Source organism: Mus musculus, chromosome 9, assembly GCF_000001635.26.
Source record: "Mus musculus strain C57BL/6J chromosome 9, GRCm38.p6 C57BL/6J".
NCBI lineage: Eukaryota > Metazoa > Chordata > Mammalia > Rodentia > Muridae > Mus > Mus musculus.
Window position 1 is genome coordinate 106125177 of NC_000075.6, and position 119377 is coordinate 106244553.

General features: G+C 48.6%; 6 protein-coding genes, 2 long non-coding RNA genes and 2 other non-coding genes across 37 annotated transcripts in view; 6 read left to right on the top strand and 4 right to left on the bottom strand.

The window, feature by feature from the left end:
• Window positions 1-7135: 7135 nt before the first annotated feature.
• Gm51688 lies at window positions 7136-10175 on the bottom strand. The gene is made up of 3 exons (XR_003948222.1): window positions 9880-10175; window positions 8285-8488; window positions 7136-7178 (listed from the first exon to the last, which is right to left on the bottom strand). It is a non-coding gene; the product is annotated as a predicted gene, 51688 (long non-coding RNA).
• A 12619-nt stretch (window positions 10176-22794) lies between these two features.
• D030055H07Rik lies at window positions 22795-35523 on the top strand. Of its 21 annotated transcripts, none has more exons than XR_003948227.1 (8): window positions 22795-22812; window positions 23502-23569; window positions 26109-26174; window positions 26980-27577; window positions 27718-27853; window positions 29740-31341; window positions 31817-32058; window positions 32706-33729. It is a non-coding gene; the product is annotated as an RIKEN cDNA D030055H07 gene (long non-coding RNA). The 21 variants fall into 21 exon arrangements; XR_003948224.1 differs by lacking the exon at window positions 22795-22812 and adding an exon at window positions 34605-35523 and having other exon boundaries at window positions 22819-23569; window positions 32706-33384; XR_003948231.1 differs by lacking the exon at window positions 22795-22812 and adding an exon at window positions 34605-35523 and having other exon boundaries at window positions 22819-23569; window positions 32706-32971.
• Window positions 27683-34982, bottom strand: Glyctk (glycerate kinase). 5 transcript variants are annotated; one of them, XM_006511715.4, is made up of 5 exons: window positions 34921-34982; window positions 32313-32728; window positions 31969-32120; window positions 31233-31408; window positions 27683-30931 (listed from the first exon to the last, which is right to left on the bottom strand). In XM_006511715.4, exons 2-5 carry the CDS (start codon window positions 32687-32689, stop codon window positions 30065-30067), a joined length of 1572 nt encoding a protein of 523 aa, XP_006511778.1. In that variant the 5' UTR covers window positions 32690-32728; window positions 34921-34982; the 3' UTR covers window positions 27683-30064. The 5 variants fall into 5 exon arrangements, with proteins under 5 accessions (XP_006511778.1, XP_011241182.1, XP_011241181.1 ...); XM_011242880.2 differs by lacking the exon at window positions 34921-34982 and adding an exon at window positions 32875-32953; XM_011242879.2 differs by lacking the exon at window positions 34921-34982 and adding an exon at window positions 32824-32916.
• Window positions 28948-29037, top strand: Mir135a-1 (microRNA 135a-1). Its single transcript, NR_029549.1, has one exon. It is a non-coding gene; the product is annotated as a microRNA 135a-1 (primary transcript).
• Window positions 35524-45748: 10225 nt separating the features above from the next.
• Window positions 45749-66530, top strand: Wdr82 (WD repeat domain containing 82). 2 transcript variants are annotated; one of them, NM_029896.1, is made up of 9 exons: window positions 45753-46203; window positions 51437-51534; window positions 55390-55456; window positions 58440-58539; window positions 59004-59120; window positions 59507-59662; window positions 60073-60142; window positions 61194-61336; window positions 63420-66530. In NM_029896.1, the coding sequence occupies exons 1-9, from the start codon at window positions 46043-46045 to the stop codon at window positions 63447-63449; spliced, it is 942 nt and encodes a 313-aa protein (NP_084172.1). In that variant the 5' UTR covers window positions 45753-46042; the 3' UTR covers window positions 63450-66530. The 2 variants fall into 2 exon arrangements, with proteins under 2 accessions (XP_030100575.1, NP_084172.1); XM_030244715.1 differs by lacking the exon at window positions 58440-58539 and having other exon boundaries at window positions 45749-46203; window positions 63420-65946.
• Mirlet7g (microRNA let7g) lies at window positions 53664-53751 on the top strand. Its single transcript, NR_029526.1, has one exon. It is a non-coding gene; the product is annotated as a microRNA let7g (primary transcript).
• A 3246-nt stretch (window positions 66531-69776) lies between the features above and the next one.
• Window positions 69777-74057, bottom strand: Ppm1m (protein phosphatase 1M). 2 transcript variants are annotated; one of them, NM_026447.4, is made up of 10 exons: window positions 73794-74057; window positions 72925-73048; window positions 72566-72820; window positions 72051-72163; window positions 71628-71712; window positions 71417-71535; window positions 71192-71255; window positions 70874-70981; window positions 70611-70762; window positions 69777-70294 (listed from the first exon to the last, which is right to left on the bottom strand). In NM_026447.4, exons 1-10 carry the CDS (start codon window positions 74015-74017, stop codon window positions 70150-70152), a joined length of 1389 nt encoding a protein of 462 aa, NP_080723.3. In that variant the 5' UTR covers window positions 74018-74057; the 3' UTR covers window positions 69777-70149. The 2 variants fall into 2 exon arrangements, with proteins under 2 accessions (NP_080723.3, NP_945149.2); NM_198931.3 differs by lacking the exon at window positions 73794-74057 and adding an exon at window positions 73496-73763.
• Window positions 74058-77931: 3874 nt separating this feature from the next.
• On the top strand, window positions 77932-90211 carry Twf2 (twinfilin actin binding protein 2). Its single transcript, NM_011876.3, has 9 exons — window positions 77932-78108; window positions 81713-81790; window positions 86543-86721; window positions 87080-87175; window positions 87556-87660; window positions 87762-87887; window positions 88925-89075; window positions 89180-89301; window positions 89652-90211. The coding sequence occupies exons 1-9, from the start codon at window positions 78084-78086 to the stop codon at window positions 89817-89819; spliced, it is 1050 nt and encodes a 349-aa protein (NP_036006.1). The 5' UTR covers window positions 77932-78083; the 3' UTR covers window positions 89820-90211.
• Window positions 90212-97421: 7210 nt separating this feature from the next.
• Window positions 97422-101700, top strand: Tlr9 (toll-like receptor 9). Its single transcript, NM_031178.2, has 2 exons — window positions 97422-97530; window positions 98339-101700. Exons 1-2 carry the CDS (start codon window positions 97528-97530, stop codon window positions 101432-101434), a joined length of 3099 nt encoding a protein of 1032 aa, NP_112455.2. The 5' UTR covers window positions 97422-97527; the 3' UTR covers window positions 101435-101700.
• Window positions 101701-108278: 6578 nt separating this feature from the next.
• Window positions 108279-119377, bottom strand: part of Alas1 (aminolevulinic acid synthase 1) — a 14500-nt gene continuing 3401 nt past the window's right edge. For both annotated transcript variants that reach the window (NM_020559.2, NM_001291835.1), the window contains exons 3-11: window positions 117986-118219; window positions 116460-116609; window positions 115940-116162; window positions 114356-114540; window positions 113467-113646; window positions 112899-113063; window positions 111264-111532; window positions 110212-110374; window positions 108279-109021 (exon numbers count right to left, since the gene is read on the bottom strand). In NM_020559.2, the coding sequence (NP_065584.2) occupies window positions 108861-109021; window positions 110212-110374; window positions 111264-111532; window positions 112899-113063; window positions 113467-113646; window positions 114356-114540; window positions 115940-116162; window positions 116460-116609; window positions 117986-118219 (1730 nt within the window). In that variant the 3' untranslated portion in view covers window positions 108279-108860. The remainder of the gene's footprint in view (window positions 109022-110211; window positions 110375-111263; window positions 111533-112898; window positions 113064-113466; window positions 113647-114355; window positions 114541-115939; window positions 116163-116459; window positions 116610-117985; window positions 118220-119377) is intronic.

The following is a 119377-nucleotide window of genomic DNA, read 5'->3' on the forward strand; positions in this document are numbered from 1 at the left end:
ACAAAATTTACAGGGCACAGGAAGTTCCTAAAACTTACAGGATTTACAAAGCCCCAGCCCCACCCCCAAAGTTTTGCATGCTGAGTTGATCAGAAGGCTCCAGGGATGCAGCCTTTGTGAGTCTCCACCCACAGCTACCTTGAGTAGGCCTTTCAGCCATGCAGATTGTTTGAGGCACTTATGCTCCTTGTAAATAACAACAGTAAACTTTCTGGTTCACTAAGCTGGACTTAGATGGAACTGTGGCTATGATCTGTCATCACTGCCCTATCCAGGTGCTTGCTCATGTTTCTCCAGTGAGTCACCCACAATCACCACCACCATTTCCTCCATCATCACCATCTCTGCATCCATCAGTTACTTCCTCCATCCCCATCAGCACCTACACAGCACTATACCTCATTCCATTAGGCCACTGAGTTCCAAACTGTCTAGAGAATTCTTCTTACCAAGAAAATAAAGCATTAGATACGTTTCACTCTGTCATGTCTGTCTGTCACAACCAAACATAAATATCAGCTAATGTCACACTTTCCACTTAATCCTAACATCAGTCAAAGCGTTTGGCTAATGACAACTTACAAGTGAGTTGTCATTTCTCTGTGACACATCACTGTGGTTTCAGTTCCTCGGGACCCTTTTTCAGAAACATCACCTCCAGCCCCAGAAGTGATTCTTTTTTTCTGCTTTGTTCTGTTTTAACTATGGGGATTGTTTTAGTTCTTTTGATTTCTTTCTTCAGGATATAAAATATGAACCATTAGCATCTTCATGCACGTGAAGGTTGCGTCACCCTCCCTTGTCCCGCTCTTTGTCCTCATGGTCCACTTCTTTCCTGTAAGTAGTTTTGATTCCATGTGAGATACCTTTTTGACATGCACTTTTAAAATCTAAGCCTTATACATAAAAACACGTGATGTCTTTTAAACTCCCCCTGTCATCCTCTCTTGTTCCCTCCCCCTTAGATACCTTCCTCCCCACATAAGTCCCCTTTCTACTCTTTATAGATAGATATAGATATAGATATAGATATAGATATAGATATAGATATAGATATAGATATAGATATAGATATAGATCCTACGTGGGAGAGATCGTGGCTTCTGTCTTTCTGCATCTGGCTTCTTTGATGTAACACAAGGCTTTGCAGCCCCATTTCTTTTCCTGCACACAGCACTGATTCTTGCGGTAGGATAAGCCTCCATGTTGTATAATCACAGTTTCCTTATTCATCTACCTGTTGCCTGGCACCCAGGCTGGGTCCACACCTTACTTAAATAGCCCACAAAGGATTCTTCAGTAATCAGAGAAATGCCCTGGCCTCCTTGTAGTCTAACAGACATAGCCCTGGGAATACAGCCGAAGGCACATCACCTCCCTCCTCTCCCCAACCTGGTTGTCCTCTGTAACTCAGATCTTGAAACACGATGGCCTAAGATCTTCCAAGCAGTAAAGTTTTTGTAGAAAGTTGAGGTCAGGGCTTGCGGTTCCTACTTCACAGGTGGGGAGACTGAGGCCCTGAGATGGAGTCCATTGTAAGCATACACACTACTAGTCAAACAGAGCTGGACTGGCCTCTGGACCCTCTGTCCTTGGGCCCTCCATGCTACCTCTCCTGGTTCTATTACCCCTTCCTGGCTGGCTGTCAGAGCAGGCAGCTGGGCCTAGTGATGAACAGGGTGTGCTATGGGGAGGGGGCTAAGAATAGGGAGCAGGTGGGGAAGCAGCAGGTGCGGGATAATAGGGCCACCAGGGGAGACCCAGGGAGCAGGTGCTGCCCATGGGGGGCGAGGGGGGTGAAGTTATCATTGTATAGCCAGCTCTGGTGGGCTCAGAGCAGAAGGGGAATTCCTGTGAGCCCCTGGGCCACCCTGGCTCATGCTCAGAGATCCTTGGGATGCATGGGCTCAGGCACACAGCCAGGCCCCTCCCCTGGGTCCCAGCAACCCTACCAGGTTGCCATGACAACCAACACTTTCATCCCTGTCCCTTTGTCTGGTCATGGTTCAGCTTTTGTGAACAACCATAATTGGGAAGTGGGGGGAAGGGACCAGCCTCAGCTGGGATGGAGTTGTGAACCCCAGGCAATGAGGGACTGGAGGGTAGACTAAAGAAAATTAGAGATGTGAAAAGGCTGGGTTCTGCTGCCCAGTGGCCCCCTGGAGCCTCTTCTCAAGCTGCTTGGCCACATTCTCAGAGCCAGAGCTTCCGGCCCGGGATTGACCCCCAGGCCCAGGCTCTCCTGACCCACCTCTCGGCCTCCTTTTCCCATCTGTGAATGGAGCTACGGATCACCCCATTCCCATGGTGCACTGTGGCTCTGAGAGACAAATGAGCATGGGCCGAACAAGCATTTTACCTCCCGGTACAACTGGAGAAACTGAGGCATAAAGCAACGCTGGGCCCTAGTCTGAATCCTACCCACAGAGAGCAAATGGCAAAGCCAGGATTGCTGGGAGCCCAGGTCCTCAAGGGCTCAGGCCCCCAAACTTCACCCACAATATTGACAGTCGATTCTCCCTGACACTCCGGTGGGGAGGAAACAAGAACTTGATGAGCCTGTGAAGAGGGAGGCCTACGGTGCTCTGCCTCCCGTCATAACCCAGCCCCCATCAATGTGTGATAAGAAGATCTCTCCTCTGAAGAGAGAAAACGTGAGGCCTCGCTTTACCTTCCCATTCTTCCACATTCACCCCTCACGATTCCACAGCCCCCAGAATGGCTGCTTTCTCCCTGCTCTAGGCCTGAGTCACTGAGAGTGGTAAAGAAAGATCAGCACCTTCTCTGAGCCCTTAAAAGCCCCCCTGAGATGGCCCTGGCTTGTGCTAGAGAACCCCCTGAGCTGAAACAGGAGGGAAACCACAGCCCAGAAGATGAGGGCTCCTGGGACGGGACAGGGCAGGACGCCGGAGGCAGGGCGACAGGCTAGCTACTGAGATGGGGTAGGAGGACCCTTTGTTCGTTTGTTTGTTTTATGAGACAGGGTTTCTCTGTGTAACAGACCTGGCTGTCCTGGAACTGGCTCATAAACCAGGCTGGCCTCAAACTCACAGGGATCTGCCTCTGCCTCTGCCTCTGCCTCTGCCTCTGCCTCTGCCTCTGCCTCTGCCTCTGCCTCTGCCTCTGCCTCTGCCTCTGCCTCTGCCTCTGCCTCTGCCTCTGCCTCTGCCTCTGCGATTAAAGACCTGTGCCACCACACCCTGCTCACCCTTTGTTCTCTCCTGGACTGCATCTTCTGGGCTTAGAGGGGATCCAGGAGGTCCTGCAAGCCTCCTGTCCTGAGCTCAGCACCCATCCAGTGCTGTGGAAGGAAGGACTCTGGGCATCGTGAGGACAGCAACCAGCATCTTCATCAGATCAGCTATTCCCTCCCCCATGCAAATGACCATCTGAGGCAGGCCTACTGGTTGCTGACATTCATTCCCTCAGAGAAGGAGGGGTTGGGAAGGGTCACCAGACCCTCACCTGAGATCCCAGCTGATCCTCTGAACCATATGTGTGTATATTATTCTGCCCCAAATGTGCATGCCTTTCAGGAGGTGCTAGAGCAGCTATAGAAACTGGGAAAGGTTAGCTGAGGAAACTCCTTCTATGCAAATACGGCGAAGCCATCAACCATGCTGGGTGAACTTTCCAGTGTGTCTGCTCTAGAGGTCACCCATATTCCTGTCAGTAGCTCCCCGTAGGTGCTCTGTAAGTGAGCATAATAAACTCACTGCCTTTGTAGAATCATCCTTTGGTCTGTCACTAAGACCTTATGTGGTGAGGGTAGACATCCCTGTCTTCCCAGGCAAGGAATTCTCACATCAGTTCAGGAAGGGCCCATAACACCAGAGATGCTGTACACACATGCCAGGGTCTACTGTCTTGTCCCAGAGAGCCCTGTGAACAGACACTTCAGTCAGTGTGAGCCTATCAGTACCCTTCTCAGCTACCACTGGGACCTCAGAGTGAGAGGCCTGAGAACAGAGCAAGTGGCTGGGCCTGGGCCTGACCCTGCTGCTGTAACCAGAGAGTGGATGCTGCACAGAGAATCCACCGGAAACCAGATTCTGGAAACCAGCAGAGTGGCCCCTGCATCTCGTCACTACTGTGCTGTCCCAAGAATGTCACTTCCTCTTCCCATGAACCTCTTCCACATGACTGGCCACACAGCTAAGCTGGGGATAAAGAGGCAAGAGTCAAGTCAACAGGAGTGCTTAGACCTAGGCTAAGGCTCTATCACTGGATGACCCAGACCAGAAGAGGACAGGGTCTACCTCTGTCACTGTCTGATACTATAAGCCAGGGACTGGTTATTGAGATTTTTAACAGTATGCCAAAGGGTTTATACCCATAATGTCATTTCATCCTCACACTAGAAGGGTGTGGTGGTTTGAATAGGTATGGCCCACATAGACTCATGTGTTTGAATGTTTGGCCCAGGGGGAGTAGCAATATTAGGTGTGGCCTTGTTGGAGGAAGTGTGTCCCTGGGGAGGCAGGCTTTGAGGTCACATATGTGTTCAAGCTCCACCCAGTGTAGAACACAGGGCAGTCTCCTTCTGCTACATTCTAATCAAGATGTAGAACTCTCGACTCCTCCAGCACCATGTCCACCTGCATGCTACCATGCTTCCCACCATGATGATAATGGACTAAACCTCTGAGCCTGTAAGCCAGCCCCAGTTAAATATTCTCCCTGCTAAGAGTTGCCTTGGTCATGGTGTCTGTTCACAGCAATAGAACCCTAACTAAGACATGGGACAATGGCTATTATTGTTCCCACTGAGTCAGATGATGGCTCGGTCAGGGAAGCACTTGCCTTGCAGTCATAAGGACCTAGGTTCAAGCCCCAGAACCAACACTAAGAAGCCGGGCATGGTGGCATGTGCCTGCACCACACAGTGACATGATGGTGAGATGGGAGATGGAGGCAGGTGCATCCCACTGGCTAGACGGCTAGCCTAGCTGGCCAAGTCCCAGGTCAATGAGACACCCTGCCTCAAACAAGAGGAAGAGGGGGCCTGGGGAATGACACCTAAGGTGGTCCTCTGACTCTCTAACCTCTCCAAATCCAGTAGCTGAGCTTCCAGAATAATGGGAGTTCCCTTTCATGAGTGGCATCCCAGAGACTGCATGGGTGTTTGTCAGTCTGGTAAGAACCAGAAATGAAGCCAGCACTGAGAGCAAATCCCGTGCCCTTCTCCCTACTTAACCTCACCTGACCCTTGACTTTCAAAATAACGTGTGGCATGTTTTCTTCACTGTTGTTATCATTGTCATATCATCTGGGACAGCTTGTCCCCTCCAGCACAGCTATTGTGTAATGTCAAAAATACCCAGGAAAGTGATGGGTGACCTTTGTTCTTAAATTTTGCAAAACAGCTGAGGCAGGAGGATTGTGAATCTGAGGCGATCCTGAACCGCATAGTAATCCCCGTCTCAAAAGAGCTTTGTGTAACTGGGAAGTACGTCTGACGAAGTGACTAGAATCAGATGTGCATCGTTCGACCACAAACTTACACCTGTGAGAAGCATCCAGCACTGAGATGGTCTCTCCTGTGCACACTGCCCCTATGTCAGCCTCCCCATAAGATAGACTTTTTAAAAACAAAATTTTTACAATAGACTTTAGATAAAGGTCTTCCATCTTGTTAGATAGCTTTTCAAATAAAGTCATCTTGTGATTGGAAAGAAGGCACAAAAGTAAAGAACGCTCACTGCTCTTGCCAAGGACCTAGGTTCAGTACTCAGCACCCACATCGGGTGGTTTACAACGGACTGTAACTCTGGATCCAGAGAATCTGAAGCCCTCCTCCGGCCTCCATGAGCAACTACACACATGTGGTACACACAAATTCATGTAGGCAGACATACATAAATTAGAATTATAAATATTAGCCAGGCAGTGGAGGTGCATGCCTTTAATCCCAGCACTTGAGAGGCAGAGGCAGGAGGATTTCCAAGTTTGAGGCCAGCCCAGTCTACAAAGTGAGTTCCAGGACAGCCTCAAAAAAAAATTTTATATATATATATGTATATGTGTGTGTGTGTGTGTATATGTATATGTATATGTATATGTATATGTATATGTATATGTATATGTATGTGTGTGTGTGTGTGTGTATATATATATATATATTTAAAATAATAAAGTCAGACTTGTGTTAACACTTTGTCTCTTAATTAGACTTTTTGTTCCATTTTGTTCCAGGAACTCTCTCTTGCCCTCCTTATCACAGCACAGGGTACCCAGTTGTTACCACCCCTACACACACACACCCTGATGCGACAAACTGAGAGTTGTATGAACAGAAAGGTCCCTGCCCTGAGTAAAAACACTGTGACTTGCATGTCAGAAACTTCTTTCTCTGCCATCTGAAAGTGGTAATGTTAAGCAGAGAAATAGTTGTTGGTTGTGCCCAGTGTGGTATCTGTGGTGGGGTAGCTTTGAGCTTATGTTTGTGGCCTTGTGTGCATAAATCAAAGATGGAAGACTCAACATCTGTCTGACCAATTGCCCCCTCAGACCCATTGGAAAGATATCCCAAATTAGTGACTCACCTCTCTCTCAGAAAGCCATGAGTGCCGTCGGGCTTGGCAGACAGCACCTTTACCTGGGAGTCTTCTCAGTGGCCAAGCAGCTTGGGTTTTCTTAATAAAGAATTATTTTTATGTTTACAGGTGTTTTCCTGCACGTATGTCTGTGTACTGCCTGTGAGCCTGGTGCCTTGGAGGCCAGAAGAGGGCATTTAAAGTGGACTGGAGAGACGGCTCAGCAGGTAAGAGCACTGACTGCTCTTCCAGAGGTTCTGAGTTCAAATCCCAGCAACCACCTGGTGGCTCACAACCATCTGTAATGGGTTCTGATGCCCTCTTCTGGTGTGTCTGAAGACAGCTACAATGTACTCATATACATAAATAAATCTTTAAAAAAACATTTAAAGCCTTTTGAGTTTTTATTTTTAACTAAATGAATTTAGACCAAGAAAATAGGAGAGGTGAGTAAAGGGGTTCCTTAAAAACGAGCTGCTCAGGGCCAGAGGGCTGGATCAGGAGCTGAGAGGGTTCAACTCCCAGCACCCAGAGGGAAGCCCACAACCATCTATAACCAGTCTCAGGGGATCTGATGCCCTCTTCTGGCCTCCAAGGCTCCAGACTCGCAGGCAGTACACAGACATACATGCAGGAAAACACCTGTAAACATAAAAATAATTCTTTATTTAAAAAAAAAAAACCCAAGCTGCTTGGCCATTGAGAAGAGTCCCAGGTAAAGGTGCTGTCTGCCAAGCCCAGTGGCCTAAGTTCAATCTCCAGGACCCACGGGGTAGAAGAGAAAACTAACCACTATGAATGATCCTCTGACCTCTGACCTCTGTCCCAGATACAACTGCTTTATCACTATAACACGAACCTGAACACACATAAACCCAAAAATCTACTCAGGCTGCTATGTTAGTTACCTTACCTGAAAAGTGTTGGTCACCAACCCTACACAGAATTTGGACTCAACTGTCATTTTACAAACACAAAAATTCAAACTGTTTAATTGATTTGGATGTCTTTTGGTCACAAATAAGTTAATTTATATTTGCTAGTAAAATAGAGATGATGATGTCTTCAGAGATGTTAGTATACACTTTCACCTGGATTATAGCTTGTGTGTGTGTGTGTGTGTGTGTGTGTGTGTGTGTGTGTGTGTGTGTTGTACACATGCAAGCACACCTTTTCTCAATAGCTTCCCTACCTCTTTTTTGAAGACATGGTCTCTCACCGAACCCAGAGCTCACCATTTTGGTTAGACTGGCCAGTCAGTGACTCTCAGGACCTGCCCGCCTTCTCCCCACATCTGCCAGGCTGTGGTTAGAGGTGCACTTAGGTGCTAGAGCTCTTAGCTCAGGTCCTCATGTTTGCACAGCAAAGACTTTACCCACTGAACCGTTTTCCTGGCCCGTTTGCTTTTTAAACAGTGTCAGTAGCTCACGCCACCATAGAGTATCTTGAACTCCCTTACAGATGTACATATGTAGGATTATGATGCCTGCCTTGCCCCCATCGAGATTATATCATCTCTACGAGATGTTAAAGACTTGAGAACAGGTGTGTAAATGAAAGTACAAGGTGATGTTCTTGTGACTTGTCCTGGGAGACACAACACATACCTCTATTCACCTCAAATAGAGAGCCCATGATAGATCAAGCTATGGATACCACCAGAGTTCAACTTGGCAAACCAAAATGAGGTTTTGGGGAGTTACTTACAGGAACAGAAATGATTCAAAGAGAGCATCACCAGAACCCACCAGAAAAGCAGGAAGTCGTAGCACACTGCACAGCTTGCAAGCAGATTGGCGAGTGTCCTTCCCAGGTGGCTCCAAATGGTCTAAACCTCTTCTAGGCAGCTCAGCTGGTCTCTGCCTCTTCCAGGCAGCCAGGCTTATCTCAGAGTCTTTATAGCCTGACTCCTCGGAGAGTGATTCTTGGCGATCTTTTCTGTTTGTATATTACTGGGGAAGGAGGGACCTACTAAGTCTGGTCAGTTTCAGGGACTTCCTGAAGCTATTTTGAGTTGTTCACTTCTCATATTAATATGCTGCCCCACAGGAAAGAATGTTTCAGGCTGGGATATACAACAAGACCCTGTCTCAAATAGATAGATGGAGGATGGATGAATGGATGGATGGATGGATGGATGGACAGAGAGGCAGAGAGACAGGTAGATAGATAGATTTATCTGAGCAACAGGAGAGATGGCCAGGAGAGTTAAGAGCACATGGTACTTTTGCACAGAACACTGGTTCAATTCCCAGCATTCGCACAGTGGTTCTAGTTCCTGAGATCTAATATACTCTACTAGGCTCTGCAGATACCAGGCACATACAGGGTTCACATACATACAGGCAGGCAAAACACTCATACACATAAAAAATAAAGATAAGTAAATCTCTTTTCTTTAAAAAAAAAATCCAAGGTATTTTCAAGTAATTAGAAAACTGCTAGATCAATTGTTAAATTAATTTCAAATATGCTTAGGAAAATAATATATATTTTAATCTATTCATAAAAGTGTTATCATAAGCTGTTGGTATATAAAAAGCCAATTTGCAAGTGCAATTCTATATGCCCAGAATACAAAAAGATATTAAGCTACAGTTTGAGGAGAAAATTAGAAGAAAAGCATAAATGTATTTATTGAGGAAAAAGTAATTTAACCTTAATTCAGAAATCGTGTAAGTATTGTTACAAAATGTAAATTTAAGGAAGAAAATAAGACAGAAAGGAACTCCAATAAGGAGGGAGAGGAAAATAAAGGAAATTATGAAGCTATGACTTGGTGAAGAGAATTAAAAAAGAGAAGAAGGTTAAAACAGTAGATTGGGTATCAAACTCCTGCACCAGATGGAAGACTCTAGTATGGTCAAGGAGGCACCTATGGGTCAGGACATTCACAAGGACTGAAGCAGGCTCCCAGAAGCTCCTTGGGACTCAAAGCACCCAATCTACATTTCTCCCTCAGAGCCTTGCAGGTATTCACAGTTGGAACTGGCACCACCTATGACCTGACTCTAGTCAACAAGGTCTCTGAAGAAAACCAGAACAATTGATTTCTGTAGCCACTGGAGTGTCCACTGACCAGAAGACACAGTTTCAACCCTTTTTCTCCTGAGTCACGGTCTAACCTACAATCTAGACTCCCAAGTTCCTTTTCCCCCACGGTAAGTAGAGATGAGCTCCTCCAGGGATGGGTGACTCAGGTGATAATGCCTTCATTGCACAAGCATGAAGACCTGAGTTCAATCCCCAGAGCTCACCTGAAAACACTGAGCATGGCGGCATGAGCTTGTAATCTCAGCTCTGGGGAACTAAAGACAGACAGATCATGAGGGTAGAGGCCTACCTGGTGAACTCCAGAGACCAGATCTCAAAGGAGATGGACGGCATTTCTGAGTATGATCCCCCGACAACTTCTTCAAAAACTGTCCGTAGGTTGACAGACCTTGTGTTTCTCAGGGTTTCAGCACTGTGGCAATACCTGAGAGAAGTGGTTGAGGCTCGGGTTTTACAGACTCCAGTCTAGCAAGTGATCAAGAGATGTAAGAGACCAAGCACACAGCACCTGCAGTTCTAGCACTCAGAAGGCCCCAGCAAGAGGATCAAAATCTCAAGGCCAGCCTGGGCTACACAGTGAGATCTCGACTCAAAAAAGAAGAAGCCGGGCGTGGTGGCGCACACCTTTTAATCCCAGCACTTGGTAGGCAGAGGCAGGCGGATTTCTGAGTTCGAGGCCAGCCTGGTCTACAGAGTGAGTTCCAGGACAGCCAGGACTATACAGAGAAACCCTGTCTCGAAAAACCAAAAAAAAAAAAAAAAAAAAAAAAAAACAGAAGAAGAAGAAAAGAAAGGAAAGAAAGCTCAGCAAAGGGAGAGGTGGTTGGGGCCTTCTTCAAAGAGATGATTCCTAGAAAACTTAGCTAATTCAATCCAGAATGAAATAAAGACTTCATTCATCTTGGTGACCCCAGTTCACTGGAAAGACAGAAGACAGGAGTCAGGCTTTCAACAAACAAAAGGAGCTGGAGAAGTGCCTCAGGAGTTAAGACAACTTGCTGCTCTTGCAGAGGACCTGGGTTCGATTTCCAGCACCCATGTGGTAGCTTGCAACTGCTTCCAACTCCAAGGGCAGGGGACCTGTCTGACGCCTTCATCTGGCCTTAGCACATCCATGGTGCTTAGGCATACCTGCAGGCAAAACATTCATACACATAAGATATAAATAAACAAATCTTCAAAAAACAAAACCTTTAACATAATCCAGTGTCCCCTTGGATCTGCCTCTTACCCTGCTCCATGTTAGAGTGGCTCCCCAAGGCCCGTTTACAATCCTTTTGGACATCTGCAGTAAGTTCCTTATCTCCTCGCTTTGAATACTTTTTTATATGTGTTGGCACATACCTTTAGTCCCAGCCCTCGGAAGGCAGAGGCAAACAAATCTCTGAGAGCTCAGGTCCAGCCTGGTCTACAAATCAAGTTCCGGGACAGCCAGGGATACACAGAGAAACCCTTTCTCAAAAAAAAAAAAAATCATGTTAAATATATCCAGAGCTAAATTAAAGTCAATTAATTAATAACATGCAGCAGCTTGCTTCTCCTAGGTCCAGACTTCCATCAGGCAAACCCCTGCACCTTTCTCCACCATGGACCAAGGGCTGCTCAAGACCTGGAGAGAAACAAAAACCTTTCCACCAGGGATATGAGTTAATCCTCAAGATAACTATTTCTCAAAAACAATGGGTGACTTCACTGCCATAAAAGTATGTTTTTATTTGCTTTATGTGGTCATTCTGCTGTGCAGAAGGACAATGTGACTCCTGTTCAAGTCCCTCTGGGGCAGGTCAAGCTGTTCTACTCTGCTTTTACCTTGTAATGTCCCCATTCAGCAAGAGGTATCCAATTTTAAGGTATCAACCCAAATCCTTGGATGGATGGAGGAACAGACTTTTGATGGTGAGAAACTAAAGCCAAGCATTGAGACCAGATCACCTGACACTGGTCTTGCTCAGAAACTGGTATATGTTTTCCTTTAACGCCATGAGTCTGGTGACCAGAGAGGGCCTCAGGGAAGCTACCCCCTCTAGATTGTGCATGTGTCCAAGATAATCAGGGATAGGAATAGTCCCAAGAAATAATATGGTCTTTGTTCTTGAGATCTGCAGGCCTGAGAAGCCTGAGAAGCAGTTTGTGAGTTAGCAGTTAGGATGTGATATCTGCCATTTGATCACAAATCTACACTTGAGAGAAGGCACCATCAGACAAGTCATGAAACAGTTTGCTCCAAGTTAAAACATTCCATTAAGAAGGGAAGCTTGTAGCCGGGCGTGGTGACACATGCCTTTAATCCCATCACTCGGGAGGCAGAGGCAGGTGGATTTCTGAGTTCGAGGCCAGCCTGGTCTACAAAGTGAGTTCCAGGACAGCCAGGGCTACATATAGAAACCCTGTCTCAAAAAAAACATAACAAAACAAAACAAAAAAAAAACAAAAAAGAAGAAGGGAAGCTCCTCAAGATGCAAGATGTGCTAAAGGGAGATGAAACAGTCCATCCTGCAAGAAATCTCCTTAACAACTCAAAAGTTTCAGGAAGTCCCTGAAACTGACCAGATACAATGAGCCCCTCCCTTCCAGGCATATAGAAGCTGTAAGGAATGCTGAGACATTCTCAGACCAAACCAGCTACCTAGAGGGGGGAAATCAGCCAAGTTGCCTGGAAGAGGCAGAGACCAACTACACTGCCCAAAAGTCACCGAACCACACAGCTGATTGGAAAAGGCTCTGACCACCTCAGCTGCCTGACATACTTTATACCTGACATACTGCCTGACATACAGTAAGCTGCCAGAAAATTTTGCCATGAGCTCCAAGCATCCAGCTTTCAAGAGCCAGAACACACATTGGGGTGGGCTTTGGCGATGCAGAGTGCTATAATTTTTTTGTGGTTTCTTTTTTTAAGCTATGTCACTCAAAGGGCGTGATTTACAATCAGACTCGAGGACTAGGCAGAGTTTCAAAATTAAATTAAACATGCGCTTAACTTATTTCTCATACCTTACAGGGTGTATTTTGTAAATAAAACCATAAGCTGGTTCCTGAAGGTCACTGTTCAGGAGTGGTAACGCGGTAAGATCAAGGGTCACGGGGTTGAAAGGTCATGCTACTGGCATTAAGCGTGGCTCATTAGCTCTTTCAACAAGTCTGAGATCTGGCTCAGAAAAAGGGAGTATTGTCTCTCCGCAGCCTATCTTCAAGGCAGCTCTAACAATTACGTCAAAACCCTTCAGTTAGGCTGCGGATGTAGTTCAGTGGGAGAGAGCTTGCCTAGTGTGTGTGACATCTTGGATTCAATCCACACACCACAAAAGCCACTTGAAAAACAGAAATCTTGGGCAAAGCCAGCCCCTGGGGATCAGGGACTCCTCTCCCTTTCCTGATGTCTTGAGGCAGGTCTCACTATGTAGCTCAAGGTGGGTGTAGCCCAGGCTAGCTTCAAACTTTACATTCTCCTGGCTTCTCAAGCACTGAGATTTATACTACACAAGCTCCAAATTTTGTTTTGTTTTGCTTTCAGACTGGGGTTCATGAACCCAAGATCAAACTCGATCAGCAGTGGGAGATGGCCTTGAACTCCTCCCAATATTGCCTCTCCTTCCCAAATGCTAGGATTACAGGTGTGTACCACCGCAGCGACTCTGTGCCATTTTGTATGTGTATGTGCTACGCATTGAGCTCGGGGGCCTTAGGCTGAGCTACCCACTAAGCTACATGCCCTTCACATGTGTGCACACTCTTTCATGCCTGTGTATGTGTGCATGTGGAGGCCCAAGGGCAACCCCACTTGTCAAACCTTGAGTATAGGGGGCTTTTCCTGTTGGTTTGGCTCTTAGTGGCCTGGAGCTCACTAAATAGACTAGGCTGGCTTGTCAGTGAGTCCGTGGGAATCTGCCTATCTCTCCTCCTGAATAAATCTCCTCTTCCTTCTCCTCTTCTTCTTCCTCTTCCTCTTCTTCCTCATTCTCCTCTTCCTCCACCTTCTCCTCCTCCTCTTCTTCCTCCTCACTGGAATAAGTGCCTGCCACCATGCTGGCATTTTTATATGAGTTCTGGGGATCAAACACAGGCCCTCATTCTTACATGCCAAGCACCTTACCAACTGAGATGCCTCCCCAGTTCCCCAATTCTCAGGTGGTTTGTTTGTTTGTTTGTTTTGGAGGTGTTTTTGTTTGTTTGTTTTTCAAGACAGGGTTTCTCTGTGTAGCCTGGCTATCCTGGAACTAGCTCTGTAGACCAGGCTGGCCTCAAACTGGGAGATCTGCCTGCCTCTGCCTCCCAAGTGCTGGGATTAAAGGCATTCGCACCATCAGCCAGCTCCATGTGTCTTTAATGATAAACTTCAGGAGCTATATGAGAGGGCACAGGTGGGAAGAAAAGCCAGGAGAGCACCCCAAATTCTGCTTCCCAAATATTTCACCTACCACACCATAGTCCTTTTATGGGTGGCTCAGAACCCCATCCTGAGACTCCGAGGAGATGGCAGTCTCCTCCTCCCCACTCCTTAACAGTGCATCAACAGCTCAGTGGACAAATTACACTGGTCAAGACTGGGAGGTTGTCCCACCCATCTGTCCTCGGGGCTGTCCTCTGACAGCCACTGGAGAAAGTGGGTTCAGGGAGAGGTTTGGAGTGAGAGACAGACTGGGCCAGTAGGTGCAGAGACTCGGCAAAGGCTCCAAATTTATCTGCCTTGCCTCCAAACTCCTGTCCTGAGCCACAAAGGGGGAAATCTCTAAGACTCACATACCTGCAAAAAAGAGACCAAAGTTGGAGAGCCGAGCCAAATAGTGGGGCGGGCGTGGGTGGGGGGGGTGACCGAGGGTGATGACTAGAGTCTCGATCAGTCCTAGTCACATATTCCATTTCAGAGCAGCCACTTTACAGACTTTCCTGACGTCCACAATGGGTGGGTAAGAGAAATCAAACGCTAGTCTCAAAGACCAGTGACCCACCGCCATCACCTCTCACCCAGCAAAGTGGGCAAGTGTAAGTGGCAGGGCTCTCTGGGTCTGTCCAACTTTCATCTGCTCTCTGTCTCTGGGTGGGCTCCAGCCCGCTGGAACTTCTTCTTCCTGGCCCTCCCAGCTCAGGGCCAGCCTCTTGAGCACCCTGGCAGCCTTCCAGGCCTCCAAGGAATCTACTGCCTCTGCCACAGCATCATCGCCACCGTTGCTCTGGCTTCGAAAACGCAATTACAGCAAACAACAGCCGCCTGCCTCGCTTGAGCCTCGCCATCCACACCTGGAACTAATTAACTAAATTAGGTCTTAATGAGCTACACTGGTCGGAAGGCCTATTTTTACTTAATTATCCACTAATGTGCTTGGCATGAAGGAGTGTGGACCTGGAAGATGGTTCAGCGGTGGCAGTGGCAGCCACCTCCTCCTTCACAAGGGACACCCAGGAAGGATGCCTGTCTGCCAGGAGTGAGCCTGAAGGACCTGAGGTCCCAGGAGTGGAGGCAAAGTAGAGGTCACAGATAACACCTGCAGGGACACCCTCTCTACATGCACACACAGGCACACACAGGCATACACACACACACACACACACACACACACACACACACACAATGCTGTCTTTTAGGCTACCCTGCCTGAGAAGAGACCAAAGCCACACTGTAACCAGCTGATGGTGTGAACAGGCAGAACTTTCCTATTCCAAGATCGCTGTCAAAAGAGGACAAAAAGACTCAGAGTAATTACTCTGTCTCCCGTAATGGGGAGGCCAAGGAACAGAGAGGTGAAAGGCTTTTGGGGGAGACACACAGCTAACTAGGGGGGGATGGAGGCGAGTGACCCTTTGAAGAAGCATTTTAGGCCACAAGGGGTAGCCAAGCCTAGTGATGCAGGCCTGGAACCCCAGCTAGTTAGGAAGCTGAGGTAGGAGATTCACAAGTTCAGGCCCTTTCTAGGGAATTGATTGAGACTCATCCTCAAAATTAAAACTGGAAAGAGGGCTGGGACGGAATTCAGTGAGAGAGCATTTGCCTGGCATGCGTGAGACCATTGGTTCAACCCCAGTATGGAGGGGGGTATTGATTGGATCTACCAGCACTCTGTGTGTGTGTGTGTGTGTGTGTGTGTGTGTGTGTGTGTGTGTGTGTGTGTGTATTGATTGGATCTACCAGCACTCTGTGTGTGTGTGTGTGTGTGTGTGTGTGTGTGTGTGTGTGTGTGTAGATATGAGCAGATATGTGCAGGTGCCCACAGAAGCCAGAGAACCCCTCCCCCCGGTGTGGAAGTTACAGCTGTATCGCTGCCTGGTTTACCTGCTGGGGGTCAAACTCAGGTCCTCTGGAGCAGCAGTATGTCCTCTTAACTGCTGAGCCATCTCTCCAATTCTAAATAAATCTTTACATATCTCATGTGTGTGCGTACTTACATATGTATTAGCGTACCACACGTGTACAGTGCCCATAGAGGCCAGAATATGGCATTGGATCACCTGAAACTGGGTGGTAAGATGCCATGTGGCTGCTCAGAATTGAACCCTGGTCCTTTGGAAGAACAACCAGTGCTTTTAACCACTGACACACTACTCCAACCCCTACAAATAAGTCTTTTTTTTTTAATTAAATAAGGTGGAAAGAAATAGAGGATACCCAATATTGATCTCTGGCCTCTGCATGCCCCAAAATAGGCAAGCACCCCCACTTATATACAAATGCAAACATATCCATGCACACAAAAGGGCAGGGACCTCCCTATTGGCACCCCTTTTGTTCTAGTCTTGGTCCTACTGGGGGCCCCAGGTCACTAGTTCACTTGGACCTCTGGATTCTGGGGCTAGATAGGGACCACAGTCCTGCTATAGGGCAGCATGTCTCTAGCTAACAATGAGCTACAAAACGCTCTCTGCTGGGCAGCCCACTCTCTGGAACTCCAGGCTTAAATGTGACTAGAGATGTCTTAGTACTTCAAGCTCCATGCACTGCCAGGCATCCCAACCCAAACGAGAACCAGTCAGAATCCTCCACTGCCCAGGCACTAGCCTGCTCTTCCCAGCATCCTCCTCGGCTGAAAATGGCTTACTTGCTCAAGCCAGGAACTGAAGTGCTGCCCTCTGGTGCACACACAGCCAGACCTCCTGAAGTACCCTGGGTCCTGTCTCTAAATAATAGTATTAGGGTCCCACCACTTCTCAGTATGCACTCAGTCCTCAAAATCCTCTGGCGGCTCTCCATCAAACTCAGAATAAAGCCCAGAGGCCTGCCCCAGGTCCCAGCCGGCTCCTCAAAGCCACGTGAGCTGTCGTGGGTACCTCAAAAGCCATGAGGCCTTTGCTCTTTGTACTGACAGCTGATTGCCCTAACAGGCAAGCAGAACCTCTCAGCAGCCCACATTCCTGCTCCCGCGCCATCTGTTCCACTGCCGGCCACACTGGTCTTCACTTCCTTGGCAGGAAAGCCCAAGGGAGCCATGGCAGGCTAAGCCGAATGCTCAGGACCGTCTGGGGCTCTGGCCATAGGTAGGCACGGGCGCTACAGCTTTCTGCTCTCGCAAAGTGAATTTCGTCAAACCATCTCACAGATGATGTCCTGATGTTAATAGAAATCTGACCCCATAATGGAGTTTTAATATTGTTGACTATTGCCAGCAACCAAGGCTGTCTGCCAGCTTCCTCCTGGTTACCCACCTGCCCGAGGGTCAATACCCCTTGGGAAGACAGTTCTAACCAGCTAAGTCCCTCTGCCTTCTGAACTGCAGAATTCCCATTTTCCTTCCATGTGGGGACCACCTCAGACACACATGCTTCGTAGGAATCATCTCCACAGCACCCCCATTTTAGTTTAGACCATGTTCTCACCTGAGCCTCTCTTCTGTCTAATGCTGTGTGGTCAGTGAGTGGGCCCAGTTGCAGGTGTTCTGTGTGGGAGACCCTGAGCTGCCGGGACTAAGGCACTTAGCACAGGTCTTTCCTAGGAGTTCTGGCGGTCTCAGTTTCCCCATCTAAGAAATGAAGACATTGGTGCCACTTAGCAGGAGGAGCTAGGAGCCACAACAGGAGCCAGGAGTACCCTGTGAACCTTCGGTAATGACACTGAAAGCTGAGGTGGAGGAATGATGGGGGCAGGGAGAGGCAGAAAGTGTTAGGAGCTAAATGATCAACTAGTGACAAAGGCATGCTTTCTTTCTCTTTCTCTCTCTCTCACTTTTTTTTTTTTTTTTTTTTGGTTTTTCGAGACAGAGTTTCTCTGTGTAGCCCTAGCTGTCCTGGAAACTCACTTTGTAGACCAGGCTGGCCTCAAACTCAGAAATCCACCTGCTTCTGCCTCCCAAGTGCTAGTCTTTCTCACTTTTTAAGACAGGGTTTCTCTGTGTACTCTTCGCTGTCCTAGAACTCTCTGGCCTAAAACTCAAAGACCCACCAGCCTCTGCCTCCCGAGTGCTGGGATTAAAGGTGTGCACCACCACTGCCTTACTGTCTTGTTACTGCTTTGTTCCTGTCTTGAACAGGATCCCACAGGGCAGAAGACTTTCCACCGCTAAAGGTATCATATACCCTGTGCTGTAGAATACTATCTTCCAAGCATAACCATCTTCATTAGAATACCTGCAAGTGACCCACAAGATGAGGTTACTATTTCCTCATAAAAACAAACAGGTAGGGAAAACCACAGACTGTCACCTGAGATTCCAGGCACTCTGTCCTATTACCCCCACCCCCCCCAGGTGATTGTAATTCTGCCAGACTAGCTGCATATGGTCTCAGGTTGGGGAGATAATAGCATGGCTTCTCAACCTGTGGGTTGCGACCCTTTCAGGTAGCATATTAAATATTTACATCAGGTTTCATAACAGTCGTAAAATTACAGTTATGAAGTAGCAATTCAATCATCTTGTGGCTGGAGTCACCATAACATAATGAACTGTATGAGAGGGTCACAGTGTTAGGAAAGTTAAGAAGCGCTGGTCAAGAGCATGGAAGGTTAACCGATGAGAGTACACCTCTATATGGCGTCATGAGGAAGACATTATCTAAGCTGGGGTGACACTGGTGACTTTAATGGCATCGTTGCTTTGTTGCTGATGCCTACTTGTGATCACTCCCTATCCAGGATTGGATATCCACTCCAAGCTACACCCACAAGTCAGCCCTACTATCACTAATTCTACCACCTTGAGCCTCAGCCTCTTCCCTCATCCAATTAGGATCCTTGACCCAATCGCAACAGTCAATCAGTGGTCCCTTGGAGCCACCCTGAAGGAACAACAGATCTGTGGGTGTGAGACCGTGGTGCCTTCAAAACAGCAACTCTCTAAAGAAAGACAAGACAGGCCAGCCTTTCAGGTGACAATTCAGGCAGAGAACTTGAAGGCAAAACATCCCATCTCAGCCACACAAGGCTGGCCACTGCTGCTATTCCCTGCTATTGAGTTGGAGCAGCAGTACCCATCATCTTTGGAGTAAGCAGGCTTTGTCAGGACTCCATCAGCCAGAGAAACTGCCTTTCTGCCCTGGTTGCTCTTCTGCCTTAGGCTGTGGAGTCTTGGCAGTTTCTCTCTCGCACACACTCTGAGCACATACACAGCAACCCGCCACCACCCACTGTAGAGCAGAGGCAGCTGCTAGGCCTCCATGCTGGAACCAAAATTGAATGAGCGTTTTCACAATGTCGCCTCCCGCTGACAGCTCCTAATTGCATGTTGAAGCCATGTGATGGAGCCCAAGTTACACTAATTATGTCATTACCCTAATTAAGTAAATACTGTATGTGCTAATTGGCTGAAATCTCTTCCGGGGGATGGGCACTGCGAGAGGAGCCCTGTATCTCTTGGGTTTTGATGAGGGTGCTCTGGAGGTAACACACAGAGGTAATAGACCTTCCCAGGGGTCACCTGGTGAAACTCAGGAAGGACCCTGGATGGGAACTCTGGACGGGTATGCCTGCACGGGCTCTGGGCAAAAGTACTGACCAAGTCACCAAAAACCCAAGTCAAAGGCTTGCCCTGGCCCCAGCAATCTAGTAGTCATGAGCTAGACTTTCCTTTCAATAGGGTTCCTTTGCTGTCCCCCACCTCAAGAAGCCCAGGACCTTTGGGCTTATGGACTTTTTGGGCATAGGGGGCATCAAGGAAACCAAGGGAACCTGTCAATGTCCAGACAGGACCAAGACAGCCATTAACTAGCATTCATCTTTGAAATCCAGTTGTGTGTTTAGCCTGGGAAGCAAGAATGAACTAAGCTGCTGACCAAGCAAAAGACCAGTTGCTAGAGATAAAAATCAATGTGTATTAGCAAAAGAATGACCAGGACCACCATTCCTGGGAAGATGTGTGGAGCAGCGTGTGCTGAAGAAGTCTAGAGGGCTTCTAGAAGGAGCCAGCCTTCACAAGGCAGGAAGAAAAGCAGAACACAAGAAGTTTAGAACGTCTTTGAGCGGTGATTCCTAAATATGAAACTCCTGTTGTTTTTGTTGGTGTGTGTGTGTGTGTGTGTGTGTGTGTGTGTGTGTGCACGTGCACACACACATTCCTGCAAGGATGTCAGAAGACAACTTGTGGGAGTTGGTTTTCTCCTTCTATCACATATGTCCCAGGGATTACAGGTTGTCAAGCTTGGTGGCAAATGCCTTTCCCACTGACCCATTCCAATGACTCCAATACAAAACTTCTTTGGCTAGGAATTGGAAGCAGCCATCTGAAGTAAGGGGACATTGGAGAGGTAACAAGAATGTCACCCCTGAAGCCAAGTATGGTGGTACAAGCCTATAATCCCAGTAATGCCTATAAACCTAGGACAGTTAGAGCTACATAAGACCTTGTCTCGAAAAAAATAAAGCCATGCCAAAAACCAAGACATAAGCACTAGGATCCCCATCCAGCCCCCTCCCACTATATGAGCCTGGACCAACTGCCAAGTGGCCCCTGTGCCTGCCTTGTCTTTCATGGAGTTGTGGACAGGGTCCCAGAGTTAGAGGCTCAGGCAGGCCTCCAGCAGCTTCCCTCCCACCTCAGGGCTAGACAGTATCTGTCTCTCAAGTGTGCCCAAATGTGCCTTGGCATGACCATTCGCTCTCACAGCTCCTCTGCCTGCTTGCCTGCCTGTCTGCCTGCCTGCCTGCCTGCCACATCTCCGCAAACATATGCTGCCACTCCACACCAGGCAAATACCACATGCTCACTTTTTGGTGGGCAAATCTCCTTCCTGCTCCCTCACTTCCCTCCCAGGCCTGCAGCTGAGCACTGCTCACCCTACCCCAGTCAGGTCTCAGGATCCCAGTAGGTGACACCCACTCATTCATTCACTGACTGTACAGACATTCATTCATTCGTTCAACATGATCTGGGCTTCATTGCTCTGGCTCCATCAATAAAAGACAAGTCATTGAGCCAGTCTTTCAAAAGCAGGCAAGTTATGTAAACAACTGGAGTGGGGTTAGGAGGATGAGTGAATGCATGAATGGCAAATATACAAAGGAAAGAAAATGGAGCAAAATACTAATAATTGTTGAATAGTAAGAATAGTTGAGAATTGGAGAGATGGCTCAATGGTTAAGAGCACTGGCTGGCTGGTCTTGCAAAGGACTCAGGTTTGATTCCCAGACTTCCTATGACAGCTCAGAACCAGCTGCAAGTCCATTTCTAGGGATCTATTACCCTCTTCTACCTCCATTAACATCAGTCTCACATGTGGTCCACAGACATACATGTCATAAAAAAAATCAAAATAATTTTTTTTAAAAATTGAATAAACTAAACACAATGTCTTGTGTCTGTAATGCCAGCACTAGAGAAGCTGAGGCAGAAGGATTACTGCAAGTTCAAGGCCAGCCTCAGCTATATGGCAAGTACCAACAAAGACTGGACTAGGGTGTGTGACCCTGTCTCAAAAAAAAAAATAAGATAAATATATATCCCCAAGGATATATGGGTGTCACATTCATACTATTCTTATTCTAGTAATTTTTTTAAAGTTCAAAATCATTTGTTAGTAAAATAAGTAGCAGGCATATTTGTGTGTGTGTCTGAAGGCTCTGGCAGGGGGATTGCAAGTCCACCCTGGGCTGCATAGGGGTTCCCAGACCAGCCTAGCTACTTAGCAAGTTCATATCTCCAATAATTATAACAATGGTGAGGAGGAGGAGGAGGAGGAGGAGGAGGAAGAAAAGGAGGAGAGACAAGCAGCTGGAGATGAGGCTCAGTAGATAAAACAATTGTTGGACAAGCATGAAGACCAGAATTCATATCCCCAGCATCCAAGTCAAGCCAGGTGTGGCTATGAGCCTATGACCCCTGAAACTGGGAAACTGGGAGGCAGAGACAGGCGAATCCCAGGGAGTTACTGGTCAAGTCAAAAACATGAGGTTCCGTGAGACCGGCCACTGAAGAACACCTGCCACAGTCAGCCCCTGACCATATGCATGCACATGATGAGAGCATCCCTGCACACATGCACACATGCATATACCACACACGAGGACCAGGGATGTAGTTCAGTGGTAGCATGCTTGTCTAGCATGTGCAAGATGATGAGTCCAGCCCTTAATGTTGTGGTTGTTGCTGTTGTTGCTTTTTGCTGTTTTTGAAGTAATAAGAAAGAGAAAAGAATCTTCTCTTTTGTTGGCGCTCCAGGTTCCAGGAGAAGACTTTTCTGGCAGCCAGATGATGTGACTCTGCAGTTTGGAGCTCAAGGGTTTACTCTCCCCACAGCCATCAACCATCACCACAACGTTACACAAGCCCGTATTGCATCCCCTCCCTCCAAGAAAATGACTATGAGGAACCTCAGGGTGGACAGGAAGTGAGCTTTCTTTGGTGGAAGGGCAGCTGGAGCGTCTGCACTTCAGAGCCTAAGAGGAGAGACCTGCCCACCCCTGGTTGCTACCCAGGGGCCCCCTCTTCACTCCCCCAGCACTAACACATGCTCTGGCAGCCAAGACAACTTTCCCAGGCGGTGAGTGCCCTTGCTCATCACAGCAGCTTGGCAGCAGAGAATACCAGTTCACCTCTCTGCAACAGGCAGCCCAGGAGGTCCATGGGGTGGCTGGGTGGGTGGGAGGCCTCTGCTTTGGGAGGGCCTGTGAGGAAATGCTCTGCCTCCACCTTACTGCGTCTTTCCTTGCTTGGGTCCCCACCACTCTGCTTCCTCCATATGCCCACTATCCTCTCCCTCTCCCTTGGGGCTCCGCAGACTCCCCCCTCCCGCTCCCGACTGTCTCCTCCCACTCCCCATCACAGGCAGTAGCACCGGGATCCTGATGTGTGGCCAGTCCTGGAGTGTGAGTTAGGGTGTTCAGGGCTCTCGAGGAAAGGGAACCCTGCCTGTTCCCCCAGCCCCTGGACCTTGAGGGGCCACTTTAGCCTTGACAGCCCCTGCGAACCTGCTGTGGATTCAGGACACTCCTCTGTGTGCTCCGGGCTGGTGCACCTGCGGTCAGCAGGGGTCCCACTCCTCCCCTCAGACACCTTTGTTCTCTTGTCTTTGTGGCTGGCCCTGGCTTCCCAAGCCAGCCCACCAGCCCTTATCCTTTGCCGGGCAAGTCCCTCTCCCAGCCACCACCCCCCCCCCCTTCTTGCACAGCTTTGTACCCATTCAAGTCTCAGATCAGAACCTGGCATGGGACAGGGTGGGACCCCACCGCTCACTGCAGCCCTTCCTCCCCCAATGCTCCCTCTTCTGCCCACATCCCCTTATTTGCCCCAATCCCCTCACCCTGCCCTTGCTCCCCGCCCCTCTCTCCTCTCGGCCTGGCCCCCTCCCGATTTCCTCTTCCCTCCTTTCTTGGCCCTCCAGTCCGGGGAGTCAGGCTTTCTCTCGGCAGGGACAGGGGCAGCTCGTCCTCCCCTCTTTCCTCACCCTCTCCCTTCTCTCTTCCCCCTCCAGCCTCCACTCCTCAGTCCTCGCCTGCTCACTCACCCTCTCCCTCTCCCGCTGCCCCCCTCTTTCTCCCCCACCTCTTTGTTTCAGCTGAGAACCGGCTCCTCGGGACAGTTCCCACACTGCAGTGCCTCTGGTGAGGAGACAGCGCCACTGAGGTAAGCCGGGGGTTCGGGAACACATGCACGGGGCAGCCGAAGCCCTGGGGGGGGCGGACAGGTGGGGACAGTGGGCAGCCCGGGCCACATCACTTCTCTGCCCAGGACAACGGAAGCAGCAGAGTGTTAGCCGCAGGTGCCCTACTACTGGTCAGCAAGAGCAGGGTGGAGGGAAACGGATAGCAGGGAACTGGCAGGCTGTCCCTGTCCCGGTACCCAGCTAATGCTGATGGCCCACGGCTGAGGGAGACCCGCGGGAGATCCGATAGAGTGAAAGAGGAGGCTGGGACACCGGACCAGCCCACCCTTGAAGGTTTGAGTCTACGCCCAGTCCTTCCTGCCTCTAGCTAGGCTGCGGCTAGGAGATTGCCAGGGGGCATCAACCACGCTACCACATTGTGACCCTCACAAGTGCCTGTCCGGGGGCGGCGGGGTGGGGGTGGTTGGTTGTATAGTTCGGCATGTACTGGGGCCGGGGCGTTCCTACTGCCCAGGTGGAGGAGGAGGCGGGGCAGAGCTCTCTCCCCTACCACCAGCTCCCGGCTTTCCTCCAGCTTAGCTACCGACCCCAGATTCACAAAGCCATAGGAGATGGGGCATCATTCCCTTCTCTGCGGGTCTTTGATCAGCTCCCGCCCAAACCCGGTGCCCAGGACAGTATTCCTGGCGTTTAAGGGCAAAGAAAAGGTATTCCTGCAATTAGCTCTCTGGAACTGGGAGGGACAGAAAGGTATCCGTGCTCTGTAGGAGTAGGGTGAGGAGATGGAACGCAGCTAGAGAGAGAACCCTGGCTCTTGAGCGCACTACAAGTGCACTTCCTGGGACATCCTGGAGCATCAGAAGATACTGGGCGGTGAGCGGAGTGAATGAAAGGGACAGGAGCGGAGCCACCTGGCCCCTCTCAGCTGAGCTGGACTGAAAAGCTCATAGTCCCAAGAGCTCTGCCGGTGGCAGGAGAGCCAGAAGAGCGTAGGAGAGAGTAGTGACCTACGGGGGACCTTCTCAATGGGGTGCACGCTCAGGTTGCCAGTTTGGGGTAGATCCTCCAGCTCTCCGAACCACCCAGTGCCAGAGCGGACCAGATCGTGGGAGTGGATGTGATTCCCTGAGTTGTAGTTACTAAGGGTGGTGGCCTAAGGACTGAGGACCTAGGGTACCCATTTACAGAGGCCAATTCTCCCTCACCTTTGGCCAGAACTTCATTTTAGTAGAACAACAGCTGCTGCCAAGAATCCTAGCCCCGTACCCTGGACCTCCGGATGGAGCTGATCTAGCTCACTACAGACCCGAATATTCACCTTTTGGCCCACACCCTCCAGCCACTACAAGCCAGCCTGAGCCAGGGGAAAGAGGGCAAGCAAAACCTCAGGACTGGTACTACTGGGGACTGGTACTACTGGGGACTGGTACTACTGGGGACTGGTACTACTGGTTACCTAGGAGGCTTGATCCTTAGGCATCCCTGCCTCTCAGAGGAAATGACCCCTCCCAGGTTGGGCCAGCTTGATACAGCGCTATATCACATGGAAGTCTACCTAAGTCACTGGGTGTCTGGACTTAACCCCTTCACCCACAGGCACAACCCATGGCTCCCCAAGCACACTCCAAATCCTTTAACCCAGCTTGGGCCCAGGCCAGTCGGCCCCTCCATAATCTGACCCTATGTTCCTCATATTTGAGCCAAACTCAGAGAGAGACAGGCTTCCTTGCCTTTTCCCCCCTGAAATACTAGGGGACCATCCTGCTGCTAAAGAGAGGCAGTTAACTCTAGCTCCAGCTAATTCCATACACACACCAGCTCCTGGACCTCCCATAACTCAAGTGCCACCCTTAACTGGAGGTATAGCTCAGTGACAGATACTCCCAGACACATATAGAGTAAGAAGGAGGGACTTGGGATGTAACTCAGTTGGTAGAGTACTCAGCTATCATTCACGAGGCCCTGGGTTTGATCCCCAACACCACACAGATGTGGGCAAAGGCACACATCTGTCTTCTCAGTACTCATGAGACAGAGAAAGGGGGGATGGAGAGATTCAAAGTCATCCTTGGCTACATCTCAAGTTGGAGGCCAACCTGGGCTATATGAGAGACTATGTTTAAAACAAGCAAACAAACACACAAAAACAGCTAAAGCCATTCTAATGTCTAAAGGATGTAGGCGGCAGGTAGCTTGCTTGACTTCTGGCCATGAACACCAGTGTCCTGCTGGCTCAAATCTTGCCTCTCTAAACTGAGATCTCTTTACAGTTATCTCTGGAAGATACTAATAACTGGGATCTTTGTAAAAGATTATCTATTTTTAAAGACTTCACTTTTTAAAATTTTGTGTGGATAAGTGGTTTGCCTGCACGCATATATGTATGTGCCTGGTGCTCATGAAGACCAGAAGAGAGTATTGGATCCCTGCAGCTGTAATTACAGACAGCTGTGAACCACTGTGCTGGGGCTGGGAACTGAGCTCAGGTCCTCGGGAAGAGCAGCCATCTCTCCAGCCCCGGCTATTAGCTCTAATTTTTTTTTTCCTTCTCTCCCTGAGCTTCCGATTTGCATGGAGCTTCCTCAAAGAGATTCATCTGGTGCTGATAACCCCAGCCCACCAGAGGTGAGCAGGACACAAGCATAGTCAACACCAGAAGGAGAAGGAAGGACAGGTAGCAAGGCAGAACAAGGACCTAGGACCCAACTCCTACTCTAATGTGCCTTCCAGGCCACTTTAGTGCCACTCTAGGGAGATTTTACACGACCACAGACTCCTCGTTCCCACTAACTGATACACTACCTCTCATATCCTCACGACACTGATGACATTCCTAGGGACAGAGGGGTTCATTCATTCCCAAGGATGTTTGAACCTGGGCTTTCATCTTGATTCCAAAGTGAGCATCTAAAGAGTTGCCAATGAACTGGGTGTGGCAGAGCCTTTAGTCCCAGCCCAGGGGAGACAGAAGCAAATGGACCTCTTTGAACTGAGAGCCAGCTAGGGCTACACAGTGACCCTGCCTCAGAAATTAAAAAAAAAAAAAAAAATAGAACAGAGTTGCCAATGCTTAAATGAAGACAAAGGCTACAGGGCTGAGGCCATAAGGAACTTGCAAAGGTAAGAATGAGAGGGAAGGGAGGAGGGAGATAGAGAGGGAGGAAGGGATAGAGGGAGGGAGGGGAGAGGGAAGGAGGGGAGAGGGAGGGAGGGGAGAGGGAAGGAGGGGAGAGGGAGGGAGGGGAGAGGGAGAGAGGGGAGAGGGAGGGAGGGGAGAGGGAGAGAGGGGAGAGGGAAGGAGGGGAGAGGGAGAGAGGGGAGAGGGAAGGAGAGGGAGGGAGGGAGGGGCCCTTTGCCATCCTGCCTCTGCCAGCCTTTAAGGTGTCCTTACCCACCATGCCCCACAATATTCCTGAAATTCTAAACACAGCAAACCATCTACACCTTGGAATGGAGCAGAGCAGTGTGGAGGTCCACACGGTGACTGGTTGGACACAAACCCCTACACATGCATACTCAGGTGTGTGCACACATTTATGTAGATGCCCACCATTCACACTCGTGGGGTCTCCTGTTAAACCACTCAACACCCTGCTCCTCCAGACCACAAAGAGACCAACAAATCTGCTTTACAGATCCCTGGAGAGGCTAAGTCTGGTCATGCCACCATCCTCAAACCACTGAGGGCAACATGGAAAACAATGGCACATCCCCTAACTCTGGCTTCGCCTTGGGCTGGCCCCCATGGTATCTGAGCCCCAGGGGGCAGCAGAGAATGTGTATCAAAAGCCCAAAGCAGGTTCACATCCCTGGTCTGTGACTGACTTGCTCTACAGTCCCTGATAAACCATCTCCTCTAATTCTCCAGCCATAGGATAAATGGGTTTACCTAAGCTGACCGTGAAAGGCTCTCCAGACCCACAGTCATGCCAAGTGCAGAGAATGAGAAGGCTTTAATGTGAAGGAGGCCTGAGCACCATTGTGGCAAAATCCTCAAGCCATGGAAAGTATCAGCACATGATGACAAAGTAAGGATTTGGCCAGCAAAAACCTGAGTCGGGAGAAACGGCAGCTGAGAGCCAAAGGAGGGCCGTGTCTCTAATAATCCATAATTAGTAAGACACATGTGCATATAGCCATTCATTCATTTATTTATTTTATTTTTCAGTGCTGGGAACTCAACCCAGGGCTTCACACATGCTAGAATAGTATCATTGACCACATTCCCAGACCTCTTGTTGTTGTTGTTGTTGTTGCTGCTGCTGCTGCTGCTGCTGCTGCTGCTGCTGCTGCTGCTGTTCTTGGTGAGACAGGGGTTCTCTCTGGGTAGCACTGGATGTCCTGGAACTCACTCTGTAGATTGGGCTGGCCTCAAACACTCAAGAGATCCGCCTGCCTCTGCCTCCCAAGTGCTGGTATTAAAAGCGTGCACCACCACTGCCCGACCCTTTTTAAAGGTCTTTAAAATGGGATCTCTCTTAGTTGCCTAGGCTGGCTTTCACTCTGTAGCTCAGGCTAGCCATGAGCTCTCAATACTCTGAGAGTCCTCTCGTGTACCTGGGATTATAGGCCTGTGCACCAGGCCTGGCTCCATACTTGATATTGATGGAGAGAAAAAAACAAAAAAAACAGTCCTATTGAGCTCTAACTGTGAGGAATTTGTTTATTTCTATCATCTAGAATGACCAGATAAATAGGTGAGCAAATATAGAAGGTTATGCCCACAAACTGTTTGCTATAATGGGGCCCAATTCAGACCCTGGCCCCCAGACTCTGAGAGCATAGGTACAGGAAAGTGACCAAGGCAGACACGGGGAGCCTCCAACAAAAAGACTCTACCTATATGTGAAGCCCTCAGCAGGCAATGGTGACAGTGGTCCCCACGAGCAAACCTACTCTGAAAAGCACCCATGGGTACACTGTGGATGCATTCTGACACCAGTGTCCACTGCTCACGTGTTTACCTCACAGAGACACCAAGGATGCGGCTGAAAAGCTCTTCTCCTGAAGCTCTGGCCTGCAACTCAGTGTCCAATGGGAATACGTTCCCAAGGTCAAGAACACGGGGACAGAGCCACTCCTAGAGGATACCAGAACCCCAGCGTAAAGACAAAATCCCCAGAGTCTCTGATCCTGTGCACAAGGACAGAAGGAAAGAAATGGTACAAACCACTCCACTTCCCTAAGCCTGTCTGGTCCTCAGAGCCAGCTCACCTTGCTTACCTCCTTCTCAGTCTTAGGAACACACACAGGAGCCAGGTCTGCAAGCCATGGCCCAACTTCTAGCTAGACTGTCCAGAGCCCAGTGGAGATGGGAGGCCCTTCCCAGGACACATCAGCTCTGACCTAGAGCCCCTCACACCCTCACGATGGAAGAAGGGCCCACAGGGGCCGCCCCAGGCCTCACTGTTCTCTATGGCTTTTTATTCCTATGTGATTCTATTGCTCGCTCATATAGGGATTGGAGCCGTGGCGTACGGTGAGGATAAGCCAACAGAGGGCTCTGATGTGGAACAAGAGGGCTCGAGGTAAACCAGGCCAGTGGCTGCAGGCCAAGCCAAGTGACTCACCTCTGCCAGCTATGACAGGATGGGGTGAGGGACTGCTGAGGTCCTTCACTGCTCTGACCTACCATTCTAGTGCTGAGACACACACTGAAATGCTGGCACCAGGGTCCCAACTGGGTACCCGGAGGAGCGACAATGGAACATGGAATGTTTAGCCTGGGAAAAGTGGGCACAGGAGAACAAGTGCAATGCCTGCGGCCTGAAGAAACCCCTTGATAGCCAGAGGGTGAGGGGGAAAGCTGAGAGTGGTCCAAATACAGAAGGAAGAGCCGTGGTGACAAGTGGATCGTCTCCACCCAGTCAGGCAACAGCAGGAGAGGAGAAACCATGATCAGGTTTCTACCACAGGGAGTCAGGGTTAAGTAGGCAACTATAAGCCTGTCCTGTTAACCCACATTGACACTGCTAGGAGACAGATTCAATTGTCACAGATTGCCATCAGCAGACCCTGAGTGTGCACCCAGCCAAAAAGGGTATGAGAAACTCTTCAAGGTACTGGCACCACTGCTGGGGCCACACCACGGGTCCCTGCCCAGCAGCTCCCCGAGGATCTGTGCTATGGAAAGAGGTGCTGAGGGGAGATGAGCTGAGACCCCCACACACAACATTCTCTTTATTTTCAGTGCCCTACCTTCGCTCCATGGAAGAGACAGGCTGAGGACCTGGGCAGGAAGGCATCCAGGGAGAAAATGAGAACTGTGACTGGCCAAGAAGCTCCTGCTGGGCCTCAGGGCTACCTGCTGTCATGACAGAAACTAGGGGTAGAAAGAAGCCCCCATCTTCTAATCTAGTTGGGGGAACAAGCATAGAGTAGATCCGAGGGAGGCGGGCAGAGCAACGGAGGAAAAGTCCTGCGGCACAGTGGGGCCTGGGAATCGGCCCTTGACCTTCCTAAGAGGCCCTGCCCTTGAAGGCCTCTTCTACACTCTCACACGGTGAGCGACACCATCACTGAGGATGAAGAATCAGGAGGTGGACATCCATAACATTGGTCCCTGTCAACCCTGTGTGCAGCAAATGTGTTCCTCCCCGGAAGCGGCAAAAGAAAGTGTATGAGTCGTTATTGGCGAGGGAGGTGGCGATGTCCAGGCTCTCAGCAGAAGCCTGGCTGATGAGATCAGACATGACCCAGGCCCCGGCCACCTTTGTAGGCCCATCCTGCCCATCAGTGCCTCCACTCAAAAATAGCACATCAATAGGTCCCAGTGGCTGCCTTCCCAGCTCCACTCCCACGTGCAAGGCCAGTTCTTGGTTCCGACCGCCCTTGCCAGATCCCTGCAGCTGCACCGTGGGCTCACCACCAGCCAGGAGGCAGACCGGCCCTTTAGCCTTTACCACCGCTTCCAGAGCCTCCTCCAGCTGCAGGTCCGGGAGCTGGAGCTCAGCTGCCAGCTGATGGAGTTCCGCCTCCTCCTCCAAGGGACGCTCAGCCAAGGATGGAGTGAGGTGGGCTGCAGCCACCCGGGCTAGCAGCCCGTAGAACCGAGCCACTCTTTTTACATCACCCTGCATGGCTGTGCTCAACACCATGGCATGGTAGCCCAGCACCTCGGCTTGCCTCTGAGCCTCAGCCAGCGCCAGAGAGTTAGAGCCGATGATCACATTGAGGACGTGGCCACAGGTGTGTGGTCCATGGGGGTCAGAGTCAGCTCGGGAGAGCACAGTCTTCACAGAGCGGGGAAGAGCAGCACGGAGGCCATAGTGGTTGAGAATATGCAGGCAGTCTTGCACACTGTGGGTGCTGGCCACCGTAGGGCCACTGGCAATCACTTCCAAAGGGTCCCCAATCACATCTGACAAGATGAGGCTTATCACCTAGACAAAGGCCACAAAATAAGGTTCAGTCTTGCCTCCTCCGTGTTCCGGGGCCCTTAAGGACAAACTGGGCCTGGGTATACAGCATCTGGTATGCTTCCTTGCCCACATCTACCCACATCTTGCCACTTTCAGGTGGGCTGGCAGAACACCTAACCAGAAAGCCTCCCTCTTACTCTCTCTAGGCTTCCTCCCAGGACTTTCCAGGCCAGGCCCCTGCCAACTCATATGTTGGCTTAAGCTCTCATCTCCCTGTCACGTGTTGGGAACCCAGGGCCTACTGAAGAAGTGATTAGTGCACCTGAGCAGGATAGGCAGCCTGAGCCAGCCCTCCACCCTTCAGCTGCGACAGGGCCTTGCGGATGGTGTTCAGCTCCTGGATCGTGGCTCCTCGGGCTGCCAGCAGCTTGGTGAGCATCTGTTTCTCCTCCAGTGTGACAGGTGGGATAGGAGCAGGCAGCAGGGCTGAGCCCCCACCTAAAGTCAGTGAGAGTGTCAGGGAGAGGAGACAGCCCGACCCAGAGAACCAGGCAAGCCATAAGGAAGGTCCTCTAAGAAGGTGGGGTTACAGTGCCCCCTTGTGGACACAGAGTGAAGTTGTCCCCTAGTAGGGGTATACCAGATCCCAGGAGAAGCTTGCTAGCAAAGTGCTTGCCTAGCCTGTGTGAAGCCCTGAACTCTATCCCCAATACCCCCCAAAAATTTTTGTTTTTAAATTTAACTAAGAAAGAGCAAGAAAAAACAGCAAATAAGCAAGAAGAGAGATCCATGGGGTCTGGAAACTCAGCTTCAGGAGCACGAATGACACCGCTGCAGACAGCAATGTCTTCCAAAGGTTCTGATGTGTGTCAGTGTTAGTACCCAGCTGTGCCTTCACCATTACAGATGTTCAACAGGGTGAACTTCCAGCTGAGGAGAGGTGACCAACCTGACACCACTCACTAGGTACCCTCCAGGTTCCTCACTGTCTGCCATGGTCCTGACTTCACCCTGTGACCATATGGTACTCGGGGCACCCCTGTCGGCTGGTCCCACACCTGAGATGAGCACCAGCAGCAGGTCATCTGCAGTGAGCCCCTCTGCCAGCTGCTGGATGGTCAGCGCGGCCCGGAGTGCATCCCGATCCGGTAAGTTGTCCTCGGCGCCCTCGAACACCTGGATGCGGCTGTGTGGCTTCAGCAGCATCTCTCTGAGAAGGGAGAAGGGATGGGGGTGGGCTCCTCTCCTCCGACCTGACTTCTCAGCTGTACAGGTGAAAGCGGCCCACTGATAACCCATTTAGAAACCAGGCCAGACCCAGGAGATAGGGAGATCAAAGAGGAAGGGAGGTGTTCTTCCAAAGGACAGTAGAGGGCGTCCCCCTGCGCCCATAGACTCTTACTTCTTTCCAGCATGTTCCATAGCGGCTCGGATCCCCTTGGGTACGCTGATCACACCCTGCACAAGATGCTGAGCCAGCAGCTCCTCGGCAGCAGCTGCCATGCCCAGTACGGCCTTGCCGAAGCCCACTAGGTAGAGGTTTTCCCGCAGCTGGAAAGTCCGGTCCCGCACCTTCAGCTGTCTGCCACTAGGATCCAGGGACAGTGTCCTCTGCAGCATGGGGCCTGGCTGCACAGCACCCACTGCACTATCAAACAGCTGCCGTGCCTGTTCTGCCAAAGCCATACCACTGGTCATCCGGGCCACTGGGGGCCCCCAGAGGAGTGGACGGGATGGGGCTCGGAGGAGACAGGGCAAGACCTGTAGGGCCGCAGCCATGCCCCGCTTCTCTCAGCACAGCCTCGTGTCCATAGCTGCCTAGAGAGGGAGGAGAAGGAGTGAGGCCACGGACAGAACCCCACCATCCATCATGGCCACCCCTCCGAGGGCTCAGGACTGGCGGACTCCATAACCTGAAATGAAACCTGGAGAAGTCATGAAGCCTGCAGCAAACCTGATCTTACACCAGCCCTGAAAGCCCAGCCCTGATGCCCAGCCACGTCCTCTTCTGTAGACCACACACCAGTCTTCTGGACACTCTGCTCCAAGTCCAAAGTTCCTGTTAAGTGGACCTTCCTCCTAGGTCACCTCCTTTGCCTAGAAGTTAATCATTCATGAAGGACGCCGTTCCTACCAGCAGGCCCCTGGGCCATTCTTCTTCCACATCCTGTACTTCCAAAGCCCTCACACCACGGCAGTGCCCCCTTTCTGGCATTTATGCCTTAGACGTTCCTTTACCACTTCTACTGCCAAGAAAAAAAAAAAAAAAGGCTATTGGTTGTCTAGCCAACTGACCCGGAGTCCATTGACCTCTAGCCTGCTCTGTTAGCTCATACAACCAGTCTGGCAAAGCTGGGTCCATGTGGAAAGGCTGCAGATTTACCAGTGCACACAGCCTAAGGAAGCTCAGGACTCAGGCTAGTTCAGCAAGTGGTCCAGGCACGAATCAAGAGTAACCACAAATCTCACTCAAGGTCAGACCTTCAGCAAGTCCCCAGGTTATAAGCAAAAGGACATGTGCTATGGGGCTCAATCTATAGGACAAGACCAGACACCCTTGTCCCCATACAGCTGGTCATGATCAGCCTTGCCAGGAACATCCCTTTCTGGCTCCATGATAGCAAAAAACAAGTCCTGAGTTACACCCTTCACAACAAAAACAGCCCAGTGCTAGAGCAGGCAAAGGCCGGGTTCCAGTAATGAAGCCCAAACAATCATTTTCTCCACTGGGCAGAGTGAAGGACAGAAAGGTCTTGGGGTAAAGGTCGGGAAGCTACAGCGTAACTATACAGGAACAATAAAAGACTCAGCTGCAAAAAGATATCTAAGTTTAGGGACAGGAGGGTACTGAAGACTGTGCCCGGGCTGTCCATGTAACGAGCGAGCATGCGCTCTACCACTGAGCTACATTCAAGCCCCTAAAAAGGTAGAAAGACAACTGTATCCGTAAGCATGGGTGGAAGAGGGCGGAGTCTAGGGATGGGGTTCTAGCTTTTTTTAAAGCGTGTATTAGTATATCTTTTCTCACACTGAGCTCATTTGCAAGATGTGGGACACAATGAAGCCTAACTCTCACTTTTCAAGGGAACTTGAAAGTGTAGTCCTGTGGGAGAGACCTTCCCTAGCATGCATAAAGTCATCCAGTTCTCCATAGTGCTTGGGAGACTGACGCTCGTATTTTCCTGACACCTAGGGCTTTCTGATTCTCTGTACAAGCTGACAGAGAAAACTCCAGGTAACAGTTTATCCCACTCCTAAACAACGTAGCGCCTGCCAAACCTCCGCCATTTAGCCTTGTAGTTCCCAGCTAGCTTTCCCAGAAACTACTGTTTGTAAAAAGGAATACACAGGGCACTGCCGCGGGACGCCTGCAAACATGTTCAGTTTTCATGTATGGGATTCCCCGGGCTTGGTACTAAACACATCTTAGCATCCAAAACATAAAGCTCAGTCCTAGGTGAATTTTGTATCTCTTTCCCAGAAGGGCAAAAGCCTAGAAGGTCCCTATTAGAATTCAAGGGAAAAAAAAAGTTCAAGTCCAAAATTGCCAAATTAAGTACTGGGTGTTTGGTGAAATTTGAATTTTGGATAAGTAATTTTTTATTATAACTATGACCAGTATATTTTGGATTATTTCTAACTAAAAATTACGTTGTGGTAAGTCTAAAGTTAATTGGACGACTTGCATTTTCAGGAGCCAAATTCCCAACTCTAAGACACTACACCTTCCCAGCTCCAGTGCACCCGCCTTGGTAAGTGAGGATAGGCGAAGACCAGGCTCGACTCCTCCCGGAACCAAAGCGGAGCTGACATCAAGTCCGGAATTGGCCAACCGCCAGGTGACCGGAAGTGACGTCTCCTGAGCCTGAGCCTGTGATCTTCTCGAGGGAAATGTTGCCGTGTAGTGCAAGATGTCGCAAGATTAAGGGGTTGCTGTCGCCTGGATCGGTCTCTGTCCGGGCCAGGAACGACTTCCAAGTACCATTTATTTGCTTGAGACGCAAACTCACCTTCCCGCAGCTTCTGGCGCTGGAGACCGGAAGTACTCTGTGGGTGGGGATTAACCCGGAAGTGGCTGGTCTGAGATCTCCCTAGAGACCGAGAACCTGGTTTAGAACTTTCCGGCCTCACTGACACTCAGAGAAAACCTGAAAAGAGGCGAGTGGGGGGCTCTGGTTTCTGTGTTCTGTGTGATTTGTAATGAGCCTTCCCTGTTCATCCTGTTAGATCTAGTCCACCGTTAAATACACCCTGAATTCTTGTTCGGTTCCGAACAGGGCTGAACATCAGCGAGCGCTACAACACACCCCTCTAGAAAGCGATTTAAAGACATCCATGACAATTCATTGATGCTTACCTCTTTTCTCCGTAAGCCACCACATACAGCTAACTCAGCAAAAGATTTCTGTTGGGTGATTTTTGAACACACGAGCAAAATGACTGTAAACAAAATGACCCCTAAGTCTTTTCTTCCTCCCTACCCTTGCTCTCACATTGTGTCCACTATGATCCAGTCCTGCCTTTTTCCCACATTCAAAAATCAACTATTGGCTGGGCTCCAAAATCCTTTACTGATGGAAAGGATTGTTTCAAACGTGTTTCCTTTAAAAGGTTGTTTTGTTTTGTTTTGTTTTTTTAACCTCGACTCCTACCACATACACAGACACACTTTGTAGCCTAGGCTGACTTCAAGTTTATGATCCTACTGCCTCAGGCTCCTGAGTACTAAAGTCGCAGGTGTGTACTGCTGTGTAATTGAGAAGCTCAATCAGGACCCCACTACACCCCACCCCACACGCTGTCTAAATTTCCTTATTATGTGCCACTTCCTCCACTCCACATTACCTCTTTTCCTTTTGTGAAATCCCTTCCATTTTGCAACTGAAGACATTGCTGTTCCCTGTCAGTCTTAGCAGCCCAGTGGAGTCCTGTTTCAAAATCCTTTAAAAAAGAAAGAAAGAAAGAAAGAAAGAAAAAAAGAAAGAAAGAAAGAAAGAAAGAAAGAAAGAAAGAAAGAAAGAAAGAAAGAAAGAAAGAAAGAAAAGAAAGAAAGGTAAAAAGAAAGAAGAAGGGGAAAAGAAAATTGCAGTTTCTGTTTGTACGGAGGGCAATAGAAATACATAAGAATTAGATCAACTCAGGGGCTGGAGAGATGGCTCAGCGGTTAAAAGCACTGTCTGCTCTTCCAGAGGACTTGAGTTCAATTCCCAGCAACCACATGGTGGCTCACAACCATCTGTAATGGGATCTGATGCCCTCTTCTGGTGTGTCTGAAGACAGCTACAGTGTACTCATATAAAAAATAAATAAATCTTAAAAAAAAAAAACAGACATAAAAGATGTAGAAGTCAACTTAAAAAAAAAAAGAATTAGATCAACTCAATACCATGCAGTAGGTTTCATTGTCTTGCTATCAGATGCATCTTGTGACTAGATTAGGGATAGCAGTGGAGTATTTTTTAAAAATGGATACAGAGAGCTGGAGAGATGTTTCAGTGGTTGTGAGCATTTGTTACTCTGTTCCTAGCACCCAAGGGGTTTACAACTATCCCTAGATCTCCAGTTCCAGAGAAGCTGATGCCCTCTTCTGGCCTCCTCGGGCACCAGGCATTCATGTGGTGGACATATACATGTGAGGCAGAACACATACATAAGGAAGTCTTTCCCTTTTTAGTGGAGACAGGGCTGGGAATGTAGCTCGGCTAATGGAGGACTTGCTTAGCAGGCACAAGGCCCTGGTCTGATCCCCAACATCACCTAAACCAGGCTTCGTGGTACATGCCTATAATCTCCACAGTTAGGAGAATCAAGAGCTCAAAGCCATCCTTGTCTGTGGAGTTTAAGGTCAGTCTGGGATGTGTAAGACCTTGTCTCAAAAGAAGTGGGGGAACTGAAGAGATATGTAGAGCACTTACTACTCTTCCAAAGGATGGGGGTTCTATTCCAAGCACCCTCATGGCAGCTTACAGCCATCTCTAATTCCAAATTCTAAGGAAGCCAGTGCCCTCCCCCTTCCTGCCTCTTAGGGCACCAGTACTGTGCACTTAACATACATGTGGGCAAAACACTCATACACACACACACAATTTAAAAATAAGTTAATTTTAAAAATAGATGGATAGTACCTGAGGAATAACACCCAAGGTTGTCTTTTGGCCTTCATGTACACATGCACACAAATAAGTAAGTTGGACTGGAGAGATGGCTCAGCAGTTAAGAACACTGACTGCTCTTCCAGAGGTTGTGAGTTCAATTCCCAGCAACCACATGGTGGCTCACAACCATCTATAATGGGATCTGATGCCCTTTCTGGTGTGTCTGAAGACAGCTACAGGGTATTCATATACAAAAAAATAAATACATAAATCTAAAAAAAATAATAAGTCATCTGCAGGTCTGGTGTCTGGTCATGGCTTTATTTCTGTTTTTAAAATGATATCACTGTATCCTCCAGAGGAGATAAACAGTGACTTCACCTGGTGGAGGGTGGATGGGTCTCTTAGAAGAGGTGTTAATCTCATTTACAATGGACATAGCCTCAGGACCTAGCCAGATCCCCACTTTTTGTTTTGTTTTGTTTTGATTTTTGTTTTGTTTTGAGACAGGGTCTCACTATGTAGTCCTAGCTATCTTTGAACTCACTGTGAAGAACAAACTCACAGAGATCTGTCTGCCCATCTCTGGAGTGCTAGGATTAAAGGTTTGCATCTCCACACCTGATTAAGACCCTGCTTCTTAACATTCTTTCTTTGAAGATTGAATTTCAACAGGAATTTTAGAGATAGACAAATTTTCCAACAGTAGCAGCTGTTGGTGGATTGAAAGCCATACCTAAATGGGAGAGTCTGGAGACTAATTACTGACTGGAATTCTATGATTCTGGAGAATTATAATGTTACACATCTAGAGCTGATATCTTGAGCAAATTTTGTTTCTCCTGAGTTTTTATTGTTGCTTGGATCTGATGTTTCTTGATATTTCTTTTATTTTTAGTTATGTGTATGTGTGTGCTTCTGTGAGGGTACATACACATGAGTATAGGTGTCAAAGGAGGCCAGAGGTGCCAGGTCCCCTGAAAGTGAAGTTACAGTCAGTTGTGAGATGCTTCACATGGGAACCTGGAGCTGAACAAGAGTCCTCTGGAAGAGCAGCACATGCCTTTAACTGCTGAGCCATCTCTCAGCCCATATTTTAGTGAGATTTTTGTTTTGTTTTTGTTTTGAGATGGGGACCTGGAACTCTTAGCAATCCTTCTGCCTCAGCCTCTTTTGTGAGCTGCCATGCCAAACTATTTAGTTCCCTTATCAGACATTTACCCCCTGCCTCCCTATTGGACCTAACATCACTTTGAAGTAAAACCCCTGGAGTACAGTAACTTATCATTTAATAATAGCCCATTAGCGTCTACCAATCCAAAACAAAGAGTGCCTTCCTCAGACAGCATCTGAGACCTATAACAGAGGCTTTCCTGCTTTGGTAAGGACCAGACCTGTTTTGTAGGATCATGAACCGGACTGATACTTTCTTCTGTGACTATAAAATTGTCATACAACTGCCTCCGTGGTGGAAAGTGCCTGCAGAACAACCTGAATCCATATCCCCTGGTCACAGTCATAGATTAGCTCAGAACAAACTCTTTGACCCTTTGAAGCAAGCACTGCATTTTGCAGTGATGACTCCCAAGAAAACCTTTGCAAAAGATCTATCTTAAAATTCACAATGAAGCCGGGCGTGGTGGCGCATGCCTTTAATCCCAGCACTCGGGAGGCAGAGGCAGGTGGATTTCTGAGTTCGAGGCCAGCCTGGTCTACAAAGTGAGTTCCAGGACAGCCAGGGCGATACAGAGAAACCCTGTCTCGAAAAAAAAAAAATTCACAATAAAAACACAACTGACTTTAAAGGTTTTATTTACTATCGCGTGTTTGTGATGTCCGTGTACAGACACAAGTGCATATGTGTAGGTCAGAGGACAACTTTGTGAAGTTGACTCTCTCCATGGACATTCACATGACCTCCGGGGATCAAACTCAGGCCACCAGAGCTGTGTAGCAAGCCTCTTTAACAATCGAGCCAACCCACCAGCCCAAAAATTACTTAATTTATGGAATACTTGAGAGAACTCAGGCTGTCATCAGCTCCATAAGCTGTCCCTCCTAACACTGCTTCAAACGTCTATTTTGTCCTACATTTGTCCTTGATATCCTGGGCCTGTGGGTCCCATACAGGCCTGGATGAACATGCCTGTAATCCTAGGAAACAGACATGGGGGATCATACCAAGTTTGAGGCTAGCTTTTCAACGTGGCAAGTTCCAGGCCAGTCGGGGCTAGTACTTAGTGAGATTTTATCTGAAAACAAACAAAATAATAAATGTATGTTTCCATTTCTTAAAAGATTTATTTATTTGTTATATGTAAGTACACTGTAGCTGTCTTTGGACACTCCAGAAGAGGGTAACAGATCTCATTATGGATGGTTGGTTGTAAGCCACCATGTGGTTGCCGCGATTTGAACTCAGGACCTTCAGAAGAGCAGTCAGGGCCATCTCTCCAGCCTACATGTTTTTATTTTTAAAAAAATGAAGGAAGGAAAAGAAAAAAATGAAGGAAGGAAGGAAAGGAAAGGGGGAAAGGGAAAAAGGGAAAGGAGAAAGGAAGGAGAGAAAGGAGAAAGGAAAGGAGAAGAGAGGAAAGGAGAGGATGGGAGGGGGGAGAGAGGGAAGGGGGAGAGAGGGGAGAAAGAGGGGAGAGGGAGAGAGGGAGAGAGGGGAGAGGGAGAGAGGGGAGAGAGAGGAGGGGAGAGGGAGAGGAGAGGAGAGGAGAGAAAAGATGTAAACCTCTAAATCACAGGACAGCCTAAGTGGTAGCCTCCTATTTTGCAACATGTAAAGTTGTTCCAAATAAAACCTTTCTTGAGCTGAGCATACTGTTTTGTAGCAGAGCACCTCTGAGCATATGGGCGCCTAGGGTTCATTCCCCAGCAATCACATAAAACTGGGCATAGTGGTGCATGTCTATAATCCAAGTTCTCAGGAGGTAGAGGCAGGTGGAGTGGAAGGTGCAAACTTCTCACAGAAGCGGCTCCTCTGTAGAACTGAAAAGGGGTTGCCAGAGCCCAGTTGTCCCTTTGAGGGTAAGAATTATACCACACAATCACCAGGTCTTCATAGTTGTCTGTTAATATCTGGCAATAATCTCCACCAATAAGCATTGTGGCATATGCCTTTGATGACAGCATTCAAGAGGCAGAGGCAGGTGGATCTCTGTGGCATTGAGACTAGCCTGGTCCACAGAATGAGTTCTAGGCTACATAGAGAGAAGTTTGGCCTGGAGAGATGGCTCAGCAGCCAAGAGCACTGGTTGCTCTTCCAGAGGACTTCAATTCCCAGTCCCAGAATGGTGGCTCACAACCATCTGTATTTCCAGTTACAGAAGATCTAACTCCTTCTGGACTTGGTGTGTACCTATGTGTGCACATACAGACATGCAGCCAAAACACCCACACACATAAAATAATCAAATATTTTTAAAATATTTTATTATTTTAACAATAGTTCCACCAATAATGGATTCCATAATTCCCATGGATACCAAAACCCATGGACGCTAAAATCACTTAAAATATTTTTATTTGCGTTGTTTTTGAGACACAGTCTGTGTGGCCCTGGTTGTCCTGGAACTCAAAGATCTACCAGTCACTGACTCCCCAGGGTTAAAGGCATGGGTACCACACCAAGCCCTAAACTAGTATTTGTTAGTACCAGGACACTCCAAGCCCAGGCCTAACAATGTGACCCTTGACCTGCGTTGCCAGGCCAACGACCCTCAATCCCACAACCCACTTGGCTCACTTCCCACCCTCACTTGTGTGACATCATTTTCTGTATAAATCAGGAGATCACCTCCTCCTCTTTCTCTTTTCTTCTCTGCCCCTCTACTCGCCTCCCTGCCCCTTTGCTTCTGCACAATAAACCTCTCTCACGTGGAACTGCCTTGGCCTGCTTAGCTGTTTGGTTTGTGCGCCAAATATAGATATAGATATATAGAGATATAGAGATATTAATAACACATATTTGTACGTAATCCACACTATCTTTCTGTATACTTGAAATTGCCTCCTTTGTAATTAATTCTATTTTTTTAGATTTATTTATTTTATGTATGTGAGTACACTGTAGCTGTACAGATGGTTGTGAGCCTTCATGTGGTTGTTGGGAATTGAAATTTTAAGACCTCTGCTCGCTCTGGTCAACCTGCTCACTCCAGTTGGCCCCACTCGCTCAGTCCCTGCTTGCTCCGGCCCAAAGATTTAATTATTTATTATTATACATAAATATACTGTAGCTGTCTTCAGAAGCACCAGAAGAGGGCGTCCGATCTCATTACAGATGGTTGTGAGCCACCATGTGGTTGCTGGGATTTGAACTCAGGACCTTCGGAAGAGCACTGACTGCTCTTACCCACAGAGCCATCTCTCCAGCCCCCTTTGTAATTCTTAACACAATATGCATGCTGTACAATTGCTGCACTGAACTGTTTAGGAGGCAACCACAGGACAAGAAAGTCCTTACATACTCAATTCAGATCATCAATTCGCATCATAGGCTGAACCAATCTGCAAGTGTGGAATCCATGGGATATAATGTAAGTTAAATTATCAGAAAGTTTTTTCTTTTTTAAGACTTTGGAGACAATTTCGTGGGAGTCAAGATAAGAGCTTCGGGGACTAGGCAGTTCCTGCTGCCCCTGATCAGTCCATATCTTTGCCCCAGAACAAGACAGCATTGTTTGCCAACAATGGACTTTGTTAAATATGAATGGTTATTTGCCCTTTGCCTTGGGAACAAGGCCAAAGTTGGAGTTGCAGAGCATTGTGTGTGAATCCAGTCTTGGGTGTCTGCTGTCTTCAAGACCTTGTCATCAGACCCTGGGCCAAACTACAAGAGAGAAAGGCAGGAAGGAAGAAGGAAAGAGAGAGAGAAAAAAGCAGCTTTTGTTTTATATTTATTCACTTATATGTGTGTACATGCCACAACTCAAGCATAGAAGGCAAAGGACAGTTTGTGGAAGTCTGCTCTCTCCCACCACCAATGGGCTCCATGATGAACCCGTGTCAAGTCCATCTTGGTAGCAAGCACTTTCACCCCTGACCCATTTCATTGGTCTTAGATAGACAGATCCATAGATGGATAGATAGACAGACAGATAGGCAGACAGACAGATAGATGATTTAAAAAAACTAATAGGTCTTTTCTACCCATGAAGGGAAGCCCAGCCCCTGGGCTAGAAAATTCAAGGCAGAGTGAAGGTATGCCAGTCATGCATTGCAACAGATAGGGGACTGAGGGATGCTGGGAAAACATGGAGGCCGGGTATGCTTTGATATGTTAAATAGGCACCCCAGCCACTTGTCCTGGATCTGAAACCCAACAAAAACCAACAGTGAGGTTGCCACCGAAGAGATTATGATTTTATAATCTCAGATTGATATAAAATGTTATCTCGAAGTCTCCCATAGAACACTTATTTCCTCAAGGGCTCCCCTTGAGGGAACAAAAGGAAGCATTTACTTAGCAAATCAATAAACTCAGGGGGTATGCTGCAGTCCTAAGTGAACAATCCACTACATCTGAAACAGTCTACACAAAGTCACCACTGGGTTCATTGTGTTTTAACATCCCAGCTTTCTTCAGGTGCAGTTACTCTTTACACACACACACACACACACACACACACACACACACACACCCTCTTTTAAAAGGCCTAAAGAAGCCACCTGACTCTAATTATCCCAAGGCTCTAAGGAAGCCCTGCTGGGCACTTTAGCTCAGAGTGTACCTCAATTAGAATTTGTAAGAAAAAAAAAATGGAGAGGTGGCACGTGTCTCTGGAGGCTGGACCTGGGCACCTGGGCAACAGGCCATGTGCTTAGTCCCTTTTCTGTTTTGTTTGCTTTTTAGATTTTTTTTTTAAGTAGTCTTATTATGGATCATAGATTGTTCTCCAGAGAGTCCTGTCTAGTTGCTGAGTGCTGGGATTCCGTGTGTATTCTACTACACCCAGTGCTGATCTTGGCTTGTTTCACCTTAAAAAAAAAAAAAAAAAAAAGTATTTATTTTATGTATGTGAGTACACTGTCAATGTCTTCAGACACACCAGAAGAGGGCATTGGATCCTGTTACAGATGGTTGTGAGTCACCATGAGGTTGCTGGGAATTGAACTCAGGACCTCTAGAAGAACAGTTGAGGCTCTTAACCCCTGATCCATCCTGTTTATGTCATCTTTAAAAGCAAAAACAAAGCCCACTCTACAGCCCTGGCTGGCTCCCACCTCCCTAGTATGAGAAGTGGGAGCCACCACACAAAACCTGGAGCGTTTTTTTTTTGTTTTGTTTTGTTTTCTTGGTTTTTGTTTTGTTTTGTTTTTTTAAGTGACACAGTCCACTCCTAACTCCAGCTTTCCCTCTGCCCTGGAACTAGCTAACCATTTTGGGTCACTTTCAAAGTCTATCCTTTAAGGCAGTGATAATACTGGACTAGAAGCCAGGCAAGCCCACTATAGCAGATCAGGGAGCCGAACCAGCAAGTGAATCCAAGTGACCATCGAAAAATATGAAAAAAATTACTTTTTTTTTTCCATTTTAAAAACAGGATGCGGGCTGGTGAGATGGCTCAGTGGGTAAGAGCACCCGACTGCTCTTCCAAAGGTCTGGAGTTCAAATCCCAGCAACCACATGGTGGCTAACAACCATCTGTAACGAGATCTGACTCCCTCTTCTGGAGTGTCTGAAGACAGCTACAGTGTACTTACATACAATAAATAAATAAATCTTTAAAAAAAAAAAAAAAAAAAAAACAGGATGCTAAATCTTGGGAGGGAGCTTTAACAGTGAAGTCTAAAGAAGGTACAGGGTATAGTTTTTTGTTTGTTTTAAACATTTATTTATTTTTACTATATGTAAGTACACTGTAGTTGTTTTCAGACACTCCAGAAGAGGGAGTCAGATCTCATTACGGATGGTTGTGAGCCACCATGTGGTTGCTGGGATTTGAACTTTGGACCTTCAGAAGAGCAGTTGGGTGCTCTTACCAACTGAGCCATCTCACCAGCCCCAGGGTATAGTTTTGAAAGATACCTTTCAAGGCTTTTTTTTTTTTTTTTTTTTTTGGTAGAGAACATTTTGGTAAATTAAGACTGTTGTTACAGTCAAATTTGTATGTTAAAACAGACCCCTCCAAACACACACACACACATACACTGGCATCTCCTGGGTATATTTGCTTCCCAAATGCTGATATAAAAGAACAGCTTTGCCCAGGAATTAGGAGTCAATTTACCCTTAATAACAGGTTCTACCTAGAAGAAATTACACAAATTTGTAGTCACAGAACAGCACCCCCCCAAAACAAATTCAGTATGTTGATCAATTATATTTGTGAAAATATCAAGTAGATGGGCCACACAGCAAAGCTGTATAGTAGGGAAATTATAGATTTCAGGTGATGTTACAGCCATCTTAGCTTTAGGGTGAATGAAGCTAAACTGAATGATGTCTCTCGAGAAATTTATTAGGAGAATGTTGGAAGTTAGAGTAAATGGCTATTTAAAGTCTAAAGCAAGGCCACCTTAGAAGGCTCAGAAGGTAAAAGCATGTGTGCACGCACTCACAGACACACACACACACTAGTTTTTAAAGAGGCCTAAAATAGTTCCAGATCCTTTGCCTACATTTGATGTCTCCACAATTGCGATGTTGTAGTCAGCCAGTCTGCAGGATCTTTATTGTAGATGCTCTTCAGAAAACTTCAGTTCCCACAGCAAGTCGGGCACATGGCACCAGATCTGTCCTTGCTATCTCAAGCTCCATAGCAGCCTGGATCACCTGGATCACCTAAACTCAAAGGCAATCACTGGGGATTGAGTGCAACCACCTGTGGAAGGTTTTTCTAGAACAGATTTGCAATTTGGAAAGTTGCCATCCATTCAGGTTTCACTCAAACTGGTTCCTTCCCTTCCTCACACCCCGGAACAGATTGTAGCCAGGAACTCTGCCCTTTGTCAGGAGACAACTGCAGTACAAACTTACAATCTTGTCGTTTTCCCTCAGCCAACCACTTCCAGTTCTATCTAGCTACCTTTTTTCTTTAACCTAAGAACCTGAGATGCAACCCCCCCGCACATTTTTCAAGAAGGCTCCATTTTTTTCTCGTGTTCCATTTCGTCGTTTGTCAACCCAGGTTATAAGGGACTCTGGTTGTCATGCCTTTGCAATCACCTGCCAGTGAGTGAAATGTCCCTTCCTAAGGTTCCCCCTCCTCCCGCACTAGAAGTTAGGGATCTTCATGCGCTTCGACTCTCATTAAATTTTAAAAGAAGTTCCAAGCTTCTGAAGTTTAATATAAACCCAGTTGAAAATGCCACTTAAAACTTCGTGCAAGTGTATGTTGTACATCACTCAACTAACAAATCGAAGCCTCCTGGCTCGGCCGTGCAGTGGTTAAGTCAGTCGGTGATGGGTTCACCTGATTCACACCCACACACGAGCAGGCCTCTCCGCCAGGTCCTGCGGCCTCAGAGACACCAGCGTCTCCCCGGGGCTTGAGAGCACCCACAAAGGCACTAGCCCCGAGGCGACCTCAAGTCCTGCCCTCGAGAGAGAGGGTTTAGATGCTCCACGCCCGCAGGTTCACACCCCAGAACCGCGGGCTCCAGCTCCGGGGCCTCAGCAACGGGAGGCCGCCCCGCTGACGTCATCGTCCCGCCCCCCCTCCCCCAGCTCGCGCCTCCGTTCCCTCCCCGCCCCCTTTCCCGGCGTCCGCCGCGACACAAGCTCCTCGCCCTCTGATTTTGCTTCTCCCTTCAAGATGGCGGACACAATGAGCCGGCGGAGCGCCGGTTGGCCCTGAATTGACTCCGGAGAAGAACGGTCAGCGAGGTCCCGTCGTCCGGGCGAGAGAGCGTCGCCTGAGGAAGAGGACGCGGCAGCCCCACTGTCAGCCGTCCTTCGGTTCGTCTCCAGCGCGGCGCCCGCACCGCCGGGGTTGGCCCTGAGCAGCCCGCCCGATCGCTCGCCTCTCGGCCCCGCCCCGGCCCTGCGCCGCCGCTGCCTTCAGCAGCAGCAGCCGCCGCCGCCATGAAGCTGACCGACAGCGTGCTCCGGAGCTTCCGCGTCGCCAAGGTGTTCCGCGAGAACTCAGACAAGATCAACTGCTTTGACTTTAGTCCCAATGGCGAGACGGTCATCTCTAGCAGCGATGATGACTCCATCGTGCTCTATGACTGCCAGGAGGGCAAGTGAGTGTGATAGTGGCCGAGTTCCAAGTGCCCCTCTCCTTCCCTCTGTCGCTGGTCCCCGACTGAGCCCCCACCCCCAACCCCAGGCATGTGGTGCAGGCGCTCTTGCCAGGGCCACCTCCATCCCGCAGTGCTGCAGGAGATCCTCTTTAAGATGATGATGGTTCTTAGTTCATGTGTCTTTGCTCTCTTCCGAGCGCGCTTTTCCCGCTTGCCAAACCCCACCTTGACCTTGACCTTTAAACGCCATGTCCCTGCACCCTGCAGCCGGACGGATAGCCCTTTCCACTCCCCTGGCGACTGTCAGAATGTGCGGGTGGACTCTGAGCTCGATGCAGAACGGCAGGAGCTGTGTTCTGTCCATCAGTGGCGTCCAGCTCTCTGCCTTCACAGCAGTGACCTGGATTCAGCCCTGGCACGGTGCCCGCCCCCTACCCCTCAGCTTCCCGCGCGGCTTTTCTGCAATCAAGCCCCGCGGGATGCAGTTTTTAAGCTGTCAGGATTTATCGATTGTGCCCATGTGAGCTTGCTGTCCTTTCCCAGTACCAATACCCAGGCTTACAGTTAACTTACTAAACAGACTCTTGGAAACTTTTCTTTGCCAGACTCCTGAGAACTTGGCCGCCCCATTCTGGTCAGAATGTGAGCTCTCTTTAAAACAAAGAAAGCATTCCGGAACAATTTAGTGTTTCCTTTTGCATTACAAAAAAAACCCAAGTTTGGCCGCTTAGCCAGTAATCTCAGCATTTGGGCGATAGAGGCAGTCAGACCCTGAGTTCTGGACTTCATAGCAGAGAGACCCTGACTCAAAACAGTTAAAAAACAAAAAACAATAACCGCCAGATTGTGGTTTGCTTATAGTTATCAAAGTTTTGGAATTCTGGAACTGGTTATGGAAATTATGTTAGTTGGAGAACTTGTGTATCTTTGCCGTTTTCATAGCCTGGGTGTGAGGAAGACATTGCCTGTCTCATCTCTGGAAGTTCAAATCCTCGATAAGTAAGCAGTGACCTCTTTTGTAGCAGAAACTAGTTTAGGCTAAATTTGATTCCCTTTGTCAACTTCAGCTTCCTTCCTAAGCAGGAGGTGTTTAGTTTAATAGCTACTGTTTTCGACATTATGTTAAAGTTACCTGTTTTTGAATCCTTGGCTTTTTCTCTCCTTTTTGCAGCTGTTCTCTTTGTTTATTATTTTTTTCAAATAATAGTTTTCTTTTGGAACTTGTCTCTGAGTTTATCTAAAGTAAAGCTATTGTAGAATGAGCTGTATATGATATTGTCCTTGATGGGTTTCCTCGCTGGAGCTCCAACAAAGTATTACGTAACTGTCGTTGGACTTGAGCTTGCTGTATGTGGGAGAGTTTCCTACAGTGGTGATCCTGGGGAAGAGAAAATTACTAACTGGACAAATAGTTATTTGAATTGATGTTCATATTTGTGTATTGATTATTATCATACACTGGTCTGACTATTTGATTCTGTTTGGAACTACAAGTAATTTGAAATTGGTTTGTCTGACATGTTTGGTGCAATACATAGCTTAGAATCTCCCCCCCAAATCTGTAATGGAAATGCATATCCTATTCAAAGGAATAAAACACTAAGACTGAAAAAAATGTTTATTCAGGCATGTAACCTTTTTACATGATTACAAACTTACAGAAAGTTACAATGCTCCAAAGAACTTTCTTGAAAAAAGAACGTGTCCAGCAGTGCCTATAATTTCAGCGCTTGGGAGCTGGGGGTGCGAATCCAAGGCAGCTTGAACAGCTGTCCCAAAAAGGAAATGTAAGGGCTGGAGATGGCTACAGGCACTTGCTCTTAGAGAGGAACAAGTGGACTCCTACACCTTGTAACCATCTGTAACTAGTTCCAGGGGATTTGACCCCTAATTCTGATTTCTTGAGAGATGGCTCAGCTGTTAAGAGCACCTCTTCCACAGGTCCTGAGTTCAATTCCCAGCAACCACATGGTGGCTCACAACCATCTATAATGGGATCCAATGCCCTCTTCTGGTGTGTCTGAAGTCAGCTACAAGGGTACTCCTATAAATAACATAAAGAAGTCTTCATAAAGAGAGAAGTTTGTGGGGGGAAAAAAGTCCAGGAGCTAGAGAGATGGCTAACATGTGGTTAAGAGCGCATGTTAATTTTGCAGAGAACCTAGGTTAATCAGCAGCACCCACGTGGAGGCTCACAATTACATTTAACTCCAGTTGCAGGGGATCTGATGTTCTCTTCTGGATTCCATGTGCATCAGACCTGCATAGGGTGCCCATATATACAAGCAAGCAGACAAAATGCTCATATACATAAAATCAGTAAATGTAAAAATATATATGTATAGAAGAATAATCCAATAATTCCAACAGTAGAAGAAAATAACTGTTTCTTTGGAAGTAACATCTTTATTAGATAATACCAGTAGTAGAATTTGGGTATTTGAAAATAGCTAAAACACAGCTGATTTTTGTTTGTTGTTTTTAAGATACTACACCCCACAGTGGAACTTTGTCTGTAGCTATAGTGCTGGTTGGCTTCCAACAGCAATCCTCTGGCCTCAGTCTTGGCTTAAAAGGATTTTTTTTTTTTTATTGAAAGTAGTTTTTCATGCACACGTTCTCTGTGTACGTTTTAGCTGTGTGTGAGCTTGCTGTGCATGTATAGGTAGAAGACAGCGTGCAGGATTGGCTGCTTTCCTCCCTTCCTGGGAGCCCAGGGGGTGAACTGTGATTATTGAGCTTGGCGGCAAGTGCCCTTAGCCTCCATCTAACCAGCTCACCTGCCCAGGAAGAGGTTGTGAAGGGCTTTGGTTTTGTTTGTCCATTAAATGTTAGAATGTGGCTCATCCCTTCCTTCGACTTGAAGGAATATATAGGGGGTATTGCTTTTGATTGGTAAAATATTTCAAATTTTTTCTGTCTATGAACACACACACACACACACACACACACACACGTGCACATGCGCACATATGTTTAGTTTGCCTTAAGACAGTAGTCTCATGTAGTCCAGGCTAACTCTTATGTGTCCAAGGTTGGCCTTGAACTCCTGATCCCAAGTGCTGGATTATACACATGTATCCCACCACCAGCAGCTGGCTTTACTATTATTTTCTTTATTCATATCTGCCTCCAGAATCATAGTTTTAAAGAAGCTTGCCAAAATACTTGGAAAGTTCACATAAAAAAATATATCCATTGTTGATGTCAGACTCTTACTTTCAAAGTAAAACTGAATTAGTTTTCATTAAGACACATCTGTTAATGCTTTTTTGTTTTGCTTGGATTTTTTTTTTGGATGTAAGACATACAGACCATATCTTAATGGAACCCAGGTTTTTTTTAATACCACATGCTTTAGTGTACTGTTTACTTGAAGGGTTGAAGATAGAGTCCAGGGCTCCATGCATGCTAGCAAGCCTTCTGTGACTAAGTCATATCCCAGCCCTGTCTTCTACTGTAAATGGGCTGAAATACTAGGATTCGCTTTTACCACTGATAGATGCAAAGTCAGCATGCTCAGCCTCACTCAGTCAGTACTTACCTAGTACTAACCTCAGAGCTTCAGACAGTAGACTGGACCTAGTACTCAGTAAGTACTTACTAAGTACTGACTGCAGAGCAGAGCTTCAGAAAGTAGACTGGACCTGATGGTATTTGATTTCACAAACGGCAGGCATATAGAAAGTATAGTACAATAAAGAACTCTTGTTCAGAATAGGTTTCATGAAGCAGAAGGCCTCACCCTCTCTGACCTTAACAATTGAAAGTACAGAAATTGACTTGTAGGCAGCCTGGATCATCTGATTGCTCGACCAAAATAATATGGTTCCAAAATAATATGACATTGAGAAGATAAACATTCTTTTGCATAAATTCAAACCCTTGGTGACTAGTAGTACACTAGTCAATCTTTTACTACAATATTCCTGGGAGGGACACTTTGTGACAGGGTCTCACAGGGTCTCATTCTGTAGTTGGGACTAGCCTTGAATTTGTAGTGGTCCTCCTGCCATAGCCTTTAGAGTTCTGACTGGAATTACAGATGTGAGCCACCATGTCTAGCTTAAAATTCTTCTAAAATATAAATGTATAAAACACTTTAAAAGATTTTCTTATTTTCTGGCCTGGTTCAAATGGAGCACTCTGTCGTTCCAATTTTGTTTTCTAAAGCTGGGCATGGCTGCCTGCCTCCGCCTCCCAGCACTCAGGGAGCAGATACAGGCAGATAGCTGTAAACCTGAAGACAGCCTGATCTACATAGAGAAAGCTTATCTTGTAAAACAAAAATAAAAAAATATTACTTTAAATTGTTTTCTAGAGATATTTGAGTTAAAAAAAAATTGCCTACTTTAAATAGCCTGCAGCAGGAAGTTTGGTTGTAGATTTTCCTGAGAGCCCATTTATCTGATCAAGATTTGCATTTAAGGGACTTGCACGAAGAAGTTTTGTTTTGAACTTTGGGTTGGAAACACACACATTTACATGAAAGTAAAAGCAAAAGGAACCATCCAGTAGTTTTGTTGGAGAGGTAGGCTTGCTGCTACTTTCTACTCTGTGTAAGAAAATTAGACATCTTCTAGAGCAAGTTATGTTAGAAACATAAGCAGGGTTGCATCTGGTTTCAATCGTGATAAATCATTGCCTTAAGAAAGTGCTTGCTAAGTGAATGGCTTAGGAAAGGTTACTGGCTCTGAGGTACTCTCCTATCCCTCTGTTGTGATTCTTGGTTTGTGATAGTTTGTGTACTTTTTTCTCAAGTAGATAGTCTTCCCAAAGTTTATATTTGAAGCCAGGTATGGTAGCTCACTCTCATAATTCTAGCACTAGAGAAGCCCAAGCAGGAGGGTCATGAGTTCAAAGCCATCCTCAACCACATAATGACTTAGCAGGCAGGTAAGACCCTCCCTCGAGATCCTCTCCCCCTTTGAATATTGTAGTAAAGGACTGAATTAATATTCTATATTTTATTTCCAAACCTGGGCTTTGGGGTTCACAAATGAAAGACTATTCTTCAGTAGCTGTTAGAGTTGATTTCTCTTTTCAAGAGATGGGCGCTGGAGAGGTGATTGAGTGGTTAAGAGCTCACACCACACTTGCAGGAGACTCAGGTTGAGTCTTCTCGGACTCTGCCCTGTTCATACCGCTCAGGAGCTGCTGTTTAGATGGAGCGCTCGAATGTTGTGAGAGTGGATTCTAATGGTTCCTGTTTTCCCCTCTGTTTGTTCATCAGACCAAAGAGAACCCTGTACAGTAAGAAGTACGGTGTGGACCTCATCAGATACACCCATGCAGCCAACACAGTCGTTTACAGCTCTAACAAAATAGACGGTAAGCAAGCCTTCCTAGGAGATGTCAGTGTTGGTTTCTTTGAAAAACTTTAACAAACTCTTCATGAGAACTTGTACTTTGGTTATAGTTGGTTTAGATGTTTCTCTGTAATGTTAGCAGTGCTGAGAATATCAATGAAAGTAAAAATGCTGGAAGTAAGCAATTAGCACTTTGGAAGGATTGGGAACAGAAAATAAAAAATGTCTGCAGTGTGGAGTAGGAAAGGAAGTACCCCGTTGTGTTTATGATTTGCACTCCTTGAAACTTGAAAGAACACTTAAAAAGCAAAACAAAGAAACACGTGACACACAGCAGTTAGTAAATCACCAGGCTTGCCGTTTACAATCTGTATGTGGATTAAACCAGGTGTAACACTTTACCTCTATATTCTTAGCCCTTGGGAGTCTGAGGCTGGAGGAGTGGGAGTACCAGGCTAGCCAAAGCTAGCCAAGGCGCGCACACGCACACGCACACACACACACACACACACACACACACACACACACACACACACACACACACGGTGAGATCTTCTAAAAGGCAGGGGGTTGGGGTAAACCTTTACATTTCTAACTGAGGGAGAATAAAACAAAATTTGCAGATGTACTAAATGCAGACTGGAAAGGAGACCAAATGCGGGAGATTAAGAATAGTAGTGCCCCCAGCGCTCAGGAGGCGGGTGTGCAGCAGGGCCTTGGTTTGAGCCCTACCTGGGCCATTGAGCATTTGTAGCTTGACCCCGTCTTAAAAACAACAGAGGAACAAAAAGACATCCAAATAGTTAGAAGAGGTTAGCTCTTCTGTGGTTTGTGTCACACGGTGCAGTGACTGTGGTTGTAAATTCCAGGAATACCTTTTGTTTTGCTTTAGAGTAAAGGTATTTTTTAAGAATTGAAACATCCTTTTTAATAACTAGTATCTGCTTTTGACTGATTTCCCCTCGAATAAGTCCCTAAGTCAACAGAACTGTCTCAGTGCTTGAACTGTCGTGTGCTTGTTATTTTTTCTCATTTTAGCCTTGTTAATACTAGTTTACTAATGCACTTTTTGCAGTAAGATTTTTTCATTTTGTTTTATTGAGATAGTATTACTGTGACTCAGTTTGCCCTGCTTCATACTCCTGGGTACTGAGTGTGTAGGTCTGTGCCGCTATCGCAGGCACAGTAGATTTTTCTTTAGGTATGTGTACATCTGAGTGGGTGTGTGCCTATGCCCTTGGGCCAGAATAGGGCATCAGGTCCTCTGGAGCTGGTGTTGCAGGCAAGTGAGCCACGTGCTGTGGGTGTTAACCAAACTCAGGACCTCTGGAACAACAGCAAGCACTGTTAACCACTGAGCCATCCCTTTGGCGGTACTTTTTTTTTTTTTTTTTTTTTTGATTGTGTATGTGTGTGGAGGTGGTATGTGCACATGTGAACATGGGTGCCCACAGAGTCTGGAAGCTGTCAGCTTCTGGAGTTGGAGTTACAGGCTCGTATGAGCCGTCTGACGTGGATCCTGGAAGGGGAGCTCAGGTCCTTTGCAAGAGCAGTGTGTGCTCATAACCACAGTGATTTATTTTGCCTCCCTCCCTGTTTTGATGCAGGCTCTCACTTTGTAGCCCCAGATGGCCTTGCACTCTGTATATAGATCAGGTTGGTCTTAAAATTAAACTTACAGGAACCCTCCTTGGTGCTGGGATTAAAGACGAGTGACGCCATGCCCAGCCACTCAGCAAGGATAGCCTAGGTGGCTATTTTAACCTTTCTCAAAGCAAATGGGCAGGCAGAAGTCTTTCTTTAATAAGACTTCTGTACTTGAACTTGATTTTATTGCATGTCTAATCATCTCTATTTTTCATGTATGTGTCAGATGTAGTTTTCTAAGTAGGCAATGCCACCGATGCTTTTGGATAAGGATAAATACTAGAATTCTGAGGGTATATAAAAATATATATAAATGACTGGTGTATTTCTTTTGTTGGGTTGTTTTTCTAAGTGATTAAACAATTCTCCAAATATGGTAAAGATGAGGCAAATGTGTGGCGGGTGCAGCTTTGCTGCCTGGCCTCTGCTGTGGGGATGTTGCCTTTCCTTCCTCAAGTGCGTCCTGCAGAGCTGCTCCAGCGCTCCGTTCTCTTTTGCCTGATTCCAGGCTGAGGTAGTAGTTTGTACAGTTTGAGGGTCTATGATACCACCCGGTACAGGAGATAACTGTACAGGCCACTGCCTTGCCAGGAACAGTGCACCAGCTACCAAATGGGGTGGAGAAGATGGTGAAGCCCTGCTCATCTCTGGGATTCCAGGTAATGGGAGGGGATCTCTCTTTAGGTCAGGTGAGTAGTTCCTGGCACTAGAATAACCAGAAATGCATTGTGGTTGTCATTTGAGAGGCTTGGAGTTGTTCAGATAAACCGTTTGAAACTGTTACAGAATATATAGAAGGGTTCTTTTTTTCTCTCTTATTGCAAATGCCCTCTCATTAGAAAGCATCCCTGCAAGCTAAGTGTGTTGCTCACACCAGTAATCCCAGCATTTGAGAGGCTGAGGCTGGGGGATTGCTGCTTTTTTGAGACTAACCTGGGCTGTATAATGGGTTTCAATCTAGCATGTGCTATAGAGTGAGACCCTGTCTCAAAACAAAGCCCACTCTTGAAGCCGCTTGGTTCTTTGGACCTCTTTATTGGGCGTTTTGCCTTCCCTCCTGCACTGTGGTGCCATGTTTTGTATTATTTGTTTCTCTTCCTATTTTTTGTTTTGTTTGTTTTCATTGATGTTTGAGTTTGGTTTTTGAGATAGGGCTTCAGTAAATGTATCCCATGCTGGTCACCAATGTGGTGAGGTTATAGAGTCACTACTTACAGCTTTTCTCTATCTTTCTTAGGAGCATAGTACTTTCTAATTTTATTCTTACCTTTTGTGGTGTTAGGGGTTAAGCCGTGGGCCTCACCCACTGATGGAATGCACCATGCGCTGAGCTGCCTACCCAGCCTCTCTTCATTCTGCTGTCAGTGTAGTCTTGTCTTTTCTTTCTTTCTTTTTCTTTTTTTTTTTTTTAATTTTTTACTCTATGTGTATGAATGGTTTGCTTGCATGTATATCTATGTATCCTGTATGTGTCTGGTGCTTGGGGAGGTTAGAAGAGGATGTCAGATCCCCTGGAACTGAAATTACAGATGGTTATGAAACCATGTGGCTCCTGGGATGGAGCCTGCTGCTCTAAATTGCCGAACCACCTCTCTAGACCCTCTTGCTTACTTTTTCTAGATAGACTGCTTTTTCCTTTCTTGATTTTTCTTTCTTTGACAGAATCTGTCTATGTAGTAGGCCCAACTTTACACAAACTAACTGTATAGCCCTCTAATTTGCCCTTCTGATGTTCAGTGTAAGAGTTATCACTTTGCAGACAGCTAAAATTAGTGTCCATAGCTTGTGATTTTTTCCCCCTTGCTAGGAAATACTTATTCAGGACAAGTTGAATTATTACTTGCAAATAGTACAAAGATTGGTAACAAAAAAGTGATTTTTTTTTTAATGTAGTTTTTAACTCCCAAATTCGCCTCCTCAATGCTGCAGATTGAACTCTGAGCTGCTCACAGGCTAGGTGAGCACATCACCGTTGAATTGTACACCTAGGTCCCAAAATGGTGATAGTAATGTCGGTATAAATGCCATCAACTGAAAATTAGGCTTTGGAGTTATATGAATCTGTTTATGCATTCAAGCTGCTGAGAGAGGTTGTTCATGTTCATCTGTAATTTGCTTGTGTGATAGAATATAGTACATTGTTAGTTAGGTCTTGTCTTTTCAAAAGTAAAAATGCAACATAAATTTCATTTAAATACTACAATGTCATCCGCTGTTTGTTTTCTTACAGATACTATTCGTTACTTGTCCTTGCATGACAATAAATACATCAGATACTTTCCTGGACACAGCAAGAGGTAAGACAGAGTGCAACAGTCATGCTTCCTTCATCCATTGGGTAACGTAGAGAATGGAAGAGAGGGAGAGGTTTTGTTAGTAAGTAAATCCAGCCCTCCTCACTGCTAAGGAATGCACTCAGCACTCCTCTTCATCTTGTTAACGGATCTCAGTCAGTGCTTGGTTAACTGAGGTTATGGAAGCAGGAGATGGGGCTTCAAAGATAACTATAGAATCTGTTAAAATTTAAATAAGGTGCCAGGCAGTGGTAGTGCACACCTTTAATCCCAGCACTCGGAAGTGAGAGAGACATTGGATCTGTGAGTTTGAGGAAAGCCTGGTCAACACAGAGAAACCCTGTCTTGCAAGGTAGGGTAGGGGATGGGGCTTAAGTAAGGAGCTGGGAGTATAGCTCGGTGGCTAAGCACCTGCTTAGCATGTGGTTGGCTCTGGATTCAATTCCCCACACTAAGAAAGTCAATATAATTAAGAGGAGTTAAGTGTGGTTCAATGCAAGACCATGCTTGCCATACAAGAATCTGTGTGTCTGTGTCTTATGTTAAACATGTGGACTAAAGTTATTAGATGAAAACTTATGCTATAAAAATTAGACTTGGTATTTAGCAACACCAAATCCCAGATAGCTCTTAACAAAAGAACCATTTGCATTTATGAGGCCTTCCACTGCATTTGTGTTGGGCTGTTCATGAAGAATGTCCCATATATAAAGGGTTTTTGTTGTTAATGTATGTTTTTATTTATTTGTGTGTGTGTGTTTAGTCTACATGTATATGTGCATACCAGAAGAGGTCATTAACCACTGAGCCATCTCTCTAGCTCCCCCTCCCTCCACCTTTTTGAGACAGGATCCTTGTCTGTCCTAGAACTCACTTTGTAGACCAGGCTGACTTACAGAGATTGGCCTGTCTCTGTCTCCTAAGTGCTGGGACTAAACACATATATAATACAGATGATGCAGAGCTGTGTGGTGTGGTGCAGTGCCCTAACAGGTACTGTGTCACTTTTATTATCTATCTGATGTTCACCTTTGGGCTTCAGCAATAGGCCAAAGAAATGATTTCACCCAGATCTTCACGTTGTGAGCCAGTAAGTGTAATTGTGGTTGCTTATTGGAGCACGGGCAACTGAAATGGCATCTCCCTGCTCTCCCAAGTAATTGTCAACTCTTATGTGTCTTTGAAGGATCAGGGTCTTATGAGGGTTCCTCAACAGCAGCTACAACTGTTCTGACTTAAAGAGAGCCATGGCATGCCTAAAGGATGACAGGAGAGATGGCTCGGAGCTGCCTGTTAGAAGTGGTTCTTCTGTAGGGTACAGTGACACACACCTTTAATCCCAGCACTCAGGAGGCAGAGTCTCTGTGAGTTCCAAGCCAGCCTGGTGTGCACAACAAGCTCCAGGGCAACCAGGGCTATGCAGAGAGATCCTGTCCCAAAAAAGCAAGCAAACGACAACAAGTGCACTCTAGCTGAGCATGGTGGTACATTCTTGTAATCTAGAGCTCTGGAGGATGAGGTTGGAGAGTGTTAAGAATTAGAGAGCAGATTTGGATACATAGTAAATTAAAGGTTATCTTGGGATACATATTAACATCCTGTCTCAAACGCCTTCCCACTCAAAGTAATTCAGTGAAAAAAATTGCACTTACAAGAAAAGAAGGTAGGGTGTTTCTGTGTTGGGGAAGACAGGAAGTGTTGGTTACTGTGTAATGCCAAAGGATAGGCCACTGGTCATGCGCTTTGCTCTGATGTTGGCGCCATGTGACCTGGCAGGTAAGTGTCCTTAGGGCCAGGGTTTGGATTCTTCTTACGTGACCTGTGCTTATCAGCTGGTCCCTTTTATACCAACTAAGACCTTCTCTGAACTTTTGGAGCTGTGACAAAATTGCATTCTGCTTGCTCTGTTTTTATTAATGTGACAACGTGGGCTACATAAAACCCTATCTCAAAGTAAGAAACATTTAGTGATCTATCTATCTATGTATATATGTAGTAAGAAATCATCACCACTACTGTGATTCCAGAATATTTTCATCACCCTGAAGAGAAACCCTGTACCCATTAGCAGCCGTTCATCTAAGTGCTGTCTCTCTAGATTTCTCTGTAAATGGCATCAAATGTGGACTTTTGTGTTTGGCTTCTTTCATGTAGCATGATGTTTCTGCAATTCATCCCTGTTGTCATACGAATTAGCACTTGGTTTCTCCTTAGTCTCAAATAATGTTGTATCATGGTTTTGTAGTCGACATCTTGCTGGCTTGTTAATTAGAGCATATTTGAGTTATTCCCATTTATAATGCTACTGTAAAAACGTGAACATTTTTGTGTAGACATTTTGACTTTGCTCAAGTGTATATAGCTAGGAGTAGACTCTATTGAGTCTGTAGGAGTAGACTGTATTGAGTCCCGTAACCATCGTTACAGAAAAGGTTTGGATTGGGTTTTGCCTTCTCTGTGGTGGGGTCAGAAGATCAGGCTGGGTATTCACTATGTAGATCAGGCTGTCGCTGAACTCACATCCATCCACCTGCCTCTACCTTCCAAGTGCCACCACACCCATCCTGAAGAAGGATTTTATAGAGCATCGGTACAGCTTATTCCATCAGTGGGATGTAAGGAGTCCTAATTCTCCCCATCTTCCTCTACCTCAGCACTGAGCCAGCCTTTCATGGCAGCCATTAGTGGGTGTGGACCAGTAGCTCACTGTGCTTTTGATTCTCAGTAACACACATATTTTGTTTTTAACACTGCTGCTGAGCTGTATAGCTCCAGCCTGAGAATTACACTTTTTTTCTTTTATGGAGGCTTTCCTTTTCTTCATTGTATTAGCTGTTCTTGGTTGCTTCAGATAAGTTCATGTATGCTTCCTAAAATGTTAGTCTTGGGAAAACAGGTATATGTAGGCAGGCAGAGTGGTTTAGGGTTCACATCCAATTTTTGCTCATATTTTGCTTCAACTCCTATTTATCTTGATACATTGCAGGGTGGTGGCCTTGTCCATGTCACCTGTGGATGACACTTTCATTTCTGGGTCTCTTGATAAGACCATTCGACTCTGGGATCTCCGGTCTCCTAACTGCCAGGTAATGGTACCTCACAGTGACATTTTTGAGCATTTTCTATGGAAAGCATTAGCAGCTCTCCCTCTCGGTTAAGAGAGACGACAGTGGTTTCATTTTGGGATCCCAGAGTCTTGTTAGGTGGCAGCAAACCCTTTTCCTAGTTGGCTACTGCTTGATACGCAGATATCCTACTCCAGAGCAGACTGCAGTAACGTGGCGTAGTGCTTGAAAAGGAAGGTTGCCTAGAGCCTTAGCCTCAAGGAATTTGTTTCTCTTGGAACTCTGTAATGTTGTAGATACGGTGATTGGAACGTAAGGTGACTTTTTTACATTTTAGTCAGAGTTTTGTTTGTTTACTTTTTAACCTTTTGTAGGTAGGCTGGGTACAGTTCCTATCCCTTTCTTAGTTTTAACTAGAAAAAGTCAGTGATTAAGGAATGGGCTCCTTCATTTATTAACTCGCTGTCTGTCCTCTTCTCTCATAGGGCCTCATGCATCTACAGGGCAAACCTGTCTGTTCCTTTGATCCAGAAGGGTTAATTTTTGCTGCGGGCGTCAACTCAGAAATGGTCAAACTTTATGACCTTCGTTCTTTTGATAAGGTAAATCTTTGAATCCCTTGAGCTATCTTGGGGTTGCAGAAAATTTAAGGACAACTTGGACATTTGAGAACCCTTTCTGGGCTGGGCATGGTGGCACACACCTTTATCCCCACATTCCAGGGCAGATGCAGGTGGATCTCCCTGAGTTCCAGGCCAGCCAATGCTCCACATTGTGAGAGCTGTCTACAAAGACTGCCTTCCTGTGGTGCCAAGGCAAACGGCAGCTAACAGAGCAGCAGTGACTCACCCTCTGCTGTCCACTCGGGAAGAATCATGATGCGTAGGATAGACAATAAGGAAAAAATGTAAAGGCTAGAAAAGGAGCTCTAATAGAGGAAGGACTGATGTGTGTGAAGTGTGGGGACTGCTATTTTTCTGTTTTGCAGGGACCATTTGCAACATTTAAGATGCAGTATGATAGGACCTGTGAGTGGACAGGACTTAAGTTCAGCAATGATGGCAAATTGATACTCATCTCCACCAACGGCAGCTTTATCCGACTGATTGACGCATTCAAGGGTGTGGTGATGCACACATTTGGGGTGAGCTGACTGCTTTTGAATGATGGCTGTTTCTTTGCTCATAAGGCCTGGGCCAGGAATGCTGTTTGCTGGATGGTAGAAACCAATAGTTACACTCAGTGATGAGGTATGGACTTAAGAGTTTCTTGGACATGAATTTTACTTCATTTGAGTTGGAGCCTTTCGCTTCTCTCTTACGAAGTGACCCAAGATGCTTTTTAAATATAATATTAGTAAAAATAAACAAGTTTGGTTTTTTCACCCCCATCTCCTTCCTAAATATGGGGTTACAATTGGGAGTGTTTTGTGTGGGAGCAGCTACACTTGGTCTTAGTGACATTGCACAGAGACCTTTGGTGGGAAGGAGTTTGTGTGTTGGGTTGGTTTTTATTACCTATCCTAGAATGAAAAACACTCTTGTTTTGTTTCAGGGTTATGCTAACAGCAAAGCTGTGACACTCGAAGCTTCATTTACTCCAGACTCACAGTTTATTATGATCGGTGAGCTGCCTTTTGTTGTTGTTGTTATTTTTCTGATACCCTGTTTGTTATTAAGGAAAGTACCTTCAGATTTTGGAGTTTCCTTTACTTGGTACACATAAGCATACATGTAGTGGCATGTGTGTGGGGTCAGAGAGCGTCTTCTAGGAGTCACTTTTCTCATTGGAGTGCCATGGATCAAACTCTCCGGTCCTTAGGCAACCTTTACCTTCCTTCCAAGCCATCTCAATGCCTCTGTTCATTTTTTGCAGTGGTCTCATTATATAGCCGTCTGACTTTGAACTTTCTGTGTAGTCAGGAATGACCTTGGATTTCTTTTTTTTTTTTTTTTTTTTTTAAAGATTTATCTATTTATTATATGTAAGTACACTGTAGCTGTCTTCAGACACTGCAGAAGAGGGCAGATCTTGTTACAGATGGTTGTGAGCCACCATGTGGTTGCTGGGATTTGAACTCCGGACCTTCAGAAGAGCAGTCGGGTGCTCTTACCCACTGAGCCATCTCACCAGCCCCGACCTTGGATTTCTGATTCTCCAGTCTCCCAAGTGCTGGGATTGCAGGCGTGGGCCCTAACACTGGCATGAGTTCCTTATTAGCACTGGCAGTGTGCTGGTTTTCCCTTCCCGGGCTTTAGAGTTAGGCTCTAGAGCACTACTCTACTGCAGTCCTTGCGTTCAGTATGTCAGCAGGCTCATGGTATTTAGCCCCCTTTCTAGATAGGAGTGTTGGAGTCACTTGGGAACTGACATACGAACAGTGCAACACTCCTGCACATCTACTCACCAGCACCTGGGGCTGTGATTGGGAGACAGAAACAGGAAAGGTGGAATTTGAGGCTGGCTTGGGCTATATAGAGATTTCAAGGCTACTCTGGACTATGTAACAGAAGGAAACAAATAATTAGGTCAAGAGCAATTGCCTGTGTCCCTTCATTGTCCTCTTGGTTTCTGCTGAGGAATAAACCTGAAACTTTTATCAGAATGCAGTTATCTTTTTCTTACTTGTCTCTATTTACCTCTTAAAGTGTTACTATCCTAATCATTCTTTTTAGGTTCGGAAGACGGCAAAATCCATGTCTGGAACGGAGAGAGTGGTATAAAAGTGGCTGTATTGGATGGCAAACACACTGGTCCCATTACCTGTTTGCAATTCAACCCCAAGTTTATGACCTTTGCCAGCGCCTGTTCCAACATGGTATGTGAACAGTGAGAGATGGTTTCCATATAGAGATTCTCTTTATTTGGGGTGGTGGGTACCTCAGACAGTAAGTAAGCTGTGTTCCACATAGTACAAGTTCCTGTTTCAGAAGTGGTGGCTTTCTTGTTACCCTGCATCATAGATATCTGACTAGGCTGTTCTTTTTACTTTAAATCCTTTTCCAGTAATATGGGACTTACTCAGCAGTGGTGGAGCACACCTTTAATCCCAGCACTTGGGAGGCAGAGGCAGGTGGATCTCCCAGCCTGGTCTACAGAGGGAGTTCCAGGATAGCCAGGGCTACATGGAGAAATCCTGTCTCCAAAGAGAGAGGAGAGGGGCGCGGGGGGAGGAGAGAGGGGAGAGAGGAGAAAGGAGAGGGAAAAAAGAAAAAGCTGTAAGATGGGATCCCCTATGCTCTCCTAAGAGATTTACAAGGCATATCTTGCTCTGGCCCCAGATTTTAGGCCCGGCCTGTTTGGGCTCTCTTGACATTGACATTATTCTCACTACTTAAACTATTCTGACCAACCTTTTATAGGTGAAACCTTTCAAGGGTTTTGAATATTTTGCTTTGGTTTGGCTTTTGGAAATAAGGTTTCTCTGGCTAAGCTGACTGTGTATTCACATTAATCCACCTGCTTTAGTCCTGAATGCTGAAGTGAGAGGTGTGGACCGCCATGCCTGGTGACCTTTCTGTTTCCAAATTCTTTCCATTGAATTCCTTGAAAATTCTTCGAGTGGTTCATAATTACCACTAAAATTTGGTTGGTTTTTGTGTGTGTGGGTGTGGGTGTGTGGTTTATTTATTTATCTATTTCTCATTCAAGTCAGGGTCTCTCTGTAGACCTACCTAGCTGTCTTGATTCTCCTGGCTCTGCCTCCCAAGCACTAATATTAAAGGCATGTGTCGACACACCCAGCTTTATTTTGTATTTATTTTGTGTATTCTTGAACATGTGCTGTGCACACATATAGAGGTCAGAGGATAACTTGTGGGAATTGGTTCTCTCCTTCCAGTGTCTGTCGTTTTAGGGATCAAATTCAGTCAGGCTAAGTAACAGGCATCTTAATTTTAGCACTTGGGAGGTAGAGGCAGGAGAACCAGGAGTTTAGTCTAGCCTTGGTTATATGAGACCCTGTGTCAAGCTCTGGAGGTATAGAAATGTTCACTGCTGTGCCTGATTACCTGAATTTGACCTCTGGAGCTCAGAAGGAGAAAATTCAACTCTCACAAATTGTTTTCTGGCCTCTACTCATGCACCATGGTGGGGTGTGGATGGGGATGTGTGTACAAATACACAAATGTAACTCTAGAAAACAGAACTGGAGATGGGTGATAATGTTAGTCTCCCTAGAGTTTCCCTTGAAGTCTGTCTGTCTCTAAGTAGGCACATGGATGAGGCATTCATTGCCTTTATCCAGAACACAGTGCCCACTCTTCCCCTGATATCCAGGCCTGAGCCAGGGCCACACCTCACCAAAAGAAATGTAGCAGTGGCTGGAAATTGGAAATTAGAGCACTTACTTGCTATGTATAAAGCCCTGGCTGGGCTCAATCCCTCCAGTACTGGGAGAACAGAAGGAAACTAATTTAAGCTGGGCTGCGTTGGTACATACCTGTTATCGAAACATTTGGAAAGTAGAGGGATAAAGATCAGTTTGGGGTCATCTTTGAGTATATAGGAGTTTGAGATCAGCATAGGACACGTAAAGCCAAAAGGCCACCCAGCCCTCAAAGGCAACACAACCTTCTCATCTGGCCCTTCTTTCTCTTCAGAAGGAAGGGGTATGATTGAGGCCATCTTGAGATTAGGTATGGGGCCAGGTTACCCACACAGTACTACTGTTTCCTTAACACACTGTGTGACTGTGGTGGGTGCAAGGGAGAGGTGAGTGTGGGAAGTAAGCAGAGCCAGCTTTCAGAGTCTCTGACTTTATAGACAAGTCAGGATAAGGTCCACCAAACCCTAATTCCTTCACTATATTGGGTTGGGCCCCTTGACTGATGCTGTAGGTAGCAAAAAAGAACCTTCCATAGTGAAAGATGCCTAAAAGCTGATTTGTGTTTTCCTTCCAGGCCTTCTGGTTGCCCACCATTGATGACTGATCCTGATGCTGCTGGGCTATTTATACAGTGAGGGCGGCCAACAGGAAAAGCCAGAGGTGACTGAGATGACAGTGAGATTGATTGATCATTTGACTGGGCTGGAGAACATCTTTCCACGGGGCCTTCCCAGGGATGTGCTGTCCATCGCTCTAATGAGTTACTTTGCTGAGCACCTTCAGAAGGACTCCTGGTGCTGCAGACTCAGTTGGCGCTCAGCCTTTCCAGCTCTCACTGCGCCAAGCTCTTCAGAGTGTGACTAGACTTATGATTAGGTTACAGTGGGGCTCTTGAACCCCTTCAATTTTGAATGTACTCGCTGCTGAGGAGCCAGTGAAGTCCCCACTTTCTGCACATCCTTCTCACCCCAGAAATGCATGGGAAGCCGCGGTTCTGGTTTTGAGATGCTAGGGCAGCTCAGCACCCCTTGCCCTCACTCTGCATGTCTTGTTACTGGGTCTCCCTGTGTAATTAATTGTGGCATTATTCCACAACCATCATGTTTCTTAGGTGCCAAACATTTACAAAAATAAGTCTTCATATACCTTGGGGTCAAAGAAAGAAACAGGTACAGAAGGACCTTGTTTGTCAGGAGGCTATATGGTATTCTCTTTTTTTTTTTTTTTTGGTATTCTTGTATAGGTGGGTGGGGCAGATCTTGGGCTTAGATGTTGACTAACAAAAGGCCCAAGAGTCTGAAAGGGAGGGAAGGGGGTAGCAGGTAAATTCTGAGAGCTGAGAGATTTAGCAGCTTGGTGCAGTTCCCCCATCAAGATGATCCCACAGTCTCCTGTGGGGGGTCCTGCTGAGCTTGGCTTGTACAAAAGCAAGCAGTAGTTTATTTTTGTACCTGAGTCACATCACGTTCTCCTGTGGGCCAGTATTGTGGAGCGAGTCTGAGTTGTTTACACTGATGCCTTCCTTCCCTGCCCACCACAAATTGTGTACATAGTCAACAGATGAAACCCCTCCTCTTCTCCAGCTCCTACCCAAGAGCTGGCTCTAGGCCTGTGTTATATGTTATATTTAGCCTTTTTATATATGACCCTTGATCTGTTTGTATTTGAACACTGTGTGTGTCCACTTTAATACATTTGTGCAGACATGCACATTACATACGTGTATATGCCTGTCTCTCATCTAGATTATCAAGGGAGAGGGAACCTTGCAGCCAAGAATGACTCTGTGGATAGTGTGTGCCACAAGTGTTATTCTTCTCTGTTAACCTTAGGGATACAACGGGAAGCAGAGCTTCTAGTGTTTGCTGTTTCATGGCAGCTAAGTGGGGGCCTTGGGTGACTCCCTTGTGCTCTTTAAGCCACACTTCGGGGCCCTCTCTACAGTATTAGATTCTTTTTTGCCTGATTATGCTCTGTCTGCACCTGTGTATGTGTGACAGTCACTTTTGCATGGCTTCTGTGCCTGGCTTGTGGCATTTAGGGACAGGGTGCTGGAACCACAGTGTTTAGTTTGTCAGAACTTGTTGGCCAACCATAAGTCACTGTCACCTGCTGTGTCTACACTGTTGCCCCTTTTCTTGCTTTTTTCCTGAGAGACTTTAGCTAGGCCCAGACTAGATGAGTTGCAGGTGACCTTCTCTTCCCAGCTCGGCAGCTTTAGAGTAGAACAAACGGCCATCAAACATTGATGCAAGCACTATCCCTGCAGATCCAGAAATCAAGACTCAACAGGTTGTGATTTGCCCAAGAGTACCCAGCTGCTAGCGTGCTCAGACCATCACTGCTTCTGTTCAGTCGCAGATAGCCGTCCAGTCACCAATGCTTTTGACTTGTTCCAACTGAAAAGTTGGACTGTCACTGAAGTCTGTTAAGTATTGCTGAACAATCCTGCTATAAAATTCTGCCTTCCCAGAATGGACCGACAGAAGGAGCCAGGCAATCAGCTCCATGTTTGAAAGAACTGTTGAAGGCAAATGTCTGTAATCGTAGATTAATATGGCAGCTTGCCTGAACTGAACGCAGGAAAACTGTCTTGAGTGTCCAGGGGTTGAAGCATCACACTCTTAGAAGACATACCGCCTCACGGTCTCTGCTGGGCCCTGAGGCCACAGACCTGAGTTATGTTCCGAATTGGTAGGAAAAGGTGCAGCTGGAGTTTATATGGTCACAGGGTAATAAGAAAGAGGGAGAAAGCAGAGATGGCAGTTTGGGGATGTGTCCCTGGGATGTATTCACTGCCCTCTGATATGACAGCTGGCACTGCACTGTTCAACCACCAGCCACTGGGGTATTTTTTAATAAATTATTCCCTGTTGTAACTGACAATTAGTGCTTATGAAGGAAAATTGGAAGATCTTTAAGAACCAGTTTGCCACCCAAGTGGTACCACTGTTTAAATCTTGATGTTAAATGTTCCTTTAGATATCTCTGTGCATAAACTTTGGTGTTTACATAGTTGTTATTCTACTGTACATACAATTTTGTCCTTTTTGTACTTAACATATAAACTTTTTTTGCCATGTTATCAGTCGTAAACAGGATTTTATGGTTTACAGTCTCTTCCATTGAGTTTCTGTAACATTCCCTGGCTCACTTCTGACAGAATGGGTTGTTCCCATGTCCTGGTTCCGGTGGAAATGCTTGGCCTCTGGGCAACAGAAACACACACCCCTCCCAGGCACAGTCCCTTAACTCCAAATGCCAATTAAATTACCACAGGAGCAGTAATGAGTGACTAGAAAAGGTAAGCTTGACTCAACCCCATTCTTCAGAGACCACCTCACTGCCTGCCTTGTGTCCCACACAGTTTACCTCAAACTTGGATCAGATTGGCAAGCTCTTGTTAGAATAAATTGCATTCTCCCAGGCCTTGTTTGATCAGAAGTGAGCATCTGGCAGTAGGACCTGCTGAGCCATGGCTTGGCTAATGCATTGGAAGTCATTGGAATTCTAGGATTGCTGCTTCCTTGACTGAATCAGAATAGGTGAAGACCTTGACCTTGACCTTTGGAAGAAAATATTCTGGCTTGGGTTTAGTTGACTATGTTGGCTCTCCAGCTCAGACTGCTCTAAGAATGAAAGCCCTCAAAGCCTGGTGGGATGTGCAACAAGTTGGATCTGCGGCTGAAAGTTATAACCATACAAACATGGCCTGAGTCCAGTCCCCAGATCCCGTGGTAAAAGGAGAAAACCTACTTTCTGAAAGTTGTCCTTAGGTTTCCACACATGCCATGGCATTTGCAACAGAGTCACAAATTATAAAGTGGAATACTGCCTGGCAGCAGCTACTGCGTTTCCAGGCTTTCCAATGCAGAATGCTCCCACCCCCACCAGTTCTACCTACACATTGGATCTGTAGAGCTCCATTGTCCCCCCAGATCCTCCAAATGCCTCCAACCCTGCTGGTGCCTTATTGTCACCAAGTGCCTCCAGGCTCCCTAATGCCTCATTATCTTCAAATACCACAAATCCTCCCATTACTTGAAGGTCTACAAATGTCTCCAGGATCCCCAGTGAACCCAGGCTTTCAGGTTTGCCCCCGTCCCTCAGCTCCACTTGTGGCTCCTCAGGTCCTTCCAAGGCCACAAGTTCTCCCACAGGCTCCTATCCGAGTTGAGAGGGTGTGTCAGGTATAGCCCGGAACAAAAGAGTAAGCTGGAAGTATTATTCAAAAAGTCCCAAGTATCCTTCCTTCGAGCAACACAAGGAGCCGGCAGCACGAAGCATTTGTGTGATGGAATACCAGTTCCGGATATGGTTTAAGAACCAGAGGTCTAGATACTTTTGGGTGCGTCCCCCAGAACATCTAAAAACACCTGGGAATCAAGGTGGGAGAGCCCACGCTCACTGTAGGAGGTCATGCCCCATTAATGCTGGGGCCACTGGTGATCCTGTGACCCCAAGCCTAGCAGATGTTGGCTCCCTTCTTCCACCCAGCTCCTCTGGAATCTTCCCATCCCTTCTTCAATCTCGATGGGGCCTGGGGAACATTCTGGGTGTGGTGCTGGCTGCCCATACAGACTACAGCAACCACTGGCCTATTTCCATCAAAAGCCATGGACCCAGTTCAATCTGTAGCAGTTAACACATCAGACTCAGCTCCAGAGATAAGACCCAGCCAGCCCTAGCCAAAGCTCCAGTATTCTGCCACCTTCATAGAGCCAGCAGGACTCAAGCTCCCTCAAAAGATGCCACTTTGAAGATCCATGTAGACTAAAACACTTGCATCCCAGGACCAGTTCTGCATTCAAGGCTTCTAAAGATTTGACATTCCCCTAGATACTGTGTTGTTTACCAAATCCATTGTCCCTGACTTTGACCAGCCCTATTTCTGGGAACCCTTTGGTCCCTCTTGTTTATTGTATACTTTACTTTGGTAAGTTTTATTAAAGACGTGCAGTTAAAAAAAAAAAAAGCCTACTGCAGCTACACTGACATACTTGCAGTAGACATGGTATGCCCTCTCTGGTTGTACTGTGTGAGCAAGAGGAACAGACAGTAGGCTGTGGGGCTGAGCTGCCTAGCTTAGTAGTTGGTATGGGCAAGAGGCAGGCACAGGATGTTGCCTACACTTTGAGAGGATGTGGAGGAATGTGCTGAAAAAAGAGGAAGCTAAACTTGCACAGTGAGGCTCTAGCATCTGTCAGCTGCCTGCCTGGGGCTGCAGCGGCAAGGTGTGGTGGGTCTGTCCACAAGGTACATGGGAAGTGGAAAATACCACTGCTCTGTCCTGTCTTCCCTGAATAACAAGTAGAAAATGAAATCTAAGATGAGGAAATAGGTGTCTTGAGCATCCCAGAGGAATTAATTGCACATGCTGGCCTACCACCAGCTCCCTCACTGCAGTCTAGAGCTGAATGTTGTCTGAAGCCCCCTTGGCTGTACACTGTGAGTCAGGTAAAGCTCTTTCAACAGATACTTCTGAGCCCCAGCAAGTCCTAGATGGTGACAGAGGGTTTGGTTTGGTTTTGGTTGAGACAGGGCTTCTCTGTGTAGCCCTGGCTATCCCTTAACTCACTATGTAGACCAGGCTGGCCTCAGACTCAAGAGATCTGCCTACCTCTGCCTCTTTGAGTGCTGGGACTAAAGAAAAGGCATGTGCTACCACTGCCCACTGGCAAGTTAAGGAGAAGATGAAGAGGGAAGCAGCCTTATGTTAAGCCCTCACTAACGGGCTGGTGAGATGGCTCAACGGATAAGAGCACTGACTGCTCTTCCAAAGGTCCTGAGTTCAAATCCCAGCAACCACATGGTGGCTCACAACCACCTGAAATGAGATCTGACGCCCTCTTCTGGTGTGTCTGAAGACAGCTACAGTGTACTTACATACAATAAATAAATCTTTAAAAAAAAAAAAAAAAAAAGCCCTCACATCAGGCCACCCTAAAGAGCGAGTCTGGTCCACACCTGCGATCTCAATGCTTAGGCTGAGGGAGGAGGGTCACAAAACTGAGGTCACCTAAGGCTATGTAACTTTCAGAGCAGCCTGGCCTACAGAGTGAGAAGCCTATCACTCTAGAGGCAAAAGCTGAAAGATCCCAAGGTCAAGGCCACAATCCAGAACCAACAAGGCCTCACAGTAAAATTCTTGCAAAAATGTTTCTTCTTTTTAAGTAAAAAGGCAGCCCTTCTGGTGCCACCAATTCAGAGTTCACAGATTCAAAGGCCTTATTTCCTGGCAACAGCGAGGGGGGCTGAGCATGGGGCCAGTCCCGATTGTATGCAGGTTTGCATAGTAGGACTAAAAAGAGGCCACAAGAAAAACAGCAAAATTGTCAGCCAGAGCTCTGTGAGCAGTCATGATTCACAGGGGCGTTTACATGCAAACATTATAACATGTTGGCTGTGTGTCTGAAGGGAATGCTGCATGTGAGTCTTTTGAGGCTGGGTAGGGTAGAGTGGGTGGGGATAGCGCTAGGCTGGCTAAAAGTGGAAGGTTAGAAATACAGAGAACTGGCTTGCTGAGAAAGAAGTGTTTGTGCTTGGCATGGCTGGAGAATAGCACAGACACTGTTGGGATACAGGACAGGCCTGGGACTGGAGGAAAGCAACCAGATTGGCAGCCAGGCTCCCAGCAGTGACAGTCATCCCTGCCAATGCTGGAGACTTCTTGCCCATTTTACTCAACAAAGTTTATCTGGGACCTGTGCCCTTCACAGGCAGAGAGCGAGGCGGGCTCTGAACAGGTTTCAGGAACTGTCCTCAAAATGGCTGATCCAGGCTGGCACACACTTTTAATCCCAGCTCTCAGGAGGCAGAGGCAGGTGATCTCTGAGTTTGAAGCCAGCCTGTTCTACACAGCAAGTTCCAGGACAGCCAGAGCTACATAACAGAAACCCCATCTTTTAATAAAAGAGAGAGAAAAGAAAGAAAAAAATTAAGATCGCTTTAATCTTAATTAAATTAAGCAAATGTGAGACTGCCCAGAGGTTTCAAGAAGGTACCTTGTGTGGATGGATGGTTAAATGAATAATAACTTGAGATTTCACGAGTTGGACCCAGAGTTCCTGCTCCCCGAGACTTCATAGTGCCCTTAACCATTTATCCTGCAGAGGCGCTAACACAGATGCCATGTGCTATCAAGTACCTCTGCCAGGGGAATGTTACCATTGCAGAAGGTGGGACCTGGTAAGCATTGGGCTGTGGCTTTGAACAGGCCAGGCAGGGGCCTGCCTTGGCCACAGTGGACATATGCTGAGTCTGCACTGGTCCTGAGGAAGTTCTAGAACGCAGTATGTGAGCCCTCAGTGGCCACTGCCTTCTTGGGCCTGGCTGTGCAAAGGAATCACAAACACGGAGACATCGTCGTAGGATACCTGCCCCTCTCCGGTGGCACCATTGTCCTTTCCTTGAGTGTTGTGTATCAGCATTTTGGCCAACTCTGAGAACCTGTAAAGACCACCCTGCAGATGTACTTTGAATATAGAGCAGAAGACCAAGGCTAGCCCTCCAACACACAGTGCAAAGGGCAGGACACCTGGGAGGCCCCCTAAATGTTGTGAAACTGTGGGACAAGCAACAAACAATGGCCTGAAAGGGCCATAAACTAGATTAGCAACCAGACTTGGGTTTTTTCCGCTCATATCCCCTCTCCCTTGGGAAGCTCAAGAGAGCCCTGATCAGACCGCCCGCCCTGAGTTAGTAGTCTTCATAGCTGTAGCTGCTTGGTGCTATTGTTAGGTTGGTCTCCCTCAAGCTACAGTACCTGTGTGGGTCATCCTTTTGGTTCCCGGTGAGGAAGCTCCGCACAAGCAGTGCCACCTGCTCATTGGACAGGACATCCCAGAGCCCATCAGTTGCCATGACAACCACATCCTCCTCCTGCACTGCCAGCTGGTGGACATCCAGCACAGTCACCTGCAAGTTAAGCCTAAGAATCCTCCAGTGTTCCCTTCCCAGCGCCTGCCAGGTTCATTCTCTGCCTTTCTGGGCAGATGGAAGCTGGGGTGGGCGACACTACTCCGTCACCTGAGGGATGGAGAGTAGGAAGGGCTTCAGCTGGATGTCGGTGTCCAGGACTCTAAGCTGATGGTCGCCCAGCCCTCTAGAGACAGCCAGTGTTCCCAGTAACCGCGCCTGGGGGAAGGAGGGATGAGATGACAGCTTATCCCATGTTCACAGCTGAGCACGAAGGGGGAGAATGAGCAATGGCTTCTAGGAGAGAAACATCATGAAGGGATGGACCCCAGAATACTAGTCACAGTCACTAGCAAGGGACAAAGACGACCCCACCTTCTAGGAGCAACTAAAGAGGGGTTCTTGGGAGGTTGGGGGGGATGCACTGACCTGCCTACCCTGTCCATGAATCAGTGGATACTTGAGATCAGACTTTTCCACCCGTTTGTAGCTCCTGCAGGAGCAGACCTAGAATCAGCCAAAGACCTACACACTACTGAAACGTCTCCCATCCTAAAGACCAAGCTTTGACGTGCCCTCCCTGCCTCAGGCCACACAGGGGAGCCGGAACCCTGGACCTTTTCCCCACCTCATGCCCCTATCCCACCGGCTCACCAGCCTCTCATGTGATGATCCCTGAACAAAACCTTCTGCCCTAAGTCATCCCCCTTTAGCCGCCGTGGGAACTCCAGTCGGGTGAACTCTCCAGCCAGAAGCTCAGGGTAGGTAAAGGCCTAGGTGGGGGAGGCCACTTTCAGATCAGGCTCCTTCCCAGGGCCCTATATGGTCTTCTACCCCGACGGGGTCCCCCCGCCAAGGGTACTACCAGCTGCTGGATCCGCTGCCGCTCTGTTTCTGGGGTGAACTCAGAACTCAGCTGCCGTATCTCATGTCTCCGCACCAAGATGGCCCTAAATAGATTAGAGGGAGAGAAGAGCTTTATGAAGGAACTGCCATACTCACCCATGGTCACCTTTCTCTTTCTCCAACCAGAGGCCAATTCTAGTCACTGTGATCCCTGATTCAAATCCTTTCAGGACTTTTAAGACCTATAGAGTCTTAAGAACAGCTCTTTAGCATTGCACCGATGGCCCCTGCTAAAGATGGCACCCTTACTGTTGGCTTATGCCAAGTACAAATCCATCTTGGCCAGCCAGTCCTCCTCATTTCTAACCCTCCTTTTATTGTCTCAACTCCCCCTGGTACCCTCCTGCCCACAGCCCTGCCTGCCCTCCAATGGTCCACTCACCTGCTGTCCCCAGCATTGGCCACATACAGCTTCCCTTGCAGGAACACCGCCACCAGGGCTGTACAGCCACCCACCTGTCCTGAGGCCTCCAGCTCTCTCCCAATCACATCATCCTGGAGCAAACCAAGGTTGGTAGAGCTACCACGCCACCACTTCCAGTCCCCTTACAATGGCATTCCCACAAGCAGGCCTATAGCATCTCAGCTCAAAAAGCTTGGCTATTAACTCTTGAATACCTCGTAAAGAGAATTGCACAAGGGAAGTGTAATTCAAAACAGGAAGAGAAACCACTGCCTGCACTGAGGGCCAATGGCATGTACAGGTGAGCAGTTAGCACACAGCAGGAACTAGATACATGGGAGGGGTAAGCTGAAGACCATGGGGCTGTTACCAGGAAGGAAGGAATCAGCAACTTCTCCACAGTCCAAGGAATGGTGACTATGGTGTGCCCTTATACCTGGACTTCTTTAAGTCCCTGGGGGGACATGTCCCTTCTCCCCATAGGCCCCACTCACACATTCCTGGAAGGCGTTCTCCAGAGCCCCGATCACCAAGTCTTCTGCCTGGATCCCCTTTTCCTCCACGAACTGGGGGTCACTGGGGCAGACACAGCGGCCACTGAGGTGCATGGGGGGCTGAGGGGCTATCATGCCTTCAACCACAGCCTCCAGCTGCCGGCGAAGGCAAGAGTGCAGGGTGTTGGCAGCCAAGATAGCTGCAGCAGGGCCACCATGCCCATCAAACAGTGCCCAGTAGTGACCCGTCAGGAACTGCATAGGAAGAGCTCTGTGTCAGGCACCACCAAGCTTCCCCAGATGTCCCCCTGGCCCAGCCCGAACTAGGACATGAGACAGTAAGACAAGGCAGTGCTCACCTCCTCTGGGCACACCGTCAGCCACTCTTGATGTTCTTCGATCCCAAACTCACATCGCCGGATGCATAGCTTCCCGCAAGCAGCCTGGTCTTCGTTGAATTCAGATTTTTCTGCATTGATAACCCTAAGGCCACGAAATCAACCATGATGTCTCATCTATGTCATTGTGGGCACAGAGACTCCACTTGGGACAACTGCTTCTTGGTGCTGCGCCCTGACACACTTGGACAACTTTGTGTGTGTGTGTGTGTGTGTGTGTGTGTGTACAAAGGCCAGAAGTGGCTTGCCCTCCTCCTTAGTTTTTGAGACAGGTTGGTCTCTTACTAAATCAGGGCTCATTGATTCAGCTAGAATTTCTGGCCAACAAGTCCGGGAGTCTTCCTGCATCTGCCTCCGGAGTGCTAGGATTTCAGGCCCCGACTGGCACTCCCAGCTTTTTAACAAGGTTGCTGGGGATCCCAACTCCAGAGCCTCATGCTTGTTCTGCAAGTTTTCTAACTGTTCGCTGGCTTGCCCCTTTTAGAGTCACTGTACTGGCCCAGGGTTTGGGAAGTCCCACCTCAGTCCCTACCTTATCCCACAGAGCATAGGCCAAACCCTAAGTGAGGTGCGAGGTGGGACATACATCTGCAGAGGCCAGAAGAAAGGAGGGTCCAGCCGGGTGCGAGCCCTCCCGGGGACCTCCAACCTTCTCAAAAGAAAATGCCAAAGTGAGAAAAAGGAGAAATGCTGTCAAGGTTGAAGACAAGAAGAAGGTTAGCGGGGATGTGCACACCCCGTCGGTTTTCCAGGTCAGCACAGAACCAGACGGGATCAGGCAGAGGGTCTGGAGGGAACGCGGGGGGGGGGGGGGGGGCAGGGACACTCACTCTGCGTAGCCTGCGTTCCAAGGCAGTGTGCGGCCCCGTGCTGGGCTGCGCACCGGCCGGGCATCGGGGCGGCGCGAGGCGTCAGTGGCGCCCGGGCTGGAGCCGGAGCCGCGTAGAAAGCGGGGCCGGTGATAGGGCACCGGGCTGGAGCGCGGCCCGGCTGGCCGCGGCTCTGGAAGTGGACCCCCGGGTAGGAAGCGGCGCCGGAACCAGCCGGCGGACATTGCGTGGCGGCCGGGGGCTGCCCGCGCACGGCGGGACACCAGGGTCCCGCCCGCCCGCCCGCCACTGGGAGGAAGCGAGCCTGGGGGTGGGGCCTGGGGGTGAAAGAGGCCACGCCCCATCCCGCCCATCGGCCCCTGTGTGTGCGGCCAGTTTCTTTGGCCTTCTGTAAGAAGGAGATGTGGTCACATATCCCACTTTACAGGCAGGATAACCGAGGCCTAGCGAAGTGAAGACGCCTGCTTGCGTCAGAGTACCACTGAAAAGGCACAAAGGCTCACCCGCACCTGTGGGACTCGATCCTCTGAGAGTGGAAGCCCTTCCCCTCTACTCTAGGAACCGTGGAGAGTCATCCAGGATGGGTGCTGGGCAGGCGCTTACAACAGAGCCTTGCCCTGCTAGCGACGGTCTTCCGCAAGGGGAGGACGGGGACAGTATGTCCTTGGAGGTGTAAGAGCGGGCTCAGAGTGCTCCAGAGTTCTATTCACCCTCGACCTCATCTTCAGAAGCCCGCTCCCAAATGTCTGCCCCTACAGTTAAGATGGCTTCTCGCCTGCGCAAGTGCCTCCCTGGAGTGTGAGTGACGGACAAGAGGAACCTATGGGAATTTAAGAGGGAGTGTAGCTCCTTTCTCCTGCTGGTCTAAGGTGCAGCCTTGGACTGAGGGAAGTGGAAATTTTCACCAACCTCTTTTGTTTTGAGAAGGCGCTCACCATGTCATCGCTCTGGCTCAGGATGTCCCTTTACCCCTAGATAGCTATAACTATTGGGGGAGAGCGCCTGTCACTTTCTGTCGCCTAAGTCTAGGTGCCCCTCTGCAAGGCCTCAATTTCCACTTCATAAGGGAGGACTCAGACCCACAGAGGGGAAGTGTTAGACGCCCAGGGTTCCCAGTATGACAGTGTAGTTGAGTCAGACCACCCCTCAAGCCATTTCGCTTCCTCTTTTTTCCTCCAGGAAACCAATTTAAAGTCTCTAAGGCCTAAGGATGGATGGATGAGGGGTTCCCTACCGTTGACTCTGCTCCTAAGCCCAGCCTAGTACTCACTAGGCCTCTCTTCCTTTAGTCAGTTAGCCCTGTTTTGCCAGCAGTTCCTCCTGCCCAAAGAGGAAGGCTCTTGGGAAACAGCTGCACCCCAGTAACTGGGGTAGGGGCTACCCTACTGAGCCCACCCAGTAACAGCCACACACTGGGAGTAGGAGGACAGTGTTAACAGAGGGACTGCTGAGCCCGGATGTAATAGTAGTTCTGATAGTGCCTGGCCCAGCTGTGAATGGGGACAAGGTCTGAGACACTCCCCACTCCCAACCCCTGCTTCCAACTAAGGAGGAGAAGGATACATATGATAAATCTTCCTTAGTTACTTTAGTTCTTGCTATAACAAAGTATCTGCAAAAAGCAACTACAGAAGGAGTAGCTTCCTCCATCACAGCAGCAGCAAGAGAATCGGGGATGCTAGGCAGCTGGTCATGAGAGTCTGCCACCAGGAAGAGGTGTGTTCAGACCCCAGCCCACAGCGGGTGCTGCTCACATTCAGGCCTGGTCTTCCCTCCTTCTTAAACTTTTTGGGGAAATGCCCTCACAGACAAGCTCAAAGGTTCCACACCTGGATAATTAATTTTACAATCAAGACCATCACCACACTGTTTTACATAAGCTTGCATTGCCTATTTACCCAGCCTTGACAATCACAATTCTTGTCAAAGTTTTAAAATGTTTGCCTACAGTAAGTAAGATTCCAGATACAGCTCAGTTTTCATGTATTTAATGAGTACGGACCAGGCAAGCAGCTCCTCATCGACTTGTGGGACAGCATCCATCTTTGTGGGTGGCCTGTTTCCTTTATCCAGTTTTCTACCTCACCACCTTTTTTTTTAAACCTCTTTTTTTTTTAAAAGATTTATTTATTTATTTATTTGTTTATTTATTTATTTATTTATTTATAAATTATATGTATGTACACTGTAGCTGTCTTCAGATATTCCAGAAGAGGGCATCAGATCTCATTACAGATGGTTGTGAGCCACCATGTGGTTGCTGGGATTTGAACTCAGGACCTTCAGAAGAGCAGTCGGTGCTCTTAACCACTGAGCCATCTTGACAGCCCCCTTTTTTTAACCTCTTCATTTGTTGACAAAGTCCCATGTAGTCCAGGCTGGCCAGGAACTCACTATGTAGCCCAGGCTAATCCTGAAACCCCCACCTCCCTCTCTCTCTCTCTCTCTCTCTCTCTCTCTCTCTCTCTCTCTCTCTCTCTCTCTCTCCCTTCCTTCTTTCTTTCTTTCTTCCTTCCTTCCTTAGCCCAGGCTAATCCTGAAACACCCCCCCCTTTCTTTCTTTCTTTCTTCCTTCCTATTTACTTATGAGACAAAAATCTAACCATGTAGACCAGGATGGCCTTGAAGGCCTTTGCTTCCTTAGTTCTGGATTATAGTTATTTGCCAACATACCTGATTTATGTAGTGCTAAGGATCAAACCTAGTACTTCACACATGTCACGCAGGTTAGAATGATCTATCAGCTGAGCCAGCCCAAGGATGCCATTTGAACTTGAGTTCTCTCACAGATTTGGGGTGTGTGTGTGTAGTATATACATACACTGTGTATGTTAGAGTACAATGTGGAAACCAGAGGTGGATGCCAGCCAGTCAGCCTCTATTGCGCTTTCTCTCTCTCTCTCTCTCTCTCTCTCTCTCTCTCTCTCTCTCTCTCTCTCTCTCTCTCTCTCTCTCTCTCTCTCTCCATTTGGCTGGGTTGGCTGACTAATAAGCAAATAAGCCCCAATAGGTATTGGCCTGTCTCCTCAAACTCCCTCTCCCAAGGTCCCCAGCCTCCCTGCACAGTCCAAGGGGAAAGCCAAGTGTCTTCATTCTGTTGCCGGGAATCTGAAATTATATGCTAACTCAGCACTTTACTGACTGAGCCATCTCTCATTAAGTTATCTATTTTTTAAAGTTTTTATTTATTTCAGTAAAAAAAAAATTTTGGTGTGTGTCTGGGTGTTTGGCCCGCATGTATCTATGTGCACAATGTCCGTGTCTAATCCCAGGAGGCCAGAAGAAGGAACAGTTGTGTCATGTGGGTGCTGGGAACCAAACTTGAGTCCTATGCAAAAGCAGCTAATGCTCTTGACCACTGAGCCATCTGTCCAGTCCCGTTTATCTATTTTTTAATAACAAGGTCCAGGGTGGAGAGATGTTTCTGAGGTTAAAGAGTACTAGCTGCTATTCGGCCGTTAGTCTGTAAGAGCAGTAGGAAAGGCTGCTGGGAATAGAGGCAAGGTCATTAGGAATTGGGAAGTTCCTCAGGTTGACTTCCAGTCCTTCCACCACTGGGTCACACTTAGCACATGCACCGTCTTTTTGGAAAACTTTCCTCAGCCTTGTTAGGTCACCTCGGTCTCTCCTACCGTATTCCTTCCAAAATTCATTTCCTCCTATGGCCATTCACTTTCTCAGCGTTGGGCTCCAGACACCGTGCACCTGATGACTGGTAGGAAATCAGTACACACACACACACACACACACACACACACACACACACACACACACACACACACACACACACACACATACACACACACACACTCACACTCACGACCACACACGAGCGCGTGCCCACCTACACTGAGATCACCTCACCATCACAAACGGGTACGCCTGGATCGGCCCTCACTCTCAAACCTCCTCCGCGGCAAGCTCACAGCCCCTCCCACGCCCAAGTGCGGATCCGCCCACAGACCTCCAGGATCCTGGCCTACAAGGGACCACCCACACAATCCCTTGGGGCCCCTTCTTGGCCATGAAGGTGGTAGCGGCCGGGCACTGGGCCATCCGGACCCCGGCGCCCGCTGCGCGCACGCGCGGCACCAATGCCCGCCTCTGCCGGCCTCGCCCTCCGGGGGCGGGGCGCGCTGGGGGCGGGTCCTGCGGCACCGCCCGGGAAGCTGCGCGAGGCTCGGTGCCGTCGCCACATCCTCCGGAGCTCTGGGTCCAGGCGAGCCGAGTCGAGCCGGGCCAGGACCAAGAGGAGAACTCCGACGGCACGGGCGAGCCGAAAGCTGAGCCATGGCGCACCAGACCGGCATCCACGGTGAGGGCGGATGGAGGGCGGACAGGGGCTCCGCCGCGCTGGTTCTCCGCGCTAGGTCCCTTCATCCTTCTCTTCCTTGTACCCTCCTGGGAAGCTTCCTGTTCTCTTTTGCAACCGCGAGTCCCTGGGATGGACACGTCTTGGGGCAGAACAGACTGTTGTACATAGCTGGGAGTGGGTGCACATGGATGCACACAGCGAGGGTGGAAGTATCTTGTGTACCCAACTGGGGGCGGATGTGCCTGTGTATACTGGTCTGGGTATTTTTGTTCTTTTCTGGAGGTGGGGTGTACCCGGATGTGCACATCTGGAAAAGTGTACATGGGTGTACACATGTTCTCTGTATACAGTCCAGTATGTGCACATCTGGATGAGACTTGGTTATGCCTGTCCAGGCTTCTTCGTGTGCATGCACTAGTGGCTGGTTTTGGACACTCTAGGTTCCATCTCAGACATCAGTGTTTCCTGGCTGCACGCACAGAAACTGTGGGTATCTGCATGTGTGCACAGTTCAGGCACATCTCAGTATGTGTGTGTTAGCATGGGTGTTTGCATGGGTGTCTTATGACTGACATGGGCTTATGTGTATGTGTGGAGAGGGTAGCCTGACCTTTTCTCCTTTCAGGACCCCTAGACTCTTGCAGACTAGGTTGGACAGAAGCTGGAATGGAGCCCTCCTTCTTAAGTAGAATGGGGAGAACTGCACATCTGACCTTGGCCTCTGACTTCTTCCCTTTTCCATTGTGATCTCTCTATCGCTGCTCCAGCCAGGCCTGCAAAGTCCCAACTTCAAGCTGGAAGCAGGGGAACGGGTCAGGATTCAGACTTTATAGGGGAGCTCCTGCCTCCACCCTCATCTACAGGAAGCTTCTACAGCCCAGGGCGTGACACCCATAGCCCCCCTCCAGGGCCCCAGTTTCCTCCTTGGAGAGACTTAAGAAAGAAGCAATAGCTGGGAGCCAGGTATTTTGTCCCCATTTGTTATGGGCCTGGAAGGGCTGCTTCCCTGGCCAGTAGGGAAGGCCAGGCTGCTTGCCCAGACAGCTTGTTGGTTTGGCCATCAGCCACTCCTACCACCACATCATGATTCCCTGACCAGGGCTACCACCATCGACCAGCCTGACTGCCGGAATCCCTGCCTGCGGTTGTGGCTGCTTGGTGGATGGACAAGCCAAGAGACTTTCCCTGCCCTAGCCCATCCCCATCCTGTTTGTCCTGAGCATGCAGGGACCTGGATCAAGCCTGGCCACCCACAGGTGGGCCAGCCTCTCCTAGAGATGGAGGAGCAGGTTTCTTGAGTCAGCCCCAAAGAGGGGAACTGTCAGGGTAAACTGCTGCCTGGCCTGCCCCTTCCTTCCTCTTTGTCTGGTCTGAGCTGCTATCTCCAAGAGGGAGGAGGTGCTACGAAGTTTTACACACACACACACACACACACACACACACTGCTTACAGATCCTGTGGCCAAGGCTCTGCCCTATCCCTTCATTCCCTATGAAGTGAGACAGGCCTGCCCAGGGGAGCCTCCCAGTCTCCTGCCTATGAGGATGTGCACCTTCTTTTGTGCCTGCTGGAAGTGGCAAGAAAGACCACCATGGAGGATCAGGTGCCAGCCTTGGCCAGGCCATAGGTGTAGGCCTGCTGACCTCAGAGTGGGGCCCAAGAGGGACAGTAACCTGAGGCTTGCTAGAGTTGGAGGTGGGCAAGGTGGGGGCGGGGAGGCATGAATCTTTGATGAAGGAGGCTCAGATGTCCCAGGCCTGGCCTCTAGATTATTGATGGTGACTGGGGAGACATTGGGGTGGGGTAGGAAGAGATGTCACTTTCCCTGCTGGCTTTTCAGTATGCCCTGGTAACAGTAGAAGGGGCTTGTCTGCCTCTTCCTCTGGGGAGCTTCTTAGCCTCTCTCTCTCTCTCTCTCTCTCTCTCTCTCTCTCTCTCTCTCTCTCTCAAGGTCTAGGCAGGTAGGAGGATCAGTAAAACACAGCTCCCTTAAGATTTTTTTAAAAATGTCAGCAAAGTCCAGTTCCTCAGCTCTTTCTCCCACACACCACAGGCCTCTGAGTTTGAGGGAATTAGCTGTGTTTTATAGATGAGGTTCAGGTTCAGAGAGGTCAGGGGTCACACAGCTAAGGGGAGCTGGGGCCCCAAAGATCAGGCTTAAAGCTTCAGGCTTCTACTCATAGAGTTAATCAGTTGTGCATGCCGAGCAGTGGTGGTGCATGCCTTTGATCCCAGCACTCGGGAGGCAGAGGCAGGCGGATTTCTGAGTTCAAGGCCAGCCTGGACTACAGAGTGTGTTCCAGGACAGCCAGGGCTACACAGAGAAACCCTGTCTCAAAAAAATAAAAAAAAAAACCAAAACAAAACAAAAAAATCATTTGTGCATACCCAGTGGGGCTACGTCCCCTTGTGTACGGTACCAAGCCATGCTTCTGTCCCCAAGGAATTGTTAAGCTGCTAGGCCCCTGGCCACACAGTGACCTTCGTGCCTAAGGTTCAAGCATAAGGTCACTCTGCAGGGAGCGGGGAGCACCTGAGGACAGACTAAGAGTTTGTTTACCTAAAGCCCCTCCACCCCGCCCCTAAGCTGCCCATCAGCTGCCCAATCCAAGCCCTATAAATACCCTGTGATCTCAATTCTCCAACTGTGTTTTTGCCGGGGTTCTTCTGACCCCTGGCAGCCCCAAGGTCACACTCACCCAGAGGCTCCAAGCAGGTCCCTTACACACTTGGACTGTGTCTTCCCTCTCTATCACCATTAGGAGAGCTGAGATGACTCATGGTCCTCGAGCTGTGGCCATGGTCCTCACCTTGGCACCGTGTCCTTGGTCATTAGTCACCTTCCATCTCTGATGCCCAAATTCCAAGATGGAGGCTTCTTCCTCAGCACCACTCCTCCTCCTGGTAGCCTTCCTTACTGCCTGAGGTCTGAGGCGGTCTTGCCTCTTGATAGGGCTGTGTTGGGGCTGGTAGCCCCTGTTTTGGTACAGACTGACTGGGGGCTTGAACTACGAGTACATTCATGTGACGTGCAAATTTATGTCTCTATATTTTGTTTATCTTGCCTGTACACATGGTGTAGTCATACTTTGCAGCTATGTCTGCTGCCTGTATTTGTGTTGGCAATCCAGGATTGTATCTGTGCATGTGTGTGTGTGTGTATACACTTGTGCATGCTTGTATGTGTGGGTGTGTATGTGTGTCTTTGTTTGACTCTCTAGATGAGACTCAGTCCACTTAGATTGACCAGCTGAGTGGGTGTTGAGTCACTGCTAGATCATCCTAGTGTCCAGGGACAAGTGAGTGCCCTTCATTCTGGCAAGCTTGTCTTGTCTTAGAAACTGGTCCATCTTCAAGTGGGCTGTCCTTCCTGTCATCAGAGCTATCCCGGCCAGCAGGCCACCGCCTGCCACTCCTGCTAGCTAAATTTGGGAGCTTATGTTCAGTGGCCATCTCAGGTTCCAGTCACATGGGGAAACCATATTTAACCCACTTCCCAGCCTGGCTACCACCAGACCCCACAGGACACCAGCAGACCCAAACTCTTCCCTGCCCACTCTGCCTGCTTGCTCACCAACAACAACTATGTTTCTTGTGCTTATAGCCACTGAAGAGCTAAAGGAATTCTTTGCCAAGGCCCGGGCTGGCTCCATCCGACTTATCAAAGTCATCATTGAGGACGGTGAGTGTCCCCCACGGGCTGGGGCATGGAATGGAGGCCGAACCCAGTCACTTCTGGGGATAGGAGAGCTGGGTATCAGCTTCCTTTCAGCCCCTCCCAGACCTCAGTCTCTGCATCTGAGAATGTAATGAGGCCTTTCACAGAGAGGTCTCATTGGGGTCCTGCAGTGGGGGTAGAGGGCACCCTGTTGTACAGAGTCCTTCCTGCAGTTCTGTCTAACCTCAGCCTGAGGCTGTGTGGCGTTTGAGATGAGCCTTGTCAGAGTATCGGGCTAGATATGTGGTAAGGGTCCAGTGAGCCCTACTATATGTATGTTTTGTGTCTGGGGGGTGGGTGGTATGTGTATGTGGTGTGTGTGTTCTATGTGTGTGGTGAGTGTGTGTGTATGTGGTGTGGTATGTGTGTCATGTATGTGTGTGGTGTATGGGGAGGTGAGTGTGTGTGGTGAGTATGTGTATATGTGGTGTGTGGTGAGTGTGTTGTATATGTGTGGTATGTGTGTGTATGGTGTGGTATGTGTGTCATGTATGTGTGTGGTGTGTGGGGAGGTATGTGTGTTTGGTATGTGTATATGTGGTGTGTGGTGAGTATGATGTATGTGTGTGGTATGTGTGTGTGGTGTGTATGTGTGTGTGTATGTGGTGTGTGTGTTGTATGTGTGTGGTGTGTGGGGAGGTGAGTATGTGTGTATGGTGAGTGTGTATATGTGGTGTGTAGTGAGTTTTGTATGTGTGTGGTATATGTGGTGAGTGTGTGTATGTGGTATGTGTGTTGTATGTGTGTGGTGTGTGGGGAGGTGAGTATGTGTGTGGTGAGTGTGTATATGTGGTGTGTGGTGAGTTTTGTATGTGTGTGGTATATGTGTGTGTGGTGAGTGTATGTATGTGGTGTGTGTGCGTGGTGGGTATGCATGTGGTATGAGGTGAGTGTGTGTGTGTTGTATGTGTATATGTTGTGTGTGTGTGGTCAGCAGATTGGGCCTGGCTGGACCTGGCTTGGCTGCTGGCTGTAGGAGGACTGAGATACCATGGACCTTCCCATAGTAGATGTCCCCAGAATGGGAAGAAAAAGCTATGTCTTGCTCATTCTCAGAGCAGGCTAGAGTGACACCATGCTTGACAGGGCCTTGAGCTGCCCCTGCGTTCTTACCAGGTAGTCTGAGGGTGTGGGGCTTGAGCCAGGGCTTGAAGTAGAACTATTCAAGGAGGCAGGGGATCCGTCTGAGGCTGAATGATGGGAAGACAAGGGGTCCCTCTCCCCTCTGCCAGTGACGGCCTCAGCAGGGAGTGGTACAGAGTCTGGGAGTAGGTGTGGGCCAGACCCTCCAAGGGTCCTTCAGCCTTCTCAGTAGTCACGCTGTCACGAGCCCTTTGGCACTGGACTCCCTGAATGAGCCTAGTGATATGTTTACTTAGCAGGCCCTGCCAGACTCAGAATCCACCACAGGCTTTCAGGCCACAGCTAAGCTGGGCCTTGTCCAGGCTCCTCAAATCCAGATGTCCTCAGAGGCTGGGTAGGGGTCATTATGGGAGGTGATAAATAGAGGTCTCCTGGGACTCCCCACCCTTAAAGAGACAGTTGAGCTCATTGGCCTCCCATTTCAGCCCTGCCCGTTAACCTCCCAGGAAAGGTACCCCTCGTAGGTGGTTCCCAGAAGCGTAAGGGATCTCTAAGTAGACTCACTCTAGTACTGCATTCCAAGCGTTGGGGAACCCAGGAATGCCTGGGGTAGGGGCCTATGGTCTAGATGAATGTGGGTGGAGCTCCTGATTTTTGTTTTGTTTTGTTTCGTTTTTTGTTTTGTTTTCTTTTGTTTTGTTTTTCAAGACAGGGTTTCTCTGTATAGCCCTGGTTGTCCTGGAACTCACTCTGTAGACCAGGCTGGCCTCGAACTCAGAAATCTACTTGCCTCTGCCTCCCGAGTGCTGGGATTAAAGGTGTGTGCCACCATGCCCGGCACTCCTGATTTTTCTAAAGAAATTAAATTATAAATTTGCTTTTAGACAACCACCACAACAGAAAACTATGTGTGTGTCATCTGTGTCTGTGTGGGGGTACGTGCTTGTGTATGTAGGACTTACGGAGGCCGAGAGAGGACATTATTGGTACTGGAGTCACAGGCAGTTGTGAGCTGCCTGACACAGGTTCTGGGGACCAAACCCAGGTCCTCTGGGAGATCAACAAGTGCTTTCAGTTGAGCCATCTCTCCAGCCCCAAGAAACACTCCTTATGTAAGATTCCTATTATAGCTTGGCATGATGGTATAGGCCTATAATCCCAGCATTGGAGAGGGTTGAGACAGGAGGAAGCCAGCCAAGACTATAGAAACTTGTATCCAAATATAAAAATGAAGCCTTGGGAGGTACAGGTGGAAGAATCAGATGGTTCAAGGTCATTCTTGGCTGTATAGTAAGTCAGGAGCCAGCCTGGGCTACATGATACCAAAAAATAAAATAAAATTCTGGTTTATTTTTAAACTTAGAGAGAGAGAGAGGATCAGAGAACAGCTTTGACCATGTGGCTCTTTGGCATTGAGCTCACATCCTCCAGCTTGCTGATAAGCATCTTTACCCTCTGAGCTATCTCACCTGTCCCAAACATTCTGGCTGTAAAATGTGAACAAAAGGCTGGAGAGATGGCTCAGGGGTTATGAGCATTTGCTGCTCTTGGAGAAGACCCACATTCGGGTTCCAGGATTGACCTGGTGCTTCACAACTGTCTGTAACATCATTTCTAGGGGATCCAATGCCACCTTCTGAGCTCCCTGGGTACCAGACACACACATGATACACATATGTAGCTCTAGGCAAAATACTCATAACATAAGAAAGTAAAAACTTTACAAATATGAACAACATCCCAGCACTCGGGAGGCAGAGGCAGGCGGATTTCTGAGTTTGAGGCCAGCCTGGTCTACAGAGTGAGTTCCAGGACAGCCAGGGCTATACAGAGAAACCCTGTCTCAAAAAAGAAAAAAAGAAAAAAAAAAAAATCTGACAGCATTTGGCCTTCTTCCCCAACTTCCCCAGCCTAAAGCTGCTGGCTTTCAACACTGTTTCCCATCTGGGTTCTGGGCAGGCAGGGAAGGAAGCCAAGGCCTGCAGAGGTGGTGAGGCTGGTAGCTTTGCACGTGGAGGCTTGGGCAGCTAGGTTATTTGCCCTGTCAAAAGGGCCCCGTGAAGTGCTGGCCGGTGAAGTGCTGGCCCCGCAAGGTCCACCTGGGATCACTGTTTTGCCCAGTTCTTCCTCTGGGTTGGTCTGTGTGGCCAAGGACATGTATGGTGTCCAGATGAGGTCTCAGCCTGGAACTGGGGTTGGATGACCTACTTGGCCAGAGACAGGGTAGGCCTCTCAGATCCAGACTGGCCAGCAAGATGACTTAGGTAAAAGTATTTGCTGCCCAAACCTAACAAACAACCTGAGTTTAGTCCCTGGAACTTACAGTGGACTGAGCCCTGAAAGTTATCTATTGACTTATGCATATACACTGTGGTATGCATGTACCCATAGTTATATATGTCATATATATATATAGATGATGATGATGATAATAATAATAATAATGTTGGTTGTTAGCTCAACCGAGTGATATACTCCTATATTTCCAGCACCAGGAAAGCTGAGGCAGGATTGGAAGTCTGAAGATAGGCTGGGCTATATAGCAAAATTGTATCAAAAAATAACCACAAGGGTCTAGGATTGTAACTCAGTTGGTAGAGTGCTTGACTGGTGTGCACAAGGCCCTGGATTTGCTCCTTAGGACTCCATAAAGTGGAATTGGTGGTACATGAATGGAAGGAACGCCAGCATTCAGGAGGTAGAGCTCTGAGGATCAGAAGTTCAAGGTCGTGGTGGCACACGCCTTTAATCCCAGCACTCGGGAGGCAGAGGCAGGCAGATTTCTGAGTTCGAGGCCAGCCTGGTCTACAGAGTGAGTTCCAGGACAGCCAGAGCTACACAGAGAAACCTTGTTTCGAAAAACCAAAAAAAAAAAAAAGTTCAAGGTCTTCCTCCAGCACAGTTCTAGGCCTGTCTGCACAGCATGAGATCCTGTCTCAGACAGCAAGCAAGCAAGCAAAAGAAAAGCAGAGGCTGTTTGTGGTGGTGCACGCAGGCAACCCTCAAGCCCTCAAGAGGCTGCTGCAGGAAGGTTAGGAGTTCAGCATCAACTGAGGCCACATAGTAAAATCCTGGCATTAAAAAAAAAAAAAGAAAAAAGTTGAAAAAAAAAAAGTTGGCTACTATTGCTTTTTTACTTTGGGGTAGAGGGCTGAAGCTGGGGGTGGCAGCCTCTTGCTTAGCACTTTGTCCTCAGAGGGGCTTGGTGGAGCCAGGCGCTGAGTGAGGTGAGAGCAGGAAGTCGTACAGTTAAGATTGTACCTTGCAGCTAGCTGCTCCCTGTGTAGGAGTTCTTTGAGAGGACCGCATTGTTGCTGGCGGTGAGCACACAGCTGGGTTCCTTTGTGTGCTTGTGTATGCACAAGTGCTTAAGTGTGCATGAATACAAGCCTTAGCAGGTGTGGGGGTGTACAAAGGGAGCCACCCATAGCTGGGACACGTAGCCTAATTCACTGATTCATATTCATCCCTCGGCAATTCTGCTTCTTAACTTTGGGGATTTGAAGGGTCTGGGGCAAGAAAGAGGGTTGAAGTGGCCAAGTAACTCAGAAAGCTACATCCAGAGATCATAGGTCCATGGGCAGAGGAGAATGTGGGATGTGCCACGTGGGCTCACCCGGCCTCTGCCCCCAGAACAGCTCGTGCTGGGTGCCTCACAGGAGCCAGTGGGACGCTGGGACCAGGACTACGACCGGGCTGTGCTGCCACTGCTAGACGCCCAAGAGCCCTGCTACCTCCTCTTCCGACTTGATTCGCAGAATGCTCAGGGTTTCGAGTGGCTTTTCCTGGCCTGGTCACCTGACAATTCGCCGGTGAGTCTCTAGGGATCGTTGCCCATCAACCCTGCACCGGGGCCGGTGGGAAGTGGGGAGAACAGACGAGAGATTCTGGCCTAAAGAGGCAAGGGAAGGGATGCTAGGTTCTGCCCCAAACCCTGCAGAGCCTTGCGGTGGGCTCTCAGTACAGTCAGCCCGACTCCGCGCTGAGTTTGAGCTGGGTGGAGGCTCCCCCTGCTGGCTAAAGCTGCCTCATATAGCTTCGCTGCGCCCCCTACTGGGCGCAGTGCAATAACCTGCTTCCGTCAGCCCTGCCTCCCTCTTCCGGGGCTCCACAGTTGGCTCCTGGAGCAGCAGCTTGGCCCATAGGTCCTCACAGTTTGCCCCATCTCAGGTGCGGCTGAAGATGCTATATGCAGCCACACGCGCCACCGTGAAGAAGGAGTTTGGAGGCGGCCACATCAAGGATGAGCTCTTCGGGACAGTAAAGGTTAGTCAAGCCAGAATAAGGAATGGGGACCAGAGGGTGAGGCATTGTGTGAGGGTCACGGCAACTCAGTGCCAGGCTCAGGGTGATATAGGAGGGCCGGGCACAGGGATGTACCATACATAGCTGATACCGCGTTTGCCTGACATGCATAAAACCCTGGTTTGACTCTCAGTACTCCGGAAGTGGAGACAGCCGAGAGTGCTGGCAGTTCAGGGTCACTGTTGGCAGCTTATGTAGCTTGAGAGCTACATAAGATTCTGTCTCAAATAAAAGAAATGGGAGGATGGGGAGTCTAGCAGCTGCAGGCTGAGATGCACAGCAGGCTTCTGTCTGCCCGCCCGCCCAGGGTATCCACTCACACCTCTGCCCCTCCCCCACAGGATGACCTCTCCTTGGCTGGGTACCAGAAGCACCTGTCATCGTGTGCCGCACCTGCCCCACTGACTTCTGCCGAGAGAGAACTCCAGCAGATCCGAATCAATGAGGTGCGTGCCCGGGATGATGTGGGTTGGGAGATCCTAAACTTGGTAGGCTACAACCGCCTACGGATAGATAAAGGTTTTCTTCATGACTGCCCCACCCCCAGGTGAAGACTGAGATCAGCGTGGAAAGTAAACACCAGACGCTGCAGGGCCTGGCCTTCCCTCTGCAGCCTGAGGCCCAGAGGGCACTTCAGCAACTCAAACAGAAGACGGTCAACTATATCCAGCTGGTGGGTACACAGCCGTGCCCAGCACACACGAACTAGGCACTGTGGGCTCCTCCTGTTTCCTGGTTACACGTATTTGCAAGTGGGCACAGAGTCCTATCCCCGTCTCCTGGGCTGTTCTGCTAATCCACATTGTTCCTAGACTTGGGATGTTGTAGCTCAGTTGGTAGAGTGCTTGCCTGGTATACACCAGACTCTGTATTTGATTCTCAGCAGTAGCACAAAAAGCCGGGTGTGGTGGCACACACCTGTAATCTCTGTATTCTGGGGGCAGAGGCAAGAGGGTCAGAAACTCAAAAGTCATCCATACATAGCGTGTTCAAGGTCAACCTAATCTATACCAGACCCTGTTTCAATTTTTTCTTAAAAAAAAAAAATTGAAGCCATGCATGGTTGGGCATGCCTTTTAAGAGGCAGAAGCAGGAGGATCTTTGAGTTTGAGGCCAACCTGGTCTATAGAATGAGTTCCAGGACAGCCAGGACAACACAGAGAAATCCTGTCTTGGAAAAAAAAAAAAAAGATAATACTATTCTCTTCTCCTCTGCCTGCCCCCAGGTCTTAATCACAATAGATACCCTCTAAGCGTGTGGCCCTATACATCTTTACAACATATAGACACCATGGTTTACACTGGCCCTCAGGACTGACCCTGTCCTATCCCAGAGTTCCTCTGTAGCTCTTTTGAGTTTTCTCTTTCCCAGGTAGAGTCCTTCTGCCCCAGAATGCCTTTCCCTTCTCAACACTTTCCTGGGGCTTTGTCTCTTGACAGTCAACCTGTGGCAGTGCCTTGCTGAAGTCAAGGCCCCCCACGACACCTCAGACAGGGATCTCAGTGGGAGCTTCTTTTTTTTAGCAGAATCCTCAAAAGGGGCAGAGTTGGGGCTGGAGGGACTCTTTAGAATAAGCCCCGCAGTCTGATGAGGTCCAGCCTTGAGAAGGGGACCCTAGAGATGGGGACCCCAAACACTCTTACCCGCCCAACAATCCTGCTTCCTTATGGGTACACTGGCACCCTCATACCTCCCCTGCTCCTCCTCAGAAGCTGGACCTGGAACGGGAGACCATCGAGCTGGTACACACAGAACCCACAAATGTGGCCCAGCTGCCCTCACGGATTCCTCGAGATGCTGCCCGCTACCACTTCTTCCTATACAAGCATACTCATGAGGGTGATGCCCTTGAATCTGTGGGTGAGTAGCCATGACAGGGACTGGGCAGGGAGCAGCAATGACAAGCCACTGCTTGGGCCTGCTAGGGGAGGTCTGCAGGTACCTCACCACGTCATCCCCTCCAGTGTTCATCTACTCCATGCCCGGGTACAAGTGCAGCATCAAGGAGCGGATGCTCTACTCCAGCTGCAAGAGCCGCCTCCTTGACTCCGTAGAGCAAGACTTCCAGCTGGAGATAGCTAAGAAGGTACGGCCTGTTCCCAGGGTCCCAGCACTCTACTCTCCACTGGAGTCCTATGTTCTTGCAAGACTCACTGCTGCAGTATTGGATGGGTGGAAAGCCTAAGGCCCAGGGCAAACCAAGGCACACATAAGCCCAAGGCTTGACTGCCTTACCACCTCCTTTTCCTAGGTCTGGTGGGGATGGGGCTAGGAGAAGGTGACTCAGGCCAGTGGGGTAACAGACCCTGCATTGTAGATCCTGCGGTTACCTAAGAGAAGACAGATATCAAGAGTGACTCCAGAAGTGGGGTTTCCCTGAGAGTGGTATGTGTTGGGCCCTGGATATAGTGGTGACTTCTGTCTTGACCCATGCAGATTGAGATCGGCGATGGAGCAGAGCTGACAGCTGAGTTCCTCTATGACGAGGTACATCCCAAGCAACACGCGTTCAAGCAGGCGTTCGCCAAGCCCAAAGGCCCCGGGGGCAAGCGGGGCCACAAGCGCCTCATCCGGGGCCCCGGGGAGAACGGGGAAGACAGCTAGGTGTCTGGACTGGGAACAGGGCCGGGCACGTGGACTACAGGGTTGCCACTCTGCCACCCCTGGACTTCCTTCCTCCCCAGCCTGGGCTCTAAGGAATTGCTTTCCTGTGGGACAAGGAGGGCAGGTGGCTGACCATATCTGAGGGCCTGCCTCTGGACCAGCACTGTGTGACCTTGCCCTGTCACTGTCCCTGCCTCTCATCTGTGTGTACAGGGTGGCTGGCGAAACCCCACCTTGGCACAAACCTAGCCTCCAGAAAATTTCGTGCTGTGGTTGCAGCCCAGCCCAAAAGCCTTTGGCTACAGTGGGTGGGGACGGTTGGCAGGGGCCAGATGTCACAGGAAGGGATGGTTGAATGCTGTATTTTGTAAAGAATAAAATATTTTTAAATCAATACTGAGCCTGGGTGCCTTTCCCCGTTCAGAGGGGGTCTGATGGACTCCTGGCCTCAGGTGTGTGGCATGCTTTGAGTGTAAGGACAGAAGCCCTACCCATGAGGTTATGAAGATCTGGGTGTCTCTGTTTCCTGTGGTTGATGTGACAAGTTACCACAAACTCAGCGGCTTAAAAAAGTGGTAGTTTGAGCCCAACCTGAGCAGCATAGCAAACAAACCCCTGTTTCAAAAACACAAAAGAAAACCTTGCAGATTTATTCTTAGAGATCTTGAGGCCATGGTGCACACAGCCGGCTCCTGGCAGAGTTAGCCGAGTTTTTACCTCTGGACTAAACCAGATTCCACTAGTCTTGGCTTCCCTGGGCTCGTGCCTCAATCTGGAGTCAGATTTTTCCATCTTTACTTTTTCTTCTTAATATTTTTGTGTTCTATCTCAAGACAGGTTTCCTTTTTTTTTTTTTAAAGATTTATTTATTTACTATGTATACAGTGTTCTGCCTCCATTTATGCCTATAAGCCAGAAGAGGGCACCAGACCTCATTACAGTGGTTGTGAGCCACCATGTGATTGCTGGGAATTGAACTCAGGATCTCTGGAAGAGCAGACAGTGCTCTTAACCTCTGAGCCATCTCTCCAGCTCGCAAGACAGGGTCTTGTTACATAACTGTGGCTGAGCTCAAACTCAAGGCAGTCCTCCTGTCTCAGCCTCCCCAATGCTGGATGTACCAATGTGCATCTCCATACCTGGCTTTGTCTCTGTTTTATTCATTTGTAGGGTGGATTTTTGAGACAGAATCTCATGGACTCCAGACTGGCCTCAAACTGCCTGTGTGGCTGAGGATAATCTTGAATCTCTATAGGTGTGTGCCACTGTGTCCGGTTTATGGAGTATCAGAGATCAAATCCAAAGCCTTGAAAAAAGCAGTGTACCAACTGAGCTACACCCACAGTCCCTGCATCTGCTTTGTAAGGGATATTTTGCCCTCCAAGCTTTCTGCCCCCATTTCCCCTGACAATAATGTAGGATTGGGGGAATCGGGAGATGGGTCCCTAAGAAGACATTTTTTGTTTAGTTGCATTTTTTTGTTGCTGGTTTTTGTTTTTCTGTTTTGTTTCTTGAAGCAGAATCTTACTATGTAGCCCCGGCTAGCCTGGAGCTTTGCTGTATAAACCAGGCTGGCCTCAAAATCATAGGGAGCCACCTGCTTCCTGCCTCCTAGGTGCTGGGATGAAAGGTGTGTGCGCTGCCCCTGGCTCCCACCTCCCTGGTAAGGGCCCTTCTAGCTGGGGTTTCACAACACCGAGGCACTGGGGGATGGTGGGTATTCTAGAGAGTGTATCTGGGGGTCTCCAGTCCTGTGTGTTCTTGACCACGTTGTCAGTGCCCTGTGCCCCTCTCCGGGCCTCTTTTCCTATTCCCAAGAAATGTAGCATCATGAGTGTATGTGAAGAGCTGATTCCCTGATCATGAGGAGTCCTTTAACCTCTGGGAAAGGGCCCACGTTTGATACTCAGCAGTAGCCAGGGGTGTAGTCTGTGCCTCTGAAGAGTGGTTGAAACACCTCCTGTCACAGCTGGAGAAACATTCAGCTGCTGGTTGGACACTGTCGTTTTTCCTAGCTCAGGACATTGTCCCATTGCAGGAGTCCCTTTTCAACCTCTATGAAAGCCCCTAGGATTATGGACAAAAAAGATGGGGCCCTGGTAAAGATCCACAAGAGACTCAGCCCAAATACTGGTTCTCAGGGGGGCAAGAAGGTTCTCACGCTGCTGAGTCAGCTAGATTATTGGTACCTTGGACCCTTCCTGCTATGAGATCCACTCCGCCGAGGGAGAGCCAGGAGACTGGTGTCGAACCCTGCCACTTTCGGGAGAATGGTCATTCATTCATTCATTCTCATTCATTCATTCATTCATTCATTCATTCATTCATTCATTCATTCATTCATTCGAATTTCACTCAAAGATAACCCAGACTGCCTATCCAAAGCCGAGTGCTGTGGGCAGTACATAGATTCAGCAGATACCGAGCAGCACTGCAGACACAGATGGAAGTTTTTATCCTCAAGAAACGAACATTTCAACAGGAGAGTAAGACAGTATACAACCAAGCAGGAAGGGTGGCTGATATAGAGTGGTAGCTGTTGAAAAATGCTATGCAAATTGAAAACCGGTCGGCCACAGTGCTCAGGAGAGCCAGATCTGGGCTGGTCGGCCACAGTGCTCGGGAGAGCCAGATCTAGGCTGGCAGGTTTATTTACTTCTGTCTATATTTCTTTTTTCTTTTTTTAAAAAAAGATTTATTTTATTATTATATCTAAGTACACTGTAGCTGTCTTCAGACACACCAGAAGAGGGCATCAGATCTTATTAAGGATGGTTGTGAGCCACCATGTGGTTGCTGGGATTTGAACTCATGACCTTTGGAAGAGCAGTCAGTGCTCTTACCCGCTGAGCCATCTCTCCAGCCCCCTGTCTATATTTCTTTTGAGTCAGGGTTTCCCTATGTAGTCCAGGCAGGCCTTGAACTCTGTTCTCCTACATCATCCTCGATGGAAGGATGGGTGTGGAGCTCAGCTGGGAGGTTCATCAGAGGGTCAGGAAAAGCCCCCACGGAGCGAGGGTGATGTGTGTAAAGGCAGAAGGCAAACTGGATCACGTGGGGGATTGTGACTTTCCTTCTACCGAGAGGCTGCTGACCACTGGCCTCAAGGACAAAGGAAGCAGGAGGGGAAGGGAGGGCTCAGATGTCGGGGATACACTGAGCAGATTGACGTCCAGGATCAGCGTCAGTGAGACAGCTCAGCTTTGTTGGGGTGAGCAAGGGTTATATAATCTTGAGGAGCGGGTAGGAATTTTCAGGGTGAATATACATTATTGGCTACAGTGGAGGTACCTCATTTACATAAAGAGGAGTTCCAAGCACCTGTGGGTGGGTTCTTTCTGGAGAGAGGAAATTGAACCTGTAAGTTGGCCACAGGCTACCCGACTTTCCTCAGAGGTTTCTTGGGGTTACAGGTGGGGAGGATTGATTGGTTATACACAGTACCTACTTATCATACGGTGGGAAGGGCTGAGGGGTGTTATGTGATGCAGTACTGGGGAGAAGTGGAAGGACAGAGCACACAGAGCCACTGCATGGACAGTGACTAGGACTCGGGATAGTTATGGAAGGATCTGTGTTGCAGGATATTTGATCACACTGTGAACCCCAAGATTGTGAGCAAAACAAAACAAAACAAAAAACAAAAACCTGTTTCTAGTTGTGGTGTGGCCCAGTCCTTAGCACATTCTTTAATCCCTCTAGCTGAGATTCAGACACACCCTTAGTACACACCTTTACACAAATAATGAAGGTAAAATAGTTTGTAGAAGGAAGCACCCATGTTTGAAAGTGATGGCTAATTGAGTGGCAGACAAAGTGATGAATCAGAGAAAGAGTTGACAGACTAGGATAGGCCCAACTCTCAGGAGAAGAGAGAGGAAAGGGAAGCTACATACGAGAGAAAGCATCAGAGAGAAAGGGGGAGGCAGTTTTATGGGGAGAATTTTACAGAGACAGAACATTAAAGACAGAACGATCCAGAGAATGAGAAGGAGCCAGAAGATTAGAACATATTGCCAAAGTTCGTTTAAAGCCAAGCAGAGCATCTCAATCAGAAATTGAGAGAAGCTAGATCGAATGAGCTTGGAGAGGAGTTTGAGCCAGAACAGCTGAGTTGAGTCAGCCAGCCAGCTCTCAGAAAGAACTAGAAGGGGTGAGCTTATTCAGCAGCAAGTCTCAGAGGCTGAAAACATTTTAGACCTAGACAAGAAGATTGTAAAGAGGCTAGAAGCTTCCGGGACTAGGCCTAGGTTAGCAGATGGGCAGGCAGTAAATCCTCTAAGCCAACAATTAATAGAGTAGAATAAAGTTACTTTTATAGATCTGGGCAAAGGAGGGACCCAGAATGAAAGTATTTGAACAGAGGCTACTGGAGAGATGACTCAGCAGTTAAGAGCACTGGCTGCTTTCCCAAAAGACCTGGGTTCAATTCCCAGCAACTACATGGCGGCTCACAGCTGTGTGTGCCAGTTGCAGGGGATCTGGCATGCTCTTCTGACTGCCTCAGATACCAGGTAAGCAAGAGGTACTTAGACATACATGCAGGCAACACACACGTATGCACACACACATATGTATTTCCATATATTTGTGCACCTATATGGAGAGAGTGTGTCTTAGTTAGGGTTTTACTGCTGTGAACTAACACCATGACCAAGGCAACCCTTATAAGGACAATATTTAATTGGGGCTGACTTACAGGTTCAGAGGTTCAGTCCATAATCATCAAGACAGGAGCATGGCATCATCTAGGCAGGCATGGTGCAGAGGAGCTGAGAGTTCTACATCTGAAGGCTGCTAGTGGAAGACTGACTTCCAGACAACTAGGATGAAAGTCTTAAAGCCCATGCCCACAGGGCCATAGCTTCTAATAGTGCCACTCCCTGGGCCAAGCATATACAAACCATCACAGAGAGAGAGAAAGGTTTGAACAAGCCTTTCCAGGGGCTCAATATGGACAGGCTGCAGGGGACTTGAGCAGGACGTGTGTGTGTGTGTGGGGGGGAGTCTAGATTAGAGATGATGTCAGCTCAGGCAGCAGGTGGATAGGCAGGTTGTGAGCAGTGGGCAGTTTCTAAAGGGACAGAATCAGGGCTTAATGTCTCTCCAGGGTCTCTGGGGCTTTGAGCTTGAAGAACCAGCTCTAGTCACCAGGGCCAAAGGAGAAGGTGACAGCCAAGTAGGTCAGCGTTGGGTAGCACTTACCTCCAAGGAAGGCTGAGGAGGCTCCTGGAGGGGTCAAACAGGGAAGTGAACCCCATAAAGAAACAAAACTGAAAACCAGCGGCCATAAAGAAACAAAAATGAAAACCAGTGGCTAGGCATGTGGCGCACGCCTTTAGTCCCAGCACTCGGGAGGCAGAGGATGGCAGATTTCTGAGTTTGAGGCCAGCCTGGTCTACAAAGTGAGTTCCAGGACAGCCAGGGCTATACAGAGAAACCCTGTCTCGAAAACCAAAAAAAAAAAAAAAAAAAAAAAAAAAAAAAGAATGAAAACCAGGTGCAGATTGACTTTGTCAACCTGGATCAGACTTTGGAAACCTTAATAACACGCGGTTTATTCCCAATGGATTTCAGCCCAGTGTAATTTGGGGGTGGGGGGAAGTTACCTGGTATAATACTATCCCTGAAGCACAAGGATGAAGAATTACATTGAAACTCAACTCTGGGTAAAAGATGGGTTCTAGAAGTAGGCTACCTGTACTAGCTTATGGGTCTGGCCTGGTCTCAGTCATACAGATAGCACAGAAGTCATTTGGGCTATTAGCCACCCCTAGTCCTGGTTGTGGGAGCTTGGAGGGGTCTCTGGCTGCAACAGTCATTTAGATTACTCGCTGTTGGTTAACAGATTCCACTAGGCTCCTCCCAAGGACCTAGGCTTGTGCCATCACCTGCCATCTACCAGTTGCAGCGGGCGAAGCAGAGGCACAGCTTATAAAGAGGACTAATTGCTACCTCAGCACTCCCCCACTGTCCTCCTTTTCTCTGCCTCTACCCCCTTTCCAGGTCCCCATTCCCCTCCTTTCCCCCCACAATAAACTTCCCTTAAATCAGGCCTGTCACGTGACATGATTTCTCCTTGGCCTGCCAAGTACTCCCTGACTCCCACCACAATTTATATATTTTGTAACACTGGCCACCTCTGGTCCTGGTTGTAGGAGCTTGTTGTGGTCTGGCCCAACATCACCAGAAGGTTAATCACTTTCTGCCCTCACCTTTCCGCATGGAAGAACAGGTTTTTCATCTTTCCCATGAGAAAGACAACCCAGTGTGCTTAACGTTCTTGGTTCCTCTGGCGATCTCTGTAGGCACAAGGACCTCCTGGCTGTGCTTCCAACCGGTGAACCATTCCATCCCCCAGGGAGATAGGGTGGTGTGGCATACACCTTTGATCACAGCACGCAAGAGACAAGAGGCAGGCTACAGAATGAGTTACAGAACAGCCAGGGCTAGAAACTTAGTCTTGAGGAAACAAATAAACAAACAAAAACACCTCAGGATATAAACAACTGAAAAAAAGCTTCAGGAAGTTCCTGAAAGTGACCAGATGCAATTGGTCCTCCCTAAGCTTATATGGACAGTGGAGACTGCTAAGAAGCACGCTCAGACAAAGGGAGGTGCACAGAGGAGCTTGAAAGAAGCAGAGACCAGCTGAGCTGCCTGAAAAAGGCTCAGACCAACTGTCTTGCCTGGACAATTCACTGTCCAACTGGGATAGTGTCTCCCACTCTGCATCCCCACTTCCCACAATGCCCCAGGTTGAGCTGTCAATACATTGTGCCATGAGCTCTCCATTTCTAGCTTCTGTAGTATCCATGACCTATGCTTTGGTGATACAGCTGTCTTTGAGTCATCTCTGCTCCTTTTAGTAACCCCTCATCCATACTTCAACCAGTAACTCCAATAAAATTCATTGGTAAACCAACTTGGACGTCAGTGGTACCTCGGTTTTGGTCTGTCATTGGTCTGTCACTTGGGTGAGTACACACTTGCTCACATCTCCCCAGGAACAGTGTCACATGACAGCAAGATCAGCCAGAATCTTGGCTGGACCAGCCGCAGCCTACCTCAGAAGCTCCAGCAGCTTGCTGTGCTCTGGGGTCTGGAGTCTGACTGGGCGTTTCGGGAAGTGGAGATGCAGAGTGGGAGATACTATTGCTGGAAGAGATGTGAAGGCTGCCGTAGTAGGAAAGCAGATGTTGGCTCCAGCCTCTGGCTCACAGATGCTCTCCATAGAGTTCTGGGGATAGAGTAGGTGAGAGAGCCACTGTCCCGAGAGCACCCATGAGACAGGCACTGAGGCATGAGAGTGAGGTGACACCCTCCTCACGAGGGTCAGTGCTCTGCCTAGCTCTGGTGCTATTAAAATCTGGTTTCTCATTGACCTTGGGCTGGAGTCTGGGTTTTGGTTCCTTCCCACAGCTCTTTGGGGGGTGGGGGGCATATGTGATACCCTTTGGCTGATTGTGGGGTGGGGAGGAGAGTGGAAAGAGGAAGGGGTTGAGGGGGTTATCTGTCTGCCATCTGACTATGCAAATGATGTGTGACTCATTGTACCACCTGCTCTTTCAGGGTAGGGACAAAGTAGCTACTAAGCTGTAGTGAAAGTGTCACTTCCTCAATTCTCTGAGAGACCCTGGTGTGGAACATCATTCTCTGCCGCCCAGTTTGTCAGAGGGAGCCTCGGGAGAATCCTCCATCTCCCAACATGGTAGGACCCCAGTTCTTAGCCCCCCTGGGGGGAGGGGCACCATGGGAAGGGACAGCAATGGAAAGGACTGTCCACTTTGTGCCCTTGGGACACTCATGGAACCCTAAGGGAATTGGAGCAAAAGCCATCCCCTGAGCAGAGAGTTGAACCTGCTGGGTGGATGGGGAGGCTAAAGCCCCAGACTTCGGTTAATGGTAGCACTTGGCCTGCAGACCTGCCACCCACTGCTCATTCCGAGTCTTCGACCTCTCGGCAGGTTGAGGGTTCTCAAGTCAGACTGGGGAGTCAGATGGGGGCTAACAAGAGCCAGCAAGTGCCGTCAAAGCCTAGATGGAACCCAACCTATACCTCAGTAAGGGTTCAGTCTTCCCTGCATTTTGGTCAAGGAGAATCCAGGAGGCTAGTGGAGCAAGGCTTCAGGGGGGTGGGGTGGAGGTACAGATCTCAGGCAGCTGCTGTGGTCAGGAGGAAAAAGCTGAGGCCCCAGAGGAGAGGAAGAGAAAGTGGGAGAGCCCCAGTAGGCCTGCTGGAGGCTGTCTCGGCTCTGCTACGGGTTGTGTTCTGAGCAAAAGCTCCAAGTCTGGGGCCTGGATTCCAGCCTAGTCCTGGTTCTGTGTCCTTGCTCTGAGCGGCTGTGCCTAAACCCAAATGGTGGATCTGAGTAGCTAGAAGGAGGCTGGTTGTTGGGGCAGTGGGGAAACACTTGAAGACGACTTGGAAGCCCTGAAGAAAGTCCCAGTGTGGAGGAGAGGGTAGAAGAGTGTACAATGACAGTAGACACTTGCTCATTTAGCCCTGGCTCTCACAGGTTCTCCGTCGAAGGACTCTGCACCCCTTGTCCCTCCTGGTACAGGCTGCAGTGCTGGCTGAGACTCTGGCCCTGGGTACCCTGCCTGCCTTCCTACCCTGTGAGCTGAAGCCTCATGGCCTGGTGGACTGCAATTGGCTGTTCCTGAAGTCTGTACCCCGTTTCTCTGCGGCAGCATCCTGCTCCAACATCACCCGCCTCTCCTTGATCTCCAACCGTATCCACCACCTGCACAACTCTGACTTCGTCCACCTGTCCAACCTGCGGCAGCTGAACCTCAAGTGGAACTGTCCACCCACTGGCCTTAGCCCCCTGCACTTCTCTTGCCACATGACCATTGAGCCCAGAACCTTCCTGGCTATGCGTACACTGGAGGAGCTGAACTTGAGCTATAATGGTATCACCACTGTGCCCCGACTGCCCAGCTCCCTGGTGAATCTGAGCCTGAGCCACACCAACATCCTGGTTCTAGATGCTAACAGCCTCGCCGGCCTATACAGCCTGCGCGTTCTCTTCATGGACGGGAACTGCTACTACAAGAACCCCTGCACAGGAGCGGTGAAGGTGACCCCAGGCGCCCTCCTGGGCCTGAGCAATCTCACCCATCTGTCTCTGAAGTATAACAACCTCACAAAGGTGCCCCGCCAACTGCCCCCCAGCCTGGAGTACCTCCTGGTGTCCTATAACCTCATTGTCAAGCTGGGGCCTGAAGACCTGGCCAATCTGACCTCCCTTCGAGTACTTGATGTGGGTGGGAATTGCCGTCGCTGTGACCATGCCCCCAATCCCTGTATAGAATGTGGCCAAAAGTCCCTCCACCTGCACCCTGAGACCTTCCATCACCTGAGCCATCTGGAAGGCCTGGTGCTGAAGGACAGCTCTCTCCATACACTGAACTCTTCCTGGTTCCAAGGTCTGGTCAACCTCTCGGTGCTGGACCTAAGCGAGAACTTTCTCTATGAAAGCATCACCCACACCAATGCCTTTCAGAACCTAACCCGCCTGCGCAAGCTCAACCTGTCCTTCAATTACCGCAAGAAGGTATCCTTTGCCCGCCTCCACCTGGCAAGTTCCTTTAAGAACCTGGTGTCACTGCAGGAGCTGAACATGAACGGCATCTTCTTCCGCTTGCTCAACAAGTACACGCTCAGATGGCTGGCCGATCTGCCCAAACTCCACACTCTGCATCTTCAAATGAACTTCATCAACCAGGCACAGCTCAGCATCTTTGGTACCTTCCGAGCCCTTCGCTTTGTGGACTTGTCAGACAATCGCATCAGTGGGCCTTCAACGCTGTCAGAAGCCACCCCTGAAGAGGCAGATGATGCAGAGCAGGAGGAGCTGTTGTCTGCGGATCCTCACCCAGCTCCGCTGAGCACCCCTGCTTCTAAGAACTTCATGGACAGGTGTAAGAACTTCAAGTTCACCATGGACCTGTCTCGGAACAACCTGGTGACTATCAAGCCAGAGATGTTTGTCAATCTCTCACGCCTCCAGTGTCTTAGCCTGAGCCACAACTCCATTGCACAGGCTGTCAATGGCTCTCAGTTCCTGCCGCTGACTAATCTGCAGGTGCTGGACCTGTCCCATAACAAACTGGACTTGTACCACTGGAAATCGTTCAGTGAGCTACCACAGTTGCAGGCCCTGGACCTGAGCTACAACAGCCAGCCCTTTAGCATGAAGGGTATAGGCCACAATTTCAGTTTTGTGACCCATCTGTCCATGCTACAGAGCCTTAGCCTGGCACACAATGACATTCATACCCGTGTGTCCTCACATCTCAACAGCAACTCAGTGAGGTTTCTTGACTTCAGCGGCAACGGTATGGGCCGCATGTGGGATGAGGGGGGCCTTTATCTCCATTTCTTCCAAGGCCTGAGTGGCCTGCTGAAGCTGGACCTGTCTCAAAATAACCTGCATATCCTCCGGCCCCAGAACCTTGACAACCTCCCCAAGAGCCTGAAGCTGCTGAGCCTCCGAGACAACTACCTATCTTTCTTTAACTGGACCAGTCTGTCCTTCCTACCCAACCTGGAAGTCCTAGACCTGGCAGGCAACCAGCTAAAGGCCCTGACCAATGGCACCCTGCCTAATGGCACCCTCCTCCAGAAACTCGATGTCAGTAGCAACAGTATCGTCTCTGTGGTCCCAGCCTTCTTCGCTCTGGCGGTCGAGCTGAAAGAGGTCAACCTCAGCCACAACATTCTCAAGACGGTGGATCGCTCCTGGTTTGGGCCCATTGTGATGAACCTGACAGTTCTAGACGTGAGAAGCAACCCTCTGCACTGTGCCTGTGGGGCAGCCTTCGTAGACTTACTGTTGGAGGTGCAGACCAAGGTGCCTGGCCTGGCTAATGGTGTGAAGTGTGGCAGCCCCGGCCAGCTGCAGGGCCGTAGCATCTTCGCGCAGGACCTGCGGCTGTGCCTGGATGAGGTCCTCTCTTGGGACTGCTTTGGCCTTTCACTCTTGGCTGTGGCCGTGGGCATGGTGGTGCCTATACTGCACCATCTCTGCGGCTGGGACGTCTGGTACTGTTTTCATCTGTGCCTGGCATGGCTACCTTTGCTAGCCCGCAGCCGACGCAGCGCCCAAACTCTCCCTTATGATGCCTTCGTGGTGTTCGATAAGGCACAGAGCGCAGTTGCCGACTGGGTGTATAACGAGCTGCGGGTGCGGCTGGAGGAGCGGCGCGGCCGCCGAGCCCTACGCTTGTGTCTGGAGGACCGAGATTGGCTGCCTGGCCAGACGCTCTTCGAGAACCTCTGGGCTTCCATCTATGGGAGCCGCAAGACTCTATTTGTGCTGGCCCACACGGACCGCGTCAGTGGCCTCCTGCGCACCAGCTTCCTGCTGGCTCAGCAGCGCCTGTTGGAAGACCGCAAGGACGTGGTGGTGTTGGTGATCCTGCGTCCGGATGCCCACCGCTCCCGCTATGTGCGACTGCGCCAGCGTCTCTGCCGCCAGAGTGTGCTCTTCTGGCCCCAGCAGCCCAACGGGCAGGGGGGCTTCTGGGCCCAGCTGAGTACAGCCCTGACTAGGGACAACCGCCACTTCTATAACCAGAACTTCTGCCGGGGACCTACAGCAGAATAGCTCAGAGCAACAGCTGGAAACAGCTGCATCTTCATGTCTGGTTCCCGAGTTGCTCTGCCTGCCTTGCTCTGTCTTACTACACCGCTATTTGGCAAGTGCGCAATATATGCTACCAAGCCACCAGGCCCACGGAGCAAAGGTTGGCTGTAAAGGGTAGTTTTCTTCCCATGCATCTTTCAGGAGAGTGAAGATAGACACCAAACCCACACAGAACAGGACTGGAGTTCATTCTCTGCCCCTCCACCCCCCTTTGTCTGTCTCTGTATCCCTCCCTCCCTCCCTCCCTCCCTCCCTCCCTCCCTCCCTCCCTCGCTCCCCCCTCTCATGTTCTCTGAATACCCTGCCCTGCCCTCCCTGAAGGCCTGGGTCAACACCTCTCTATCTTGTAGTGATCTAGGGTATCTGCCTTCTTCACCTACTGACCTGTCTTAAGGGCAGAGAAGATGAAAGGCTAGTTTGTCTTTGACCCTCAACAAGGTCCTGAGAAAACTCCCAAGCAGGGCAGTGTTCATTCCTAGGTGTGTAGAAAAAGGGGGATGCTTGCAGGCTCTGGTGGCCAAGCCTATGCTGGGCAAAGAAGGCCAGCCCTGATTAAGGTTGGGCTGGTAACAGCAAGGAGCTGAGAGCCAGAGGAGAGTCAAAGGTGTGTTCAACCTTGTGTGTGTGTGTGTGTGTATAAGTCCGTGTGTGTAGTGTGCATGTGTGCATGTGTATTGTTCGTGTGTGTGTGTGTGTGTGTGTGTGTGTGTGGTGCATATATGTGTGTACATATGTATGAAGGTTCGTGTACACATATGTGCTCGTGGGGGGCCAGAGGTCAACCTCACATGTTATTCTCATGGTGCTATACATTTTGTTTTTTGAGACTGAGTCTCTGATTGACCCCAGAACTCCCCAATTAGCCTAGGCTGGCTGACCAGAGCACCCCAACAATCCACTTTCTGCAGCTTGCCCGTCCTGGATTACAAAGGCGCGCACCACACCCACCCTTTTCCCGTGGGTTTTCGGAATCAGATTCAGCTTGTCACGCCTGCCTGGCAAGCACTTTACAAACTAAGCTGCCTTCCCAGCCCCGTGTCCACCTTTTGGCATCATGACAAATATTGTCACCTACATGACATAGTTCATATTTGACATCTGTGTAATGGGTTAAAAGCAAAAATAAAATCACACCAAAAAAAACTAACCAAAAAAAAAAAAAAAGTCAATGTATAGCTTTGTGTTGGGCCTGGGATACATCAGTTAGGGGGCCACAGATTGAACACACCTATTAAGATGAATTCATAACCTGTCCCTTCCCATTTCCACCTAGAGGACGTGCTGAGTCACTCTGTTCAGATATCAAAAGACACCTAAGTAAACTGCTCTCTAGCTGCAGAGGGCAGAGGCCCGTTCCATGCACTTATCTCTTAGACCTGCTTTAAACTCAGCCTGAGGCCCACTTGCTTCTTTCTGCCTGCTGGGATTAAAGATATGGGACTACCACTCCAGATTTTGTTTTTAAATTTTTAAGTTGCATTTATTTTGTAAGTATGTATGGAGAGGGCGTGTCCAAGTGCCAGGACTGGATTGTGGCAGTCACAGGACAAAGGAATCAGCTCTTTCAACATTCCAGGCGCAGAGATTGAACTCGCTGGAGAGGAAGATAAGTTCCAGGAAAGGAGTTTCCCTGTTCCCCGAACCTCAACCATTGTGCAGAAGTTGGAATGCTGCAGGTCCGGAACCTAATTAAAATTTATCTTAGGCTGCGGTTAGTCCTCTGAGTGAGTAGCCATCCCTTGCCTGTCTCTCTAACTGACCAGATAAATCACTTAACAAAAACCGTTTCCAACCAACGAAAAGCCAATGTTATCCTGTAGCATCTGACGTGAATAGCTGAGACATACCTGCCCCCTTACTTTGCTCAACCCCACCGACTTACTGTGAATTTGAAAGGTGCCTGGACTTGTAGTGTTTTGTTTTGTTTTTTGCTTTTCAAGACAGGGTTTCACAATATAGCTCTGGCTGCCCTGGATCTCACTGTGTAGACCAGGCTGACCTCCAACTCACAGAGATCCCCCTGCCTCTGGGATTAAAGGCATATGCCATCACTCCATGTCTCTTTTTTTTCTTCTTTTCCCCCCCAAGACAGGGTTTCTCTGTGTAGCCCTAACTGTCCTGCTGGCTGGCCTCGAACTCAGAAATCCGCCTGCCTCTGCCTCCCATGTGCTGGGATTAAAGGCATGCGCCACAACTGCCTGGCCTCCACTATTCTACTTGTGATTTTTGTTGTTGTTGTTGTTCTATTACTACCCAAAAAAAAAAAAATTCATCAAATTGTTACCACATTGGAACACGGAGTTTGAAGTAATCTAATCTGTGTTCCTGGAACATGGTCACTTGGATTTGGCTGCAGAATAAACTACCTTTTATTATTCTTCATGTCAAGACTTGTGTTTCTGTGTCAACAGAGGCAAGGGCTTTAGCTGGATGGGTCTTGTAACTGGCCCCTCAGCCATTTTTATTATGTTTGTCTGTTTCTTTATTGTGGGGCCTTTACCACTGAGCTGTCCTGTTGCATGTGGGACAGCTCTTTCCTTCTTTCTCTCTTTCCTTCTCCCTTCTTTCCTTCTTTCTCTCTTTCTTTCTCCCTTCCTTCCTTTCTTCCTATCTGCCTGTATTTTTCAGACAGGAACTCACTTCATAGCCTTGGCTGATCTGGAACTTGCTACCTAGACCAAGATGGCCTCTAAACTCAGATCACCTGCCTCTGCCTTCTGAGTGCTGGAATTAAAGGTGTAGACCACCATCCCAGTTCTGGGTTTCTATTTTTTTTTTTCTGTACAGCACAGACTTCAGAATGCAGCCACTGTCAGTGGACAAGGTCTGTATTCAACAAGTATATTGAACTTGTGGGTAGTGTTGTGCTTGGAGCCTTCAGGAACCTGATCCTAAGACCACTGTCTTCAACACCACCACACCAAATCCAGCCTTTGAGAAGTAGAGGAGAGGGCTGGAGAGATGCCTCAGCAGTTAAGAGCACTGACTGTTCTTCCAAAGGTCCTGAGTTCAAATCCAAGCAATCACATGGTGGCTCACAACCACCCATAATGAGATCTGACGCCCTATTCTGGTGTGTCTGAAGACAGCTACAGTGTACTTATGTATAATAGTGAATGAATCTTTGGGTCTGAGCGAGTGGGGCCTGAGCAAGCAGGGCCTGAGCAAGCAGAGTTTCTGAGTTCAATTCCCAGCAACCAGATGGCTCATAGCCATCTGTACAGCTACAGGGAACTCATATACATAAAAATAAATAAATCTGAAAGAAGAAGAAGAAGAAGAAGAAGAAGAAGAAGAAGAAGAAGAAGAAGAAGAAGAAGAAGAAGAAGAAGAAGAAGAAGAAGAAGAAGAAGAAGAAGAAGCCCATAGCATTGGGGTCAGGAGGCCTGAACCAGTTAGGCTGGCTTAGGCCAGTGAGAGTGGGGTGGTGTGGGGGGATGGGAGAGATTGTTAGAGCTAGCCACAAACAAACTGCTGACTTTGCAAGCTTCCCTCTCCTTCCCCCGCCTGTCCCCCCACCCCCGCCATCACTGTACCTCCAGGGTATAGCCATGAAGGAAGTACAGTCCCCTTCCTCTTTTACTGGTGTGTGTGTGTGTGTGTGTGTGTGTGTGTATGTTGCTGTTGTCTGAACTCTTGCCACTGTATCTTCTTTCTGACTCAAGCACAGGGGCTTCTGCTATGATGCCCCTCTCATCTACTTAAGTGAAAGACAGTCCGGTCCCTGACCTTTGAAGTCCCAGGCAGGCTCTGACCTGGGCAGCCTGGAGAAAACATGAGACAGAACTAGAGTCTGTAGCCCGAGAGCCTAGGAAAGTCCCCGCTGAGGGACTCTGAGATTGTTTCAACCACAGCCAGAAGCAGAAGCGGGAAGCACCCTCCAGTGTTGGGCTTGTCTCTCTCCCAGAACAGCAAGGCTGTTCTCTGGTAGTTCCAAGATCAGTGTGTGTCCATCTTACATGTAGCTTTAAACGGTCTGTGTGTGCGTACATGTGAGGGAACACGTGTGGGTGCATGTGGAGGCCAGAGGACATCCCAGGTGTCATGCTCAGGGATGCTGTCCACCTCCATTGAGTCAAGGCCTCCTCCTGACCTAAAGCTCACTAATTAAGCTAGACTAGGTAACCAGTGAGCCCCCTGGATTCTCTGGTTTGTGCCTCCACAGCACTGGGATTATGGGAATGCACCGTCGTCATGCATGACATTTTTGAAGAGGGTTGGGGGGTCAACTCGGGTCCTCATGCTTGCAAGACATTTATTTTACTGAGCTATGCCCCCTGCTGGTCTACTAAGGTTTTTTAACAACTCAGCCTTTCTCTTGGCACTTTGTGTCCTGAACATCTAAACATTCTTGCAAATGAACCTTATGGCTTCATACAGTTCCACACTAGCCTGGCTTAGAAATGCTCTTAATTATCATGTTTTTAAACAGCTCCATGTCTCATCTGCTACCTGCAGATCCTTCCATCCTGTGTTCTCAGAACCCCAAGAAACAGGGAGGGGAAAATGCACCTACACATTGTGCTCACTCCGTCTCATGTGCCCTCCCATCTCATGAAGGAACAGTGGGTCCACCCAAGCATTCAGACAGTGCCCCCGCCAGAGGCAAACAATCCCACTTGAAGGAAAGGCGGTGGAGGGTGTTCTAGGCGTGGGAATAGGAGGGACAATGGACAGCTCTGGAAGCTGGAGTGAGGAAAGAGGAAAGAGCTGGGAAAGCCAGTCAGGAAGGGACCATGATGTGGTTCCGAGGTGATGTGACTTCCGTCTGGGTAGGATGCCTTTATCTGATGGGACCATGATGCTGCCATGCACCACAGTACTGTGAAACAAAGGGACATGACCAGCAGGCCCAGCCTCAGCATTAGGACTGCTCAGTTAGGACATGCAGTTGTCCCACCTACAGCTGTGAGACGGACCTCACCGCTGGGATTTCACCTCCTGCTGCCTGGCCTTTCCTCAGTGCACCTATTCTGCCTAAGGGATTTGGATGCCCTTGGGACCCCCTTCCATTCAATCAGTACATGTTTTATCAGCATCCACTGAATCCTGGGCTCTGTGCTGGACTTGGAGGGGGCAGGATGGAAAAGATAAGGCACCTATCGTCAAAGCCATGTTACAACAGGGAGGAAGCAGTCTCGGGTGGGGAGACCAGGGCACTAGGGTGGGGGTGGGTGGGAGAGGTAGAGAAAAGCTTGGAGATGTCAGGCTTCGGCCATCTGCTGGCCAGAGAGCATCATGGCTGGGAGTGTTGACTCTAGGAAAGAGCGTGTGGGGAGGCTCATGGGACCCTCATCCAAGTATCTAGCCACCCCTCTCAACCTGTTGTATGTAATTCTCCCTAATTGCATGTGGCTTGGGGGTATCTAAGAAGGGCTAAAGGAGAAGGGGCGGGGACTCCATCTTCACAGGCTTAGGGGACCTATCATTCTAGCTGGGTGTCAACTTCCCAGTGTGTCTGTGTTGTCACTCACACTCACCCATTGCTCTGTAAGGAAGCCTAATGACCCATTTCCCCGGCTTGTCATGGGGACTATAGGATGAGAGGGTGGATGTTTATACATTTTTTTAAGGGAAGGAATTTTGGCAACAGAGTGGGTGGCTGGGTTAGCATGCCTGGGGAGGTCTCCTTAGGAAAAACTTTTTTTTTTGGAGACAGAGTTTCTCTACATAGTCCTGGCTGTCCTGGAACTCACAGAGATCTGCCTGCCTCTGCCTCTGCTTAAAAAAAAAAAAAAAAGTTTTCGGCATGAAAACTTGTCTTGAATCAATACTATGACCCAAAGCAGGAATGTTGAGGCAGAGGACTAGTACAGAGAACTCAGGCAGACATGAAGGCCAACTACAAAGCAGAGTGAACACCCAAGGGTGGAATGACCAATGGGGTGAGTTTGCCAGGAGCCCAGTCTGTCGGCACGAGGAGCCTAGAATGCAGCACATTTACGAGACCCAAGAGGTTTCTATATGAAACATGGCTCTCGATTTTTTCTTTTTTGAGACAGGCTTTGTATATACTAGGAAAGCACTCTGCCAACCAGGCTTCATCCGTAGCCTCGATCTGTGGTTTTGTAAGACCACTCACACTGCTGTTGGGGTGGAGGCAAAGGCAGATGAAGGCAGTGGTGGCCTGGCCTGAAAGGCTTTGCTGCTATTTATGTTAAGAGAGCACAGGGCTGACTCCCGACGAGAAGCTGGAGAGCCTGAGCCAGTGAGCAGCCAGGGAGGACCTGGTGCAGAATGGGGCTGGTGGGGCAGGGTGCTCTCTACATGGTGTGGACTGGGAGGCCTCAGAGAGTGTGAGGTGGAGCACTGAGTGGAGCAGGACCATTGACATTCACAGAAGCACCCAGCTCAGGAGGAATACTCCTGGGAGCAGTGATTGGCACAGCTTAGACTGGGATGAGAAAGCTATAAAAAGTCCAAGGCCCACGACTCAGATGCCACCGAAGGGTCTAAGGAGAAGCAGCAGAGCCAGTGGCTGGGTTTGGCAAGACAAGCAAACTGTGCCAAGCCAAAAGCAACCTCCCCAGGGAACAGGGCTGACAGGTTGATCGGCCAGGGCTGTGCAAAGGCAGGACTGAGACAACTGTAGCTGTGAGGGGTCTAGCCTGGGTAACAGCAGGACCAAGACAGATGCAGCTGCAAGGGGTCTAGCCTGGGTAACAGCAGGACAGAGACAGCTGCAGCTGTGAGGGGTCTAGCCTGGGTGGCAGCTTGGCTATTGCTCAGATAGGTAGGTGATGCCTGCTGCAGGCCTGTGGGAGAAACAGTCAGCAGAGGGGAAAAACTCATAACAAGACAAGGGGTGTTTTTAGATTGTATAAAAAGAGCAAGACCCAAATACAAGTGCAGAGGGTGGAGGAGATGCACAAAGCCTCTATCCCCTTTGCAGAGGCCATGACAAGGAGTCAGGAGCTAGCTGGCTGCTAACCTTGGTAAGCATAGATGGGCTCTCCTTCAGGCTTGACTTTCAGTGGGAAGTGTGAGGTTGAGGCAGCGGCTGAGGGAAAGCAGGAAAGAGCAGCGACAGGACTGTGGGCACACTGACTGCCCCTTCTGGGTCTGAGGCAGAAGTGTGAAGGGAACCCTACAGCAGGCGGTATCACTGCTTGTAGTTTCTGGGGTGCCAGCTGGGTCTGCCAGGTTAGGTTTAAGCCCAGCAGGTGGCCTGGCAGGCATTACAATTTATATCTCCATACTACAGACCACATATGAAAGTTAGCTCTTCATTCAGTGGTCAACAGCAGAAACACCTAACACACTAACCAGGACTATGATTTTACTATAGATTAAGATTTAATATATAATTTATTTCACATATAAAGACAATTCTGGCTACTATGTGGGTATGGTAATGGCCTGGGGTTTGTGAATAACTGAGTCAGAGTCAGGCCTGGGCAGACACCATCTTGCTCATGCCTGAGAAATAGGCTTTCTCTCTTTCGCTCATCACTTCAAAGTGCAGGGGCCTCCTGCAGAAGTTGCATTCAGCTGACGAATGTGGCTTAAGTTCCAGCCCAACTCGCTTCCACGTGACCAGCAGCTTCTCTGTGGGGAGAGACAGGGTTTTTGTTTTTTTTTTTAACATCACAGGATCTTTTGCCCAAGAGAATCAGAGTGCATGGCCACACAAAAATCTGCACGTGAATGCTCACCCCCCATTCCTAAGACTTCGACAGTGGAAGTACCCCAAATGCCCATCCACTGACACATGGAACAGAGCTAGCATTCAGGAGGGTGAGAGAGGGCATCAGTGAGCTCTGGGCCAGCTTAGGCTGCAGATGCAACGGGACAGTCTTACAGATAAGTATGTAAGGAAACGAAGCAGCAGCGACACATGTCGCTCACATGGTCCAACACACTAACCGCCCAGAGAATGAGAGCAGCCAGGGGTTGGAGGGACTTGGTAGAAGGAACTGAACACTAGTGAGGGCATAGCAGAGGTGATGGCTTCTCACCAGGGTGCGTATATCTAAAACCCTTTGATCCTTTACTTTAAGAGGGTAAATTTTTATGGTATGTCAATTAATCTCAAGGGCACTGTTCTAAGAGTTGGGTCTCACTTCACAAACCAGCTTCAGCTAGCTGCTGCATATCAGTGCACTAACACAAATATCTGGGAGGCTGGGGGGTGGGCCATCTGGGGGAGTGGACCCCGGGGGTGGAGTGTGCACGCAGTGTGCCAAGACCACAAGTTCAGCCTCAGCACCAAAATCGAACAGAAATGCTCTGAGCATCTTGAACATAAAATCTGTCCTTGGAAGTTATACTGACGTGGGAGGGCCCAGGAGGGCAAAATTCCTCTGTGGCCATGATGACCTACAGCTAAAGTCACTCCAGGCTCTGCCTTTGGAGTGGACATGGGTGGGGGAGCAGTACAGTCACCAGAACAGATAACCTCGAGGACCACAGGTCGGGAAAGAAGAGCAGCTCGGGGAAGTGTGAACAGCCACAACCGTGCATGCAGGAGACAGGAGAGAGGAGATGGGGGGCAGCATGTTTCCTGAGAGCTTCCAGATGAATCTTGCAACCTTAAAGTGAGTCGCTCGCTACCGTCTAATTTTAGAGTTCCATTGTGTGGCATCTGAGGGCACAGTGAGATACTCGGAACAAGAAGAAACCAATCTTGTCTGAATGCATTAGGGTAAATACCACCAAGAACTTTGCGGGAGCCTCGTGTGGGCTGCCTGGAGCGCAGTTACAGTGAGGTAGAGATTCCCATCACCGCGTGAACTCACCCACGAAGAAGTTCATCATCTGCGGGGTGTGATGCGGGGTGGGGGCGATCCGCAGGAGCTCCTCCCCGCGAGGCACTGTTGGGTAATTGATGGCCTGGACGTAGATATTATGCCTGGTCATCAACTCATCACAGATCTCTGTGTTCTTAGCAGCATCGGCAACCTGTGACCCATCAGAGCAGGAGCAGGGTCAGAACACGGCAGGCCGATCCGGCAGACACAGTCGAGAACACAGTGTTCATGGACAAGGCTCAGGCTCCAGGCCAGACTGTGGCAGAGCGTGCAAGCCTGGGGGAGGGGAATGCTCCCTGAACACGTGTGATTTAAGGGAGCTGGCACTTGCATGGTGGGCTGTGATCCTGGAATTGTCACATGGCTGTCCTCCAGACCTTACATGGTCAAGAAGGTGACTTTTTTTTTTTTCCACACATCCTTGTTCCCAGGAGGTACTGCCCAGCTCTGCTTATACCAGCTACTTTCTTATATTAACTGTGACATCAACAGGGACATGGTATGTAGAGGGAAGGGCAACTGACTTTGAAATTTACTAAGTGGAAGCCGGGCGTGGTGGCGCACGCCTTTAATCCCAGCACTCTGAGTTCAAGTCCAGCCTGGTCTACAAAGTGAGTTCCAGGACAGTCAGGGCTATACAGAGAAACCCTGTCTCCAAAAATCCAAAAACCAAAAAAAAAAAAAAAAGAAAGAAATTTACTAAGTGGAAAGTCACACTTCAAAGCTGCCCATGCTTGGGCTTCTAGAGTTTTCTACACAAATGTTCTTGTTTACCCTGCTAAGGTCCTAAGGTCAGTGCTCTGGGGAAGTGGGGTGCAGGGGAACTGTGCTTGAGCCCGCTGGGTTCAAAGACTTCATTCTTATTGTGAAGTCAAGCCAGACAGCTGAAGTCAGAGAGACATGGCAAAGGGCCACTGGCTACAGTCTGAACACCAGCCCTGCAATCGCCCTACCCAACCCCTTCAGGAAGGCAGAAACAGAACGCTGTCATGTGGAGTGTCATGTGTGTGGAGGAGAGCCTCCTGTGGTCAGGCCATTACCCGCACAGGGATGATGTGACTCGGACAGTGGATGACCGGGAGGCCAGCGTCCATTAGCATCTGCCTCAGAAGCTTGACATTTCGCTGGTGCTGGCGGCGAAGGGCGCGCCCCTCGCTGCTCTTCAGGATCCGCACAGACTCCAGGGCTCCAGCCAGCAGCATTGGTGGCAAGGAGGTGGTGAAGATGAAGCCCGCAGCGTAGGAGCGGACGGTGTCGATCAGCAAACTCGTGCTGGCAATGTATCCTCCAACACAGCCGAACGCTTTACCTGGGAGGAGAAGTCCTGTTAGGCTGGGCCCTCATGAGCAGCACCGCACAGCCTCCAGGAACTGACTCTGTGTCAGTCACCAAGCTAAGCCATCAACTGCAGTCCTGGGGCCTTACTTGGCATCTCAAGCAGACAAGAGCCTCTCGACAGTTAGCATCTGCTGGATGAGTACAAACACCCAGAACCTGTTAGGGCTGACTTGGGGCCAGGATTGTTTTCCGTTCTGGTCAAGGCCCTTACGTAATCTGTGTCTCAAGTTTCAGGATTAAGGATCCAGAAGGGTTCTCAGGAGCCTTAACTTTGTCTTCTGGAGGGAACATTTTTTGCTGAGCCACAAGAGGATTAGTTAGGCTCAAACTCCTGGAGTGGAAAATTACTCTGCCCAGCACTTTCTGGCTTACTGCACAGACCTCCAGCAAGCCTACATCACAAACTGGAATTTGGCACTTGAATAGGGAGGTGGCTTTGCCCTGGCATCTCTGGGTCTGTGAGAGACAGACCTCTCGCTCATTTGACAGGGCTGGAAGGTGCTGGGTTTTGCTTGCTGACCCTTGACTTAGGTGTGGTTTTAGCTTGGCATTCAGCTGACCACTACACAGGCTTTTCACTGCCTTATAAACTTCTGGGTGGTTTGTTTTTTGTTTTTTAAGATAAAAAAGAACCTTCAACTTTCTACATCCTCTTAACAATTCATTCCCACAGGCAAACAGGTCATTTCCCTTCTCTAAAGGAATCCTGATATAGATCTCTTGCTATTTTCATCATATACACAAGGAACAGGCATGAGAAGGTCAGCTCATAAGCCAAGGCCACAAAACCAGTGAGCTGTGCGGCCAGGCCTGAAGCCCCGGCGTCAGGGTGCCAGCGTGGGGAGAGGAGCGGGATGGAGAGCCAGAGCACTCTCTGTGCTGGGCACAGAGCACAGCATTTCCCAATGCCCGGCAGAAGAGCACTGGCGTCCCCCCTCCTTCTGAATCCAGCATTACACTAAGAGTCAAGTATGGGTGGAATGACCTCAGATGACAAGAAATGTAATTTCTGTCATATTTAGCTGTGGGAGTCTGTGAGCCTCCACGTCCCCAGGGATTTGGCAAAGCTGGGCTAGCATTCTCTCAGATGGAAAGCTTCACTCAGGATGGGAGAAACAAGGCTAGCCTGGGTTACAGGATGGGAGAAACAAGGCTAGCCTGGGTTACAGGCTGAGATCCCATCTCAAGAGAACAAAATTCACCACAAAACAGCCCAGGCTTTACAGGTTACCTCCCTGCTTCCGGTCCTGGTGTAAGTTAGACCAGCCAGTGACTGGCCTTGGTGTATACCCAAAGCTCAGCGTGAAAGGACAGAGCCACAGAGCCCGTGCACACACCAAGCGTCCCAGAGATGATGTCCATTTTTGGCATGACGCCATCCCGATCACCGATCCCTCCACCTCGAGCTCCATAGAGCCCCACTGCATGGACCTCATCCACAAACGTGATTGCCCCAAACTCATGGGCCACGTCACACAGCTCTTCCAGTGGGCACACTGCTCCTGAGGAAAGCCAAGGAAAATGTCAGTGACAATGGTGAGCGCCAAAGCAAAGTGCCATACATTCTAAGGGGTCATTTTTAGTACCAGAGAGAAAATGAACTTCCCCCAGTTCTTGTCCCATGAGGTTATATAATCTAGCAACAGCCAGCACAGAAAACCCAGTTACCTATCCATGTAACATCATGTAACATCCATGTAACATCCATGTAACATCTCTCAATTACAGAGTCCCAGTGCAAAAAAATGCCAAACCAAAAGGAAACATATTGTTTTTGTTTCTGGAGTTGAGTGTCTGGGACCTCAGACACTGTCAAGCAGCTACGTGCCCAGAGCCACACACTTTCAAACAGTTCAAGCCCAGCTCTGCATCCCAGGCTTCAGGTTACCCTCAGCACATACTTACCATCCATTGAATGGACAGTTTCAAATGCTACTATCTTGGGGACTGAGGGGTCAGATCTCTGCAGCAGTTCTCTGAGATGGTTAACGTCATTGTGGCGGAAGATATATTTTGGCACTCGACTGTTGCGAATCCCTTGGATCATGGAGGCATGGTTCCCGGAATCAGAGTAAATTTCACAGCCTGACATGAGAAAAGTGCTACTTAATGGCAGAGGCATCAAGACAATTGGAGTCCTGGACCATGCAACAAACCTGCTCCTGCTGATGCTGCCTTAGAAACACGCAGTAACTATCTCACGCTTCTGCACTGGGAGGATACAGAGGCAAAGGCACTGTGGCTGCTGCAAGACTCTCAGTGGCAAAGCACGAGATTCCCAGGCTCTGAGGCCCTGGGTTCCATCTCAGCATCATGAAACACAAAAACCCAAAACCATGGACAACTCACTGTCTTTAAAGCCACAAGGTCATGTACCTGACAGCCCAGCATTCTGAGGCAGGGGGATCAAGAGTTTGAGGCCAGCCTGGGTTATACCGTGAGACTCTCCAAAAAACAAAAATGGCCTTTAAGCACAGGTAATAGTAGTAAATATGGGTACCTCACTTCAAAAGCTATGAAGACACACATGTCTAAATGCAATGAAGCACTCTGCTAGAGGAATGTCTTAGAATATGAAGCACTCCTGAGCCAGGAGCTTCAGGACAGGGCCTCCCCATGTGTCAGTCACCACAGACTATGATCTGCTGGAACTCACAACACAGTCAGCGCATTGTGCTCAAGACGACGCTCTGACACAGGGCCGACTGGCTGAACTGGAGTGGGCCTTCTTTGTAGACACCATCTTTGTCATTATGCAGACACTTCAACTGTGCTAGGTCCCAATAGCACTTACCTGGCATCATCTTAGCCAGGGTGAAGAGGGTGGAGTCGTTGGCCACAAAACAGGAAGAGAACAAGAGCGCCGCATCTTTGCCGTGGAGGTCGGCCAGTGCCTGCTCCAGTTCTACGTGGAACTTGCTCGTTCCAGAAATATTCCTAGTTCCCCCAGCTCCAGCACCATGCTGTTTCACAGTCTCCCTGTTAAAAACAAGTAAAATACCAAAATTCCAGGGTTCACATCTCCAGAACTCATTTAAAACCCAGAGGGCCTTCATTTTTACAACCCCAGCACTGGGCCAGAGTGAGTGTCAAAAAACGAAGACGGAAAGGCCATGGAAGAAAAACCTAATGCCTACCTCAGGGCACTCCCCACACACACTTACAAGAACATAACACATAGAGATACACAACACACACACACTCATATACAGACACATATACTCATACACACACTCATATACAAACACATATATTCATGCACACACACACACTCATATACAAACACATACACTCACACATATATACACACACACACACACACACACACACACACACACACACACACACACACTTTTGGGCTGAGGGTGCAGCTCAGCTGATAGAGCACTTGCGTAGTATACACAATTCTCTGAGTTCAGTTCAATCCCAAGTACTGCATACACAGGCATGGAGTATGTACCTGTAATCCTAGCACAAAAAAAACCAAAAACCAAACACACACACACACACACACACACACACACACACATACACACCTATGACCATGTCTCAAGCAAGCAAGACAACTCACGGTTCTTTTTTTTTTTTAAGTTTTTGAAACAGGGTATCACTATGTAGCCATGTAGCCACTATGCAGACCAGACTAGCCTTGAACTCACGGGGATCTTCCTGCCTCTGCACCCTCAGTGCCAGAATTAAGGCATACACCACTATGTCCAGCCTATTTTTTATTTTATTTAAAAAGTATTTTTCAAACTCTAGGTTCTAAACACCGTATAAATGAGTCCTCTCTCCAGAGTCAGGAGAATGAGCATTCTGTCGATCGTATCTAGTATCGCTCACATTTATGCTTCTCACCATGTCTACTGCACTCGCCTTATCCACTCTCCGCACGTTAGAGTGCCTCTAAAAGAGCAGGGATGTTTTACAGGTAGCTGAGCTACATGGCCAGCCCCAAAGTGTTCATGTGTGTGCATGCGTGTGTGCATGCATGTGCATGCTGTGTATCCCTGTGTGCTATGTATTTGTGAGTGTGGGGTGTGGTGGGTGTGTGCTTGGAGGACCAAGGTCAGGATTAGGTTTTTCCTCCACAGCCTTCTCACCTTTGTCTTTTGAGACACCCTCTGGCCCAGATATCATCTGTAGAGATTTTCAAAGGCCAAGAGTGATAGTTTAGCAGGTAAAGGAGCTTTGCTGTAAAGCCTGGCGGCCTGAGTTCAATCCCAAGATTCCTGTAAAAGCTCTACAAAGAACAGTAGTGTAGCACTGTGGCGCACTTTCAGTGACTAAACCTTCTCCCATAAAAGGTCGAGCTGTACAAGCCACCCAAGTCCTGCCAAATAACGCCTGTGGTAGGTGAAAACTGAGAGCTACTCACATGACAGCCCCACACACCCGTGGGTGTCGACTCATGCCTAGGTAGTCATTACTGCACCAGACCGACACCTGCTTTTTGGTTATGAGGGAATCCGTGTAGTCATCCGCCATCGGGAAGATTTGTGCTCTCCGGTTCACCGTTTTAAAAACTCGGTAGGTATGATCATTTTTTTTCTCATCAATTTTCTTCTCAAAGAAATGATCATATTGAAAAGTGGAAACAGCTGAAGTGCAAACAAACAAAAGAGAGTTTGTTTTTGTTTGTTTTTTTTTTTTTTAAGGACAGACCTGGGTTCAAATCTCAGTTTGGTCATTTAAGGGCACTGTATCCAGGACTAGAATGTGTGGCACACTGTCTGGCGCACAGACAATGGGTACTGGAGACTGAGGCCAGTGCCCAGCAGCGCACACAGCCACTAAGCCCACTGTAGTCAAGCAAGGGACGGCCATGAGCTCCACGCTTCCTCATCACACAACTTCACATTTAACCTGACACACAGACTCCCAAACAACAGACTCACACTTTGGCAAGTTATCCTGAAGAAGATGAGACACTCTTTCTGGCCTCTGCTTTCGCATGATGTCCTGGAAGTTCTTCAGCAGTCGGCTTGGATCCTCTCCATCGGTTTTCACATTAACCAGGCTGGGAGGCACTGGGCTTTGAGCAGCCTCTGCAGCAAAGCAACGGGAGGTACTGAGGACAGACCTTTTACTCTTAGTTCAGGACACCTTCTAGGAAGACTGTTAAAAACAGCTTAGTGGCTAAGAGCACTGGCTACTCTTTTGGAGGACCTGGGTTCAAGCTCCAGCATCTATTTGGTGGTTCACAGCTGTCTGTAACTACACCTCCAGGAGATCTGACGCCCCCTTCTGGTCTCCTCGGGACCAGGCATACATTGGTGCACAGATATACATGAAGGCAAAACATCCATATTCATTAAAATCATTTTTTTCAAACATAGCTTATTATCCGGGTGTCTTGGTGCATGGCTTCATCGCTAGCATTTGGGAAGCAGGGTCAGGCAGATCTCTAAATCTGATGCCAGAATGTGAGGCCCTGTCTCAAAACAAAACCAACACATAACTCATTGCCTACTTCATGAAAAAAAGCCAACCATGCTGTGCTGGAGTATATGGAATGTCTCTGTCTTCAGCTTGTTTCTTACATAGGCTTTCAGTACTTGGCTTCTTTTTGGCTTTTTGAGATGGGGTCTTATTATAGCCCAGGATGGCCTGGAGCTCGAGCCCCTCTGCCTCGGAGTGTCTAGTGCACCAACTGGCTTCAGAACGACTCTGTTTTCACTGCTACCAACCAGTTCCAATGGACAAGACTATAGCCTAAGGCCGCCTGCTCCCCTCCTGCATCCTTCTTTAATAGACAGCAGTGCCTACGGAGGCTGCGTCTTTTCCCCCATGGGGCCTCTCCATGCAGCTCTGGCTGACCTGGCCCCGGCCACGTAGACGAGAGCTCGCACTGATCCTCTTGCTTCTGCCTCCCAAGCACTGGACTTAAAGGTGCGAGCCGCCGTTCTCCGCACACTGGACTTAAAGGTGCGAGCCGCCGTTCTCCGCACACTGGACTTAAAGGTGCGAGCCGCCGTTCTCCGCACACTGAGGCTTTTAGGGGCTGCTGGGAGCTCAGATGGGGTTAAGGTTGTCCCTCCATGACCATCAGCAGGATACATAGCTTGGGAAGCCTAGGCTAGCACTTACTGCGGTGTTCCGCCTTCTACTCGGACAAAGGGTAGGAAGGACCAAAGAGACAAACCACTGCTGATATCTGCTCAAGACTACAGGTTATTTCCAGAGAGTAAGCATGACTTGGGAAGCTGGCTGCCTCCTACACCCTCACCAGAAAGCAAGTTCCACATTTTGCAATACAGTTCGGGCTGCCTAGCTTGAGGACCGACCTTCCTTCCTTCCTGGTACAAAGGAGGAGGTGTTCACATTATTGCTACACAGCCTAGTAGTAGCTCGCATATAAACCGGAGGGTCCCAGGAGCCCCAAGGACTGCCTCACTCTCTCCATGGGAGACATTTCTCTTACCTTTCCTCACAGCATGCATTTCCTGCACGTCCTCCTGGAGCTCCAGACTGGCCTTGCGGAAGACGCTGCTGCCTGTCTGGCTCAGCTGTGCTGCCAGGAAAGGGCACTTGCTCCCAGAGCCCTGGCTTGTAGCAGGGGACGGGTGTCCAGACGGAAGCTGTGTGCCGTCTGGAGTCTGTGCCATCTGGGACTCGTCAGGAGCCTGCTGGACTGCGGCCTTGGCAGTTTTCTCTTCTGAGGAAGGAAATGGAAGGAATGAGGCCCCAGTCCTGCTCATGGAGTGCGTGAGCGAGTTTCCTTTATCGGCCTCAAACTTCATACTCGCTCTAGCCTATAATCCACGCCCAGGTTTCCCTTTGTTAAGCTGCTAACATCTGTTCTCACCTGCCTCACCTGACAGTGGCTTTCTGAAGGGCTGACTGGCCCGTACAGGTTACCTCAGACCAACAGGACTTCTCCAAGAGCACTATTTTATATTTCCGGTCCACCCAATGTTCTTTTTTTAAAAAAGATTTATTTATTTTATTTATATGAGTACACTGTAGCTGTCTCAGGCACACACCAGAAGAGGGTATCAGATCCCATTACAGATGGTCGTGAGCCACCATGTAGTTGCTGGAAATTGAACTTAGGACCTTCGGAAGAGCAGTCAGTGCTCTTAACTACTGAGCCATCTCTCCAGCCCCACCCAATGTTCTCCCTCCATCTGTTTAAGACAGGGTCTTGCTATGATGCTTGACTCAGCAATTCACCTGCCTCAGCCTCCTAAGTGATTATGTGTGCACCTCTTCCCAAATGCTCTTCAGTGGATCACTCTCAGTAATTTCTTTTTTTTTTAAGAAGTAACTTTCTTTTTTTTTTTTTTTTTAAAGATTTATTTTATTATTTATTATATGTAAGTACACTGTAGCTGTCTTCAGACACTCCAGAAGAGGGAGTCAGATCTTGTTACAGATGGTTGTGAGCCACCATGTGGTTGCTGGGATTTGAACTCCAGACCTTCGGAAGAGCAGTCGGGTGCTCTTACCCACTGAGCCATCTCACCAGCCCCAGTAATTTCTATCCTATGGGCACTCAGCACACTTCAGGAGGGTGCGCTCTCTGAGGCAACTGGGGGTTGTCACACAGTTATTGCCTCTTCATAGGTTCTGAACAGAGTCCTAATAAAGCTCAACCAGTTTTAAAAATACTTCTAGGGCTGGAGAGATGGCTCAGTGGTTAAGAGCACCAACTGATTTCCAGAGGGCGTGAGTTCAATTCCCAGCAACCACATGGTGGCTCACAACCATCCGTAATGGGATCCGATGCCCTCTTCTGGTGTGTCTGAAGACAGCTACAATGTACTCATATAAAATAAAATAAAATAAAATAAAATAAAATAAAATAAAATAA

Excerpts from the sequence above, each read along its gene's own strand:
- Glyctk (XM_006511715.4), bottom strand. The coding sequence starts at position 32,689 with ATGGCTGCGGCCCTACAGGTCTTGCCCTGTCTCCTCCGAGCCCCATCC. Across the intron at positions 32,121-32,312 it reads ATGGAACATGCTGGAAAGAA|AGAGATGCTGCTGAAGCCAC; the intron begins GTAAGAGTCTAT and ends CTCCCTTCTCAG. Across the intron at positions 31,409-31,968 it reads GCTGCTGGTGCTCATCTCAG|GTGGGGGCTCAGCCCTGCTG; the intron begins GTGTGGGACCAG and ends CACTGACTTTAG.
- Wdr82 (NM_029896.1), top strand. The coding sequence starts at position 46,043 with ATGAAGCTGACCGACAGCGTGCTCCGGAGCTTCCGCGTCGCCAAGGTG. Across the intron at positions 46,204-51,436 it reads TATGACTGCCAGGAGGGCAA|ACCAAAGAGAACCCTGTACA; the intron begins GTGAGTGTGATA and ends TTTGTTCATCAG. Across the intron at positions 59,663-60,072 it reads TGGTGATGCACACATTTGGG|GGTTATGCTAACAGCAAAGC; the intron begins GTGAGCTGACTG and ends GTTTTGTTTCAG.
- Ppm1m (NM_026447.4), bottom strand. The coding sequence starts at position 74,017 with ATGTCCGCCGGCTGGTTCCGGCGCCGCTTCCTACCCGGGGGTCCACTT. Across the intron at positions 73,049-73,793 it reads TGGAACGCAGGCTACGCAGA|GGTTATCAATGCAGAAAAAT; the intron begins GTGAGTGTCCCT and ends TCGTGGCCTTAG. Across the intron at positions 70,763-70,873 it reads TCCTACTCTCCATCCCTCAG|GTGACTGTGCTGGATGTCCA; the intron begins GTGACGGAGTAG and ends CTTAACTTGCAG.
- Twf2 (NM_011876.3), top strand. The coding sequence starts at position 78,084 with ATGGCGCACCAGACCGGCATCCACG. Across the intron at positions 81,791-86,542 it reads CAAAGTCATCATTGAGGACG|AACAGCTCGTGCTGGGTGCC; the intron begins GTGAGTGTCCCC and ends CTCTGCCCCCAG. Across the intron at positions 87,176-87,555 it reads AGCTCTTCGGGACAGTAAAG|GATGACCTCTCCTTGGCTGG; the intron begins GTTAGTCAAGCC and ends CCTCCCCCACAG.